The following is a 144,179-nucleotide window of genomic DNA, read 5'->3' as shown; positions in this document are numbered from 1 at the left end:
GCGTGATGGGCCATCTCCAAGCGCCCCCCTCCTCTTCTCCCTCCACGGTCCCTTAGCCCGCTGTTTATAAGTGCCTGAGCCCCAGAATTTAAAATAATAAGATCAAGTATCCAAGCAGGTAAGTGCATCCAGAGCCGTTATCTGTGATATCGCTGCAGCCTCCATCTCTGCCTGATCCCCTCTCACTCCATCCTTCTCGTTTCTTCGGTATCTTGCTGAAACTTTACAGTGAAACCCAATCCTTTGCATTATAGACTCTGTGAAAAGCGGTTCCTGCAGCATCTTGTCGTGGTTTGGGTGACCCGCCTGCTGTTTGAAGTGCTCTCGGGTTCAGGCCTCTACGGCAGCGCTGCGTATTATTTACCCAGATGGGGTTAATTGCTGGATAAAAGAATGGTTCTTTTCAGTTGACCATTGTAAAGCCTTGGCCCACCCCTCATCCAGGTTTCCTCTGCACACACTCAAACATAAGGCAGAAACATGAGCGCACACAAGGAAAAGACACACACATGCACAAACGCACACACGCACGAACGCACGCACGCACACACACACACACACACACACACGCACACACACACACACACACACACACACACACACACACACACACTCACCACATATAATGTAAGGGTAAAGCACATCCACTGAAATATTACAAGAATGTAAGTAAGCCAGTACAGAGAAGTGGAGGAGTGGGGGTTCTGATCATTTTAGCTTTGTCACTCCCATTAAGACTGTTGCAGGTGGCAGCAATCAAAATTGTAACCAAATCCAATATTAAGTATTTCTGAACATGAATTGAGTAGCAAACGTGTAGAAAATGCAATAAGTAGCATATGTCGTCTCTTCTGTTCCATGTACTGTATTATGTGCAAGTTTTTCACTGCATTGGTCTTCTGAAAGAACAAAACAATATTAAAATGTACATTTTTGATATTGCACTGGCTGAAATGTTTGTGCCACTTTCCCCATGATGTCAAATCTTTATGAAGTCATAGGCGGTTTGAACTCGTAAGATTACTAGTTTAAATGCGTGAGAGCTGCATCTGGGAGTTAAAAAAGTGAAAGCTCGTAGAGACAGAGAAGGAGGGAGAAGATATAACGAATGTGAATGTGAGAAAGCGCGAGGAGGAGAGGTTAAATAGCTTCCACACTCCAGGCCAGGATGGCAGTTCGGACAGGGTTTGACAAGTCCCAGAACAGTAGCCTCTCCTGATCCCCATTAGCAGCAGGCCAACAGTATTTCTCCTTTGAAGAACTCAAAGTCAACACTCCATTTGTGGAGATAAGGAGCAGGTGAAGGAGTAGAGCGGGAGGCAAGGAAAAAGAAACAGTATGAGGAAAAAAATCTGAAAAGGTTAAATCATTTGAACCAGTGCTGTTTCATTGAAACAATGTGTACATTACAGCAGCTCCCTCCATCTTCCTCCTTATCTGAGCTCTTTAATACTCTACGTTCCAGTGAGGTTACCGCCCATGACCTACTCGTCTAAACAGTCTGTGGCTTTACATAGAGGGGAAGAAATACCAAACAAGTCCTGTGATCACGACCCTCTACTACGAGGGAAGATGTGACTGAATGAATAAAGGATAAATCTAACGGTTGTAAGTATTGGTCCTTGGATCAGCTAGGTTTTCTGGTTCTCTTGCACGTAATCTTGGATAAAGTGGAGAAATACCTAGCCCAAGAACATAGTCCACTCAGCATGTTAACATAGTGAGTGTTTCCCATAGACCTGGACAAAGAAAATTAGTCTGAACACCATCAAAGTGTCTCTCTTCTCCAACTGGGACCTCCCTTTTAGAAAACCCAAGTGTCCACCTTGGCCCTGCTCTTCAAACATAGCCTCCATTGATTAACTCAGGGTGCTTTCTCCATACCGTCCACCTATTAATTATATGGCCTTCGTTAACACTGAGCTGAAGAATGGCCCCTGGTGGAAAGGCGCGTTAAGAGGAGGTGTTAACACAGCACCTGCCTGCACTCATGTGGACACTTATTACCAACAATGACCTTCTACATCATAAACCCATGACCGCCTTTGCTGTGTAGTAAACTCAGCCTCTCTCTCTGGCGCTCTCGCTCTCTTCTCCAGTGGATCCCCTTTACTAGAGCCCCACACTTTATAGTTCTGCTTCAAAAAAAAAGAAAGAAAAAGATGCTTGTAAAGTTGGAACACCTGCAATGAACTAAAATACAGATTCAAAAAGAGTTAAGTAGGAAAAGTAGTTAATGGATTGGATGAGAGGCTCTTCATGACTTAGAAAAGAAAGATGGAAGCAAATTAAGGTGGAAGATTTGTTTACAAAGATGAAAGTTCTGCCCAAATATTGGCCAAACTCTTGAAACTTTTGAACTAAGAACTTCACCTATCTTAACACAAGCTTCCAATATCAGAGAATGCTTGTCTTAATTATTTATCCAAGTTAAGGTATTGGAATAAAACAAACATACTAAAACTGTAAACTATACACTGTCTGTATGTGATTATAAAAGTAAGAGTACATTTTCAGTCCTATGTTCAGCAATGAATCAATGTGATTCTACCCTGCTTTAAGTTAAGTAAATTAAGTACATTTTATTTATTTTTTTGCACCTTTCACAGACAGAAGTCACAAAGTGCTTCACAAAAACACAGAATAAAGTGTCTTTACTCAAATAAGCAACCATTCAAGCACACACATATTGCATTCACAATGACGCTGTGCACATGGGTTTGTGAGAGCCAAACAGCAGCTCCACTACCTCATGCTTTTTTTTTTTTTTTTTTTAATAGTAAATATAAATGGGAAAATGGTATAAAAAGTCAATCAAAAGAGCGTGTAGAGACGGCCAGCTGTTTAGTGATAGGTCCTCTGACTCTTTAGGCCCCTCAGCTGCAGCTCAGGTAAACCTTTGCGTTAAGACGGCCTCCTCCTATCACGGTTTGAATATTAGAACAAAAATTCTGCGAGAAGGTCCGTCAGCTGCTTGTTTTAATAGAAAGGCTATTTCTATGCAGGGAATATTCCACTGAATGGCATTAAATATTCTCAATGAAGACAAGCAAATGAGACCACCAGGCCAAGTTGCAGGCCGGTTCTGTGGCGAGGCAACCCAGCTCACAGTTTTTTACATATAATTTAATCAAGGAAAGATGTGAATGCAGTGAACCTTTGATTTAAAAAAATGTTTCCTTTTTTATTCAAACTAAAAAAAACATGCCATCTAAAATTTATGATAATGGACGCTGTCTTGAGATAATATTACCCTCACTTAGTATGTTTACGTGTGTGTACATACCACATAGTGACATGTTTGAACAGTATTAATGAGATTGTTAGTGGTTGTAAAAATCATCTAAGGATAGTTTTCCTCTGTGTTTATGAGATCAGAGAAGTGCACCTGCCTGGACTCTGTCAGCACTGACTCCACTCTATCTGCAGTTTACGGTTCTTCACGTTTAACAGATGAGAAGAGTGGTCAGCAATACCCCGCAGTCCATCCAGTTTACAAGGTATTTAAATAAAAATGTTCCCAAAGCAAGCAACGTTTATGTATGCTGAAGATACCACTTAAACCACTTCAAACCACTTATATATCTGCCTTAAAGGTTTAACTTATACAGAGAAACGTTTATTGGTCTTTAACTCTATCTGAAAAATATAGATAAAATAAACAAAAAATCAAGTAGAGGAAACTTCATAACTTTGTCATATGATCCGCTAGATTCCATTAGCACAATAGACATAGATGAAGAAGTTTAAATACTTTCTACATTGCTTTAAGTTCTATTAATTGTCACAACCTGAACAACTGTTTCTGTATCATGTATAATCAAAATATGCAGCTCAAATCATGGATGTTTTACAATGCCCTGATGCAAATGTATGTTTTTCTAAGCACAATGATCATAAGTAGCTGACAGTAGTGTGTGGGATATATTTCTGTCAGTGCTGGAGTGAGTAGGTTGGGTCCTTTGGCTCACGGTTGGAGTGCTCTTGAGTGACCGTGCGGATGGAGGCTCTCAACAGCGGCCTATAGTGTGGTTGTTCTCAGACGAGCACCAGCGCTACACCCTCCCATAGCACAGGGGCAAAAAGGGGAAAGAGAGGTCCACTAATGGCCCCTAATGTGAGGACGTATTTATTTCATCCACTGGCCCAAGTAATTGTCTGTCTGTCAGTGTAGCCCGGGTTAAATTGGTGAGTGATGCATGGCAGTTTTGACAGCGGTTAGTTGCCTTATGCTCTCACTGCTATTCTCGGGTCGGAAAGTACAGGGAATTTACTAAAACAGGCTGTACTGTGCAAAAATATTAACAGGTTTTCAAGAAATACAATGTGTAATGCAGTGGGTGAAAGTAACAGAGTACTTTTTGCAGTACATTTTAACGGATGCTGTAGATTTTGGTACATAATACTTCGACTAATAGTACTTCCACCACTGGTATAAGAGAGATACCATTAATGTAGGAAAACAAAATATATTGAAGAAAAAAGTAAGACCTCTTCCATGCTGGTTGTATTTTCAAATTTGAGGAAGCTCTTTGTATCTTAATTTTTTGTTTTTTATTTTTTATTTAATTTTTGTAACTCCCAAAATCACAACAACGGTTGCCTCTGAGGGCCACAGTGAAAAATGAATCAACAATGTCTGTGGTGGCGAGGGACGATATCTCTCCAAATTCACTTCAGAACTGCTGTTATCTAATTATATAAACATAGATACATTAATGTTCTAAGCATTTTCCGTACAAAAAAAAAGTTTACTTCTTAACACAAAGTGAACAGTAAAAAAGATGGATATTTAGTTTGCTTTAAATAAAAATGTTGCAGTTTAAGTTGAGATGTCATGTTGGAATTCCTTTGTGTGCTTTGGGAATATGGGATGAATGTGTACATAAAATGGTATCACAGCCAATGCTTAAAACGCAACGATGAAAGAAAGTACAAACTGGACCAATTATAAAGACTACTGCTACACTTTTGGCATGAGAAGATATCCCTCTCTGTCAATAAAATGTAAACTTCAATAAACTCAACAAATTCCTTCGAGGTGGGACCTTGGGAAAGTATAAGTCCTCCATGGTCATTCTGCTCAAGTTTCAGCATTTTTCTTGTGTTAATTTAAATAGGAAAAATCTTGGCTGTGGCAGGGATTCATTATAAATTTGGCGAAAACTCCACCAGAGGAAAAGTTGTTAATTGAATGTTATATTCCTTGTGAGCTTGCAAAGATCTCACAGTTTGGATTTGATTCATAAAACGCAGCCAATAGGGTACATCTGAGGTTGAGGCCAGCTTTCTTTGGCTTGTGGTCCAATTTTACAAGTGACTTGGAGATCTATAAAAGCACACATTTCCAAAGGGTAAGGAAAGTATTCCGGATTTGATACCAGGAAATAATTAACAGTTGTTTTATGATGTCCTGTCCATCTCTACCTGTTTAATTTAGTCTTGGCATGGGTATTAGATTGACAGGTAGAGAAGTAGGTGGCCAAAGCATCACTGCTGCCAGACCTCCTCCATCTATCCAACTAAATATAAGCAGTATAACATGAATTTAATGAAGAGTTAAAAAAAATAAAACTGACTATGGCCTTCTTGTTACTCATGTGCCACATATTTGCCAAGACAGCTGAATAATCTGGGTTGCAAACCAAAAACAACCAAAAAGTTTTAAACAAACGAAAGACATAGATATATGGCATAGGAAATTAAGGAATTATGTTATTCTTGTCCTGATTCCTCGATTCTAGCCAGACTGGTTGTACAGAAATTCTCAAGCAAGCTGGGAAAGCTCCTTCAAAACATTCTGCTTTATGCGAATAAATCAACCGTGTGATAGCTATGAGATTCCCCAGAGCCTCCAGAACTAATTTTACTTTTGATGCTTAGACAGGAAGTGTATGGAGCATCTAAAAGTAAGTTTAAATCAAATTTACATGTCAATTGACTATGTCTATCCCCTTTTTTCTTCCTTTTTTCGTTAACCCCCTCCCATGCTCTTTCGTCTGTCTGGAGCACATTCCCTGCTTGAGCGGACTAGGCTGTATGAATATTAGTCCAGACAAGCAATAGTGTTGATTACTCATTGGCCATTAGATTACTTTCACTGTGGTGGCTAAGCCCTGTGCATCATGAGATCGCTTGGCTGAGTGCGAGATTAGAGAACGTGCTTTGCTCAAATCCCTCCTAACTCCACCCCTCAGGCCCCCCTCGGGCCCCCCTCAGGCCCCCCTCAGGCCCCCTTCAGGAAACACTGTAAGTCCTGCAGCGCAACTAAAGAATTCATATACACTAAAATATCAACCAGCCTTGTAGTTTAGACTTAGTAGTTGCCATGTTTTCAAATTTCTTCTCAAATTGTTGAGAGGTTAGGATTTCCTAGCACAAAATTTATCATAGGAAAAAAGAGTTTCAACCTGCACTTCTGCTTTTAGCAGAAAGAATCATGTCCATGGTCTTAATAACATGCTAACAATGTTATTTTCTTTACTATGTCAATAGGACAGTGATCATCTTTACACACAGGGTGCTCAACTGCTCAACTTGTTTTTTTAGTTGTTATGACGATGCCTATATCCAAAATATAATGGACGGTAAAATGCTCCCCAATATTTGAGACCTTTTCAATTTGTAATGTTTAAAATAAGGTTGGTAAACTATTTATGATGCATTAATTAGTACCAGCTATTTGTTTAGAAGCACTTATAAGATATTCACTTGGTTATTGAACAAACATTTGATGTATGGTTTATAAACACACACATGTTTTTGGTTAATAGCATATTGACCCTTTATAATTATTATAAGCAATCTAAAAATGCAGGTAATTGTCTGAGTGCTTATAAACAAATAACTAGTGAGTATTAACACCTTTTAAATTGTTTACCAAGGAACCTTATTTTACCACTCCAGGTCTGAGTAGAATTAACTTGAATTAACTACCCTCTATCTTTATTCATATATATATATATATATATATATATATATATATATATATTTTTTTTTTTTTTTTTTTTTTTTTAGGCATAGTGATCCATGTTTTATGATTGGTATGCATGATGTAGTTAAGGGTCTCTATGACATAATTGTTTAGCTGGTCAATTTGGGGCGACAACTCCAAGTGAACCAGAGTCTGTTGGGTTGTGCTAAAGGCGCTTGGCGAGTGGAGAGTGAAGGCCGTTGTGTTTGTGGTTCCTGTCATACTTCAGACTTACATGCACCAAACAAGTGAAAGTTCCCATATACATAAAACACATGGGCAAACACGCTGCCACATACACTTGTAGTCATGACCCCCATGTGGCCAGAACAAAGGATGGTGAGAGCAAAAAAACGTCCCATGACCAGTTTTAACCTGAGTTTTAGCCTTCTGTTCCTCATGTTGGCTTCTTTAGCTCTGACAGGTTTTAAGAAAAACAACAAAAGATTTCCTTCTTAAAACAGACCAAGAGCGAGGGAAAACAAATCACATGCACCTCATGTCCAAAATGTTCTTTCAAAATAACTTGGCAAACCCTGAACTTAAAGCCCTTAGCACCATGTCTACAGAATAAGCTTGGACTTGAAAGGTGGCAAAGCTAAAGGCGGTGCAGCAGAGGCATAGCAGTGCAGCTTAAAGCTCATTACCTTTGCTCTCGGCACCTCGCTGAGTTGAAAAGACCCTGCTGCCTCTCGTAGACACATCCACCCGCCGCTAATCAGGTCAACAGCAGAATTAACCAATCTTTTAGATTTGGTCACTGGTGCTTGCAGGTTGTACAAATACTTGCTTTTGAGTGTCACGGCAGTTTACGCTGATATAGTTCTTGTCTGTCATTTAGAACAAAGAGGTAAATCAAAAGAATGGTTTCAACGCAAGGCCAAAAAGCTCATGAGGACAAGAGCACAAGAAGTTAACTCTCTACAGTGACTAAAACCTCTAGAAATATGAGACACACCTTTAGTTTGAAATTCTTGAACTACACACTCAAAACGTGCATTCCAAGTGTATCCATTTATCGTGTCCATGGCAGATTTTTTGAGGCCTAAATACATAATTCTGATATCCAGTGGAATGCCAGTTTTGAAAATAGTTTACCGCTTTGTTAATAAGCTCATTCCAATAATTCTGAGCCACAGGACAATCCCAAGACAGATGGTAATAGTGGGCTGCCTGGCAGCAATAGTTCCTGCAGCAGTCAGTCAACAAATCTCCCTCCAAATATGTGATTTTCTGGTCCGTTATTGTTCATATATTTTCCGATTCTTTGTCTGTCAGAGTGAAATTACCCAGCTATTCTCTCTTTTTTTTTTTAATCTATTTTGTAGAATTGTTGACCAGATTATTCGTGCATTTATGTTATTTAGATATTATTCCCCTTGAACGTTCTGATTTATATGCCTTTATGAACATTACAGTCAGGGTTATAATGGTCATTGTGTAGTTTAATTTATTGGTTATAATAACTCCTTTTAAACATTGATAAAATTCCTATTTCTCCAATCCAAAGGATTCCTTCAAGGTTTTTTGCCTTGCCATATACTTTTGGAGATTGTTTTATTCAACTTGTCAAATAGCCAGCCAGAACAATACATTTGTTTTTTATAGTTGCAATCTTTTGACTTAAGACTTAGGTATGGGAAAAGATTACATTTCAAGGTCCCTCTTTATAACAAGAAGGGTATAGTTTTTTTTTTCATTTTTTTTTTTTTTTTAAAGAGAACCACGCCAAAATGAGATTCCATTTCCCATTTAAATGGGTAAGTTTTTCTCAAGGGTGGTCACCAGAAGTATTCTGTATCCAGATATTGGACAAATACAATGAAGGAATTTGTTTGTTTTTTTGGTTATTGATTATTTCTGGTTTGGTCAAAAATAATAGAATATCATCTGCATAGCTGGCCATTTATTGTTTTATCCCATCAATTGAAATACTGTAGATTGTTTTTAATTTTAAAATATACTTGGCCAATGGGTCCAAGTGCAAAGCAAACAAGAGGGGGGCCCAAGCACAGACTTTTCTCAATCCTCTTCTCAGAGTCAGTGGGTCTGTCAAGTGACTGTTAATTATACTTCTTTATGTTGGACCATCGTAAGGCCAGCAAACAAATCAAACACTTTCGTAAGAAAAATCATCTTATCTCTATTATCTTATGTTATCCTGTGTTTTTTGTTTCTTGATAAATTCAGTTTGGCCATTATGAATTAAATTTGGGAGTATTTTTTCCTTTCATTTGGACGTGATTGTGGTGTATATACAATAGGATTGCGACAGGTCTATATGAGGCACAATCAAGTTGATCCTTCCCTTATTGAGGTATTAGAGATATGACGCTTCTTTCCAAATAGGAGGAATCTGAGCTTTTTTAAGTACCCTGTTAAACGTTTTCAAAAACAGTGGAGGAAGTGTTTCTTTTTAAGCTTAATAACACCACCCATTGCTCCCCAAAGACTTTTTCTGTAATCCTTTGATAATACCTTGTATTTACAAAACATTTATTTCTACAACTACTTTTTTAATTTTGCTCTTTGGTCATATTGGGTCTTCTAGTTTAATGCAAGAGCAAAGCTTCTCAAAGTGTGAGGCGCAGAGCCATGCCAAGGGGGAAGATGTTTGGGGAAATGTGAGCACATTACACGTGACAAGCACGTTATGAGCAACAGATAAACCTCCAATGCCAACACGATGGAGAAGTCTGCCTCTGTTCTCCTCACACATTGCTGTGGGTTTAGAACAAGAAATGACTTTGGCCTGTGAGCATTATGCGCTCCCCCCTCAGTCGCTCCGTGTGCGTTTCTGTCCTAGTTCCCTTAGCGCTTGTCTCCTCCCTCCACTTTTTGAGTGTGAGTTTTTTAAACTTGCTCTGCTCCTGACCTCTCATTTGGCGATATAAAGCATATCTGAAGAATATATATGCATTCACTTCCGTGCCGCTTTGATCCGTTGGACTTTTCGTGTTACATGTGAAACATAAACGTAGCGGTACATAAACGTAGCGGTACATAAACGTAGCGGTACATAAACGTAGCGGAGTCAGAAAGCAGTCTGTGTGTGATGTGATTTTAATTTCCTGTAGCACTTGAGGATTCTTATTCTCGGTTGTTTCAACCTCCTACAGTTCTAGTCTGTCCTGCTGATCATTTAGCTTTTTGCTTCTTTTTGGCCGAGGGGATGGCAATCATTTTGCCTCTCAAAATGAGGATGGGTGAAGTTTCAATTTTGTTGTTTTCCTCTACATACTGTTGACAGGGTCATTAAGCAGACTGGCATCAAACCTCCAACGTGTGTTTTTTCCCCTCCAAATCTAATGTAGTAATAACTTAAAAGAATAATAGGGGATTTTTGGTCTCATTTCCTCGTGGCGTGGACAGCTGAGTTGTTCTCCTGCATGTCAATCATTCCTTGCGTGCTGCTGCACACCTGCAGCCTCATTCCCAGGATAGCAGCACGTTTCCCTGGCTGTGCATGCGTGGTTGACATGCCCATGTGTGTTTAGAGAGTTCCTTCAGTGTACAGTACAAAAATGGCCACAGAGAAAGAGTGTGTTCGAGCAGGCTCAGAAGAGGCGGAAATCTGCGGAGATACTGCTCCCTGGAGGAGCGTACAAATTTAGTAGGGTTAACACCTTTGTTCCTTTGATTAGGTTTGATAAACTGTTAACATTAAGGCTCCTACTTGTACATTTTCAGATGCAATTTTGTTAATTGTATTGAATTCACCCTTATAAATGTACCAAGGCTATGAGAAAAACACACAAACACAAGAACTGCAATAACCTGAAATCGAAGAAAAACGCAAACTGTAAAACAAAAGGATTTACATGCGATGAACCCAAATCCTGTTACAATCTGTCTGCTTATAATTATTGTTCGGATGTTAAAGGTTCTTTTTGGTTTTTGCCAGCGCGACTTGCCTGCATCATCTCGGAAGTCCCCAGAATACAAGTCTAACCAGCAACATCATCAGCGCTCAATATAGTAAATATAGTCCATGTGAAAATATTTTGGTTGTTAGTATCTTTGGTTTTACGCATATCTTTATTTAATAATAAAAAATAAAAAAACGTAAACTTTTAACAACACATGTTTTTAGAAAGCACTCATTTTAGAGACCTTTATTCAACATAAACACTTGACAAACATTACAACATTTGAAAAAAGTGTAGCGACTTCAGACATTTCTTATTTCTCTCTGTCAAAGAGAGCTAAGTAAAACTGTTTCATTGTCCTTTAATAATTCAATGAAGTTGTCACATTCTGCCTGCTCTGTATGTGCTTCATGGCATTTGTAATGTGAAGCCCGGTGTATCCTCCTCCTTCTGCACTTCCACAGTGAGGGCCAGATGTGGAGCAGTGCAGCCCTTTGACACTGACAGGCACCGGCACATTGTCTTCCTTGAGAGGTGCATCAATCTCCCTCTGCAGCCCGGTGCTAAAACTGGGCAATAAAACTGTTAAAACATCGAGTGGCATGTGTGTGTTTCCCCCAAGGAATTTTTACTGAGCCTTCCCTCTCAAAGAAGCATTCTAGACTTGGATTTTTACTTGTCTCCTTCACATAGGCATTTATGTATATATGGACATTTAATGGACGTAAAATCCTGATAATCAAAGTAAGCAAATTGTTTTTCTCATAGTTAGATGAAAGGTTTTGGTGGCTCAGAAGTTCAGTTTATTTAAACCCTGAATATTGAACTTTTTGAGACATTTGGGTAAATATCAATTCTTGTTTTTTCTCTTGGCATAATATAATACTAAATATAACATGGAAAATAATTTAATGTGACATTATCACAATTGTGGAAGTAGTATTTGTTACATTTGCAACTATATTATTTTGCTTAATAACATGACTCTTATAAGTATTGTTGTATGGCGTCCAGATTTCCCAGAGCTTCAGACGAGACAAAGGACAAATACAAGGCAAAGGAACAGAAACATCTGAGTGAACAGTGGTTCCCGTCAGGCAGACAATACACCAGACAAATTAAGAACGAAGATAAAATAGCTTTAGCCCCATCACAGGAGTGTTTCGTCCAGTCACTTCATTCCTCACATTCCACTCGAACCAGAAGCGAATCTTACCAGTGGCTCATTTGGCATGATTGACATTAGTCGCTACCATTAGCCACTAGTATGCAGTTGCCCTCTGACCCCACGGCAGCCATGTTGTTTGAAACAACTTTAAGCAGTATGATTTAATCTGCATGGGAAAAAGCTTGTGGAACCTGCCAGTCCAGGGCCTCTTTACATCAATCAACAATTAGAGGTGAGGTAATGGTGGTACTATCTCCAGGGTCATTGATCAAACTCTTCGCCAGACTGAGTTCAGCTGCCCAACTGCTGATTATTAACGCTGAAAGAGAGGACAAATCCAGGATCTAAGAAGGCCAGACAGAAAAAAAATGTTGGATGTAAATGAATATTGTAACTTGCCACATTTGAACATATCTCCGACTGTGTAAGATTTCAAATTGTTTGGACATGGCACACATTCAGTCTATTTAACACTTGATATATATTTAGCATTTATTTTGCATAGTGAGTCAATTGTAACTTTTAGATCAATTTTATACAATTATATATATATGTACAACTAGAAGAATATGTGGCTGGGTTTAAGTCAGGAAAACATCTGTGTCTGAATTGTGTAACCCCAGTTAAACATATACTGCACATCATCAGGTATGTTAGTTATTATTATTTCTGATTGGCAGCTTTGTTTACCATCTACTGTGCATACGTTTGGCTCTGCTGACATATCTGCTGAAAAGCTCTAGTTGTTTTTCCGCAGAATAAGTGAGACATCAGTGACCGTGACAGATTTCCCCTCAATGTTTCACTTTTCAGAGAAGATTTATTTAAGATTTTCAAGCATGTGTTGTTTTGTAAGAGGAACAAAATGCATGAAAGAAGTATCAGCACCTGGTCAATATTTCATTCAACAATTCAATTTCCTGGTGGTTCCACTGAATGTCCTAGTTTCCAAGCTTTATTTTATCTTAATGATATTATACTGTCTTACTGTCTTACAAGCCTGAGCATCCATGTAATACTTCTTGGGAATATGTCTATTGTCATTAAAATGTAAAGAGTGACATTTACTCTGAAAGGATGTAATTTTATTCCAAGTTTAGACCATACTTAGTTCTGCTTGCTCTTTGTAGTTTTTGGCCTTAGTCATTCCAGGTTTAAAGCCTTTCATGCTAACTTCATGTTTAAAGTTAATGAATTTAGTACATAAGATTTAATTTAATGCAATTTTGGAGTCCATCTCTTGTTGTAAAGTGTTTGAAATGTAAATCATAGTTTGAAAAAATATTCTCAGTCCTGACACTTTTTTACCCACGTTAGACCGTCTTGGGGAGAAATGAAACGCACCTGATGTAGATTACATTTTCTACAGGCTGAACTGTGACCCAACCATTTTGAGCGGCTGGTGTGAAACAAGGGTTAACAACAGCCCCCCGAAAACGCCCCATCTTCACCTCACAGACCTCTACATAAAGACTACAGTGGTGCCTCCCTCAAGAGGCTACAGAAGGGGACCGGGAGAGAGGAAAGGAGAACCAGGGGAGGTCTACATACTATAAACAATGTCTGAATGATCTTCTACACAATTACCGTAAATGAACTGAGCACAGACTACTCACAATGTACAAGTGTTTAAGGTACGGATCAGCCGCTCAGGTGGCGGTCTGCAGTCTGTATTTGACATGTGATATTGATTTGCTGGTGTCTGTCAGTGTGTTGAGTCATAGTTTAACTTCCTCTTCCAAAAGCGTCATCTCCCTCTCTGGACTCAGGAATGTTTGGATGTAGAAAGATCAGAGTTCTACTGTTGGTTATGATCCTCCTGGCTGTAGTAGACCGATCTAACACTTTGGATTTGGATATACTTCACCTCATGACAACTCACAGACGACCCGTATGAAAAAAAAATATATTTATGTAACCTTAATTCCAAAAGTCCCAAAATTTGGTGTAAATTGTGTATGGATTTTACACAGATTCTTTTTTCTTGAATCACTGAGGCAATGCTAAGGCCTTCAAAATCTGCTGTCCAAATATTGGCAAACCTCTGCAGTCTCAATCAATAATGTCTTGGTCACGTATTAGAGAACTGTGCACATAGGACAGGGCTGTCTTTATACAGACTTGAATTTTACGAAGAAGTCTACCTGTAATTGTTCTGCAATGTCACGGTTTCCTGTGTGAAAATTGAAAATGTGATTTGTTGGTGAGAAATGATGTTGCCTTGTATGCTTGTTAGTTAGTAAATTGATAAAAAATACTTTTTTTCCCCTTCTGGATGACGTTGAATACAAACTGGCTCATGCCAGACTGATATGTGAAAGCCGTTAGTAAAAGGTGGAACATCGTGACAATATTTGAAGCTGATTGGCCGAAGCATCACAACAGCAGTGCAAGCTGAGCTTGTTAAATCCACTTGAGAGAAAAACTAAATCATTCCCTCCACAAATGCACAAAATGCCTCTATGTGTATGTTTTAAAAACAAAATAGAATGTATTTATTCTCAAAATTTTTGGTGTTTTACCTTTGGCTTCCGTCCAAAACAGTGCAAGAATTTGTCTGGCTTGCTTGATTACATTAATTAGCATATTTACAATGTTAAAACACAAAATGTTGCCGTCACCTCTCTTTTACATATATTTAATTGAAGCGTAGTCATTTCTGGTGTGGCCTGATGCGCAATTGGCATGTTTTATAGTATATTCACTGTAGGTTGCTACTGATATTAGTATCAATCATATATTCAAAGTTAGATTCTTCAGTATTGATCTACCTTTTACCTAACTGTTTCCACACCAAATAATTACTAAAATGACTTTAAGTCGCACAGAGCTGCTCCAGATCAGACAGCTGACTTTTGGAGCAATGTACAGTAGTAAGTGACTGTGAATACACAAGTCCATATATCGGCCTGTTTGTGTGCGTTGTGCCAGATGTGCCACTGATGTGCTGGTCCATATGGAAGCACTCGACTAAGCAAACAGAGAAGAGCCTGGATCTCCACAGCAGGAAGGCAACTGTCCCTCTGAGTAATAATAATGAAAAGAAGGCTAACCATACGTCAACTATCCCACATTTACAGTCTCAATCCTTCAAACTCTATACCTTCTACCTCGTTGTGTCTTTGCCAAAATCCTGCCTCTCTCTCTCGCTCCCATAAGGCTTTGCAGGTTCACAACAAGTGCACACATGTGAGCTGTGCACTTGTTGTTAGCCTGTGCCACATGTTTCCATTCATTAGAGTTAATATGTTAATAATAGCTTCATAACTGGAATCAGAAGTCTCATATGGTTCACAGTTTGTTATGCTGTCAAAGCCATCAGGGGGAAGTCATTTTATTTTATCAATGTGAAAAACTGTGGGGCTGTCAAATGTTCCTCCTCTAAAAATATTAAGGCAGAACTTGTGCATTGGTCTGTGTGACAATTACTGCTGGGAAAAATACAGTCATACTGCATTAATGGTTTATGGAGTTGCAAGCCTACTCACAGTAAGGACAGGGTTTATCTAACCAAAATGGAAGGCGCTAACAAACATACTTTTATGTTAGTAATTCATTTCATTTGATTATTACCATTACTCTGAATGTAAATAGATGACAATAAATGGGATTAAATGAAAATAAATACCGGACCCTTCATCAGATAAATGTAGCAATGTGCTTTTTTTGCTGCATATGTATTACATAAATGAAAAAACTGCCCTGCTTTTGGCTAAATAATCCCATGCACAGACATTCAACATGTGTCCCCTTTAGATGATTATCCAGTAAAACAGTCAATTCCCCATGGCAGCTAGCCTTTGATCACACCATTGGCTTGTCTCCGCCACTGATGACACATACCCTTACCCCTGTCTCTCTCCTAATCTGCCCCTGCGTCCCTCGGGGTCAAAACCGGACACTTTTATATCTACACCCTGCACTTGGACCAGCAGTCCCCAGCGCACTCGCCCCGGCTATATTACAAAATATGATTTATAGCCCCTAAATACAGACGTGAGGTGCTTTAATAAGACGAGGAGCTTATAAAGAGGAACATGATTAAGAGCAGATCCCTAATCCTCCAGGGGCACCGAGGAGCATGTAATATTGTTAGAGGTGGGGCCTGGGGTAATGTGGAGGGGCAGCAGCACAGAGGTCCTGAGCTGGGGCCATTACTTCTTATGGGCTGTCAGGCACAATTTAACCACATCAAGTTTCTCTGTCCAAGGATGTCAAGGTGAAGGAGACTGCTTGTTCAAAACTACTGGTAGAAATAGTTTAAATCTTTTTACATTTGGAAAATAATGGTTTTGTGCAGCTAACACCTTTACATAGCTCTGTTCACTGTGGAATGGAAAGACACATTTGCAAAAAGTTTGTGCATAAATGCTTTTGTACATTTCAGAATACAGCACACTGCACAAAAACAGCAGTGTTTTTTTTTGTCTCACATAGTATGAGAATAATGTATATGGTCACAAGATTTTAACAAGACCTCAGAGAAATAAAACCTCTTTGTACAACCACTCCTAAATGAAACTGTAACTCTGCAGCAATCACAGGCTCTGTATGTGATGTGATGCAGGCTTCACTTACACTAATTGTGGCATTCGGGGAAAAAACAAAAAACAACAACCTCAGACAGCAACCATGTGTAGTGAGCGGGGCATCCTGGAAATGTTTCAGGCTTGTTGCAGAAACAAACAATTCTTATATTCATTATTTTGGGCCTATTTAGATTCACATAAAATGTATCTCATGAATTGAATGGTGTGGAATTACCAAGACTGAACCCTCAATCACACAGTATGAGTTAGCCATAGATCATTTTCCTTTTCAACACAATATCTTATGTTTTTTATCATGGAATACAAGGCCAAAGTATTACACCACTAATTGTCAAAATGTGTATCCCTCTTGCAGTAATTGTATTCTTTTTTTCATTCTTCTTAGTTAAAGACATGCTGTCTCCACTCTTTTTAATAGGTCTAGTTTGAAAATCATATCCACATCTTCTAAGCCAAATAAAAAAAAATAGAATAAGGTAAGTGGCATTAGTATTATAACGAAAACATTAAATATGTATTTTCAGCTTTGTAGACAAAGGTTCTGTTTTGGCAGAAGGCATGCAACAAGCTTTCAGCATAACCATCACTCTCTTTAATTTTTTTCTATCTGTGCGGTCCAAAGTCTTGACCATCTGGGACACAGTGAGGTGCAGAACATGCTCTCAATCCAACTAAGTCCTGTCAGCAGGACCCTCCTTCACCTCATCCAGTAGATAGAGAGGACAGAGTGGGGGAGAGAGACCAGCAGACAGTGAGAGTGCCTCCCCTGCTCTAGCATTGCCTCATCCCATATGAGCTCAAAATGGGCTGGGACCCATGTGTCAGGGGTCGCACTGTGCATGGGGACTAGGCTTGGCCCAAAACCCTGGGAAATGTGTAGAACTCAGCCATATAGTACATTGTGGCTGCCAAGAGCAAATGCAGCATTCACGCATGCTTGAGGGGGAAAAACACGGAAATAGACACATGCACACATTTAAAACACATGGCTCTGAAAGTGGGTGTAAAACTGTGAAAAGAGGGAGGGGGCTTGCTAGGTGCAGAGCAGGTTGGACCCATCACAAGTGTGCAGTGCAGTGCAGAAATCCCTGAGGCAGCTCTCCCCCTGTTGTCCATCCACCACACACACCTCACAAATCATGGAGATTCTCACCAAAGTTCGCATTCCTCAACATTCAACTTCATGAGAAACATATGGCTGACATGAATCACGTTATTCCTGATTAAGTGAGTATCAGGGAAAAGCATCCACATAAACATTTTGGGTAATAGACAAGGGTTGCCGTAGCAATTAACAAATCAAAACTAAATATTGTGTCTTTTGAATCAGAAAAAGTATATGCTGAAGTCATCTCTCAAGCTGGATTTGAGTTTATAATGTTTATAGTAATACATTGCTGACTTTGTGACATTTCACTGTCTTGGCTGTACTCCGCTTTGAGTTTATTGTGGCTTATATATATCCCCAGCTACCTGTGACTAAAAATAGATGTCTAATGAAAAAATATGTAGAAAGCTGTAGAAAGCAGGGAGACATTGTACTGCCATATTTGCATTGATACAATTTTTATTACTGTAATTTGTAACATGGTTTTGAATTATTGCAGCAACTCCATGAGCAGTTCTCTATAACCATAAAACAAAACTGACTCTAACAGACTCCCGGCTGTATTTGCTGTTAACAGGTGTTCAACAGCCATGTTTTGGATCATTAAAGCCCTTCCCTTTGGCACTGACCTTATTCATTTACCACAAAAATGGTCCCCTGAGGTTTCTAATAGTCGTCTGTTTATGCAAAGCATCAGTCTGCAGCCATTATTAATTGTTTTAGGATTTCAAAGCATGAGAGTTTGACCTAAGGGGATTGTTCAACATTTAAGGAGCTGCGACGGGCACAGGTGGAAAGTAACCAGATATACAGTACCTTACCTTAGGTGGCTTAGTCCCAAGTTTGATTCCCGGGCCAGGTGTGTTTACATGTTCTCCCATTTCGTCCATGTACTTCAGGAGGTGTAGTGATATCAGCAATATGTACTTCATACTGTATACATTCTACCGACGGCCTCTCTTTACTTAAATCAATACGGTTTGAGTACTTCTGATAATATCTTTAAATGGCTGTACTTTTCCATAAACATATATTTTATTTCTTCTTTAAACTTTGATAATGAGACAAGTGATGTGACACTTGGCTATTGTACCACTCTCTACAATTCTGTCATGCAACGAGGTGAGGAGATAAATGAGGGTGAATGACAGCTGCTAGACGGCGACAACATGGCCGACACAGAATAATGTTTGCGAGGAAGGAATGAAAATGCCCCGTCAAACAATGTCATCATATAATTAGAGGGCAAGGCTGTGTCATGCCGTGCGACTCCTGAGACACTCCTGGGCTCTATAATCTAAAGCTTTGTCAAAGGAAGAAGATGGCAGACAGACAGATTCAGAAACACTTCCCGATATCATTTTAGTGTTGCCCACATGCCACAAAAGTTCATACAATCAAAGTACAAGGTGCTCTCAAGACAAAAAGGGTAATTTGAAACAAATCACTGCCATTTTTAAACATGTCGTAGGCTTATAACGGAAATAAAAGCAAACAGTGGATGAGTCATTTGACCTAATGGTGGGAATAAAAACTTTATTAACGGCCTTGTAAAGCCTTAGAAAGAAAATTACACCTCTGATTATTAGTTACAGAAAATTACAACTATTACTGAAGCCACATCATCCTGTGTGTTGTTTGCCAAGCTGCTGTCAGTGATTCACGGGAACTACTCTGGGAAATTAGGAGCGTAAAATGTAAAGGGCCAAAGCACAGCCCTGAGACATCAGTAATTGCAAAACAGGTGAACCATGACTGTGTGACATTCATAGTATTGTAAGACTTCCTAAATGGTACATCTTTCAATGCTTTATTTGAGACAGGGATTTCCCTGTGGCATTTATAGGACAACTGTCATCTGGGGATTAAGAAGCTGAACTCAGAGGTAATAATTATAGTCAACACAATTGTCATGGTGAATTCATTCCAAAATGTAATAAAAACAAGAATACAACATTTAATTTATTTGAATTATAGTGTCTAACCTTTTGGGTAATTTTATGATGTTTTATGATGGATGCCAACATTCTCGGTTTATTTCTAATCTGGATCATTTTATCAGGATTAACCAGATTTTTGTTGTTGCTGGTCCATCCATCCATCCATCTTCTGCCGCTTTATCTGGGGCCGGGTCGCGGGGGCAGCAGTCTGAGCAGGGACTCCCAGACTTCCTTTTCCCCAGACACTTCCTCTAACTCCTCCGGGGGGATCCCGAGGCGTTCCCAGGCCAGCCGAGAGACATAGTCTCTCCAGCGTGTCCTGGGTCTTCCCCGGGGCCTCTTCCCGGTGGGACATGCCTGAAACACCTCCCGAGGGAGGCGCCCAGGAGGCATCTGAAACAGATGCCCGAGCCACCTCAGCTGGCTCCTCTCGACGTGGAGGACCAGCGGCTCTACTCCGAGCTCCCCCCGCGTGGCCGAGCTCCTCACCTTATCTCTAAGGGAGCGCCCAGCCACACGGCGGAGGAAACTCATTTCGACCGCTTGTATCCGCGATCTTGTCCTTTCGGTCACTACCCAAAGCTCATGACCATAAATGAGGGTAGGAACGTAGACCGACCGGTAAATAGAGAGCTTTGCCTTTCGGCTCAGCTCCCTCTTTACCACAACGGTCCGATGCAGCGACTGCATCACTGCAGCCGCTGCACCGATCCGCCTGTCGATCTCACGCTCCATCCTTCCCTCACTCGTGAACAAGACCCCGAGATACTTGAACTCCTCCACTTGGGGCAAGGACACCCCACCCACCTGGAGAGGGCAAGCCACCTTTTTCCGGTCGAGAACCATGGCCTCGGATTTGGAGGTGCTGATTCTCATCCCAGCCGCTTCACACTCGGCTGCAAACCGTCCCAGTGCATGTTGCAGGTCCGGGTTTGATGGAGCCATCAGGACAACATCGTCTGCAAACAGCAGAGATGAGATCCTGTGGTCCCCAAACCGGACACCCTCCGACCCCTGACTGCGCCTAGAAATTCTGTCCATAAAAATTATGAACAGAACCGGTGACACAGGGCAGCCCTGGCGGAGTCCAACATGCACTGGGAACAGGTCTGACTTACTGCCGGCAATGCGGACACAGCTCCTGCTCCGGTCATACAGGGACCGGACAGCCCTGAGCAAAGGGCCCCGGACCCCGTACTCCCGGAGCACCCCCCAAAGGACACCCCGAGGGACACGGTCGAAAGCCTTCTCCAGATCCACAAAGCACATGTGGACTGGTTGGGCAAACTCCCATGAACCCTCGAGCACCCGATGGAGGGTATAGAGCTGGTCCAGTGTTCCACGACCGGGACGAAAACCACTCTGCTCCTCCTGAATCCGAGGTTCGACTATCGGTCGGATTCTCCTCTCCAGTACCTTGGAATAGACCTTACCCGGGAGGCTGAGGAGTGTGATCCCTCTGTAGTTGGAACACACCCTCCGGTCCCCCTTCTTGAACAGAGGGACCACCACCCCGGTCTGCCAGTCCAGAGGCACGGTCCCTGAACGCCACGCGATGTTGCAGAGACGTGTCAGCCAAGGCAGTCCTACAACATCCAGATACTTTAGGTACTCAGGGCGGATCTCATCCACCCCCGGAGCCCTGCCACCGAGGAGTTTGCGAACAACCTCAGTGACTTCAGCTTGGGTGATGGATGAGCCAGCCTCCGAGTCCCCGGTCTCTACTTCCTCTTCGGAAGACGTGACTGAGGGATTAAGGAGATCCTCAAAGTATTCCTTCCACCGTCCGACGACATCCCCAGTCGAGGTCAGCAGGCCTCCACCCGCACCGTAAACGGTGTTGGTGAGACACTGCTTCCCCCTCCTGAGGCGCCGGACGGTTTGCCAGAATTTCTTTGGTGCCGACCGATAGTCCTCCTCCATGGCCTCCCCGAACTCCTCCCAGGCCCGGGTTTTTGCCTCTGCGACAGCACGAGCCGCGGCTCGCTTGGCCTGCCAATACCCGTCGATGACCTCCAGAGACCTACAAGCCAGAGTGGCCTGATAGGCCTCCTTCTTCATCCCTTACTTCCGGTGTCCACCACCGGGTTCGGGGGTTGCCGCCACGACAGGCACCGGAGACCTTGCGACCACAACTCCGAGCAGCCGCATCAACAATGGAGGCGGAGAACATGGTCCACTCGGACTCAATGTCCCCAACCTCCCCCGGGACATGGGAGAAGCTCTCCCGGAGGTGCGAGTTGAATACCCTACTGACAGAGGGCTCCACTAGACGTTCCCAACAGACCCTCACAATGCGCTTGGGTCTGCCAAGTCTGTCCGGCTTCCTCCTCCGCCAGCGGATCCAACTCACCACCAGGTGGTGATCGGTTGACAACTCTGCCCCTCTCTTCACCCGAGTGTCCAAGACACGCGGCCGGAGGTCTGATGACACGACAACAAAGTCGATCATTGACCTCCGGCCTAGGGTGTCCTGGTGCCATGTGCACTGATGGACACCCTTGTGCTTGAACATGGTGTTCGTTATGGACAATCCGTGGCTAGCACAGAAGTCCAATAACTGAACACCGCTCGGGTTCAGATCGGGGAAGCCGTTCTTCCCGATCACCCCTCTCCAGGTGTCACTGTCATTGCCCACGTGGGCGTTGAAGTCCCCCAGTAGAACAACGGAGTCCCCGGTCGGTGCACTGTCCAGTACCCCTCCCAAGGACTCCAAGAAGGCCGGGTACTCTGCACTGCTGTTCGGCCCGTAGGCCGCCACAACAGTGAGAGACCTGTCCCCCACCCGAAGGCGGAGGGACGCGACCCTCTCGTTCACCGGGGTAAACTCCAACACGTGGCGGCTGAGCTGAGGGGCTATCAGCAAGCCCACACCAGCCCGCCGCCTCTCCCCGCGGGCAACACCAGAGAAGTGGAGCGTCCAGCCCCTCTCGAGGAGATGGGTTCCAGAGCCCAAACTGTGCGTGGAGGTGAGGCCGACTATATCTAGTCGGTATCGCTCAACCTCCCGCACAAGCTCAGGCTCTTTCCCCCTCAGCGAGGTGACATTCCATGTCCCCAGAGTTAGTCTCTGTGTCTGGAGATCTGGTCGCAGAGGCCCCTGCCGTCGACTGCCGCCCAGATCTCTCTGCACCGGCCCCTTATGGATCCTCCTGCGGGTGGTGGGCCCACGGGAGGGCGGCCCCATGTCGCTCTTTCGGGCTGTGCCCGGCCGGGCCCCGTGGGGTAAGACCCGGCCACCAGGCGCTCGCCATGGAGCACCCATCCCAGGCCTGGCTCCAGGATGGGGCCCCGGTGACGCCGATCCGGGCGACGTAAACGGCCTTGTTCGTGTCGTCGTCATAAGAGGCTTCTGAACCGATCTTTGTCTGACCCGTCACCTAGGACCTGTTTGCCTTGGGAGACCCTACCAGGGGCATGAAGCCCCCGACAACATAGCTCCCGGGATCATTCGGGCGCTCAAACCCCTCCACCACGTTAAGGTGTCGGTTCAAGGAGAGGGTTGTTGCTGGTGGTTTTTTTTTTGTATCCTGTCTTCTTTTAATCATGGAATTAAAGTTAATATATAATAGGCTATGGGCACAACAAAGGGTAGAGTTCTGGACCACACATGACAAAAGTGATCCTTTTTAAATACATTTACAACAATATACTTTAGATTTTATTATTATAAAGCATTGTACATATACTTATTGATACATAAAAGGCTATGATCAGGACACAAGAACATGCTGTGCTATTTGTTAAACTGTTAATTTCCTCATATTGATATCCAAAATTATTGATTAATATTGATATTATTTCTTCTTTTTTGTATACAATAAACATTTCAAAACTGTAAATTTTGCCAAATGTGTTTTGCGAAAGCCTTTGGGATCATATCTTGCTCTTCTCACTCAGCTCAAATGAATAGAATAATCAGCAATGCACAATCGTGTTTTACATTTTTGATCATTTTCAGACAATGGTTATTGCGCCCCACCTCAAAAAAATTGTTTTGTTTTTTTTCAAAAACCTACAGATTCAGCTTCAATAGTGGAGAAATAGATTTGCTAGCCTTTTTAATTGCAGAAATGTACTTTCCCATCAGTCCAGAGTTTTGTAAATTCAGTAAAATACTTTTTGGCTTTCTTTCCTCAATAGTTTGATAGTTTGTGCTATGATCGACGTGGTTAGTTTCTCTGTGGATTCTCCGCTACTTTCACTGCCAGTGTGGTTTGATGGTGCATGCTGGGATTGTGTGACATCATCTCCCAAAGCTCTATAGACTATACTCACATTTGTGACTATATAGTACCTGCTTGTTTCAAATATCTCAAATATGCATTGGTCTCCTTCTCTCAAATAATAATGCAATAATGTTGTAGTCAAATTGAGACGCCTCCAGATAAATCAACACTTTCCTCCAATCGCTACATCCGCTGTTTCTGCTTGTGATGTATGCTTGAAACAAGAAACGGGGCGCTCTGATTTAAAACCCTTCTTTCTTTCATTGATTCCCTCTACCCCCTGAACCTCCTCCCCAGACCCTTCACTACCGCCTTCCATAACGCTGATCTATGAAAACATACAAACATGACACTGAGCCTATGATAAACACCAGGGCTCTACTTAGGGCCCGAGGAGGAAATCAACTCCAGTTCAGGATGTGACCACTCGCTCTGCCCAGATCAATCATACTCCAGACCCAAAACCATGTGGGGGGCAACCATATCGTGCACACATGCAAACAAAGGCTCCGGTATACAAGGCTCTGTGCAGTGTATAAGGTATGCTTATGAGCACTCAATGTTAACAAGTCTCCCATGGAAGACAGGTAAAGGAATCACCCCCTCAATGCAACTGGATTCCATAGGTTGCAATGCTAGGTTTACACTTTCAGCTCCCCCCGCCCTCTCGCTTATCTCCCAGATTAGCTCGATAAGAGAATTATGAAGCCAGACGGACATCTAAAGCTTCCTGGGGGGTCAACGGTGTGATGAGAGACAGCCCAGGAGAGCGGCGGTGAGGTGAGCTGAGGTGGGGGGCGGACTGGTGTTTTACCCTGCGATATATACCTCAAACCTATAGAGCCGTGCTTATTGTTCGCTCCATCATCTCCTCTGCTTTTTATCAGAAAAATGTAGGAGTGTGACACAAAAGAGGATGGAAGTGGATGAAGGAAGGGGTGCTGGGACTTCCTTCCTGTGCATTCCAGGTTTAGTGACCCTCATTCAAGGACAAAAACGTTAAACCGTAGCGAGAGATTTATCTTTGCAGGTAAGGTGGCCAGAATTCTGATCGGATGATGTCTACAAGTCTTTAGCTTTTGCAAGGATTTATTGGTGCATTGTACTTGTAAAATAGATACATAATGTGTATTGACAGTAATGACCGTATCATAAATTCCTGTAAGTACGTTGCTTTTTCAGATTTAGATAAAATACTTGAACAAAATGAAAATTGTATTCAAAACTATAGGAGGAAATCATTCGTTGCTAATGGTGCAAGTCAGTCTACAACACTTTCTGTCAGCTGAAAGAACATTTTAATATCCTTACTTAAACTCCTACCAATAAAAACAGATGTTTCCTTTGTCATCTGACTCTGAAATGGACAACATCTCCTGCTTGGTGTTCTTAATGTGTTCTTAACTCTTCACACGTTTAAGTGGGCACACACTTCCAAAATAACAGAGCTGATACATTTGAAAGGAAACTTAGGAATGAAGGCTTGCAAAGTATTGGCAACAATTGTTCAATGTTATTTCAGGCTGCACCTTCCGACTATATTAGAAGTTGAGTCAGCGAGAGTTTTGTTTTTATGTTTTTATTATTATTTTCGATTTTATTTCTAAATTCCTTTTCAACCAAGTAAAGGTTAAAAATGGTGACTGATGGCTTCTAGATTAAATATGGTGATTATTGATGTAAATCGGAAATTGTTTATGGTCTTTGTGTTTTAGAGTCTGTAGATTTATAATGATTACGACTGGCTTGTCACAATTATTTCGATAAATTGTTGCATCCCTAATGTTAATGGTGAGTTTTTTTATGTTTTAAAGCTCAGCAAGTGCAATTACTGATGTAAAACTCCATTCCATAAAGAACCAGTTTGTTGACATGGGCACAATATCGAGCCCAAGATCAGTGTATTTTCTTTTTTCTATTTCTTTTCAATTTAAACAACTGATCCCAATTTACAGGTCACAACTCGCTCTATGATTCACTCTTCAGCTCTGTCATTTGTGACCGTGACTCACCCTCAGCTGCTTCCTGGGTAATAGTTAACCCTCTTATTTAGACACTGCAGCTGCCCCTATACCCTTCAGTGCCCTTGGTATCATCACCTAATGCTCCGTCTAGACTCCCACCTTGTGCCCTCTCTCCCTGCAACCAACCGCCTTCACATGCCATGCTAATTTAATCCAAAAAACACTTCCTATAGCAGCCTGTTAATGTCAGATTTGATTTCCTCGGCGTTCTTTGTGACCCAGAAAAGAGCACCACCCTGCCACTTTGCCAGGAACCTTCGTCGGTTTAGTGTTTCTCAACAAATGGCAAATATGCTTCAAAACCAATAAACTCAGCCTTGATATTTATTGGGCTGTTATTCAAGTATTCCCTCCCTTTGCGGTCAAAATGCATGATACACACGCCTTGCACACTCTCGCACACATTGCTCACACACATTTCGTCAGACTTATTAGTAATTGTAATGAGGGGCAGAAGATTAAAGGGCTGTATTGTCTTGGGTGTTACAGTACACGGCTAGCCTTACCGTGAGGAGCAGAGGTCAAGAAGAGGAACACGGAGGGAGGAAATTGAGAACATTTCTTGATTAAAGGCTTCTGCTGCATATAACCTTTGACTGGGAGCAGGCTTGTCAGTGGCTTCAGTGCTGATGTTGCCGGTCTTTGCAGGTCTTTGGTTTCCACACATTAGGGATTTGGGATACGATATGCAACTGGATAGACTTTTAAACTATCAGGAAACCAGTGGTGGTATAGCGACTCAGAGATGGGAAAACCCGCCATAGACGACATTGGTAAAATGTGTGCGAAATCAGTGGACAAGGGTAAATAGTTCATGACCATCATTTTTCAACTGAAACTGCAACTTTATTTACAACCCAATTGTTGAACAAAGTGCTACAGTATGAAAACACACTAATAAACTGTGTCTGAAAGCGTGTAAAACGTGTCAACAATCAAATTAGCAGGAGTTTGAATAGATATACAGTATAAATAGAAGTTTGTGAAAAGAGAAAAACTTTAACAAGGGTGAACTTAATATTCTGGCCCTCTTATTTGGCCTTGCCAAAACATCTGTGCACCGACTGGCAACAGCAGCAGCTAACTTGGCAGTGAGGTTTATTGTTTGGCTCTTAACAGTGAGCAGAACGAACCGCCATGTACAGAGCTCACACTTTTATGGAAATTATGAACATTACTTTCCCTCATTCACTACATTCACTGTAGATGTTTTTTTTTATAAACCCCTTCATCATAGAACTGAAATAAATTTAATTTCAGTTGTTAAATTCCAACATCATCAGTTGCCTATTAGCACACAATGCACCTCATATTTCAAGCTAAATGCCAGAAAGTGGCATATGTCAAGCTTTCAAACCATGCACACACAAAAAATATAATTTATTTCACTTTATGTTGGTAGATTCTAACCCATATAATGTATTTGAATATTTGAAAATGTTAATGCAATTATGTAGTATCCTACTTTTATTTATTTATTAATTTTTGTTTGCAGTATTTCTGTGATCATTTAGTTTAGTCATTGCAATTTTCTTTTCTGTTCAAAAACAGTTTTACCATCAGGCTTCTGTCTAAAAAACAAATTCCATCCTGTAAACAACTTTATTGGGCATCTCCTCCTTTTCCTCTCATTGAGCCACTGTTTCCTTGTGACCACTGACCCTGCGAGCCCCTTTGCGCCTATTTCAAAGTTTGCTTATCAATGCTCTCAGCTCCATCGTCAATCTCCCTGTGAAAATCTGCTGGTTTCCTCAACTGTTTGTAGCCTCTCAAATCTCCCCCTCTTTCCTGCCAGGCTGCTCAGGACCTAATAAAAGTGTCCTGGTCAGTCATGGGACACCCCGACACAGAGTAAGAGGGTGCTATTGGTGCAGTGAACCACATTTACAACTCAGACCACTGTGAGTGGCCGATAGATAACTTTTAGAGCTCCAAATCTCCACAGAAAGATGAATGTTGTTTAAAAGAGACAGTAAAACAAAACTATTGTATCATTATTTAGGTTAATTAGAAAATATATGGAGGTTTGATTAAATGTGTCTCAGAGGAGCAATGAGAGAAGAGCATTGCCTCTGACTCACATACATTCCTAAAGCAGGACCTGGTCTGTGTAACGGACTTCAATGGGTCGGGATGATTCATCTTTTTCAGCAGCTATAAAAATACAAGTTGTCAGCAACTTGTATTTGGACATATGTACATATGGACTATGGACACTTCTATTGTTAAACCTATGATCAAATACATTCATGTTCTTACATTTCATTGTATGTTCTGCTTCACAGCAAGAGCCGTGTGATAACAACTGGGACCGGGAGACTTTCTGTTGCACTGCCAATGGCACACTGGCTTGTTCCTTTTTAATATTTCTTCAGGGATAGTTCTGCCTCCTGCCTACAGTACTACCACAATGTGTTGAGTGTTCATGTCTCTGGATCTCTTACTGATGGTAAATGAACTGATAAATAAATTGACTCTCTCGGGCTACCATAAAAGTATTTACTGGTAGTAATTAGTCATTAATGACAATTGAACATTGACTACATTATAAATTGGGTTATCTCCCGACTTTGAAACGGTTTTACTGGAGGAGGAACATTTGGGAAGCACCATTGACAGTTGAGTTGAACATGATTTGCCATGATCACAGAACAATAATATAGCATAATAACAATAATAATAATAATGATAAAAAAAATTATGTGTATATAAGTTTTCTCATTCATTCATCTCATTAATTTCTTTCTCAATAATGGCCAAGAAAGATGCTTCCCACTCTAAACAGTTTTGTCACACACAAAGTTAAGATCTATCTTTCTGTGTGTGGACTATATATGTCAAAAGTTGCAGTGAACTAGTTTGTTCTAACATTCACACAGTTATATCAAAGAGCGCTTGTCCATGTGCTTGTGTGTGACTGCGTGTGTTTGAGGGCATCTGGTACATTTCAGATGGGCTGCAATGTTACTGCTTATGAGTGTTAGTGTGCAGCCGCTCATACAACTAGCCTGTGCTCTACATCCCCAACATGTCTGTGTTTTTGTGTCTCGTATCTCAGCACCAACTCAAAACAAAGAAAAACTAGATCTTCTATTTTCCACATAACATGACTAAAACATACCATGTGTTTTTACGCTGCATTGACAGTATTCTCACAGGTGAAAGATGTACTGGTACTACCAAACTGTAGAACTTTCAATATTACTCACACAAACATGAGTATTGTGAGTGAAAATGAAAATACAATGTATTCAATGTAAATGCAAGATTAATAATTGAACTGCTTGTATAAAGCACGAACAAAGACTTAATTCATATTGATAAGAAGAAGGAGAAGGAGAAGGAGAAGAAGAAGAAGAAGAAGAAGAAGAAGAAGAAGAAGAAGAAGAAGAAGAAGAAGAAGAAGAAGAAGAAGAAGAAGAAGAAGAAGAAGAAGAAGAAGAAGAAGAAGAAGAAGAAGAAGAAGAAGAAGAAGAAGAAGAAGAAGAAGAAGAAGAAGAAGAAGAAGAAGAAGAAGAAGAAGAAGAAGAAGAAGAAGAAGAAGAAGAAGAAGAAGAAGAAGAAGAAGAAGAAGAAGAAGAAGAAGAAGAAGAAGAAGAAGAAGAAGAAGAAGAAGAAGAAGAATTCAGCCTTAGTGACAATTTAATTAACTCCCAAATCCTTAATCTAGTAGTTACTAAGCCTGAATTATTCTTTATAAACGATTAGTTAGTTACATAATATTTTAGGCTTAACAAAAACACTGGGTGTTTAGAATCCATAAATCTTTTAAAAGGTTGCTATAAGTAGAGAAGAGGGAGTGCGAAAGAGAAAAGAAGTTTTGGGGTGTATAAATCTTCATAGGGTTTCCAGGGAAGGAAATTTATGCAAAAGGAACAAGAAGCACATGTAGCAAGAAAGCTACCAGGAAATTGGTATAGTCTTGTATGATTTTATAGGGAACTTGGGCATGCCCTTCACATTAATTAGGATGTGGAGGGCTGAGGTATTTCTTACAGGAAACAAAGTATAAGACCCCTGCTGTTTGCCTCGGGGTTCAAGCTCCTGAGTCAGAAAATCCTTGAAGATTCTCCTTAAACCAAATAGAGTTGAATAATGTGGGTCATGTGCACAGTGCACACACATACACGGATACAGTAATTACCCTCTTGCACATTTAGAGACATCTGACTAAAATGTGGCTATCATTGTGACCTTATAAAACTGCTTCATATTAACTTTTATTTTATTAATCTATTAAGTAAATGTAATTGGTAGGTTGTTTTTGTACATTGTATTACCCCATGCGTGTGTGTGTGTGTGTGTGTGTGTGTGCGTACAAGCTTTAACTGCTAAATGCCCACCCAAGTAGTTCTCCTTATGAACTCTTTGGAAACCTCATCCTACACTACTTACACTGCAGAAATGCACAATGACTAATAAATAAAAGATGAAGACCAGCAGAAATAGTCAACACTACTATACAATAGTTTACCTTATATGGCATAATTTGTAAATCAAAATCCAAGCACCTTTGGGCGCTTGTTAACTATGAGCATGGTTCGTACCAGGACACAAATACAAGAAAGGGTCGGTTGAAATTGCTTCATGAAATAGAAGTAGCTCTGGACTTCACCTCATAGTGACATAACAAGCCACCCAGTTTTCACATAACGAAATAATACAGTGAGCTGACATTTTTGGAAACCTTTAAATCCCTTTTAAATATATGTTACATCATTCACTCACGTACAATCATAAATAATTTTGCTTGAAACATGGAAAAGACTATGTACAGTTTGTACCCAGGGTTCTCGTTTGACAAACCACAGAGAAAATCTTCGCCTTCCTCTCATAAATATCAGAGCTGCTTTTATTCTTGACCCTTTGCACTCTCGCACACACACAGACACGCAACACCGCCAAGCCAAAGAGGAACGGACTGGTGCAGGGAGCAGCAGCGTACTGTCAGGACAAGCCGGGCCTAAGCATCTCCATGTATGTTTACACAATCTAATGCACAAGTTCAAAGGTGAAGGGGAAAAGGGCTTTTAATGTTTCCGGGTTTATTTATTCAGCCTAGTGTCTGGCCAAGAACTTGCTCCCACCCACATCAACCCGCTCCCCCTTCGCATGAGAGATCCTCCTACAACTGCTCCTACCTCACATGACAACTAAAATCCCTCCACCGCCATTGGCTGATGGCACAATGCAGTCTGTATGAGAGAGAGAGAAAGCTGCAACCGTAATCCACATGTTTTCAAGTACAAACTGCAAAACCAATTGATCACCAACACGGTAACCACAACAGTCCCAATCATATTAAATTTAATTATTCACAAGTGCCAAGAACCGAACTAGATTGTTTCTTCCATTTATTTATAATGTCATTTGAGCTCTTACCTCATTCATAGAAAAACAGTTAATCACAATCGAGCAGATGTTCAATATAGCATTTAATATCCTATACACGCCATATAAAAATAGCGTTCTCTTGGCAGGATTTTAGGGTGGTACCTGTGAGCGTAGTCAGTCGTAAACAGTTGAGTTTTCCTTTTTTATTTGGCCAAGTCGCTGCTGGAGGACAGCGCTGGCACACATATACGCACCCTTATAAAATTGACATGTCTGTAAATTCATAAATTTATTGAAACAAATGAGAAGAAGAAATGGGTTTTTATACGCCTTCATTTTTCACTTTGCTTTTCAACGAGTTGAACAGATTTTGGATGTGTTTCCCTGTCTGGAGGAAGAAAGGAAGAGTGTTTTTTTTTTTTTTAAGTTTCAAAATCAGTTTGAGTGTTAAGGCCAGACTAAACAGAAAACAGAAAGTTTACTGTGCACAGATGCTCAGCACTTCAGTTTGAGTCCAGGAACACAGGCCAAAGGAGCACGTCTGACTGTACATTATGGCTATCAGGGGGCTTTGTTCTTCAGACAACGACAAACCATTACATTATGCGGAGGAGGAGAAAGTGTTTTGCCCCTTGTATCAGCTGCGGTCTGATCTCTGTGCAGGCTGCAGGTGCTGTCTGCTTCTTGCAGGTGAGCCACAGTTTCCCACAGTCCCAGACTCAGGCGTGTCAGGGGAAATCCATCATGGTCTTCATCCATCATTCCCATATTGTATTACTATTGCATTGTCTGGGCTTATAAACAGAGACGGGTAACAAGTTCCCTTTATCACATGTTTTTTTGACTAAGACATATGTGAGTGTTGCTCTTTAATCCAGCAGGAGATCAAAGGAAAGCGCTGCAGAAATCGCAAAGTAAGTAAAAAGCAGTGGACGTGTAAGCAATGGAGTCTTAATTGCAAGAGAATAAAGATTATTCAAACATGCATGAATCACTCTAAATACAAAAAAAAAAATCAATTTTGCGTAATATGTCCCCCTAAATTATGTTCTGTGATCTGTTTGTACCTCCCGTTTCTCTGAGCCCCCTCTTTTACGGGACATGTTGATTATATGTATTTCTGCAACAAAGCACCCCTCACTGACTTTCGGGACTGTTACTAACTCCCCTTTCCCAATCTCATTTTCTCAATTTCACCCTCTCTCGTCCCCCTCCGTGAGCCGCTAACGAGACGTGCCAGTCACGGGACGTCCTGCCGGCAGGGGTAAAGCACTGCCCCTGTCTTCTGCACCAGGAGCTGCTTCAGCGATTTGCCTGGCTGGGAATCAGGAATGCCTCCCTCTCCACCTCCTCCTCTGTCCTGGTGGCTCATACCAAACTCACCGGGAAACCTGTGACCGCAGCATCCACGGAGCATGAGAAGATTGCCACCCGCTTCCCAGAGGAGCCGGACCATGGGATGTTCTGGGAATATTTGAATAAGCTTTATAAAGTATAGGGCCTCCCCAACATCCTCACATGCAGCATTGTCCATCTCTCTCTCCTTACCTATTTTCAAAATCCGGGTACATGTTACCAATCCAGTATTTATCACTCCAAACATTTGAAAAATGTATTCCTTGTCCCCCAACACGGCCTGGGTAACTCATAGGTCAGCCCATCACATTCCTCCATGATAGAAAAAACAAAGGCCAGTCCCAAAGCGCATGTATCAGACCTGTTGTATTGATCTGTTGAAATAAAGCTTATTGAGAATTTTGTATTGAATAAATTATTTACCTCGTAATTTTCTGACAAACCCCCAGATATTTGCAAGAATCAAATGCCATATAAAACAGCTTTATAAATAAACATACGTCCCCATATTGAAAAATTTAAAACAGAGAAAATGTCCTTCTCCTTTTATTCCTCAGACTTGGGACAAAGACCACCTTGTATTCCAGATTTTGCTGCTGGATACATTCAAGCCATATATTTTAAAAAACAACAAACTCCCTAAAGTTGTGTTCTGGCTGTATTTATGTTCTACTAATATCAGCAACTGTGTGCAAAGTGTGCAAGTTCTTTACGTGTTTTCCCAATTACTTTTCCCTCTGAGTTTCTAAATCATTTCCAAATCCTTGAGAAAAGCATATGGAGTACCTGCCCGAGCCAGTTTTGTGCATTGCTGTGACCTGATGATAGCAGTGATGTATTTCTATCTGGCTGCCCTAATGGCTCTCGGCAGCATCTGTTCAGTGTCTGGGCCCGGGGTGGATATGCCTTTTAGACCCAATAGGAACACAACAGTGATATGAGTCAATGCAAGAGTTTGAATTGGACTCAGAGCTATATACCCCTCCAATCCCAGAGACTTGGACCCCTCTGATGTATAGACAAAGAGGTAATTTCCATGAGCATCTGGTTCCGGTGGCAAAGTATCTTAAAAAGCTCTCCTCCTCCCAGCCCCCTCTTTAGCCTGCAACCACCACCCCGCTCTGTTTATCATAGGATCTCCAACACACAATCAAACATGAAAGGATGAGTGCGCACAAGAGCCTTTTTAGATTTTGTGGAAATGTGACATCTCTGGAAACATTTAGCCTGTCATAGCTGCTGCTGCTCTTCAAAGTGCACCAAGAGGAATAGATTAATGTTGCTTCTGTAACAAACTTTCTTCCTGTCCGTCCTTCTTTGACTAAACAGGCTGGATCTTTATTTTCTACAGTTAACCATAAACTGCTTGTGCTGCAATAATTCCACAAATCATTTAAAGATGTTAGAATATCAGAGCAGCGCAGGCCTTGATTTCACTGATAAGACGTTTGTGATTCATTTGATATCTCAAAATGTCTGTCTCTGTATCCCATTATTCAATTTAGATTCATCCTAATCTATATGTTTTCAAGTTGTGCCAGCTAAATGGAAACAGCATGTGAATGTGCAGCATGCGGTTATCTGTCAAAATAGAAAGAAGATATACTGTTTTATAATCAAAACAAGTTGATGGGGAAACTGATTGTACGGAAACTTAATATTATCCAAACTATTTATTTTATGCAGAGGTTTTTGGATATTGTTTATTAAATGTATTTATTTGAGTTGAGATTAAAACTTCTTTTACAAGGTAGTCCTGACCAAGCAAAATTCAACACAGTTACACATAAATATAAAGAAACAACATTCAAAATAACACAGGTTATGAAAAACATTTGCACATTACTGATGTGGTCGCTCATGCTTTAACTTGAAGGCATTTAAAGACAGGAACAGGAATCTCCAGACTTTTTAAGAAGCTGAGCAGACAAAGGCCTCGTTCCCCAGCTCTGTGTGGCAGAAAGAAACAAAGAGAAACAGCTGATCATACGATTGTTGGGAATACCAGTCAACATTTCTATCAAGTAAAAATGTAAGAGGCAGTAATCCAAACATTGCCTTGTAAATAAATGTGTACCAATGTCCTTGCCTCCTGGTGGCCAGAGAAGGCCATCCCACTCGTGAGTACAAGTCACAGTGATGTGTCATGACTCTACCGTTAATGAACCTCAGAGAAACATGATAAACATTGTCCACTATTTGAAAACATTATGTTTTTGAACCCATTATAATATGCTTATTGCATAATTTATTAGTGTGGAATTTAACATCAGGTTATCTAGTCCATAAGCCTAAAAGTAAAAATACCTCTGTCACCAGGACAGCACAGTCTGCTGCTCCTTTTGCCTCTCAGCATTGTACTATGCCACCTCAGCCTCTCCATCTTCTCCCATGTGTATTGTAAAAAAACTTTCTGACAAAAAATTAAAAATGCTAATGTCTTCATCTAATTAGAAAACATTTCATCTATTGAACTTCTAAGAAAGAATCTTGTGAGTCACTATGACCGTTTGAGATTAAACCTGAGTGTGCTTCAGATCTCCGTCTGAAAAAGCTTTTCTAAAGCTGTGCTAATGGCCAAAAAATGCATCCATACTAGCGATATGCCAAAGGATTTGTGAGAGCTATATGTACTTTTTCCTATCATGGTTTGAAAATCAGGCGCTGCGCTTTAATGTGCATATTTTTCTGTCATTATTTTTATTTATGCTGTTATATTTCAACAGCATAAATAACCCAAATCGTTATTATATTAGAGTACATAGGAATTTTAGCTTATATCTTTAATCTTTAATGTCTGTAATAAATTACTTATCTCATTCATTACATTTGACTTCATTCTAAATTTTACCACTCCTAAAAGTTAGAGAGGCTTAGACAAACAGACTGGAATGGTGTTTTCTTATAACACTCATCCAAGAGGGCTCCATCTCTACAACAGCAGGACAGCTAACCAACTTACTCCCCCTTGCTCCCCCTGCAAACCCCCAAAGACCCTAAACCGCCACCACTTTACCAACACAAAAAGATGCTGCACGACACTTTCCTTTTCACCCGTAGCATGCAAGTCCCACCCAGCAGCACCCAACACACACAGACACCCCGGCCTCCCCCTTCCCCACCTTTGTATCGGTTGAAAGGCATATGGTTACTGCCATCCGATTCCCCGCGGCTGAAAAGTGCCTTTCACTTTGCCGTAGTTCACAAAGAGGTCAGACTATGGCAAACAGAAATATTGTGCAAGAGTTTAACTTTTTAAGAGGAGAGGAGAGAAGAGAAGTCTGGTAAAGTTACATCTGGTCAAACAAACCCCACTCCATTCCTCATGCCAGCGCTGGAGGATTTATGTTGTCGAGAATAAAGAGGCGTATTTGGGAGAATTGACAGAGACTAACCTCGGACATGGTCAGCCGTAGATCATTCAGTCAGCTCCACGTCCATGCACCCAGTGTTCAGAGCTCCACGGATTTCCTTTGAACAGTTGTAAATTGAAATCTGGACTCAAACAGTGACAAATGAATAACAGGGTACAATCAATCACTGATGTATGACTCCTTTCCTAATAATGAATCATATCAATAATAATAGCAATATTGATTATTTTGTCCCACAGAATAATAATTGTGTTTTATGACAGTAGTTTAAGTAAGTAGTTTACAACATACTTTATTATAGGCTAAGTAAGTATATTTTTCCTTTCCTTTTTCTTGTTTTTAATCATAGGGTGCTGCAGCACAATACAGAACATATGCCAGAGTATTTTTTATTTATGTTTTAGTATTTTTGTTTTTTTCACTGAACGTCCTTCGTGATGACCCTGGTTGTCTGGTTTTCTGTTGGCTGGGCGCACTGATGGAGACGCTGAAGAGTCGTAAACACCTTAATAACACATCCCTTTTTCTAGGACTAGCACAATCCCTGAGTCCCTCTTCCAGCTGTATGTTTGCACATTTAAATATGCCTACTGCAGGGTCAACAAGTTCATAATCTTGTATCCTTGAGCAAGAAATACAAAGTTGCCGTTAAGTGTCAAAAAAACCTGACACAACTAATGATTTTAATCCAGTTTGCTCCATTTGCTGTATAGACTAATGATGAGGTCTACCGTGTACAGTTCTTTAGGTTAGACAAAGACTTATTTGTTTAAATGTTTTCATGTATTTCTTGCTCTGGTTTTAGATCTATTTAAAGTCTGTGAGTCTAAGCCGTTACAACATCACTGAAGCCTGATGTGTGCAACACGATGAGGCAGTGTTGCAGTGACTCTATCTGGTCCTTCTAACTTTCTTTGTGTTACTTTGGTAAATGATTGATGATAAGTGATACTCTATTGACCGTGTTCAGTAAAAGATGTGTACCTGACAACTTTTGGCTAAGAAAAAGTCCTGCAGATGCAATTTCTTCATTAAAGGTATAGGGCAAAAAAGTGTTTGATAAATCAAATCAAACCTGAAAAGGGTTCAAATAAAAACTGAAGCTCAAGCAATGAATCATCAAATTAGTGCTGTAAAATATACTTTTATTTTCCACTGAAATGTCAGCATGATGCTAATTTGACATAAATAGATTTTCTTTTTTGGGGGGGACTTTTGTGATCTCTACCGCAGCAGCCCCATTGTTAACCTTAATAATTGTAGCCAGGATAATTGTGAGCCATGAGCATTTTCACCACACAGCCCTGTAATTAGACGACATATTCCGGCACCAATTTATGAGCATTATTTTTCTTGGCATAAAAAGCCCCTGGAGTAAAGATTTGATTTCCAAATGGGAACTCTGAGGGAACCACACCAAAAACGGCCTGTGGAAAGAAACCATGCAAGCCAGCGAGGGAGAGAGCACTTCAAAAGCTTCGACAAAGGCTTAAACAGATTCACTCTGAAATGGTAACTGCTGTTTACTTTGCCCCGTGCAATGGTTCTCTTTAGTAGGATAACATTTGGTGAGAAAGTGTCAGAGTTGGTTTTCCTCTCGGTCAACCACTTCCCCTGTGCAGAGACTCCTCCAGGAGGTCTTCCCCGACTCCCTCCTCCCTCTTCTGGGGTATTGACTGAGGACTGACCTGGAACTGTGCCTGGTTCAGTAAAGTCATCAAACATTTATTCAACTCTGTAAGACTTTGCCAGAAGTGTGTAAGACGAAGCATCGGGCAAAGGGTACTGTTTATCAAACTTGCTTTGGTAAAGTATTTTGTGCTATATTGGCGATGTAGAAGCAATTATTTATTTATTCTATTGAATATACAATACTGGAATTGGGTGTGACATTTGGACACATCATTTTCTGAAATAAACTCAAGTATTAGATTAGGAGCAAATATTCTCTTTCACACGACAGTGGTCGTAGGACATTTTTATCATAGTGTATTGTAGTGTTCGTACTAAGTTTTTAGTATTTTAGAGTTTTTGGAGGAGGCAGAGAGGGACATTTCACCCATCAATGGGAGACTGATTTCCCCCATAAATCTGTCCCTCATTGGGAAGACAAAATGAAAATGGCCCCGTCATAAAACATCTATAATAGCTCCATCCACTACCAACACATAATGGGGCAATTACCATGAAGGGGGCAGGGACATGGTCTCTATGGTGCACCACAAAGCTTTTGGATATGAGACTCAGGGTATGTCTGTATGCATATGTTAGCGCTTTATCCCACCACTCTAAAAGACTCAGGTTACAATGAAATAACACATTCTTACTAGTTTAACTAGGAATGCATTGTTTCCAAATCTTTTTGACAATTTCACAATCCACAGCAATTGCATACATATGGTGTTTATGAAATAAACTATTATATGTTAATAACAAAGGATGCAGTGTGTCATATTTAAAACTATGATATACATTTCTATAATCCACTGGCAGGTATTAGAAAGTCTCCTTAACGAGCTGTGTGTTGTCGCTTAGCTCTCATTAAAAAGTAAAAGACATGGTGCAACTGTCTAGCCAGAGAGAGGGAGTGATCTTGGATGTCTGAGATACCACGGACAGTGCGGGTCACTTCTAATCCCAAACTGCATTATTGATGTTGGATGTGCAGTCTGAGCCGGTGCCCTCCCACTTCCACACCTCGTAATCAGCCATAATTGAGGTTAACTGTATGACACGGCCGAAACGCTAGACAGGTGAGCCTCCGACCCTCATGATTAATGTAGTGTGTTAGTGTGCCGCGCGCTGACCTTTTGAGATAGGCCAGGCACCATTTTTAAGTGAAAGCTCCGCTTCGGCCTGCTTGAAGAGTTGTCCATCAAATCCTCCCTCTCCGAGCACTGCTGCCACCCTCCACCTTCCACCAACAGGCTGCTTGTCAATTCCCCAGACACAGACTGCTTTATATCACTAATGATTTTATTGTGAGTCAATGAAAGTCTACTGCAGTATTAATTGTACAAACAAGGTTTCTGGATGTTTGTGAATGCAATTGTTGCCTGATTTAGAAGAAAAGGAAGAAAAATAAAATCACATGCAAAACTATATACAAAATGTGAATATCAACTTGACTTGTTGAGATTTGTGTGCTTTGGTGGACTGGCTACTGTTGTTGACCAATCTTCATGTTTTATGTTTTTCTTAACAAAATTATCTTGTCAACAATGTGCCTAATTTAGTCCTGATGTAGAATTGGATTTGGTCACGTTCGAGTCCTGATTTAGCCCTGGTCTATCCTTTTTCAGATCCAGGTTTAGTCCCAGTTTAATACAGTTTTTAAGTGTGAACGCGCCCTTAAACTAGCAAAGTGTGGTAGGTTAGTCATTCATAATTAACAATTATCTTGTATCTATGTTGTGTTTTGTTTTATTACATATTTACTTAATTTACTAAACTCCCACCACTATCTACCTTTGGTCACTTCTCAGCCCTTTCCACCTCAGCATTCTGAACGGATGTAAATTGTCAAAGAGGTCATGTCCTTGCCTTGCTCCCAAACACTGGTATTGTTGGTGTTAACTGAGTAAATTTGCTTTGGACTCTAGCTCATTCACCCACTACGCACCCGCACTTGTCAACACACAACACGCACACTTGTAAGTGAGGGAAGAAAATAAAGAAAGATGGACTGCGAGCATGCACAAAGAGGTGATTTCTCTTTTTAGGCTTGGGGTTCGCAGGAGATTTGAAGGTGTACTTGTTAATCGGGGATAGCGTGGGCTGAGGTCACCAGCTGTAACATAGACCAGGGGCAGTAAATGGATGAGGAGGGGTCAAAGGTGGCGCTCAGACATTCCTTTAGAAAATAAACAGAACAAAAAACGGGCTTCACCAGACACGTTTTTCAAATAGATCCATCAAAATGTTGCTTGGTCTCATAAACTGTGAAAAATCAGGAGCTGTATTGAAATTAGTTTCAACTGTTGAGGTAAATGCTTTTGCTCTTGGTCAGTATGGTAATATATATGATTTACCCCAAGTGCTCCTCCCAATGGAACCTTCTGTTTGTCTGGGCTTGGGGCAAGCGGATGGTAGAAAATACATTTGTGCAGTTTTAAATATATTTTAACAATATGTTTCATCACAACACAATTGTTATCTACTTAGTTACTTCTTTCTCAGTCCAATACCATAGTCAATAGCATGTATTGATGCCAATACATATTTACATTTTCATTTTCAAGGTTTGACATATATGACCTTATGTAAAACGATACCATTATACATTGTTACATGAACTTTGGGGGCTTAATCGTGGGGTCATGTATGTGGACATCATAATACAATGGGATCATGTTGGGATTCAAAAGCCCAATAAAGAAGTTTAGCTGTCAAGTAAAAATGTGGACATTTCTAGTTAATCCATTTAAGATACAAACATCTAGGTTTTTGCTTTTTATTGAGAAATAACAATGTAATTGGACTATAGCAGTGCTGGAATACTTCTAGATAAATTAAAGTACTCTACGTACTGAAACTGCTAGCGTCTTAGTCCCATTGTCTCTCAACCTCACCAGGCCATGCTGTTTCCTCCTCTTGTTAAAATACATGTGTTTGTAAACTTTTTTAATAAAGTGAAAGAAATGTTCCTATTCTCTCTATTTTCTGTCTTCAAATCAGTGCTCAATTAGAGGCCCCAGCACAGGTCTGCTCCTCTTTCTCATCTGTTCATCTGTGCACTACTGCCCTTCTGTCTATGTTGTGGTCAAAGCTTAACAGACAACTAGGACCATTTATATTTATGACAATATCATGTATGCATCAAGAAGGGATACCAGGATTTCTCTTAATGTCAAACTTGCAGTATGTTAATGCCGATAACAAAAGGAATACAACTTTCGGTCTTGCAGCCAAGACTAACACAAAATGAAAATAAATAAATCTGTTATTTTGACATTTCAATTTGTGCCATTGACTTTACACCTACACCATGAAGACCCAGTGGGAAAAGGTGGTCGCAGGGCTAACATAGGATAACATTTTGAGTTCTAAAACTACCCTCTTGACTATATCCTCGAGGCCGAATGTTTACAGGACTATTTTGGCAAAAAGTGCAGGATTGAAGTGGGTAAACAAAGCATTCCTTTCCTATTCATCAGTTTAACTGGTCTCTATAAGCAGTCTCCTCCTGACTTGTCCAGTGCCCTCGGTCTAAACTAGGCTTCATGCCAGTCTAAAAATTGACTAAACAAGGACTTTATCTGGACCCAACTAACAATAATTTACCATTAATCTGTACTAACCAGTTAATTTAAGGCCAAAGACTGAAGAAATGTCGGCCTAAATAAACAAAATAAAAAATGCAGAAGATTCCACCAAAGTAATCGCTGAAGAGGTCGTTTCACAGGCGTCATGACAGTTCCACACGTTGAAATTAATTGGTGTAAGGGAATCTAATGCTGACTTGTGACGTGACAATAAGTAAAAGGAGTAATGGTAGAGCATCTACCTCCCGCTTGTGCTGTTATGGGTGCTCCATCCCCTCAGGGGCCATTTGGTTAAACTCAGGGGGGTGCTTGTCGTGTCAGTCATTTGCAGCGACTGCTAAAGAGTGCACTTAGCATCCTCTGTTTCCCCCAGCAAACATGTGCGGACTGGGGAGTGACATGATACTGTACAAGAGCCTGGACAACATATAACATTTCAAAGACATTTCCTAATTGTTTCCAGGCCAAGGTCGACAGTCTATATGGAAGCAATCCCTTCTTTCAAACTCCCTTTTTCATCCACAGATTGGGAAACATTAAAGTGTTAAGTAAACTTAACCCAGGCAGGCTAATTCATTGGGAAATAGCTAGGGTCTGTGCATTCACTGCTGTATCAGTGTCACTCTGTCACCATCCTTCCCTCCATTTGAATGGCCACCATATGTTTACAGAGCCTGTGTGGTATAGTCACAATATGGGCTCGCGTTTAATCATTAAGTGTATTGTTGCCGGTTTGATGAGTGAGCAGGCATATTTATACAGGCAAAATAACACAAGTATAAATTGTATGCAACATGTTTGAATGCTTCTTTTTTTTAAAATATGGAATATTATCCAGTTGGAAATAAACAATATGCAATTTTATACTTTCAACATTTTTTTGGTGTCACACTTTTTACAATATTGATGCAGCTTGTGGTATGGATGTTGAATAAAGTGCACTTGCATTTTGTGGTGAGTAAAACGAAATGAGAATGTTGATATGTTACTTTTAACCATGTATAGCAGCAACACTGATGAAAACATAGAATACACTTACATTACAAAGGGGTGGGTCATTTATTTTCAATTTGATTTTATTTGTACAGTCATGGTGTGGAATATTATCCAGTAATATATGTATATAAATGATCTCAAAGTATATCATTGAAAAAGCTTTTTACACTCTAAATGAATGCACCTCAAACTCAGATCCTATGAAGCATTTATGAGGTAGACAATATGGACGGTATTTTCCACCCTCTGCAAAACAACAAACATATCTAATAGTACACCTTAAATTACTCTCATCAATGTAAGAAATTTATGATTATCATGAAACTCTGTACATCACAAATAATAAAATAATTATACAATAAAAATTATACCAATTTGAGTGCATTTGTATATTTACAAAGAAATGCCACTTGTTCATTCCTCCATTTGTTGCACTTTCTAGAGTATTTACAAATATTATACACAAAGAAATAATGAACAGCAGTGCATTCAAAGCTAATGTGCATTTAAATATTATCTCTTATTGAGTCTTTATTTATTTATTTTTTTATATATTCATCAGTCTTTCTCTCTCTCAGTGGAAGTGCATTGAGTAAAGATGCCTCAGTATTGTGTGCTTTTTTATAGGGCCCCAGTCACTCTCTCAACAGTGGGTCCATTTGAGTACTTTTGGAGGCTTTTCAACTTCCCTCTTCCCCAGGGTATTTCCGTAATAAATCCAATTGTGTTTTTTTACAAACATTTGTCCAAGACAAAACTATAAGGCATGATTTTTGGTTGACTAATTTGAGACTTTTTAAAGTCATTTTTTGCGCCAAGACGAACTAAGAAGGCTGTGGTTTAATAGCTCACTTCATTCAATATGATCTGTCGATGCCACAACAACAAATTTGATTCCTTGATCAATAATCGTGTTCAGTAATCTGTATAATTACGCACCAGTCCAATTAGAAATCGCCTTAATCATGCTCCAACAATAGTGCCCTTATGTGCGCCATGCTCCACACTGTCCAGTAAGCAGTGCTAAATCTCATGTAGGCATTATTTTTCACTCCTGTGGCTCTGTGTTTGGTACATTAGACTTTTGCCCCCCTTTTCGGCGGGGGCTAAAATGCACTTGTTGCTCGGAGCCTGCGCGTTGACCCCAGATGGACAATCACACAATTACTGGCCTTTGGAAAGATGCACAAGATCAGAAGCGTTCAAAATAAGTGTGCGCATTGGCAGAGATACAACAGCGCGTTCAGATCACACGGGCCAACCGCGTCCCGAGTCCCCTGGCCCTTAGCACGGAACAGGTGCACAGTTTGGACGCCACTTTTAAGGCACCGCGGGGGAACAATAGCCTGTTTGATGCACTGGTGAAAAAGAACACTTTAGGGCGAAAATAAATAGCAGCCTGTGCGTATCCCTTTAAATTAAGGCGCGTCGTTGCGTTTGGGGAGGGGGGGAAGCACCTTCTGGCCAAACAACGGGACCCATCAACGCTCGAGGAAAGCTGAAGTGACCGCTACCTGCACCCACACTGCTCCACCACCATATCCTCGTACTGTTTGTAGACCACGTTGTTCCCAGAGTCTATGTACAAGATACTGATGGGGCTGAGTTTGGTCGGGACGCAACAGCTCGGGGGCGTGCTGTTGGGATCCATGGAGTTCATAAGTGTCTGAATGATGGCGTGGTTGGTGGGCTCCAGGTGTGACCTCAGCGGGAAGTCACAGACGCCCTCACAGTGGTACGCTTCGTAATCCAGGGGCGCAATGATCCAGTCGTCCCAGCCCAGTTCTTTGAAGTTCACGTGCAGCGCTTTTTTGCTGCACCTGGATTTGGACTTTTTCCCGTGTCTCTTCCCGTGCCTGTTGCTCAGCGCGGTCCTTCTCCTCCTCCTCGGGCCCTCTCCCCTCGCACCCCGCAGTGAAACACCCCCCCCTTCGGCCGAGACCCTCATTGTGACAGCTCCGTCCTCAGCGTCTCTGTCACTCACTGATCTCCTCGATTTGATTTTCTCCTTCATTTCATTGAACAGGTTTTCTCTCTTTTTGGAACGAGTGTACGCCACCAACAAGGCCTTCTCCTGCTGGGACCTGCCTGCTCTATCCAGACCCAGCTGCCTCAGGTCCACCTCGGCGTCCGTTTTGCCCAGGGTGACCCTCAATTGGAAGCAGATTTGCTGATGTTTGTGAGAGTGCATTTTGAACATTTCCCATACGTCCAAAACCTCCCATCCCACTTTGGTGGCGTCCACTGCGTCGAGTGACCGGGAGTCCAGCAGTGTGTCCGAGCGGCATGGGTGGAGCTGGATTTCGTAGAGGCCCGGGGAGCTGTGCACATCTCCCGACGGTCTCCTAAATATCCTTAATTCCGCCCCAACCAGCTCCTCTTTGTCTGAAAGAGTTGAGACATCAAACGTGTACTTTTGTCTTCGCAGTGGAGAGTGCAAAAGATCGTCTGTGGGGATAAAAGAAGAAAATAATTGCAGTCAGATTCACTTAGAGAGTACAGTGTTCAGAGAGAGGGGGAGGGGCGTGCATTCTCCCACAGAGGCCTGCTTTCGCTCCCAAGCCCCATCCCATGTCTTTATTCTGTTTTTTCTACCACATTTGAGATTCTTATCACAGCCAACAAGTATCCTTTCCAAAACTTTACGCATACGCATTCATAATTTGTCTTTTAAACCGGCTTCATCCCAACGTGGAACGGAACAACTTCAAGCAATGCAAATGAATAGCTTATCCATCACTATTTCCCCCTCAAACCGAACCGGTTTGTTTGCGACACAAATCATGTGCGTAAAAATGAAATTAAAACTAATTGCACGTCTACTCCTGAATATTTTCCCACGCGTCTTTGTGCAGGCCGTGTATCTGAATCCCGTGTCACTATTAATCAAAGTCGAAATAAAATACTGCTGTTCCAATAGACTCGATGACAGATTGATCTTAATTTCCACCTCAATGGCAGAACGGAAAAGGTACGGTTTTCTACTCTACTGTAAGAGAAAAAGGAACATAGAAAAGGGTATAAAAACAAGTTGTCTAGTGAAGTGAAGGCCCCTGGGCGCTGCCAGACACAACGGACCAAAGGCGACACAGAGCTGTACACTGTGGAACAAAACACAATTAACTCATTATTCGGCCGCAGAGACACAGGCCTGCAGGAGCAGGACATGAAGCTGCAGCTGAGGACTCAGCAGGTTATCTGTGTCCACCATGAGTTTACTAAAGAAAAAAAAATGTTCCAGGCACGTTGATGTAAGTTGTATTTTTCATGCATATTTTTTTCGGTGGTCTCTGTGGTCTAAATCAAGACGAGTAGGCTATGGGAACACGTGTGTTCTCACTCTGGTAAATGGACTGTGCCGTTTTGCAATTTTATTATTGTGGTTATAGTAATTCAAATCAAGGATAAGGGAAATGTCTTATTAAGGGGGATTAAGGGGTTTTAAATGGCGCCTGTTGCTTTAGTTTATGGCCACTGTTTTGGCTGAACGTGAATGAATCAATGAATGATCTGCCCCAGTTTAAACACAACTGTTATTATGGATCATAAATCACCATTGAAGGAAAAAAGATCTGTGAAGTTGCTTGTCAGTTACCTTCAGTGATCCCCGCGGAGTCAAATCGTAAAAACGCACTGAAGGCGAGTGCGTATGGTCTGCATTAGAAGTGTTCCTTTTGCCCTTTTAATTTGTTTTCAAAAGGCCCTCAAACAAATACGAGGCCAGCAAATAATTAACCGTTTTTATATATCCCCATCTTCCTCATTAAAACACTGGCGCTCTTGAATTTCACCTCATTTTGCCAACAACAACATAATTCCCCTCCACTCGCGCGTGCTGCGCGCTGTATTGGTGTTGACAGTGAGAAATGCAAGTACTTAATTTCTCGACAATGTTGAATGACATGTTTCCATTACGTGTATACGAAAAAAAACTTACAGCAGAGTAATTTTATTGCTCACTTATAATAGGTGCAGCGTGGAGTTTAAGGCAACTTTGTTGGTTTGTATCCGAACGAACGCAAACATGTTTTTGTCATCTATGCCTCATTTTCACGCGGCACAGCTTCAGCGCGGGACAGAGGAAGGGGACGCCATCTGCAACCTTTAGGAGTGACCCCCAAAGTGCCAAAAGTAATTTTTGGATTGGGTTTATTTTTTTTTAATTATAACAATTTCTGACCTCTAGATTTACGTCAACTAAGCATTTTGTAGTTTCATGAATCCTGAATTGATTCCGTTTTTTCTTTCTTTTTTCTAGTAACGCACCGTTTCTTCTTGTTGCAGATGATTTAAAAATAATTCTAAAAGTTCCATTCCGCGGGATAATGCATTGCAACACTTCTGGGATGCAGGGAACGAGAGGGGAAAAAAATAGCATATGGTGCAGAGCCGAAAGAGCCATTAAAGTGGCTGTCGCAAAGGGAGGCTGTTGCAAACGAAGGAAAGTACGAAGCACTTCACTTAACAGCTGAGGAAGCACTTTGATTTCCACCCGAGCTCTCTTTACTTGTGGTTATGTGCCACCGTCATTATGGGAGAACATGTTATGACATGAAAACTCTAGATCAGTGAGATCAAATACTCCAATCCACCGTTCGATTCCAATCGATGCTCACGGGGTCCAGCTCGAGGTCAAAGGCAGTGACACATCACAATCACAAGAGCCTGGTGTTTGTGGCCCTGGTCAAATCAGACTCTCAGACCCCCGGGAATTGCACCAAATTGTCAATTTTGGAGAAATATTTTTTTTACAATTTAACAAGATGTTGTTTGGTTAATTTGTTTCAATATTGGCCCTATGTTATTGTGAAGCTTCACTTAAGTTGATTGTCCAAATGAACTATGGGAACCGCGGCTCTGTCCTAAGGAGAAAGGGCAAACAAAGATAACCCTTCTTTCGCCCAATGCAAAAGATTAACTCGGTTTATGTTACCTTGTGTGCGTTCTCCGTGTTTGTATTTATAAACTTGTATATGTTGTAGTTTGCCCAAATCAATTGGCTATACACATGACCCAAAACACCTGTTTTTCACACGGCCGGATACACAACGAAATGGGGCCCTCGTCTAGCGCAGTGTGCACTCAAAATAAAAATAGCAACACAAACAACTCAAATTGCAAATATTTGAATCTTAATCTTTAGATTTTCTTTTATCATTTAGATTTTTTCCCCCTTCAAAATGTCGCTAAGCATTTTTTTTTGCTCAAGGGTCGGTCATTTTGAGCTTAAGTGACAGTGATTTACAGCCTTCATTTAGAAAGAGCTCCAATTAGTGTTTTAGTGTCTTGTTAGTTACCTTGAGCTATACAACATAGGCCGACACAAATATAGCCTGATATTAATAACAAAAACGCTTTGCTTTGGTTGTGAAATTTGCAAACAAAAGCCAAGAGAGCTGTCAATTGAACAACAAACGGGGTTTAAAACAATTAAAACATTGTTCGCTTTTTACATGCTTTCGATCCCCCTTTAAACGTGTGCGTAAAACACGCGTTAAAGTTGCTCGTGACTTCCATTTCATACCCGTTTTATTATTATTTAAAGAAGAATAATAATAAAATACAACATCTGCAGGTTGACAGTGAGAGAGGAGAGTTATGCAAGAAACCAACCTGTTCCTCTGTCCACAAAACTTGTTATGGTGTTTGCAGACTTGGACGAGCGAAAAAAGCTTGCATTTAGTCCGAGCTTCTCCGCGGCTGAGTATGTCCGGTAAATAGAAAGCATGTATTCATGCGGCACAATGCCGTCTTTTAACTCGTCTTTGTGGTGATGGAACTGGTTCACTGCTGTATTCGAGTAAGAGAAAATATCTTTCAATAGTTTGTATGACCTTTGTCCATCCTGATTCAAAGCTTTGGTTACTCGGTGCCTCCTCGGTGCGGATGGGGAGATGATAGCTGCAGACTGAAAGCACGGTATATTCCCAAAGAAAGCAAAAATAAAACCCAGAAAAAGCGTGATGTGGAGAGACGCGTCCATGGCTGAAGAGGATGATCGGCCGTTTGAGTGAGGTTTGGCTTTGTTTGAGGAGCAGTTGCTACTGGTGCTCGTGGTGATGGTGCGCGCGTCAGATCTCTCTCTCAAAAACCTGCTGTCGCTTTACGCGAACTCTGCTCTCAAGGAGAATAAGTGTGTTTTGGGCTCCTCACAAGAGCAGAGAGTGCTGGGCCGAGACAAACACGCCCACATGATCGCGCAGTGCAACAAGCTTCCCAAACAAACTCATGGTCCGCGCAGACCCACGAAGGACGCGGAGTTTAAACGAGCCACAGGGGAGATTGTGAATTATGTTTGGCCAAGAGAGGTCTAAAGCGCCTCAACTGCTGGCACTGCGCACTCAGCGGGTTTCATATTAAGCTCATTGTTTAATATAAGCAAACATTTAAACAATAACCTCGAAACGTACAATTTACCCTAAAAGAGAAAATGTTACTGTTCCTTGTCAAAAAGCTGTGCGTTTAGGCACTTTTAAAAATGACACAGCAAGCAAAGTAAGATGTTATGATAGAGAACTAGCCATTATTTTAAGATTCAATGTTGGCACAATGCATGTCTTTACATTATTGTCTATACATTATTATTTTGCATTACCTTTGGCTTTGCAGAACACTCCACATTCAACTCTGCTGCCATCAAGGGGCACTTGCTACTCATTGCAGGCAAAGAATCTCGCTTCAGACAAATAAAATAAAACAATAATTAGAGCGAAAATCATCAAGTGACGTTAGGATTATTGTCATAATGTTTATATTGGAGACTCTAAAGCAGAATAAACATAAAACATATAGGCCATACAAAATAATATCAGCTCTATCACGTGATCATCGTTGTCCTGGAGTGCCTTCTTATGACTGCTCCTCATAAATCCAGTAGAGGACGCCAAAGACTGCCAGACTTCGAAAATAGAGCTGGCACATGTTGTGCCCATGAGTTGCCCTGCTCTGCGGTCATCGCTGGCGTCGACGCGCTTTAACAGCAATTGAACAAATGAAATAATGTAGTGTGTTTATCTTTTGGATGTCATTGGCCAAACATTGGCTAAAGCTTCTCACACTGTTTCTGATTGTAGTCCTCATAACCTATAGTACTAAATACAAACGCAGATGTTAGCCCATACCCTACTTTCTTACACTGATGCAATAACATTGGCAGGAAGGTTTCAGCACCATGGAGAGCCAACGTGCCTCGACGATGAACAGGGCATTGCGCACTTGTCTGCTGCTGCTGTAGGCTGCAGTGACTCTAGTGCACGCACAGATGTGAGGAAGCTTTATAGTGGCTCAGTTAATGCCTTTTGGTTCGCACATACGTCACAATATGTCAAATGCATGTCGGTCACGCAGGGGTTAAGTAATGCCTCGCCTGTTATGTAACACTTCTTGGGCTTGCTATAGCCATTGTGCTTGTCATGTCAGTGGTCTCCTTCTAGTCCAATCGCGTTCGTCCTCGCGGCTGCGCGTGGTGATAGAACGGAGCAGAAGTGAGACGGGCGCAGAGGAGACTGGTACCACTACAGCATCTGCCGTCAACAACATCAGCAGCAGTCAGCTGGACGGGCTCTTTGTGCTGCATCCAGTCGACAAATACCATCACTTTAAGGTAAGATCTGTTCAATTATACCCTAAAAATCTAATCGATACATAGCCCTGAATTTGGGGATGTATAATTTGTTTACTTCATTATAACGCATTTCGATTTTATAACCAGGTAGTGACAATAAACACAATTTTATTCAGATTGAAATACATTTAGATGTATTATAGGTTATTGTTGCCATAGAATGACAATACATTTATGTGAATGATTGTCAAAAGGCACCTGTTCTTAACTCAGCAACTGTAGGCATAGGAAGAGTTTTTGGTAAACAAGGGCGTGAAGGGAATTTATTTCTACTTCAGCACGTGATAAGTACTACGTATATAGGAATTTTGTGAGTTTGAATCCACACAACAATAGACTTTGAAGGCCTTTTTTAATTGAGGGCATTAGGTCACCTTTTTGAGAAATATCTGGTGGATGCTGCATGAGTCAGGTCATCAAGTGAAAGGGAAAACTCATTGATGACCTAATGTAGCTGCAGTGATACTGTAAATAAGTATAGCTATAAATGCATTATTGTGTTTTTTTCCCTGTATCCAAGAAGATACAGATTAAGCAAATTATGTTTTGAAATGTGATGAATAATAAGTATCTTTCTTCTCGTGCTTTGTTTGAACTTCACTAAAATGGCTGCTGTTTTGATGTTAGTTTGTATTTTAGTGTGCAATTAATTCCTTTTAATTCCATGTTACTGGTTGAAATGTGAGCCAATTGACAAAGCCACGTTACTTAATGGAATAGTTACTGAAAGTGTGGACCTTGTGTGTGAGCATTGAAATGATGCAGTTTCAAACCTGATTGCAGTTCTCACTGAAAGCACAGGAGTCGAAAGAACGCTTTTTAACATCAGAGAGGCTTTGGGCTGTTTCCCTGATAAACAAGGAAGCACTAGAACCACAGAGGATTATAGGAGATATTATTCACGGCGACGTCATGCTGTGTCTGAAAGTAGACCATCTGGACTGTCAAAAGGCTGGAGCTTGGACAAAAATTCAACATTGTGGAATGTTGAATATGTACCAAATATATCATCCACGCCATTTTTGTCTTGTAGCTGGATTTTCTTTTTTTTAAAGTTCTCTTTTTTTAGACAAGTCACGTTTGATAGTACAACACAAAGTGGACTTGGGGGTGAAAATTGTGCAGTTACAGCTTAAGATTAATTCTCTGTTTCCCAGAAGGTAACCAATTATTAATGTCTGGTTTCAACCTGCGTACTATCAGAAAAACATATTTTGATGATTCCAAATGAATAACCATTATACATTTGCCTTGTGCATGGTATGGAAAGGCAACATATGACCGCACCTGAGCACAAAAAAAAGAAAATAAAGGCACTGAGGAACAGACAAGACAGACGAATGTCATAAATTCCGAAAGACCAGACTGAGATGTTCAAGATGTTCACTAGAAGTGATATCAATGTTGGTAAAAGGATGTTGAGCTTAGATAAAATCTTCAATCACTATAGAACATTAACAATAAAATTACAAAATAGTATAGGATTTGAAAAGTTCTCCTATAATTCTAATATTTTATTGTATATACACGTTCAATTGTTGGAGAAGCTAATATGCGCATGTTTCTTTACATAGATTCAAATAATTGGTCCATGTTTGTTCCATTGGTAACCAAGCCTGTTGCAAGGCTCGTCTCCTCTCTCCCTCTCCTCCTCTCTGCCCTGCTTCTGCCTAATCTAATTGTACGATGCCCGAATACCATGTTTGCCAGCTGTGCCATGCTACAGGATCAATGTGGTCTGTGGGAATGTAGATAGTGAAGCTGAAAGCAACATTGCACACTGGCCTTAATGAATCCAAGCTATTTCTGAGGTGGAGGACTTTGATTCCCACAAGGCAGTGCTCTAGTTTTACAATCCTTGAGTCTGGGCTGAAAGATGAGGATAAGACAGGCAGTGCCAAGGATCTTGTTTATATATATATATATATATATATATATATATATATATATATATATATATATATATATCAATACCCTCACCAGGATATATATAGTAGGAAAGACAGGTTACCAAACCAATATGATTGTAAAACATAACAATACATATTGTTGATATGGAAACACTTGTGTTGTGCTTTCCGGTGGTCGAGTGGTCCAAGTGCAGCCGGCCGCAATGTTGTGAGAATCCTGACTCCAACAATGTACTACTGCATGTCTTCACTTCTCTCTCATCCCCCATTTCACACTTACCTTTCCAGTCTAATAAAAACTTTGGGACAAAAAATTTAAAAAAAAGAAATAAAAAAGAAACCAGTTGTCAGGAAGGGCATCTTTTGTAATCAAATCTATAAATGACAGTGGTTTGGATTCAGTGACAAAGCTTCTGTTCATGGCTTGGGGTTAACTACGTCACACTTCTCCTTATGCAACTGCACTCTTCAAGGCAAAGATGCTAAGAGCAGGGAAACAGGTCAAAGGAATCGCACTGTCTGCAGTGGATTATAGAAGATTACAATTATTTTTGCAGTTTGTACACATACTTTTGTTTCAATAATATATAGAATACAATATAAAACAGGATTTTGAAATCAAGCCTCAATGTAAGTCTTTAGCCATTTTGGAAAAGGCCATTGGCAGCCTGTGCAGTTCTGGCACAAGGCTAGACCAAGTTTTCCAGCTTTATAAGACAACCAAGGGCTGGTTTGGTGTGAGAGTATTCTCTTCTCTTCCCTGGTTCCTTGTGAATACATGTGTTTGTTGCTGTGAGTGGGTGGGACTTAACAGCATGTGCAGCACTGAAAGCCCATGTTTGTCAGTGCCACGTCAAAACAGTGCCACATTCATAGCCTGAAATGGCTCACCTGAATTTTTTGCAGTTTTCCAGGGGAAAAACCATTCTGAAGCACAATGGGACCTTTCCAGCATTATGAGGTCAGTTGTGGTTTTACGTTTGATTAGTGTAACCTAGATCAGAAACAATGCAAATGTATTGTTTCATTGTAGAAATCAGCACTCAAGACACCTCGTAGCCGTATCCCACGTCTGGTGCTGAACCCTTGTCAGCCAAAAGACAAAAGCTCACCCCTATCGGATTCACCATATTCAGAAGAGGAGGGAAAAGATTCTGACCACTCCAAAGGGACCATCAGCACAAACAGTTTCTACTCTGGTAAGAAAATTGCTTATATAATAGTGCTGTTTAAGATTCAGAAAGTTGTTACTTTTAATTTGGCATGGCATTTAGATTATGTAATCTAAAACACATCCATTATTGATTCGCTTGCTTACCCTTTAGAGATAATTTGAACTACCCAGCTACCCTTATTTCTGGTCTGTTTAAATCTAGTTGTTGTCATGCAGATATGTTTTGAAAAAGAAAAGAAAAGAGATGTAATACGTGTCAGTGGTAAAACTGTATTTGTTGCTTTACCCACTTTGAGGATCCCTCTGTGCTAAGTACATAGGACAAAGTGTCAAGTGGGTCCACTATGGTCAATAAATGTTCAAATGACCCTTGAACTTAGATTGACTGATTGAGTTTTCTGTCTATTTCTCTCTACTGCTCTTCATTCTTTGGTTCCATGGTCTCTACTAGATGACACTGGCTGCCCCACCAGTAAGTCCATTTCTCCTTTCAAAACCCCGTCCGGTTCAGAGCAGAGCGCCCACAGCTCCCCTGTGCTGCCCGAACGCACCACCAAAGTGAAGAGGGTCCGAGTGGTCGCAGAGGGATGTGGAGAACATTCCAGAACAAGACAAAAGAGGGAACTGCGGTCTGCTATGAAGCACAAAGGTAAGACAGAACCATTGGGAGGGGGGCATAAAGCTCTTGTTTAGAATATTTTAGGGGTAAAATAGAGACTTTTATTGTATGTCAATAGTCAAGATATAGCCCTACCATAATCAATGTTGGGAAGAAAATGTATTTAGTTACAGACTACTGAATATCTGCATTCAAATATATTTTGTAACATGTTCCGTTACTTGGTCTAATCAGAGAACTGTATCCTGAATACGTTCACATTGAATTGCTCTACATTATCATGTATGCATTTGATGTGCTAATTCAATGCAGCTAAAAGCCTAAATTTCATGATCGAATGCCACAAAGTATTCTTCTGGTTATACAAAAGTAACTGCATTTTGAACTCTAAATGAAAGAATGGACCAAAGGCAGCAACGTTTACACAGTTACAGCATACAAATTAACAGCATAGAAACAGGTTATGAGATATAATCTTAATAATAAAGTTTTCAGGCTGGTTTTAAAGGCATTTGAGGACAAGACCTCAGTCAGTGTTCCAAGCAAAATAACTGTGTGGCTTTATTCCCGTGCTCTGTGCAGGCAAAAGGAACATGTAGCTTACAAACCGGAAGGAAAATGTTACATATGAGATTTTATTATGGTATTATTTAATTTAACGTTCAGACTGTACTATTTAAACATGTACTCTTTTTGATTCTCAAGTTACATTAACATTAACATTTCACGATCGGAATTAAATGCTTCATATACTGCACACCGAGATAGTTTCTTCCCAACATTGGTTATGGCTTTATCGCTCTTTTAATGCAAAGATAAAACGTCTAAATCCAGATTGGTGGACTTCACTGGTGTTTATAACAAAGTGCTGGAAACTGGTTCAAATTGCTGTTCCAAAATGACTTCTCTTCATTAACATGAGACAGAGAGGAAAAGAAGCTGATTGGTCGAGGCAAAGTTTCAGGGGCTTAGGCAATTAGGCTGATTAGCTGGAGGTTATTACACCCAGTGGATGTGCACAGAGTTCACCTTTTGTTACTGTTTATATTTCATGTCACTGTCGTCACCGAACACATAATATGGTTTTGTTTGACGGCAAGAGATGCTTCTCAGGTTTGACTGTAAAAATTACATTTTAATCATAATGCGAAATGATTTCAACAGAAGCGCTTGCAGCAAGAATGTTAGGTATTGTTAGAAATTTTGTTGTAGACCATCTACAAAATGTGGACTATTTCATCAGGCATGCTTTGCCAGTAAAATAAGCTATTTATGAACTCTAAAAAATAAGTGTAGTTTATTTCATCTAAATGAGTTGCTGATTGTTTTGCAGGGAGTGAAGCAGACTTCAGCTCCTCCAGCAGCACTGGCAGCCCGAAGACCTTTTTTCCAAATTCAGTTGGAAAAAAGGTTCCAACTCACAGGTACAAATCCAGGTTTTCAAAAAGGGCACAGAATCAGCATAAAAAGACAATAACCCTTTTTGTGTGTTAACTTAAGCCGGACCCCACTCATCAGACCACTGCCCATTTTTAAACCAACTGGGAGCCCAGTTGCAAACCATGATGCAGAACTGTACGCCCCCTACGGGACACCCCCCAGAGTGACAACCTCCATGAACAGCAGCAGTAACTCCAGCCTCTCAGCGAGGTAACTATTCTATTATTCATACAGAAAGTGCTTGTGGGTGAAACACGTTGAGCCACATGTGATAATATAATCTGTGCATGGCAACTGGCTTTATAAGGCAAAATTAAATGGTTTGAACTGTCCACTTAGAGATGCAGAAAGCCGTTTCCCTGATGCCCATTTTCTAACACTGCTCTTTTGTTTGACTGGAAGGCATTTTTTCAAAAGCTAAAATCCAGGTACAAGAAATTACAATTAAAGTAAGAAGCTATCCTGTTAGTTAGCAGTTACATAATATGTAATTTATCACCAATAATAATCGTAGTGTTCCTGCCATCTCTCTGCCTGTGCAGTCTAGTGTCATGTGACATCCCCCTCCACTCACTCCACCTCCTGGTTCTTTCTATTTCTGGAAGCGCTTTGCACTCAACTGGCTGTATCCAGGTTACGTATTATTCAGGGGTAGAGTGAGACTGGCATATTTAGTCTAAATTTCTCTTTGAAAATGGCATACAAGGCTTTTTGGTTAAAACAACTGGCTCAGGCACAGTCTGTTCCTGTGCTGCGTCTGTATTTGGTTAATGCTGTATTTGAGGGTTTTTCTCCTTTTAGTCTGCACTAATCCTAATGTTAAACAGTAATTCTGTTTCAGAGCGTCTGCCTCACCAGCACTCATTTCCCAAACTAATTACCTGTACATCGTCAATAATTGCAAGGTGTACATGGTTGGTTCAAAATGTCAGGCTAGTGACTGCTGCCCACTTTGGGCTTAATTCGACAAACCTGCATTATCATAATAACACTGTTTTCAGCGGGTATGTCTCATCTCACTTCCTCAGCACAGCTGTGACCACCCCCAATATTGAGGTTTGAAAAACTCCTTTTGTCCACAGAAGGGCGTGCCTGGGCAGATACCACTCGTGTGGAGACCACCATGGCATCAGAGCCCCTACTCCAGAGCAGTACCTCACTCCACTGCAGCAGAAAGAGGTGGCCATCAGACACCTGAGGACTAAACTGCTGGAATCTGAAAACCGAGTCAGAGACAAGTGAGTTTGCAGTATAAGAATTAAACGGTAATACTAATGTTTAGTATACTTAAAGATTGCATTCTTTAAAACTTAAAGGTATACTGTAACTTCTGCCACCTGCTTGTCTCTATTTTAACAAACGCACAAAACAATGGTGTGGATCAGTTTATTGCCAACCCCTGCCACAGACCACAAGAATGGATATTTTTGGAAGATACTTTTGGCCGCTGGGAAAAAGGCACAAAAAATCAATGAAACAAATTGCACCAAAAATGAATGCCCGGACCGGCACTATAATTTGTAACACGGAAAATGGAAAAAATTGCATACGGACTGAACTTGGAAAAATACAAACTAGACTAAATTGGACCTGGTGGGCACTATTTTTCTTAAAACGGTAGTTTCAAATAATATACAATTTTTATTTTCTCTGGTCCAGGCTTGTTACTAGCCATAGTGTGGAACATTCCAGATTAAGCAATGACATTTCCATGGGGATGAGCTGGAATCGTAACCTTCCAGAAAAGTTTTTTTTGTATTCAATTATTGACACAAAAACTTGTATTGTGAAAAGTCTGTGTATTAATGGCCAGATTGGGACCAAATTTGTAATTTCCTATTGAATTGATTACATTTGTGGTAAAATCTTGGTATCTTTCCTTTAACAGGGACACGGAAATTGAAGATCTTAAAGGGCAGATGAGCCGGATGAGAGAAGATTGGATTGAGGAAGAATGTCACAGAGTAGAGGCCCAACTGTCCCTCAAAGAAGCCCGCAAAGAAATCAAGCAGCTACGCCAGGTGGTGGAGACCATGAAAAGCAGCCTTATGGAGAAGGACAAGGGCATCCAAAAGTACTTTATTGACATCAACATCCAAAATCGAAAACTAGAGTCGCTTCTTCACAGTATGGAGTTGGCCCAAAGTGGCAACAGCATTGACGGTGAGCAGACCTTGGACTTTATCAGCGATGGCTCGAATGGTAGAAAGAAGATGCTGGGTGAGGCGGATGTCGAGATGGAGCATGGGGCAGAGGCGATGGCCGACAGCGGGCTACTTGTCAATGACGAGATGGCCAACAGGGTGGACATTTTGGAGCAGGTATTCATGTCCACGGCGGTAGATTGTAGTCAGGATGCAAGTGGAAAGCTAAGAGTTGACGGTGAAATGCTAACGGCACTGTCGGAGGTGTGTCCGAGTGAGCGATCGGCTGTAGGTGTAAATATCGCGTCAGCAATGGTAACCGTATCCAAAATCGGGCCGTGCCAAGATGACAAGCAGGTCCAGACTGACCCAATGTGTTCTGATATACAAACTCTACTTCTCCAGCTGCTTAAATTTCATGGCGTAACATTTGATGAACCCGTATCAACTTCAGAGGGCCTACAAGAAGTCCCAACTGCCCGTCCACAATTATCCGTAGACGAAAGTCCACAGACCGCCACAGATTCAGGCATAGGGTCTGCAGAACCAGCCGAGGGCCCAAAGTTCATGGAAGAGCTCGACTTTGATTGTGGGAGGGAGAAGCCTTGCCTTAGCCCTGGTCTTGAGGTTGTGGAAAAACGATACTGGAGCAACAACTTCCTTGTCGACCTGGTAGCAGTGGCAGCTCCAGTCTTGCCTACGGTGGCCTGGATGTACTCGAGGCATGGGGTGGATGGCAGCACGCCGTTTTATAACATCGCCGCTCTGATTAGGGGCTGTTGCATCATGGGATTGCACTCTCTTCGTCATGTGGCTAACAGGCCAGGCACTTGAAGGATTCCTGCATGCACGATCTAAAAGCACTTCTGCATCTTATTTGTGAGATTAATTGTATTTAACACTTTAAATCGGCCAGTCATTTTGAAGCCACTTGACTTTGCACTCTAGTTTCCATGGCATTCAACAAACATGGTGATGTGGAAAATATTATTTATAAAAGGGTACTTATTATTTATGTATAAGCTATAATCGTCTAGGTAGATGGTTGTGTGTTGTCCCATACTGTCCCTAAATGTGTCACGCAACTTATTGGGATGGGCTGTTTTTGAGGATTGTGTGAAAGTCAGTTATGGTCACTTTTGTGTTTTTTGTTTAAAGGGAAACCTTGAACCTTCAACCAAAGCTTTAATGTCAAGTCACGCTTATTTTGTGAAAAGCATATATTTTTCCTCACTGGGAATAGAGCTTTATTTTGTACCTCGTGTATTGTTCATAGATGCATCAACACTGTAACGTGCCTGAGCTATGTGCAATACTGTCCTTTTTATTCTTATTAAAGCATGATAAATAAAATTTGACTACTGTCTCTAGTTTTCCGGGAACATGGTTGTGATTATAACGTTTGTTTCCACTTATGGTAGTTGCTAAAGGTCAAATCAGGATTTCTCGCCCGCAGGCCATAATCATTATACTTCTGTACCTGTGTTGCAATGCTGGAATTTCACCATTGTGGGACAAAAAGGCCATCTTTTAAATCCGCTGAACCAAAAGAACTTGAAAATGGCCATGATGGTTACTTGAATAAACTTGGTCTCAAGGCCCTGTTTAGAGCAGAGCTAGAAAACCAGGTGGCATGTTCTAGACATCATTTAGGCAGAGCAGCTCTATTTCATAAAGATTTCTTGGGACGTTGATATCCCTTCAATTGAAACTAAGGGTACCAAAAGCTGCAGTCCATTACCTCAACCCAAAAAGTAAAGTGGGTCAGTGCCGGAGCAGCTGTACTGTGCCCATGCATGACATAACCCCCACGCATGCAAGTAAACATGAACCAATGGTTTGATTAGTGCATCTCTGCCATATGGTGTGAAAGTTGCATAACTATACTTAAAGAGCAATAGCACCTCTTTAATCCCTAGTTTTTAACTTGATAAAATAAGAGTGCAATTCAAACAAGGTCACTGTTCAGCACTGCTAAACCTATAACACCATACAAATAAGATGCCACTGGTATATCAAAGATTTCTTTTAATTCCATTTAATACATTTCTCAGTTTTCTGTTGTGAAGACAAAGAAACAACTTGCTTGCATCTTGGAGCATTAATTTAGAAATTACATAACCTGAATATAATTTTTTACATCCCAAACTGAAAAGTTGATATATGGTGAATTTCAATAAAATGCACCGATAATGCATTATGAGAAAACCTGGTAGTGCGAATGGTCCTTAGATGCTATATTGTTATGGTACAATGGAATAAAATAAATGCAGGTTGAAACCTGAAATTGAAAGCGGATCTCTGTAGTGGACTGTTGGATTGATGAGTTTAAAAGAGCAACTTCAGATTGAGGGTCTTTGACCGTCCTCTGGCTCAGGCCTGAGCAGTAATAAAATGTTACGAGAGCTTGACAGCCATTTTCTGCTCTTTCTTCATCATCCTCTGTGCATCCTTCTCCATCTTCTTCCTCTGCTGCTCCATACACCGCTTCTCCCGCTCAACGATCTTCTGTTGTCTGTAGCAGAAGAACTAGAATCATTACATGAGTCACCAACAGAAGCCTGGTCAGCTGGAAGTGAAGGGAGAAATATAGTACTTTCTCTGATCATTTTGTGAAAGACGTCGCCACCTGCTGGCCAGTTAGTATATTACATCATTCATCCCCTTAGAGCTCCAATGGTTTAAGGACACATGTTATAACAAATTCCCCCACATTTGAGTATGAACTTAAAATCTTATTTGTCTCATAAATAAAAACGCTATTAGTGTACATAATGTTTAAAATGTATCACATTTTATTCTGTCTTGCAATGTGATGCCTGTGTAGAAAAATATAAAATTATTTTCAAAAACATTAGTTCTACAATTGTACGGAAGGCTCTACACAAGCAAAAGTATAATATATTTTTGTGTTTAAGTATTTTAACATGAGATATGTTTGCATGTGCCGATACACAGTACATTCATGACAATTTTTCAATGTACAAAAAAAATAATAATAATCATAAATATCTAGTGTTAGTTGTCCAGAAATTGTTTCTTTTTAACAATTAGGAATGTATTTTTCTTAGGGAATAAAGCTCTCATGCCGCAGGACATTTATTAATTTTGACCTGTATCTTAAACTAAAAACTCTAAAGCTTGTCCTGAACATAAATGACAGATGGAGCGCCTTCTGGACTTAGGAACTTTTTAAATAATATGTGATCTTTTATGTCACACCACAAGACACACTTTTACAAATTTTTAGCCGTCTCTTACACCAGTAACTCATTCAAGAAATGTTTGAAGAAAAGTGTTACATCACTTTCTTATTCCAAAGAACTATAACAACTTAATTTCAAAACTATGGGTAGTTTATAGAAGACATTTTATGCACTGCTGAGTTGAATTCTGGAGGAAGAAAAACATTATTTAGGAAGTAATTTTAAGTGAGAATGTCAAAAATGGACATCACATCAAGTACTCTATAGCAAGAGGCATAACAAACTCTCATGGATAGTTTCAATTGAAAATGATCCCACAATGCAATATTTGTCTTCTTGTAGCTCAATGCTTGGAGACTAAAAGTTCAGAATAAAAAGGAAAAACACTTTTTTCAACTTGCCTTCTTTCCCATTTTGAAAATGCTATAAAACACATGTTATTTGTATGTACCTTAACACCTCTTCAGCCTCCCATGCTACATCAGATTCTTCCTCCCAGGCGTTTGCGTCTCCTTGCCAGTTGTCCAATTCTCCAAGTTCAGCCTGTAATCAGTTTCAGTCATTATTACAACACAAATGTCATTTAAAAGTAAAGAATACATTTGTAACAGTGCAAAGGCAACAACTTAGTCAACACAAAAACAATATTTACTGAAGGAGGGCTGAAAGACATCATGTCCTGAGAAGCTGCCAATCGGCTGGAGAAACCTGAAGAGCCATCGGGCACCAGGTAATTTATGGGTTCCCTTTTCTTTAACACTATCTGTAAAAAGAAAAAGCACTCAAATACTTTTGCTTCAATTGAGAAGTTCTGCTAGCATTACCGTAAACTGTTGTGTTACAATTTGTCAAAAACACTCCATAAACTGACTTTTTGTGTTTTTCTTATAGTTGGGGTCATGTCTTTGAAGTAGTCTGGCTCCTCTTCTTGGTCATTTGCTGAAGGAGTAAGGTTCCCATTTCCACCTTCAATTTTGATACTGGTAGGAGCGTCTTCATCCCAAGAGCTCCATTCTTCAATCTCTGGCTGTGCAGACTAAGGCAGAAAGAAAATAATTGCTAATGTGTTTCAAATCTTCATGAATTCAAGAAGGGATAGCATAGTACTTGTAATATCAGTGATTATAAAGGTTACGCATATTACCACAGCATGACGGTATACTGCCAAGTTGTGTATTTCATAATGCTTAACAAGACTAGGGACTTTGTAAAGATTTGGGAAATGCATATCAATTTACAGGCTAAAACAAGCAGTCGCAGGTGATTAGGTCTATACTAGAACCGGCAAGTGGATTGAAATGGACATCTGGCAATTCCTTCTAGATAATTTACATTTTTTGTGACATAAGACCTTTATATGATGATGTACATTCCATACCAAAAGTATTCCCTTTATGAATTCATGACTGAAAATACCTCCTTTTTGCAAAGCCCAGTGAAATAATGATGTTCTGTCAACACAGTCAGAAGCCCATCCTTGCTGTATTGATATTAGGGGTGTACTAAAATATTGATATATTGCGATACTAAATTGGGATAGTGTATTAATATTGTGGGGTAAATCAATGAGTATTTTTTATTCATTTTTCAAAACACAATTATTCTGTGACAATTTAGTTGCTTCTTTAGAAAAAGGAAGCACGTTTATGTAAAACATTCAACATATTCACGGGTTTGATGATTAAAATGGGTGCATTTCATATCAAATTTGAGCAGGTTGTGGTTTAATAAAGAAATACTGTTGTTAAAGTGTGTTGATTGATTTTCAATTATCAATTAATGGATTATCGCATGTATCGCAATATCGTGATATTATTGTATCATCATGAGTCCCGACCGTTCAATTCCTAGCACTAATTGATACGTGACGTTATTATCCCATTACTTTTTATCCTAATGTTTGATGAATTGAAAGAAAAAAGAAGAATTTAGTTAGCTAAATTAATCTAATTATAATACTGACCTGCTTTGGTACCAATGAGTAATCCACTGTTGTTGGGAGGGTTACCTGATCACCACTGAGCTTGCGACCCCTTCCACTCCTGCGTGTAAAGTTAACAGCTATTGTAATATTTAGTGATTACACAATAATAGCCTTAATAGTTTAATTAAGAGGGTATGCTTACCTGCATATAAGCTTTTTAAAGAATGACAGCAAGCTGGCAAGACATGTGCAAATCTTGAAAAGGCGGAATTGAGTGATGGCCATGGCAAAGTAAGCTGAAGATAGGAGACAATTTGGAGAGACATTTTAGAGAAACAATTTAAGGAAATATTTACACAAAAACATTAACATAGCTAATGCACTGGGCTACATTCAACAACTTCAAAACAAACATCGTAGTACAAACACATGCATTCAGATGATAGGATGACATAGTTATAAAATGATATTCACTGTAATGTTGTTACCTTGAGAGGTGTTAGACAGTCAGCAGAGCAGCTGCTTTATTGTGCAGCCGAGTACTCGAATTCATTTGAGCTTGATGCTAACCGCTGTTTGCTAGCTTTGTCCAGAAACTATCATTTTCTATAGTTTTTTAATGCGTCCGTAGATACAAAAGAAAATAGAATAATGAAAAAAGATGATAGATTTACATAAACCAGCACCGCTTACTGACAATGGTGTTTAAATTGTGTCGTCGCTCATCTCTCTCATGTCTGCCATCATTGAGGAGGAGCAGGAACAGGGAAGTAGCCCCGCTGCATTCAAATCCCGTCGGACACAAACGTCTTCGTTCTTTCAAATATAATTATTACGATATGAATCTGTTAGGATTTTATTTAGTCTTGAACCACAATTTATTTTCATTATACTCTTAGTTACAAACCATATTATTATTATTAATTAATTTTTTACATATGAGCACAAATGAAAAATAAATAAATAAATCATTAAAAATGTACGTAATTCCAACAAACTATGAATAAATAATAGAAAAAATAGGGGGAAAGCCAGATTAATACACTTTTATAGAGAATCAGAGCTGTTTTGGTGAAATTAAAATAAACCCGATGTAGTCAAGACGTTCCCTATTAACCATCCAATCATCATGCACGTCGAGCGGAAGCGGGATATTTGAAAACGGCTGGTTGAAGGCGAGTCGACGAGATATTTATCGCAAATAGAAGAAAAGGATCAAATAAAGTCCAGGAGGTAGGGGGCATATTTTGATTATACTGTATGTTAATTGATTTTATATAGGTTTGGTATTATTCAATCAAAGCAAAGAGGCCATGGAACCTAATACTTGATGCATCTGAAGCAGAGAAGTGCTAGACTCACTGCAGACTGATAATGCTAACTAGCGTTAGCTCGCTAAACTGTGTCGTGTCTGATTGGAAATTGAGATAAAACATTTTTACATTGGACAAGACATGGCAAAGTTATTCTTCATTCTAACAGGAAACTCGGATTATACTAAAAAGTAAGCTAAGATTATATCTACTAAACTAATACAACAGCTATGTAATGTTTGATGATAGGCACAATTTGATTATTGAATTTAATGTTTATAGTTGGAAAAAAAAGCTACAAAAAATAATTTACAGCGTCACCTTTATTTATTTATTTATTTTCTGTCTCAAATGACATTTCACATTTTTCTGATCATTAAAACTTTACAAATACGTTTAAATAAAATGTTTTAATGTTTTAACTATTTCTGTTGGATTGACACATTGTCTGATTATAATAGTATGACCCCCATTATCCTAAACGACACTAATGGATGACCCTTCTTTTTTGCTTACTGGTTAGTAGTGTATTCACAAATCTAAAACTCGATTTTATGCTAAGGAAAGTACTTGGGTTTTCGATGCCACAATAAGAATTCAAAGAAATTCTCTTGCAGGGTCCAAGTTCAACTCAAAATAATACAACCATACTTTGTGTACTGGATCTGCTAAAGCTCAAGATCATTCTAAAACTGTTCTGGAAAGCTCAAACTTTATTCTGTTTTTGTTTTATTTTTTAGGATTGATAAGATAAGATAAGATATTCCTTACTTGTACTTACTAGTTTCGATACTAGTTTTTTGTATCGATTTAGGGCTGTAATCCTTTTGTTGTTTAGTCGCTTAATCGGTTGATGACGTCTTAGATGACCAACATTTTTTATTAGTCGACTATTTTCTTTAGATTGAAGGATAGATTGAATTAACGAGACAACAGTAAAAAGGAAAACCTATGGAGAGTTAGCTGAAGAATCATGTTTAATCTAATTTCCATACCTCTAACATAAAAATGCACAATTTTCTAGTACTTTTCTATATAAATAGATGATTTTGCAACCAAATGTGGTGCAGTTGTTGTCTTTTGAATGCAGTTTGTGTTAGATATATGGAGATACTTCATCGTTTGGAGATCTTTTGCCTCACCAACTTTTAGTCGAATAACCGGTCAATAGGACAGTTGACCAAGAATTCCTTTTGGCGACGACAGCCCTAGTATCGATTAGTATCCGATTTGTGATACTTTTGACAACCCTAAGGGTTTGTGTTTCTCATGGCTCAGCCCCTGTCTAATTGAATGATTTCTTGGTAGAAATAGACAATTTAAGCCCAATACTTCATGGTGTATTTCATTAACACATGCAAATATTTCAATGTAATTATTTAAACTAAATAAAATATGTTTGGAAATTACCTCTTTACAATAATAATCAGTAATTTATAATTGCTATTGATATATATATATTTTTAATACGTACTATTGAAATGGGGATTTTAGGGGAATTGATCTTCATGAAAGTTCTGGAGTTTTGGATTGTAGTGTTCATGTTTGTCTTACAAATTATAATTTGACTATTCTTTCACGATTAGGGTAAGGTTTAGGAACAGTAAATTTACAATTGTGTTAAGTTTAGGGCTTAGGGACACTAGTCCTGCCCCGCACCAAAACTGCAAACATTTTGTATTTATTTTTACATACTCATTGTAAAACCGTTCAGATGTAAATTTACAAAATGGTTCACCTACTTGGATCAGGATGCCAAGGAAAGGGAACCAGATAAGAAAAAGAAGGGGCTTTTCAGTGCGGGGTATCTCAGTGAGGTTCATAAGACTGATTGTTATCAGGGTACTCTCAGAAGATATTTAGATATTAATTTCTTTCTCAGTTTTGTCCACCCCCTATTTATATCCCACCCACAATTACATTTACACTGCCCACATTAAGAATGTTTCTGTCACTCGGCACATTTAAAAACTGTTTATTTTAGATGGAGGAAGAGGAACACACAGACAGAAAACAACAACTTGCCATGCTTTTTCAAAAGCTTAACAAAATTAAGAAGTGTCTTCATGATGGTATGTATTACTTGTAGTGTCTCAGTCAAAATTATGCCTATCCATTTTGTTGATTTTAAATATTTTTATTTTGCAGATGACACAGACAATATAAACCAGGTCATTGGGTCAAATTCCCCTGACTCATGTCTCTCATATTTGATGGATTTGGAAAAGAAAGGAGATCCTCATGTGGATCATAGCCATCTCACTAGACTTCTGGACTTTTATACAAGAGTATTTTCTAATCTACCACTTGGAAAACACAGTCAAAATGAAAACTATGCCAAGATGCTGGTCAGATTTGCAGAGCTCAAAGTGTAAGTATTAATGATAATTAAGATTCACATTTGAGTGTCTATATGTTTGCAAAATATGTGTCTCTTTTTTTTTAGTATTCAAGATGTCAATGAAGCAGAGGCTAATTTTAATGTGGCAAGATCTCAGAGTCAGAGCTTTGCATTTGTTCATATTGCACATGCAAGGTTTGAGCTTTCTCGAGGTAAAGGTTCATGCTTTGCTAGATCAATTGTGTTTATACATTGTTTGAGTGACAACTTCTGTGTTACTAGAAAACCCAAAGAGAGCCATGTATATTCTTCAAAGTGCTATTGAAGTTGGTGCTAAACCAAAGGAGCTGCTAGAGGAAGAATTGCAGAAGATACAGACTGGAAAAATGCAGCAGTCAAACTTGGATGATAAAGAGAATTTGCAACGTTAGTATTTGTAATATATAATTATTAAATGTTAATTGTTAATTCATTTGTAATTGTATTATAGCAATAGATTTGTTTACTGTTCTCACATCTCACTGCATACTCATTTTGTCTTTTTCTAGTATTGTCAAACAATACCGTCAGTGACTCTGTTAGGAAAGGATCAGAGTTCAATAAAATTAGCCGAATATCAGATGGTACTGGAGACTTACAAATGTCCAGTAATTTTGGTTCAAGGTAAGACTAATTTGGAGAATCATCTCTTTACAACGTGAGATTACATTTACAAAAAATATTCCACTCTTCAGAACTGAAGCAGGCACTGGATTAGCTGAACAGCTTCCTGTTATGAGGTCTGCGTCTCAACGTAAGAGACCGGTTGGCTTGGTACGTGGAACTTGTTTACAAAATACCATATCTGTTTGTGTGTTTAAATATGTTTTATTTTCAGCCGGGGAGAGTTCCTGCAGTTCCCTTATCTATTCCAGAAAATTATGAGAATTGTACTAATGGAAAATCTTCAATTGGTGCCCCAAGTATGTCTAGGTATGATGGTGAATTTAAATTCATATCATAATGCACAATCGAGTTCGGCCTTGATGAATAACTCCACTGGCTTTATTTTATTTCAGGTATCCATCTGGTTCGAGTGTGGCCAGTATGTCCGCATTTTGTTCTGCTAAGAAAAATACTGCAAACATGGACTTGGTTACTATCCAAGTAAGTTCTCTAATGTTTGTTATTTCCATTCAAATGTGTTAGTTACAGTTACAGTACTTCTTCTAGATTTCGTCTCAGTAAAGCTCATTCTATTATTTAGCATTTTCCGACATGATAATTATCCCCCTCAGTTTCCTGTTCCATGAGGAGAAGAAGAACTGTCTTTGTCTAAGACCCTAAAGTCCAAAATAATTTAAATTCATAAATCCTCTTGACAATTTAAGTTACTTCTCAATACAGCCCTGGTATCTGATTCATAGCTCTCATTCGCCAACATGTGTTTGTGCTACTGTGAAGGGTCATAATTCAGGCAGTTATAATTCAGTGACATGGTTATTTCTGATGGGGGGGAGTTAAAACAATAATGTATATCCCTATAGACCTTTTTATATTTTCATTCACAGCCACCTGCTTTAAGCCCAGAGCCCTGGGAGGGCCAAATCGATTCTACACTTCAAAACATCAAAGACATGTCACGGATGGAAGGTATTTTAGAGCTTTTGTAATTTCCATCCATCCATCCATAGTATTAAAATTGACTCTTTTTAATGTCTTGGATTTAATATTTCTTGCCAGATTTAACGGCCAGTATTGACCAAATTGTCCATACAAAATCTCCTGAGTTATGTTGGACTCACCTGAAGAATCTGGAGAAGAGGGGAAACCCACAAACGGACACTGTTTTTCTAAAAAAACTCAAGGACTTTTACTCCAAGATATTTGCCAAGATGCCAATCAGACAATACAGCAACGATCCAAACTATGCTAAAATATTGGTTCGATATGCAGAACTCACAGGGCAAGTATTCCTGGAAAATTAATACTTTAATAAATACTAAGAAAAGTGAATACTCTGTACAGTAGAACTGATTCTTATCTCACTTTGTTTTGTACCGGTAGTTTTGAAGACCCAGATGATGCACAAGACTATTTCACTGTTGCAAAATCAAACTGCAAAGCATTTGCTTTTGTCCACATAGCTTATGCCCAGTTTGAAGTTGCCCAAGGTAGAGTATCTCATCTATGAAAGTGGTGATTATTTGGTGATAATTCCTAAGGGTTTTGTTTTAGATAGAAAGATGTCTGTTGCAGTCTGTTTACATTCACGCATCACACACATAAAAAGAGAACCATGAAGAAGTGGCAGTTAACACACGCCACAACATATTAACTACACAAAAAGACTGGCCACGTTCAATGCCTTTAACTCCTAGCATCTTATTAACTCCTTAGCACTTTATTTATCTAAGACTGCTCCAGCTCCTCTCTGGAGTGGCTGCTTTATACAGTCTGATGGATGAGGCACAAAATAGTTCCTCAGACCGTCCGAGGAGCAGCTCAGTGAGAGGAGTCACATCCTCACAGAGGCTTCTTTGGTGGGAGGAGATGGATTTCAGGGAATGGCTTTGATATGACAGGATGACTTCTGTTTCACCACCTTCTCCAGAGTCCAGGCCCAGTCCAACTACAGACCCAGCTTTTCTCATGAGTCAATTCAGCTTCTGAATGTCCCTTTTCGTTGCCTCCCAACACACAGGTGCATAGAAAGAAGTGGTTATGGCAGAGCACACGTATGCTAGGCTCCAAGTGTAGCCAGCCGCAGTGTCGTTAGTTCGAATCCCGACTCCGATGTCCTTCCTTCTCTCTCATCCCCCACGTCACGCTCACCTTTCCTGCCTAATAAAGCCTTCGGGCCAAAAAAAATAAAGAAAAGGACACTGGACAAAATAGAACATGTTCAACGGCATTAAAGGAGGCCAGTCTCTGTATAGGAAATGCATTTTATTCTTACCCTTTTTGTACATTATGCCCTCAACGTTCCTCATCAGGTTCCTGTACTCTCCCTGTTCACCCTCCCTTATATATGCCGCTATTTATGTTTTAGGTAATCCCATGAAGGCGAGTTCAATTCTTCACAAAGCTCAGGTGTTAAATGCAAGACCAACGGAGCTTTTAGATTTAGCCATGCGTAATCTTAAAGATGGACAGCAGCAGCTGATACCAAACGAAGAAGACAACTCAATGGGTGAGGACAAGATGTTTACATGTAATGTAAATGTGGTTGATATTGATGTAGGTATTTATTTGTAGTTTATACTCTCTTGACTGGTATACATTGATTTAACTAGACTGTCAGACTGAGCAAGAAAATGCAGTTTCCACTTTGGCAAAAGAGAACATTGCACCTCCACAGAGAGTCCCAGGGAGTCGAAAGGTAGAACAGCCTTTATGTACCAGTAAGGAGTCTGCACCCGAGTGGAAAGTACCACAACTTTGTATTCGCCAGGTGTCACCAGAGGTATGCATTGACATTGCATTGCTAATGGTTTGTGTTTATAAAATATTTTGTTGTAGAATTCCTTTTGTTTTGTAGGATAAACGAGAAACCCCTCCTGATCCAAGGCTGAAGTCTCTGGCCTCAGTTCCCACTCCATCTTTTCAGCCTACTCCAAGACCGAACCCACAAATTGTCTTTCAGACGCCCAACAATTATAGAAATCCTTTTCCTAACAGGTACAAGTTTTTATTGGTTATCGAGAATAAACGTATAAACTCTTTAATGAGCGTGTATTTGACTCTTCAAATTGATGTCTCTTGTAGCTTTATTACCCCTATTGTGAAGAGGTGCTCTGAAGAGCCTTCCTCTGCAGCATCAGCAAACACAGCCAGACCTATGCAGCAGCCATTTACACCACAAAACCAATTCAGTTTCCAAACTCCCCAGGTAATATCTGCTCTTCTTCATTTACAATAATGTAAGAAATTAATATACAATAGAAATAATTGTTTGATTTTATTTTTAGTCTTCCATTTCAACAATATCAAATGACTCCATTACTATCAAGGGCAAACGGTTCTTTATTCTGAAGATAATTGGGCGCGGTGGGTCAAGCAAGGTAAATTAATACTAATAACGTTTTCTGCACATCTGTCGATGTGACGTTAATGCCAGCAGTTTTTGTTATCACCAGGTCTTCCAGGTTCTCGATCATAAAAAGCAGTTGTTTGCTGTGAAACATGTGGACCTGGAGGAGGCTGATCCACAGACCGTGGAAAGTTACAAAAATGAAATTGAGCACTTGAACCACTTGCAGCAGTACAGTGATCAAATTATAAAGCTCTATGATTAGTGAGTCCAAGGATGTTATCAAATTTTATTTTTGTAGCTTTTTTTCCACAATTGTATTCCTCTCACCAGTGAAATAACAAACAGCTACATCTACATGCTCATGGAGTGTGGAAACTTGGATCTAAACACCTGGTTACGGAACCGAAAATCTGTTAATCCTCTGGAGAGGAAGTTTTACTGGAAGAATATGTTGGAGGCTGTACACACAATCCACAAACATGGTACTATTACCCTACATCTTGATGATGACAAATGAATATATTTTAACAACTATTTTTGATCTTGCAGGCATTGTACATAGTGACTTGAAACCAGCTAATTTTGTCATTGTGAATGCATCACTAAAGTTGATTGACTTTGGGATTGCAAACAAAATCCAGCCTGATGTTACAAGTATTATGAAGGACTCACAAGTAAACAGAGATATACATTCTGTAATCGGTGACCTCAATTATCTAATTATGAGACTAACATTTTTATTATTTATGGTCTCAGGTGGGCACTCTGAACTATATGCCTCCTGAAGCCATCAAGGACACTTCATCCCAAGGAAAGGCTCGTTCAAAGGTAATTAAGTAATTTTTGGGGGGGGTTGGAAAACCGATCCAAAGAAAATAAAATCGGGACCAGTCACTGGATCTTACCAGATCCATGCCACAGTTAGACTATGTAAAGATGATCTGCACATTCTTCAATCATTGAGATGAGCTTACTTTAAAAAATAAATAAAAAAATGTTGAACTTAGAAAAACTTTGTGAAGCCACTGTTTAGTAGTGCTGGGTGAGAGGGCAATAGGGCGAATTGTGATCTATAATTTTGATCATATCGTCATATGGTGATTCTCTATTTAATGCAGCCACCCACTCTTATTAGCCAGCCTTTGTCAGGCTCTGAGTGAGTGACCACTGGATTTAACCAATCACGGTGAAGACTGAACTTTCATACTCTTTCACTGCATATCACTTTTACTTCTTAAAAGCAACAGGAAAAAAAAAGAGAGGGTACATGAATCGTAATAAATGGAACTAGTGATCTGGGTCCAACAAAAATTGTGATCATACATGTGAGAATGCACATCTACTGTATAGTTACACTATTTTCAATATGAAACAGATCAGCCCTAAAGGAGACGTGTGGTCACTTGGTTGTATCCTGTACTGTATGACCTATGGGAAGACTCCATTCCAAAGCATCACAAATCAGATTGCAAAGCTTCATGCCATCATTGATCCCACTCATAAGATTGACTTTCTTGCCATATCAGAGAAGGACTTACTGGATGTATTAAAGGTGAGACAATTTAGAGTTCAATATATTGCTTCATGTCATTACTTTTTTGAAATGCATTTAATATTTTATTTTTCACCCTAAAACAGCGTTGCTTGGTCCGGAATCCCAAAGAGAGAATTTCTATTGCTGAGCTGCTGGAGCATCCGTACCTTCAATTAAAGCCACAAGCTTCACCTGAGCCTGGTAATTACCAACTCAATTTTAATTTGGTAGCACAAGTTTTAGTCATATAGATATGTCATATATATATTTTAACTTGTTTCCAGAGCGGCAGTGCCATCGTGATCTTCAGAAGATCCTTACAGATCTTGCGGCTCTACAGTCCCCAAACAGCATTGTCCGGGCTGCTAATGTAAGATTTTTTTGCGTACATATCATTGCAAGATTCATTGTTTGATCTGGATATATATGTATTTTTTCACCCCCCACACAGAATCTTGCTCGAATGTGCAGTAGCGGTAAAAAGCTGGATGTTGCGGAGTGTGCCAAGTCTTCAAGCTGACTTGAAAAATACGGGAGATTTTTTTTTTACTTTGAAACTTTTAGTGAACTTTTTTAACCACTTCATCACTGTAAAATGTTCTTTGTGCTTGTTTTCAAACGTATCTATATAGTCTATATATTATTTTTCCTGAGAAAATTATAACATTCGCGTTAGTTCTAAAGATGGGTGTTTCTTGTAACGTTTGCCTAAATGTCTGAAACCTTATCTGTCAAGAATGAATGTGTTTACACTGCTTATAACATGGAACTCATTGATTCAACAGTGACCAAATGGATTCAAATGACACATTTCAGGAGCCTGTGATCTAAGTCTTCATGTTCTTGTTTAGCTGTTTGGTGTTTTACAAAGGGGTTAGTGTAACTTACTGAAATAGTTAGCAAGTGACTGACTAATGTAAATTGAGCTGCACAAATCGCCTGTTGTAGACTCAATTAAGTCAACTCTTTATAGTCAGATTGTGTTAAAACACCTCAGATTAAAGTCTAATTTGAGTAACAGCTTCATTCAAGAGCAGTGCCTTCAGTTGGCGTCACCCTCGAGCTAATTTTGATCTCACGTGAAAAGTGTAAAGAAGAAACTACACTGCACCATGAATGTTTTTGAAGAAATAAAACGTTCACCATGTTCAGCGTGCCATTTTCCTCATGAAGGACATTAATAAACTATATTTAACACAAAAATGCTTGGGGTCAAACCAGAGGCGGAGCCAGACATTCTAAACATCCGGGGCTTAGCCCAAAAAGAGGGAGGGGGTTCATTCAGGCCAATATGATGTGGTTTTAGTGCAGTTACAGACAGTAACCCTCCAAAGACAGACTTTTTGCCTTCCGAGATAGCTCGTTGAACAGAACAGCAGAGGTGACATTTAGTTATTCAAGAAATTGTAAATCTTGATGTTCTTTAAAAATCAGTGACAAAACAAATATGAAAAACATGCACCTGACAAGGACCAAACTCACAATACTAAGGTCCACAGACTGATGCTCTGTCTATGCTAGTCAGCACTTTAAGAATTAAGTGCTGTTTTAGAAATAGACTGATCTTTATTGAAAGTAAAAGTCAGTCTTACCTTTAGCAGACACCTTCCTCGGTGAGCTGTTTGTCCTGTAGTTTCTCTGATTTAGCTTTGTAGATGAATAAAAACCTGAGCCACTGGTACACCGACAACCACAATGAATTCATGGTTTGAACGATCATGTGTTGTTGTCTATTCTACGTTAGATAAACTTTGTTTTTCAGCACATGTTCTGAATGTCTCTTTTTTCCAGTCGATCTGCTCTTATTTATGCCCTTCACTTTTTGCAAAACCTCAGTTAAATGATAGAAAAGGCCAAATGTGTCAGATTGCGTGACGTGCTGTAAACATAGCGCACTTTCTATGCTCCCGCCCACTCTCTACATGCAGCCAATCATACATCAGTTGAACAAAAATAACCAATGAAACGGGCAAAGAAGCCACTGCTGGATTTCGAACCCTGGTCACCTGCGTTCCAACAGAACGCTCTACATGTTGCGCTATCCGCTCAGTGACGTCATGATGCATTTTAAAATATTAAAAGATCCAGGGCTGAAGCCCCAAAGCCAGAGCCTGGCTCCGCCCATGGGTCAAACAATATTCTGTGCCTATGCAACGAGCACACCGCCTTCCTATTTAGCCAATCAGCTCTTCCACAGTGACGAAGATTCAAGGACAAGAGGTTCCACTTTGTCATGTTCTTATTTCCTAATTTCAATTTCAATTTTAGGAGTAAATTGTAAGTAGAATGGACAATATATTAAAACATGGGATTTCACCATTCACCCGTTTTATTCTGATCATTTTTAATCGACCACATTGGGTGGGACCAAAGCCACGATTACTTCAGGAGACGATCTTTGCAGCTTGTTTCAGTTTGTCCTTCCTGATCAGTCTCAACAACAGTGATGGCGGCGGCTGCACGGTTTTTCGTCCGAGGTGCAAACCCAAAACTGTCTTTGAGCGGTGTTTGCGCCGGAGCTCAGGGCAGTCTCGGTGCTTGCCTACTCAAGTCGTCACCGAGCTGTGCATCTCGAACAAAAACGCACAAAAGGCACGCAGCGCACTTTACCTATTACCCTGACCCTGTCCCAACACAATATGGTGAGTTGTGCTAGCGTTAGTGCGTTAGCCACTGTGTACTTTCTCTGGACTGACTGATACTGCTCACTCCGCTCACTGTGCTCCTCGGGTAGAACACTTATGACGAAATTAAATTAAAAATCAAGGCATGTTTGTATTTTGGTACCTTAACCCCCATCACAGAATGACCATGATGATGTGGGTTCCGTGTATCGACTATTAACCCTCAAATCAATAATTTACAAGGCGGTGTTTGTTACCCAGTTTCTTACACGTTGTTTCTTCAGTGCTTCTGATCTGTTTGACACAAAAAGAACAGGTTGGTAGGGTAGTAAGAATTAGTTTAATCTAACTTGCAGCACCATCCTAAAAAGTCAAGTATGAGGGAGGGGAATTTATGTTGGGTTTAACTTAGTTGGCAAACCTGCAATTGCAATTAATAGCAATGGAAAGGATAGTACAACAACTCACGAGACAGTCTGGTGACTTGGACAGTATTCAGCAGGATCATGGAGCAAACGTCCACCAAAGTGATGAGACAGTCGTCACACTTCAGAATATACAATAGTCTACATCAGTGTGGTGCATCCACGTCCTGGACAAGATCCTATCAATGACTAGAAAAGTAACTTGGAAGATTGAAAATATATAGTCAAAAATATTTGTACTTTTACCCTTTTATTTTCTTTAGATTACCAATCACCACTGAACTCCCAAGATAGATGAACTGCTGAGCCATATATGAACCTGCATGTTTCACTTACAAATGCACTGTGTTTAGGACCCACTCAGAAGATGAACTTGTTTCAGTCGGTCACAAGTGCCATGGACAATACTCTGGCCAGCGATCCAACAGCAGGTACGACTTGATCAGGTTTTCATTGCAATTGATTTATCATAATTAATAAAATGTTTGGGCGGATGTTGACATCAAATTTGAGATATTTTTTTTTACATTTGTTTTTTGTTTTGTTTATTTGTTCAGGACAGTGCTGATTGATGAACATCCATTATACACACACTGTGAACACGGGCTAATTTCCATCCTTTGTCTCTCATACATACAGCATACTTTGCACATATTATATTCAAATGTGACACAGACACAATAATAGTAACCATTTTAACTAGCTGCAAAATATATCACAAAAAGTTTAATTCAATTTATTTTTGTAATGGCCAAAATCACAACAACAGTTGCCTCTGAGGGCCAATCAACATGACTTAAAAATAAAATATATCCCAATAGCACAAAGTAACAGAAATGTACTGTTCTTTAGATTTAAATGTTGATGGGTGATTTTATTAGTTCCCCCCCCATGTTAAGGCCTAAAGTAGACTTAGTAGATTTAGTCTTGGTATTGTCTCAAGTTTTATATGACATTGATATTTTTATATGACATTTGACTTCGATAGTAAATGTAGGCATATATGTTTTTGTTTTAATACACCTGAAATTATTTGTGTTAAAATATCAGCTTTGTATAGCAATATTTGGCATTGTCCAATATTGTGCAGCCCTAATTTTTACCCTTATAGTCGTGGCTTATTTATAAACATGTTTTGTTGTGCGTTTTTTGTATTTTCAGTGATCTTTGGTGAAGATGTTGCCTTTGGCGGAGTTTTCCGATGCACAGTGGGCTTGAGGGACAAATATGGTAGGCCCTGTTTATTTGCTTCTTTACTCGAGTGTTCCACATTCTTCAGTTGAACTGTTATTCCACAAGATGGCAGTGTAGTCTTTCAGGCAAATGCTCCATGGCCAAGTGTTGTTTTTTTTTACCATAGATTTACAATTCGGCATATTTAAACTTTAACTTGCAAAATAATAAATACAACTAAACCAGTGAGCTGTAAATTGAACATAACCCACAGTGTAGTCAATTTAATTATACTATTCATTATTTTAACAAGAACAACTAGCCGTACCTGTTTTCAAATGCCGTTGTGTTGATGCCATTGAAAAAAATTTTTTTTCTGAAAACAACACCCAAAACTAGTCCAGTAGCCCTTGTGTGTGCACTGTCCATTAACCATGAAGTTTAAGCTCCATTTTCAGGTTAAAGTGCTGGCAGAGTGGACAGATGCATCTCAAATCCACCTTACAGTCGCTGGCTTTGCCTTTTTGTTTTCATTGACGTCAGAAGTGTTGACCTTTGGAGAAGGATCATTATTTTCCATCTCAACCTTGTGTACAGTGACGAGCGCAAAGCTGTTTTTATCCCTCTCACTCTTACCACAGAAAAGGACTTGTGCACATCTCGGCCCTAACTACATCCATTCTAGTGCACATGGGTTAATGCAGGGTTAGTTTTGTTTCTCTGTAAAAGGAAAGTAGATGTGGTCCAGCAACATTTAGTGATGTTTATTGTTCTTTTTTTTCAGTTATATTTTGACTTATTGCTTGACTCGTTGATGACACACAGCAGCACACACCACCAGTGTTATTCACTTGATTTACCGCAGCTACATATTTGAGGATGGTTATGTAGTCTGAGAGACAGGGCACTAAATTTTGATCACTTAATTATCTGTTCCTCAAAGGGATTGCGGTGAAATAGTCACTAATTGAACTTTGTGAGCGCAGGGCACAGGAGGGCATTTTTGTTGTAGCTATGCAGCACAGTTCCCAGCTGAACCAAAAAAAAAATCTGCTCTGACAAATTCACAAAAGGCAAAAATAACATCCGCAGCCCAAATTTAGTGTTCTACCACAGTTGGCGGCTTTTTCAGATTACAGGGTGGAAAAGTTTTTTCTTTTCTTCTTGTTTTGGCTTCCTGGGACAAAGCTACAGCCTAGAAGGGTCAAAATAATGTCGCTTTCATTTTTTTAGACATATTTTCCTCCCATTTTTCAAGTGGAACATTTGAAAATGGGAGAATATATTAAGTGTAAGCTGTTGTTTATTTTGGTCCAATCATATCACATTTCACACTTTTCAAATTCCATCTACTTTTAGGAAAAGATCGAGTCTTCAATACACCCCTCTGTGAGCAGGGTATTGTTGGATTCGGTATCGGAGTTGCTGTAGCTGGTGCTACAGCCATTGCTGAGATCCAGTTTGCTGATTATATATATCCAGCATTTGACCAGGTAAGACAAATATATGCTCCTATATATTAGGCCACCACTTGTGTGCAGGTCTTTTGTTGTAGGCATCACATTTTCATATTGCTGAATATAGTTCTCCTCGTGTTACACAACAATGATTTATTCATGATTTCCAATCATTTTTGGCTGCCACTACACTAGACATGAGTATCCTAGAAACGACACATGTAAAGAAAGTGGCCTTAGTATTTGGCAATTTCAAAGTGAAACTGATATTTTTAAAAGAGAAGCAAAATGTACATTTTTGGACAGCTTAGCTTTAGTAAACTTAGTTTAAACTCCCTACAGTGCATAGAAAATGTTTTGGATAGTTTCTGCGCCCTCTTCTGGAAAACTGAAGATGTTTAAACGAGAATAACTGCTGCTTGCTTTGAGGTTGGGTACTAGCTTGAGATGCTTCGTAGTGCAGAAATGTTTGGAATAAGAAGCACTTCATTGAGAATGAAAGTACCAACCATTCACATGACAAACTTGAGTTTCTGGACCTCAAATATGTGAGGGTATTCAGTGTATAAAGTATAGTTTGGTTTTGAATTTGATTAGTTTGTAATTTATTCATACTCGTATTAACTGTGTTCTGCACTGACTTACACTCGGTTTGGAAACCCTGTAAACCCCGGTTGCTAACTTGGCCAGTTAAGTTAAGTTTTTTTAGTTTAGAGATTTACCGTACAGTATATATAAATGTAATCGCTTACCATATCTATGATTTAATATTTTTAACAGTATAATTGTGTTTTCTCACCCATTCTAAGATAAAGGCAGCCTGTCCCACATGAGTTTTATCTGGTATCAGGGCTTGATTGGGCTCCATCACCCTGTCTGTGCTCTCACTTAAAAGGACTCTGTCCAAACCGCCCTTAGTGGCACATAAAACTAAGCTTAACAATCCACCTGAGTTTAGGAAGAAAAACAGGGGACTTTTTTGGAGAGAACAGTTTCTTGGGCGAAGATACCAGACACTTTAGGTGATCAGAGCTATTAACATAAAAATAGGGTTCTAGTTGCAAGAGCAAAACCAGAACATGATTAAAATAACTGAGCCTGAGATCCACTATTATTCATCAGTGTGGCCTTTGTTCATAAAAATAAGTTACGTCTACGTAAGTGGTCTTTAATGTGTCATGTGTTATTTTTATTCTTCAGATAGTCAATGAAGCGGCGAAGTACAGATACCGCTCTGGCAACCTGTTTGACTGTGGAAACCTCACAATTCGCGCTCCCTGGGGCTGCGTTGGACACGGGTCTCTTTACCATTCTCAGAGCCCAGAGGCCTTCTTTGCCCACTGCCCAGGCATCAAGGTAGGCATTTCTATGTTAATAACACTAAATCTAACTATAGTCTTTTCATTTAGCTACCGTTTAAAATCTACATGCATCACAAACACCACAAACGTCTCATTGTTTCTATGTAGTGAGAAAGTTTTATCAATTTGAAAAAAATGTTTATTCATTATTACCTCTTTCATAATTGTATTATAATTCCCTTTATGTGACTTACTGTGGAAAAATGGGGGGGTGGGTGTGCGTGCGTGCGGGGGTGCGTGTGCGTGCGTTTGGGTAGGTGTGTGTGTATATGTATATATATAATGTGTGTAAAACCCTCTGCGGGTGGTCTCTATTTCTCCCTCTTCAAGTTCGGGTCCTCTACCAGAGGCCTGGGAGCTTGAGGGTTCTGCGCAGTATCTTTACTGTTCTTGTACTGCACTTTTCTGGACTGAGATGTCTGTTTTTCCTGGGATCTGCTCAAGCATCTATAGATATAGATATAGATAGATGGATCCGTAAATGTTCTCTATTACATAATGTAATCTTTTATGAAGAATGTCCTTGGCGCTGATGTGTGGCATTGCTTGGGTATTTGAACCACAAATCATCTCTTGTTTTGCAGGTAACACATAGTGTTGCTTAACGTTTTACTGGTATTCCTGAAAGTATAGTCTTTCACACAAATGCATATTGCTGTCTGCTGATGTTTTACAAACCACATGTGGGTCCTATATGCCATCAGTTTGAAAACAGCCACAATTGTTCCCCTTTTGAATAACCAGTGGGAAAAGCAATGAGCATTGTGTCTTGTCAGTAAAGGTCTGGCTGATAAACACTAATCTTTATGCATGATAACAGTCTTGTCTGGGGTCGTTCCCAGCAGTCAACCTGATGAGCGTATTTCAACTGTGCCCTACTTTCTCTACTCCGATTTTTTTTTTTTTTTTTTGTCAAAATATTATCCTTGTATTATCCAGAAATATAAGAGAAAATGATAAAGCCTTAAGTACATCAGAGTAAGTGCCATTCACAAAGATTAGGGGAACAGGCTTTCCATTTACCTTTACGCTTGAAACAAGACATTACTATGTTTTTCTCTTTATATAATTGGATCTAGAGCTTAACACTTGCTTCTTTTTTCTTTTTAAAGATTGTCATACCTCGCGGGCCAGTACAGGCAAAGGGACTTCTCCTCTCCTGCATCAGTGACAACAACCCATGTATATTCTTTGAGCCCAAGATACTTTACAGAGCGGCAGGTGAGAAAATCATTTTTAAATGTCCATTCTGCAACCATGCAGTGCTTAAAATAACAACAATAATGGTTTGCCCGTAGTAGTCTAATTAGAAATTGGTCATAGTCTTCATCAAGGCAGTATACATTTCTTTTGGATGAAATGTGTGCATGTTTTAATGGACCGTTCACCAGGCGGGTGGTCATGAGAAATCAACTAATTGTGACCCGTGACTTTAAAAATAATCGTAATCCTTAACTGGACTATACAGACACATACGAAAAGACACTTTATAACAAAGATTACATCTAAATGTCAAAAAAGAATAAACAATTTCAGATTTGAATCAATAATACACTTTATTCCTAAATAGTCTCTATCTAGAAGCTTCCGTTACCATATTTTTCCCCTTAATTAGGTAATAATGAGTGTATAAAATGATGTATTTTTAAAGAAATAATCTTTTGACTTGTCAACTAGTAATAGTGACAGCAGCTAAGCTATTTTCAGGCTTGGCTGTTCGGCAAAAAAGATTTGACTTCCTTTCATGTCACAACGGTTCTTGAATTGATACTTTAAAATCTGCAAATTATTATAATATTTGAACTTTGGTCAGTTCTACGGGTTTGATTTCCAAGCTGCTATTAACTTCAAACCATACACATACACGCACTTTGTCTTGGAGTGTGGTTCAAAGGCGAGCAGACTGAGCATTTTGTTTTTCTTCTTTTCTTCTAAAATCTCCTTGTGGGCCTGGAGCTGGTGAATGAGCTCATTAAATCATGCATTTGAATGTGCTGGTAGAACTGCTACATTCTTTTCTGATTCCTGACACCGTAACAGTCAATCACCTCCTTCAGATCTACAGTAGTGCTAATAGTGTTTCTAGTCAAACTGTTTTATGGAAAGAGAGAAGAATTGTTTTCAGTAATTTAAATCATTGTGATGTGATTCATATAGGAATGCTTCATTTCCTTGAATAAAACAAAAACAAAACATTTTTTGGTGCATTTTCTCCACAGAAACTATGTTCAAACATGTTTAATTAACAGCATATTTTATGCTCGCATATGATCTCAGTGGAGCAGGTTCCCGTAGATGCCTACACCATCCCACTGTCACAGGCCGAGGTGCTTCAAGAGGGGAGCGACGTTACTTTGGTTGCCTGGGGTACGCAGGTAAACACACCTAATAGATTCATGATTGATTTAAAAAGATTCTTCACTAACTCCTTAAGACACAGCACTGTTTCTAATTCTGAAATCCCAGACATCTCGAAAATACAGGTATTAAAGTGTTTTTAGCCAGCAAGGTCTTAACTGTCTGTGGATCCGGGTGTCAGACTTTTTCTTTTTGTTGCTCTGAAGTGGCTGTAACTCACCAGGAAATATCTGTCTGGCATCATCCTGAGCCACTTACAGGGGTTTATCCAGGCCACAATGTACCTGAAACAGCAGGGAGTTATGAAGGCTATTGAAGAGAAACAGCTTATCAAAGCTAATATTATCACACAGAAAAGGGAACACGCACCATTTAAAGCAGAGGAAGAAATGTCATATTTTAAGTGAAATATGCAATTGGAGAAAAGTACATAAAAAAAAAAGACTAAAATACAATGTTTAAATAGAAATGGGTATATATTTTTTTCCTGTTTTTTTCCCCCAAGCATTATTGGAAGTTGAATAATTTAACCAAATCATGTCCTTTTTTTTTTTTACTATTTTTCTCTAGATCCATGTGATAAAGGAGGTGGCTAATATGGCACAAGAAAAGCTGGGGATATCCTGTGAAATTATTGATCTGCAGACCATTCTGCCTTGGGACGTAGACACTATTTGTAAGGTAAAATTGAACGCAAAGTTGCAGTCGACTCACAATTGGCCACACTTTCCCCCCAAATAGTTTCTATAAACATAATCTCGCAAATGTTTATTAACACAATACTTACCACATCTGGCAATTCTGTTGAAATGCACACAGATAAAATCAGCACTTTGAAAAGCATTACAGAGCAGTGCCTGAAAAAGAGTCATCAAAAAAGAACCATGTGACAGATGGTTGGAGACGGACAGCCATAGTTTGTCAGTGCATCACTCTCATCTCAAGCTTTGTTGCTCATATCCAAAAAGCAACAAAACTTTTACAGTTGAAGTTAATGTGTAACATGTCAATATCATATACATGGATAGTACAAGATAATCAATATCAATATCTATCAAGATCCTTCTGAAACTCTCCAATTTATTGTTATTACTTTCTGCATCATTATCTATTTTTGATACATGTTAGTATTGATTAGTGTAGGCATGTTATCTTGGCAATTGGTTTAATTCAACAGCGATATCAAGCAAGTCACACATTTTCATGGGCATTTTGCTTAGACACACAAGTTGATCAAAGAGCTGTATGATGTTGTGCTATAACTAACATTTAAGTCACAGGAAGACCTTGTGGTAAGACGGTAGCAATTTAACATGAGCCAAGTGGACCGATCTAGTACCAACGCGGCGCTGGCATCGAAGAACCCTGGAGTTAGTGAGGGATAGTGTGTCAAAACAAAGAAATGTCTTAAAAAAACATGCTGTGCTCTTCTCCTTTTGAAGTGTGGCCCCATTAAAACAGCAGCCATGAAATTGAACAGGGTTTTATGTGGCGCTCAACCCGCCTAATGTCCAGCCTGCCACCTCGAGCCCGTCACCATCATCTCTGTGTCATTGCCTCCAACCCAAAGAGCTGGTGAAGGTCTGTCGGTGCCAAATGCATAAATGCACTCCCAGCAGAAGCAAATATCATGTCCGCTGTGCATATCTTGTAAATTGCTGCAGTTTTGCTCTGGCTGAAGCTTTTTATTTTCTCTTGGACCATTTTTATTTTTTTTCTTGGCATGTAACACCAAGCTAGCCTTTTATCAAGCCATTATCATATTTCAATGTGGAAACTAAATCAATCTCAGTCTAAATTATCACTATTAGCAGGCAGACTAATGCATAGGCACAGGCATTAGGGATGTTCCTTTATCTTTTAGCAGAAGCGCATATGCAAATATCCAGATGTGCATGAGTCATAACCAAAACAAATTAAGCTCTACAGGGCTATCCAGTCTATACAAGACATCCACTTAGCTTTAACTGAATTCAAAGTAGACAAATGTATGCGGTGGTGAGTGGCACGGCACACTATGCCCTCAGTAACCTTACACTGTGTCCTAACAATTTGATCCTACTCCAGGGAGAGATGACATCACCATGTGGCTGCAGCTCTGTGCGTCGTTAGAAGTCGTATTACCCAAGAATAAGATTCAATTTTATGTGATAAAATCCATGCACTAATGCATTGTGTAATACTTCATATACTCATTTATGAAAGACAAGTTTATTTGTAGAGCACAATTCATACACAAGGCAATTCAAAGTGCTTCACACAACAGGGAAAAAAAGCATTAAAATCACAAAGACATGACAGAAATCACAAAACGGTTTAAGACATAAAAGAGAAGAGTGCAAAGAAAATAATTTCAGTCATATGTACAGCTAAACAAAACTGTTTTTAGCTTAGATTTGAACATTGTCAGAGTAAAAGCCTGTCTCACATCTTTAGGAAGACTGTTCCAGATTTTAGCTGCATAAAACTGAAATGCAGATTCCCCATGTTTAGTCCTGACTCTGGCACCAGCAGGAGGCCGGTCCCTGAGGTCCTCAGAGTCAGAGATGGTTCATATGGCACTAACATATCCAAGGTGTACTTTGGTGCTAGGCCATGGAGAGACTTGTACACAAGCAGAGCTGCTTTAAAGTCTATTCTCTGAGCCACAGGGAGCCAGTGCAGAGACCTGAGAACAGGACTAATGTGATCATACTTCCTGGTTCTAGTCAGGACCCGAGCAGCAGCGTTCTGGATGTACTGCAGCTGTTTTACAGCTCGTTTGGAGAGGCCAGTGAGCAGGCCGTTACAGTCTAATCTACTGGAGTCTCCCCAAATTTGGTTTAGACGCTATGTTTCTTATTTTTTATCAATGTTTTTTAGATGGTAAAAAGCTGCTGTTATTGATTTGACATGGCTGTTAGAATTCAGTCCGAGTCCATTATTACCCACAGATTTCTAACTTGATTTGTAGGTTTTAAAGCAAGACTCTGGAGGTGGCCGCTAACACTTTCTCTTTTAAAGATAAATTAGTATCTTTTACATTCTAGTACCTTGACTTGAACTGCGTTAGTGGGCACTTGTGTGCTTGTAAAATTATTCAGATATTATTTCCTCTTATTATACCATTACCTCGATGCAATATCTGCTGTTATTGCTGTTGATGTTGAACTGCCAACATTTATGCTTGTTCCCCATCTGTTTGACCTGGCTTTAAAAAGAGTACTATGAAAACTCTGACCTTTCATTATAATCCCATGATTGATGCAGCTGTCCATTGTAAGGTCTTCCATTCTCTGCAGTGTTTTATTTTCATAAAGGGGATTATCAAAGACTATTTGCCTGCCATTTACAATCTTGCCATCTATCTGGTATGACTGCTTTTCCTTTTTAACCAGTGAAGTAGCCTTGGCATCTCAGCAGGTCTGTACCAGCCCATGAACTACCGTACTTTGAAAGACTTGCCTCGAAAATGAAGCATTGTAGGTTTTAGCAAAATAAAATAAAAAATACTTTGATCTTTTCTTGTCCTGACTTATTGGAAATGCTATGCATGGATAATTGTCTTTGGGTAATTGTAAATAATATTCCAATGCAGCCCATGCTTCTATACTAATGATGATCATTTTATTTTTTACCCGTGAATCCTGCAATTTTTCCATTCTGTAATCCGTCCCAGCCAGCCCCACACCCATTAAAAAGGCTGTGCATTGAAATGTAATCCAGTCTGGAGAAAGTTCCTAAAAGTTCTAAACTCTTGACAATATGTCAGATCTGCTCCTGGACAATAAGACATTTTAATAAGTTATTAATTCAGATCAGAATAATCATTTAAAATAAGCAGGTAGTTTGCGTCTTTCTCTTTGCATCCCCTCTTTCTCTCTCTCGCTCTCCGTGGAGCAGATGTGAAGGATAGCAGATGTAGGTAAATCAGCGGGACGCGTGGGTCAACAGAATAGCCTTAAAAAAAATATACCGGTACATACATTTTGGTTGATGTAATAATTGTGTTACACTTCAAAAGTTCCCAGCTAACTATTTTGTCATTGAGGTCTCATTGAAACTTTTCCCACTTGGATCACTTGATCTGGTTTGTGTCTCCAAACGCTGCTCTGCTTTGATTGAGTGATGAAAATGTGTTTGGCTGAACCTGTTAAACTCACATACAAGGCCAGTCACTTAAGAACTTACAGAGCACCAATATGTTCATTACTCGCCAAATATATAATCAAGTTGTGTTGTATGTCAGAAATGAAAGCAACATTTAATTTATGCCTTGGAGAAAGAATGGATGTCATGAGTGAGCTTAAGCAGGAATGTGCATCTGCTCTGTGGCTGTGATTCTTGGAAGTGATACAGGTTTCAATGTCTGCATGTTCATGTTTCTCTGAACTCCTGTTGACTTTCTGGTCAGATAAGACCACCTTATCAAAGCCCTGCTTTCTCTACACTTGCTAATGTGCTAATGGCTTTGAGTTGTATTGTTTTGCATGCCAGAGCCATCAGGTAAACACAGAATATGGAAGCCCCCGGCATGCGTCTGCCAAAGCAGGGTATGCTCAAAGATGGACTTGTTTGCCGTGTGCTCAAGTGGAAAACCCTAGGCTCCAGTTCAAACCGTGTGTCAGTTCAAACTGAACAGAGCCATTCTTATGAAAGCTACTGTTGGACGCTATTGACAATGAAACCTGTCTGTGTACAAAATATACATATGGTATTCAGAATCTATAATAACAAACAATTTCACGTTTTGTACAGTAATTGCAGGATAACTTGGATACTACTGAAAACTGCAGTATCACTATTTTAATTGATATTCACTGTAATATTGAATAATGCGAAATGTTAGAGTTAAGCATCATAACAACTGAAATTGTGATCCAAATATGGCGATATTAATTACATGTTTTGATAACTTTAAACAAAAATAAGTATATTTCTACACAGACATATTGATCATACAACCACTTCTATCAATTTTTACCTCATCCTGCTGTATTTTGGAACAAAACTATTCCAGTATTGGTTTTTAGTGTGCTTTCAGTTTTCCATGGCAGAAACCAGCAAGCAGTACTTTCCATTTGTTCAATCTGGCATGGTTTTGTCTACCACATTTGCCAATAGCCCTTACAATTGAAAACATTAAGCCCCTACTTGAGACCTTGAGCTGTTGATAATGATGTTAACATAATAGTAATCAGAAGGAAGATAAACTTGAGTGGAAAACGGTGTCAAGATTAATGTTTTGATTTGATATGCCAGCACAAAAAGCACAAAAAAATATACATTTGCATTTTAGTAGTAACAAACAATTGTGTATAGATGTGTTATAAACTGCACCACTCAATCTCACTGGGCTTTTTAACAAACTTGACTCTGGATACTAGTCGAAGCATGTACACTGGCACATGGTGTTCCTCATTTTAATTAGTTGTGTTCATGCCAATGTGCATCAGTCAAAAGCTGGGTTTTGAAGGGTAATCATGCAGATACCCGGTGCGTCCCATTCCTGCTAAAACAAAGAGAATCTGGAACAGGAATTACTTACCACTTGCCTTCTCTTGGAAACCTGTTTTCCTTTTAATACTATACTGGTACTGATTTCAGTCTGTTCATCCATCTGGGTCTTGTAGTTTGAGTGTGTTTTAAGATCCTTTTTACTGATTTAATTACTTTGATATAGAGAAATCAGACATGTTTTTGTGACGTGCTACCAAGTTTGATTTGAATATTTAAATCCAAATTGCAAGTATTATAACCAGCATTACATGCATAGTTTAGTTTGTTACACAGTTTAGGCTAGTAAGATATTATATTAAGCTAGTTGTGGTTTGGCACATGCAAGCCCTTAGTTTGAGTAGTTACTGTTTGAGTTCAGTTGCTCTCGACATGTATGCGGTATCTGTTTAAGTCCACCACAATAATATCGCTGTCTTATTTTCACACGCACTGGGAGCAATCAAATGTCATGTCAAGTCAGAAAACACGCCTGGCTCCCTCTCGGTGTTATTACTATTCTTACCCAATTCTTCATATGTCGACTCTGCTGCACAAGTATTGTTGATGGGTGTCGGGGAACATTACTCCGCAGGATCATGAGTTAATCTCAACAGTCTGACCCCCAAGAAAGTATTGAATGGGCATTTGATATATTCTGTGTTTTGAATTTAAGCATTATAACGAGTCAGTCCTGGGAATGCTGTATTAAATTATGTTTACCACTAACTAGAAACTACAATGTATAGTCACGTTTGTGGTATTTAAGGCCCCAACGTGTTTATCTACTGCGTTACATGTGTCTGTTATGAATGTGGTAGTTATTGGCCACAGAGTAATATCATTTTAATACGGGTAATAATTGTATTCTTAGTATAATTCCGGCTGTGCTGCTCTCATCTCCACACAGTCCTCATCTGTGTCTCACTCCAACATCTTTTCCATTCCTCTTCCTGGCAGAAGTCACCACTCACATTCCGCAGACGGGCACTGGAGATTTCTCAGATTCTTCCCAGTGTCACTCATGAAGTAATGCTACCTCACAAATGCACATATCCCAAAATACGAATCAACATTGAAACTAGCTTTTCATTTGAACTGGTATCAATACTTAAAATGCAGGTGCCCATGTTGTAACATGAGATATTTGCACTTATAGTAAACGTTAGTGTCTCATTGACTCTACAGTGTGTCAAATTCTTGCGCTTCCTGCTAGAGTGCCCCCCGGTGGCTATTGGCCAGTAAAAATCTATAAACTAGACGCACAGTTGCAGGGTTCAAAGTGTGGGAAAAAATAGCCACCGAAATGTACAGTAATATTTAGGATAGTTAAAAGTATGCCAAAATAGGTATTGAGTAATGCCTAAGAGTCGTCGCATTACAAAAATGTGTACGACTGCCGACAAATTACGTGTAGCTTGGAAATACTGTAGAATCCTCGTAATGCTCATCTACTGGTTTAGGCATGTCTATTAGAGGTCGCCATTGCTCTTCATGTGACGTATTATGTATATTTAGTTGGTAGATATTTAAAATAAATCTGAAAATCGCAGGGATATTATCGCAATTGTTGCAGGGCTATGCAAAATTAGTATATACAGTATATAATTTATTCTATAGAAAAGCAGATTAGAATAAAAAGTCCATTCATATTGTCATTGAGATAATGCATAAATAGACCAACATATTTTTGTTAATTCCGCCTGCTCCTACTGGATATCCTATGCTGTACAATACATTTACAAGACAAATACTGATGGCTATGATGGCAATTATTGTTTTTCACTATAAATAGTATAAATTTATAAATAGTTGAAGGAACAGTGGCCAAATACTAGTTTACTTGTATTTGAGGACAGTCATTATTTTCCGCATATTTTAGCTTGAAATGTGGTCTGATAAAGATTGAGGTCAGCGACAGACCGAAGGAAAAAAGAATAAAATGGAAAAGTCAAGGATACACAGTTTCACTTTTTTTATTGAAGGAGGTCACAATCTCTTTCAGACCATTTTTCCAACAGCTACAGTGTGTAATGTAAAACTTCTTAGTATTAACGCCTGGGATCTAACATTGACCATAAGCGCTCCTTTGTTAAGAAAAACAATTTATGGCCCCTAAAATACTTGAGTTTTACGGTATTTCTGTCTCATGTCTCATGACATGTGGGGGCCTTTTAGGATGCTCAACAGGGGCTGTCATCAAGTAGAGTTCGGTGTAAACATTAGCAGCGTTACCCTTTGGCTCAGAAGCGCAACGGTAAGAGTGTGCATGTCAATCTGTCGGGGAGGAATTGAATTGAATTGGTTTTAATGCGTCTTTATGGGATGTTTGGAGTTATTTGTGTCTGAGGTCTCCTGGCATCCGGGTCGTGCTGCAGGAACGCTTGGCCATCTGCCCAGCTCAGAGCTTGTACTGCTCTTTCATTTAGATTGTGCTTTCTTTCTGGTTCTCACTTCCCTTGTCTGTCGTGAGAGAACGACTCGAGTTCACACTGAGTGCTGGGGTTTAGCTAGGCGTACACTGCTCTCTCTCTTTTTCTGCACGTCGTAAAACACAATCCATTTGTGCAGCTGTAACTACAAATTATTCTGTTAGTTATGCAAATAAACTGCTGTTTTCCTGCAATTCTATTTTTCCAAATGCTATGACGGTGAGGAAAACTACCGGTATATGAACACCCTGCGATTAGTAAGTACTTCCACTTAGAAATTCTAGAGGGGTCTGAAATTGTCATCGTAAATGCCCTAACCCAAATACCGGAACTCGCATTGCATGGTTTTAAATAATTTATTTGTATGTTATTGCTGCAAATAAGTATGTGAACACCTGCCAAGCAGCAAGAATTCTGGCTCTCAAAGGACTGTTAGTCTGCCTTTTAAAAAGTCCACCTGTACTCCACCTAATTAATTAAATTACTGGCATCTATTTGAGCTTGTTAGCTGCATAAAGACACTTGTCCACCCCACAATCAGTCAGATGCCAACTACTAGGCCAAAAAGACCAAAAGACGCCAAAGACAAATTGTAGACCTCCACAAGACTAGAGAGTGCTTCGGGGCAATTTGCAAGCAGCTTTTGTGTTTGAGCAATTCTTACAAAATGGAACAGGCTAAAGATGACTGTCAATCTCCCTCGGACTTGGGCTCCATGCAAGATCTCACCTCGTGGGGTTTCAATGATAAGAAAGGTGAGGAATCATCCCAGAACTACAGGAGGAGCTGGTTAATGACCTGAAGAGACCTGGGACCACAGTTTCAAAGGTTACTTGGGGTAATACACTACACCGTCATGGTTTAAAATCATGCATCACACAGAAGTTTCCCTTGTTTAAGTCAGCACATGTCCGGCCCCATCTGAAGTTTGCCAATGACCATCTGGATGATCCAGAGGAGTCATGTGGTCAGATGAGACCAAAATAGAACTTTTTGGTATAAATTCCACTCAAAGAAAGATGAGTACCATCCCAAGAACACCATCACTACTGTGAAGTATGGGGGTAGAAACATCATGCTTTGGGGGTGCTTTTCTGCACAGGGGATAGAACGACTGCTCTGAATTAACATGACAATGACAATGACCCGACGCCAGGATAACCAAGGAGTGTCTCCGTAAGAAGCATATGGTTCTGGATTGGCCAATCCAATAGAAAATCTGTGGAGGGAGCTGAAACTTCATGTTGCTGAATGTGCACTGTGGATGGAGTATATGTGGTTGGATGTTATTGACAGGTCTGTGTGCAGTGACAGCCCCTTCAGGCTGAGGCAGGTCACAGTCTGCCACACTGAGTTGGATGTAACAGTAGGTACTTTATTAATTTGCCCAAATCTGATTTTCTGAAGCCTGTACTATTTGAAAAAAAAATCTACCCAATGTATCTCTAATATGACTATTTAATGTCTGTCTAGTTTACCACGATATTTCCCGGGGAAATTGTTTTGGATTTTGAGCGAAGCACATGATGACAAAAAGGACAAACTCTTGCATTAGCTCTCGATATGAGTGAAAACTTTATGTATGTTGACATGGGCCCTTTCAATCATCACGGACATAATGTTCATGTTTAAGACTAACAGTTTTGATTATGAAAGCCTAAATGTATTCATAAGAGGCACCATTACTTGATTAATTACAACTGTGCAGATGTACATTTTCCATTGGGAAACACCTCCTGTGTCACTTAAAAAAAAAAGAAAAAAACATTAGCCTCTTGATTTGGTGATGATACCTTGAAGCAGATAAGTATTAGGTGGTTTTCAAGGTTCACGCCACAGGAGTGACTCTTGTCTCTCCTGGAAATGTACCGGCACCCGGAAGTCACTGCAGTAGAGACCACAACCACAATTGCTATGTAGAAGTTGAAGCACTGTCACTGTCTCCTATTAGATATACTTTTCCTTAATTTAGATATCTTTCAATTAAAACTTGAGTAAATCTTTCTAAAATGTTCAAAACATAAAACATTATGTGTATAGGTAAATCAAATTAAATTAGAACAGGAACACTTTCTAGACTTGACAATAGGACTAATCTAGTTAAGGGGTAAATGCTTTATCTATTGCACTAATCCGCTAACTTAATTTGTTGCTTGTCCTCTTACTGAAATGATAGTATTCCTGATTATTATTATTTTTGCTTGCAATCAAGAGAAGATTTCCTAAGCACACACTGATGTAGGCTGTGTACTGAAGTGTGAGGAAGATGTCAATGATATCCATTTGCATAGCAGACCATTTCAAATCTATACCAACTACTATGTTGTTTTTATCAGCTGTGCTTGAGATGGTTTATTAAGCAGGTCATCTTTCCCCATCCCTCTGATATGTAATCCTAGCACACAATAGTTTAAAACACTGGTAGCTTCTATTATGCCAAAACATCTGAAGAATGTGCTCATCATGCAGTGAATGTTGTTGGATGCCCTCTTCCTTGCCCCTTCAGAGAGACGAGAGGAGGGTGACACTGGTACACACTCGAGTGTTAGACATTGCATTAAGGTATCGGAGGGGATGAAGATTGAGCTGCCCCTCTGTTTATTCACTGGCCCTGTATGACTCATCCCTCTAACAGCCACATGTCATACTGAGACATCGCCCCTCTCACTGTGTAATGCTTGATTCCTGCCTGGTGTGCACATTGCCAATTTTAGTTATTGTTTTGCACTTTTGTTATTAACTTCCACATTTCTAAAGCCGGTGAAATCATATAAACAGTTCTTGTGGGTGGTTGAACCCAAATACCCCATTAACAAAAGCATAATTCTTATTCTAACCTTATGGATTGTTTTCACCTTTTGAATACATGTTGAGCATGTTAAGATTTGTTCTTACTTACCGCTACTAGACCCAATGCCTGCGTGTGACTCACTCATAAAGGTACCCATTCCTCTTTTTCAGTCTCATAACTATACTTTTTTTGGTACCTTTTTCATCAGCCAAAATGAAGACGCAGAAGAATAATTTTCATAAATTCTATTAAATATATTTTCTTTGAAGCAAATTCACTCAGAACTGCTCAGGACAACTCATGGTTGTTCTCAGCCCGGTGATCTTCCTGTCATGACAAATTACAATGAAAGCACAAATTTAAATGCGATCCATGAGACTTGCTGGGATGCTAATCTCAAATAGCATCCCAGCTCGATTTCAGATTTCAGATTCAGCTGAGGTTCTGGTTCTTACAAACCCTTTGACACATTGTTAATATTCACATGTAAGCGAAGTGCACTTCTTTTTTTTTTTTTTTAAGACTGCAAAGTGAAACTAGGAAAGGCCTCTAAAGTTCAGTCAGACCGCTGCTTTCTGGACTTACATCCAGGTTTAGGTTCCTTTTGTCACAAAGTGCTGCTTTTACAGTGTACTCATTTGGGGGGAATACAGATGTGCTCAGTTACCGGAACTAACTAATCATTGGATTTATATAGCGCCTTTCACAACACTCAAAGTGCTTAACAGGCCAATATTCATTCATTCACTCCACACTCTGTGGTGGTAAGCTACTATTGTAGCCCCAGCTGCACTGGGGCAGACTGACGTAAGCAAGGCTGCCAATCTGCGTCATCGGCCCCTCCAACACTACCACCTCGCGTAGCACTTTCATACCAGTCAATGTGGGTGAAGTGTCTTGCCAAAGGACATCGGTTTTCTTCTAACTGCCCCACTACTTCAGCCAATGGCTCATAAAAATATATAAAACTACTTTATATTTTCAAGCTGTACTGTGATGTTTGTGTTTCAGTCTGTAGCAAAGACTGGTCGCCTGCTGATCAGCCACGAGGCGCCAATCACTGGAGGATTTGCTGCTGAAATCGGCTCTACTGTACAGGTGAGTGTCGTATGTGCAAAGGATAAAATAAACTAAAACACAAACATTTTATTGTCATGTGTAACTCTTCCACAGGTAGTGGTTTACTCTCACAGGACTGACTAGATGGCTTATGGCATTGTCAATATAGCAGTCCCCATTTTTATTAAAGACAAGGGTGAATGACTCAATGCCCTAAAGTAAAAGAACCTTCAGAAACCTGGTCGTCATGGTGAGCAACGAAACAGAAACTCAATGACAGGATAATGAAATAAAGGCTTGACTGATGACATGCATAAAAAAGTGCTTAAATACAGCTGTAACAGAGTATTGTCATTATCATTTTGACATGTGACAAAATATCCCTCATTGTGAGTCCTGGACTTGATATCAAAGACTTGCCAGACAGTGGCAATGACACATTTGCTGCAAACTGAGGGACATGATAAATAGTGCTCCCTTTCCCATTGGTCTGATTTGCATCTGTTTTTGGCCCCTGGTTATATTTAGTAAGTGGTGGGTGCATTCCCCCTTAGTGCTTAGCAGAAAGTTTCACTCTTTTTTTATGAGCAGTTTGTGCCTGGGTGGTGGCAGTGATCCCTACAGAGCTTTTTGAAAAATAATCATATTCAACAATGGCTCTTGGATATGCTTGATTTTAAGCCAGGGGTTGTAACAAAGTCTTTCTGTATGTTCCCATGTCATTGAGGGCGAGTGAGTCATCTGCCCTTATTTCCATGTTTTCTCTTTGCGTGCTGCTGATGCCAGTGTTTTGATGATTGGGGTGATATGGTTTTGATGTTGCTTGAGCTGGAGGCCACCACTGCAAAATGGCTGTAAGGATGCTTACCATTGCATTGGGGAAGTGCAAGACTTAAGAAATGAAACCAGATGTCCTGGAAAATATATATTTTGTCCTTAAAAATGTCTCCAGCCTTTGCTTTGCTGGACTATTGAATTTCAAATCCACAACTGCTACTGCCATCATTACAGTAAAATGTGCTGTTGGGTATATTTTTTTGTATAAAGTATGTTATTTATTTGTGTTTTAAGTGTTAGAACTGCATTAGATACACAGTACCATTTAAATGAGAAGAGTGTGTTCAACTCTAAAGTCAATATGTTCACAATGTGTTCTCCATCTACTTATTTGGTCATCTTTAAATTTAAATATAGTGTTTTTGCTTTGTTGTGTAATTCATTTGCAAACATTTTGAACTTCAGGTACAGTATAACGTTGGACTGCATCTTTATTATTAAAAAATACTGTACAATGCCCTGGAAAAGTCCTAGCAAAGTGTGGGAACCCCAATAGTTTTCATTCTCCTGAAGCAAAATGTGTGAAGCCCAATCCTAAATGTTTTTGTTAAACGTTGCTGAATCTTGAATTGATTTATCTACATCCATACAAATGCACACCAGCGTTGTATGGATTTGTATAGAGGTGGATAAATCAATTCATAACAGAGCTTTCTTACAAATATGACCTTGCTTAAGCCATATGGTCAGTGTTCATTAGTTTCCTAAAACGTTTTACTACAAGTCAAACCAGTGGCTCTATAATGGGCTTAACTGGAGCTTCCAAAGTCCAGGGGCTTCTTGTTTTACTGTACAAGTCATGGCCTTCAAAGGAAAGCAATTGACAGAAGTCTGCTTTAAGTACGTAGGACACAGGTAGCCCCCTGTCGCCCCGGGACAATGTGGAGCTTGTATAAAATTATTGCTTATCCACTCCAGTTGCTTATGATTAGGCCTGAGCCTTATTGTCTCATTTGTCACAACTCCCATCGAGTTTCCCCTTGAAGTCCTTTACTTGTACAATATTTGTGAGGTACTCGACCTATAGATTTAAGCACAATGAAATGTCTGTTTGCTTTCAGGTTTAAATTGCTTATGAGTTAAAGACACCGCATTGTGTTGTTATAATGATTAAATAACTCCAGGGAAATGCTGGTCATCCCCAGTTCACCCCATAAAACATTTTAGGAGGCAAGGCAATTTAGACCTCAGATTTATGTCTGTGCATCATGCCAGTGTTAAACATTGTCAGTGCTTCACTGCTTTGTGTGTCGAGTGTTGTGAGGATCAGAAGGAATGTCTTGGTTCTCTACCCTCACAGACTACAAGAAGTTTTTTTTTTAAATATGTGAAAACCACTTTGAGTATCCTCATTTGACAAAGCATTGTTGGTTGACTAGCCTTATCAGGCTTTGCCAAAGCACATGGTGACATTGGCTCTTTATTTTATGGTAACATTCATCTTGTCTTCAATTATGATAGATTCTGAAGGTGGCTTGCGGCTCACAGCCGAAACATGTCAAGATAAATGTATCTTGCTAACAAAGTTGTCTGCCTAAAAGAAATGGAGATATCTTTGACATTGGCTCCTTTTTTGTGTGTATAGTATAACCCCTCAATCTGTGACTGCTCTTATAAAACATGGACCTTTTGTTTCAAAGTATCATCTGTACATCCTAAACCCCAAATTCAATAAAGTATTCTAATTTTCCTTATTTTGGTGCATGGCTGTCTTTGCCCACTGCCAAACATATGTTCACTCTAACATTCAGTCTGTTGCATATAATGATGCTGTTCCCAGAAGATAAACATTGATTTGAAAGAGTTGTGTGGCCTTTCCCGGTCTGGTTTTGGTAGCAGTCAAGTGAACTACTGTACTTTTCTGCCATTTCCAGTAAATGTATAAAAAGGAGATTACAGATCTGAACCAGACAAAAGGGCACATTTCCCGGTGCTGTCTGACCGGATGTCTGTGGCAGAGAGGCAGAATAGACCAGGGCTTGTAATCTGTGTGGAAGCAGATCATTTTGTCACCTCTAAAGACACTGAGTTCAAGAGAAAGGGGTCATTTAGGCAATTGTGGAGTTTGGGTCATTGAGGCTGCTGTATGTAAATGCATCAGAAATGTTTTCCCTCCTCATTATGTTGTCAAATGTTCTCAGCTTCAAACATGTCTCAGTCAAACATGGTTTTTCTGGTTGAGTTTGTAATGGTCAGGCATATTTTAGTGTAATCTCCTTTCTTTCAGGACACGTTGTATTGCAGGTTGACAATAGAGTGAATTTATTTTTGTCATAAAAAATAACATATACACTAATTAATGTATACACTATAACTGCACAAAGAATTGGTGTTAATTTGTAGATTTGGATGAGGGACCCCTGGCACCCCAATACGCCTGGACACTGCCCCAGCAGCAAGTGTACCTTAAAGGCGGTATGGACGATTTTTTCAGCAAATCTTTCAATCATATTTCCTCGTGGCGTGGATAAATCATTTGTCCTGCCACGTATCAATCATAAAACGCACCTACCGCTCACCAATACCACAATGAACTATTCTATACTATACTAATAAACAACATTAAACCTGATTCAACATGCTTTGACACTTTACATTATTACCACTTTCAATTATATTCAGTAATGGAGGTTGCAAGTCTGTTGAATAGTCCCTTTAGGGGTAAAGTGCTCTGTGTAATTTAGGCTTTTATGAATGTGGCCATATCCGCATGCCAACGCCTGATCTCGTCAGCTCTCGGATGCTAAGCAGGACAGAGCCTAGTTAGGCCAAAAAATAAAATGGTGTGTTTCCGGTAACATTGAAAAAAATATCCAGGTCGCCGGATGCGGGAGGCGGGGCGGGGCTTCGGCTTCTATCCACGCCGTGGCTCCGATGATGAAATGAGCGAACACGGGATTATTTGGTTTTGTAGTTTCCACAAATGTTTACAATCATTGCGTTCACAAGTGCACAGAACACCGTTCTGTGACGAGTTCTTGCTGGTTTGCTCACGGCGACAAACCATACTTTGCTCACTGCTCTGAACAGCTGCAAGTTCCCCGAGTTGATCTGGCGCAGTACTCACACCACGTTTGTGAAAGATGTTTGCTCATAAAATAATTATGATTATATCCCACAAGTAAAGCGGGCCTATAACTTCACCGCTGAAACACCGGGCGTGCATATTGCCCCCGGCAAACAAAGCATCTGCAAACATGGATGTGCCCGTAGGTAAAACAAAACGATCAAAATCAAATCAAAGTGCGGCAATTTTCATATCTTACGATCCCCACAGATGATTTTTTTTCCCGCAGCTTTTGGATTTGCTCTCACAATTTGACATTCTCGAAACCCAAATGTACGGCCAGTAAATATGCGATAAAATGTTTAAGGTCTGGGTTTCATTATTTTGAAATCCAGCTCGGTCGGGTTACCGGAAACACGCAATTTTTTCTTCTTGGCCTTAGTAGATACTTGGATGGGAGACTGCTGGAACACCAGGTGCCACGGTGGGGCGCCAGAGGAAATGTTGTGTCCTTAGGCAAGACACTTCACCCACATTGCCTTGTAAAGCACTCTGCCTTGAAGATGGATAAGCGCTTTTTAAATACACTGTATTAATAATAATACATTTCTATGCTCCAGGTATCCTAAAAACTGTGTGTGGGGGGGAAATTACACTCAAACCTTATACACGCCACAGAATAAACCCGAAATCTTGCAATAAAACCATATGTTATGTACTATACTATATTTTCAATGAGTTGTGTCATCTAAATGATTGTGTCAAGTTGTTTTGGTTTGGGCCACAATTGAGGTGACTTGCGTTTTTTATTTTGTATCTATTTCTAAAGCTCTGGATTAACTGTCCTGTTGAATTTATACATACAGTTTGGTTGTTTATTTTAATTTTCACATGGAAAGGGTCTGACCTTTTTAAACCTGACACAGCTGTCACGTTTTGAGTGAGTCGCCGTGCCTGAGGTATACTGCTGGTAATAAAGTGCAATGTGTGTTTATTGCACAACCATATACAAATGTGTGTATTTATCCTCAGCAAGGTACATTCAGTGAGTGCATAAGGCCTGGTGATAAGATGATCAAAATGATTCTATTATATAAAAGATTATTAGCTGGGCTTTGTGGGTGAATGAATCTGCCCTCAGTTCTATTACAGTACTCAAACACATTTGTTTTAACATTTTCAAAAATGGTTCTAACAAGCTACTTAAAGGTGGTATGGACGATTTTTTTCAGCAAATTTTTTATCATATTTCCTCGTGGCGTGGATAAATCATTTGTCCTGCCACGTATCAATCATAAAACGCACCTATCGCTCACCTGCAGCCGCGTCAGGCTCGTCCCCACGTTTCCGCGTGCCTAAGCGCATGGATCTATCATAGTATAGTTCCCTCAGTGTACGGGGCAAAATGAAGACTGAGAAAGACAGTTCGAGCTGACGCAGAAGTGGACAGAAATCTACGGGAGACGAGCGATGCGATACGCTCTGTTGCGCTAATAAACAAACGCACGTGTGTGTTGTATCAGACCGCACGGGGGAGTGCGCATGCGCACTTCCGCCTGCGTTCTCAAATCGCCGAAAAATCGTCCATACCGCCTTTAATAATACTTGATCTAATCTCTGCATGTTTAGTTTGGCCCAAGGACGTGGAAATGTATTGCAAAGTCAAACTAAAGAAAATGTCAATTTGTTGCAGGAGGAATGCTTTTTGAACCTGGAGGCTCCCATCAGCAGAGTGTGTGGTTACGACACCCCTTTCCCTCACATCTTTGAGCCTTTCTACATCCCAGACAAGTGGAAGTGTTTTGACGCCCTCAAGAAAATGATCAACTACTGAGAGGTAACGGCACACCTCACCATTAGACATTTGCCCGTGTTGTGTCATTTGATACCTTAGATAATTCAGAAAAACACATTTCTGGCCAAGTCCGATTTGAACAGGATTTCTAAAATGCATTTAAATGCAGAATGGGGTGGGGGTGCTCATGGTTGTACTCGGAGCACTGCTGCATGTATACAGCGTACTCCTATCACGTTCAGTGAGCCATTCAGACGTTCATTTAAGATCAGCAATGACAGGAATGATAGTCCTTCCACTGCAGGCTTGTGTTGTTTCATTGTTTTGTTCTGCTATGTTTAAAGAAAAGTTCAAATTACCACAACTTTTTTGTTTATTTGCACCTAATTGACCAATACAACCTAATCTAAAAATCCAATGGTCCAACTAGATGAGTTAACCTAAAAGTGTGTTCCTGCACTAATGATTAATTACTATATGCCAATTTTCTATTATTTCACTATAATTCATGACTTGTACTTGGGACGACAGTAGGATGAATACTTCAGACCAGAAACCATTACATAAGACCGGTGTAGTGTGTTATGGGATGCATATATTTCCTCAGTACAATGTCAACAATGTCTCTGTGGTTTAAACTAACAGCATCTGGTTTCACTTCATGACACCTGTATTTAGCAGCAGCGACTTGTAATCAGACCACCCAGGGCTCTGTTTTAAATGCCAAGTGTTAACAGGCCATACAAGAGAAACATTTTGGCTGGCTCAAATGGAAATTGTTGTTGCCGATGCCTATTGGTGGTTTTCAGATTCTCATGTGTTGTCATTCGCTTAAATTGGACGGAATAGTTATTTTTCCCTATTGATCACATGTAGTGGATACAAAAAATCTACAAACCTCTGTTAAAATGCCAGGTTTTGTGATGTAAAAACATGACATCAAGATAAAGAATTGCAGAACTTTTTCCACCTTTTAATGTGACGTGCAACCTGTATGATTCAGTTGAGAAAAAAAATCCTTTGGGGAGGAGGGCGTAAAAATAAAACACTAAAATAATGTAGTAATAATCTAATACTTTGCTGAAGTACCTTTTTGATTTTATTTATTTTATGACTAGGGCGAGAGTTTTTTAATTTGTTGTTTCACGGATTTTCCTTAGCATTTCTAAAAGGGGAGGACGGAATAAAAATGTAAATATATATTTTGCCATTATCAAATCACATTTCTACCATCCAAAAGTCGGAGTTGAATTTAAAAATAAATTTGCATTCTAAATAATTTTCTTGGATTCTTAGAATATAAGCCCTACTTCCACCTCTCTACATTATCTTCATAATTATAGTTATCAATGCAAGACATTGAAAATAACTTATTATACTGCAGTATAAAAAAAAAAAATACCTTCAATGTCACTAACTGTTTAATGGAAGGTGGAACAAGTGATCAGACAGAAAGTAGTCCCAGACTGACAGCTTCTTAAATAATTAATCATCCCGTGACCAAACAAGTCGGTTTGATTTACTTTATTGAGTCTTGACAGGAACACAAATTGTGCAATGAATAAAAATGTCTTATTGAGCAGCTTAAATTTGGCCACAGTGATTTGATCCAACGGCGTATCATTTTTTGAGTTGCGAGAGTTTTAAAGCTCTGACGTTCGGACGAACTCGGCTTTGTGCAGAAATGGTCGGAGGTCGGAGATGCTGGTGCAGAATTATTTTTAATTTTAAATTTTTATTGAGGTTTTGGCCAAAAAAAAAACAAACTCTGCGAAAACAGGAAAGATATATATATATATATATATATAATTTTTTGAATCTCTGTTTTTTACGTCTGCGGGCTCACGAAACAACAAAAAACTCTCGCCTAGGCAATATTTGCAGAAACGCTTCAAATCCGTCGGATTGCGGGGGCATCTCCTGTGCACTGCCCTCTTCAGATCACCCCACAGATTTTCAATCAAATTCAGGTCTGGGCTCTGGCTGGGCCATTCTTTCTTCTTTCAGCTTTCTAGCAGAAGCCTAAATAGCCGACAGTACTTGTCAGAAAATGGGCGCATACCTATATTCTCTGGTATCTATGTTCCCCCTTTTCTATGAACAGGGGAACTACGCTAATAAACTAGCATAGGCTACTGGTTCAGGTTCCACAGCCCCAAATGTTGTACATAAATGTATGGTTTTACAGCATAAAATATAGCAGCATATAACCCTAAGCCAGGTCTCGGGGAACATGGGGCTGACTCCGTCAGAAATTCCTACAGCTCTTTTGATATTGCTGTAGGCCTCTTGGCAGCTTCCCGAACAGTTCCTTCTCGTCTTTTCATCCATTTTGGAGGGACATCCAGTTCTTGATGTCACTGTTGTGCCATATTTCCTCCACTTGATAATGACCGTCTTCACTGTGAGCCACATTAAATCTAAAGCCTTTGGGATGGCTTTTGAAAGGCATTTGTACACTTCTCCTGACCCCTGTCCTCAAAGGATTTAACAGTTTTGTCCACTGAATCATACAGGTTATAGGTCACATGAAAGGTGGAAAAAGTTAACAGAGGTTAGTAGACTTTTCATATTCACTGTACATGGTATTTTAAATCCAAATGAAAATTCACAAATGTCCAAAATGACTATTTATATTTGTGGTTACACATTAGAACTCAATTTTCTTTTTTTATTTTCAATTTTTTAAAAGATTAAAACATAATCACCACCACCACATCTGTATTCAATATTATTGGCCTGTAGAATGTTGTGATGTCATTTGAAACCCAGTAATCGGTAATATTTTAACTGGCGCTGTCAAAATGAGTTAGAGTTGTTAAATGGCCTGGCTTCGATTAATTGGAAGAATTAATAAGATGCTTAATACCATCCAAAATGTGTCTCCTCTCATTGCTGTGTCTTTTCCCCGAGTTTCATGTCATGCACTGCTGACATCCAACTCATTCACTCTAACTGCTTTTATTTTTCAGAGCCAACGGCTGCTTTCCTGAACTCCACTCTTTTCTCTTTCCACTTTGTTTGCCCAATTGTAGAAAACTGATGAGATAAAGCCAAGAAAAGACTTTTGGTTGAACATCCAATGGGGAAGCCGTATCCAGATGCTTCTTATATACCATTGAAGGAGTTGAATGAGTGACTGAAGCCACCGAGGGAGAGGGAATTATTCTAAACTGGTAGTGCCCAGCCGTTTGTTTGATTAATGTGTATTGTGCACAATATCTAAGTTTGGAAATGGTAAAACTGCTTGGTCTAATGTCTGTCTGCCTCTTTGTCCTGTTACTTTACATTCATGAATGAGTACATTTTGACCTAAACTACAGTAGTTTGTCCATAAACCTGCATTATGATGGTTACATGGTTTTTAAAGAAAATAAACTAATTTAAAATGCAAAACTGACCATGGACTGCTTTTTCCTTCATAAATAATGAATAATCTTAACTCCCTGAAATATACCTTTCTCTACTGTCACTTGACCCTCCCGCCTTGTGACCATGTCAGCCTCTAGACCCAGTGATAAATGAAGATTGTTTCTGCTCTGCATGCATGAGCTAGACTGAGGGGCAAGGAAATGAAGACAGGAAGAATAGAATGTGTGTCCAGGGCATCACCACAATTCAGTTTACACTCAAAATGATCTGCAGTTTCAACTGATTTCTGTGAATATATTTATATATTCATATGTATAACAATTTGTAATCCTATTAATGACAACCTAAAGCCTAATCCTGACATGTTCCTTGCATGTTGATTCCTTGTATTGATTCCTGACTTCTGGTCCTGTCTCATTGGAACCATGTTACGATTAAGTCGGTTCAGCTTCTTATTCATCATCATATCTGGACTTAATATCTTGAGCTAAATAGATATTCACTTATTCAGACAATTTCAATAATGATAATTAAACCTTTTCTGACTCTTTTCGATGCCCAACAGATTATATATTTGTTGTCCTTCTAAGCTTGCAACACACTTTGGTGCAGTTTTTGCAGCTCTCCACTGCTTAATGTATAAATGGCTGCCCTTTAACCAATGTACGCCAAAGGGCCAAAAATAATCATGGCACTAATGAGGCCTCTACAGTGAATACGTAAGACGAACCAGATGCCTAATGCCTCCAGCTCTTAGTTTTTCCATTTATTTCAGAAACCATAGGCAGTATTTAAGGGAAAGGTGAGAATGACTTCAAAGTGCAACTAATAAAATTATAGTATTGCTTTCCCTTTGGCAAAAACTGGTCCTCCTAAAAATTCTATGCACCTTGTATATGTCGTGTACATTTTCATTATAGTTCTGGGTTTGTGAATGACAGAAAATGCTTTCTGGTTGTTACATGGAGCCATCTGGGAGTATTTTTCTGACTAAAGTGAACAAGCTTGACCCATTTTGTTTGGAATTTTGTGAAAAGCTAGATTTGTAAGACACTTTGGACTGGAACGACTTCTTTCAGTATGTCATCTTGTCTGAGATTTGTTCAAGTAATACAATTTGCTTTGGGAAAGTCTGTCCACATTTTTGTTGCTAAATAAAACTATTGGCAGCAAAAACAGTTCAAAAGGTGAAGGAATCCACAGTATTTTATGATAACCATGAGACAACTTTTCCACGGAGTCGACACAGCCAAGCACCATCTGAACTGTACCAGATTTTTGTGCTTATGCCACAATACTTAATCATGCTAGTGTGGCAGACTTAAAGGATCAAAGGAAGTACTTTTACTATTATTTGTCGACAGGTAAAATTGTTGTTTTAGGCTTGTATAAATGGACTGACTCACTGCCAAACTGCACAGGCTAAACAAATTAAACTAGGATTGGAAAGCGCAATAGGCAGTCAATAAGAAAACAATAAAAGCAGCTGTATTGTGTACAAGTACGGCCTTTCAGTGCGCAGTTTGTAAGTTTCTCCCTGTGTCTGGATGAGGTTTTCTCCGGGCACTGCCCCATCAACCCAAAACACGCATAACGGGGACATTCTGCCAGTTTAGGTAGTCCTGACCCAAAGCGCCGCACTGTGGCACCCACTGCCCATGTGTCAATTGCAGAGGACAACTTTCCCTCTAAAGTAAATAAAGTGTCCCTTGAATGAAAAGGAGGATTTGTTTAAAAAAAACTAAGCATTGCTACATTTAGGGGTTTACTGTGAGTTGTCCATATCATAAGAGCAACAGATTTGCACAAGAAAAGATGGACATTATTGGAAACTTTGATTTATCCATCAATCTTCTTACTCTTATATCGGTCACGGTGCAATCTAGGCAGGAACGTCCAGACTTCCCTCACCTCTGACAGCTCATAATGCTAATCTTCGCGAAACAAATCCCATTTAACTTCTCAGAATAACAGGAGGCCCCGTGATTTTGACATTATATGACCTTAAAATAAAGCACATGAACGTAAAAGTCTGAATCCCAACCGCTCATCTCGGAAACCCAAGGACCACATGAATGAACCATAAGATGTTGGCATAAGGAGGGCATTAGATTCCTATTGGTTTACACAGGTTTACACAGGTATGGTAACAAGCACGGCTACTGAACTTTGTCAGTCTATCCTTCGAGGGGGAAGCAGTGTGCACTGTCACTATTTACTGCAAAAAATAATCATCCATCCATTTTCTACCGCTTCTTCCCTTCCGGTGTCGCGGGAGCCTATCCCAGTGACTTTGGGCCTTAGGCGGGGTACACCCTGGACAGTGGCCAACTCGTCGCAGGGCCAACACAGAGACATAGACACAGATAATCAGTCACTCTCACATTCATTCACTAGGGCCAATTTAGAGTAGCCAATTTTGCCTAACACATGTATGTGTTTGGACGGTGGGAGGAACCCGGAGAATCTGGAGAGAACCCACGGTAACACGGGGAGAACATGCAGACTCCACCTAGAGAGATCATGCAATGATGGTCTGGTCCGGGAATCATACCCATAATCTCCTTCTTGGGAGGAAAGACTTCACAATAAAATGTTTAATTAAATGAGCTGAATATATTTACTGTCGACATGTTTTTGACACTTTGGTTTCCACTTGTCTGCTCTAATTGTGTGAAACTCTCTCCCCGTTTCCATAGATTAAACTCATTGTGCAATCTAACCTCTGAATGAGGCCAGTTAAAGATACAACCTCAGTCAGGAAGTCATCCCCTGCCATGAATTAGCACAAAGGACTCTCAGCACTGCTAACCCTGCTCAAATTGTAAAGATGAACCCTTGTCTCTCATTTTGGTTGGGGTGAAAGCAGTGCCCTGAGCCGCAGCGGTGTGGTGACTACTCCTTTAGGGCGGAGTGGCAGCAATGACCTCTGCTTGGTAGCAGGGTCGTAATGTGCGACTGTGCTCTCAATTGTATGTCATTACACACTATATTTACATAAAAATCCCAGGGTGGCAGGTCACATGGTGCAGCTGCAGGGGGCTGAAGATGTTCCGGTCGGCGCAAACCAAAGATTACCGGAGATTATAGAGGCGCTTTGTCTGTTATGTGGCCCGCCGCGCTTTTTAATGGTCTCTGGGCCGTGTTTTACAGCATCATTACACACACAAAGCTCACTATTTATCCTAGGTCCACTGGATATTTCATTTTGATAGTTCCCTAATAACTAAAATACATGGTAGCGGTGCTCGTGGTTGCAGTGAAAAATGGCTACGGTGAAATAAATGAGGTGTGGCAACAGGAAGATGGTGGATTGAGAAAACCCACTCTTTTCACATGCCCGGTGGACGAGTCTCTACACAGAGGCAGTAATTGGATTAGAGACTTTCTTTTCAGCAGTGTTATTGACAAGAACAAACTAGAGGAGCATGTCACAGTCAAAGCGGTGTTATAATGGCCGTCAGCATTACTGTAGGGGATGACAGCCAATTTGTATGTATGGGTTTGGCGGGGGCTTGTTAAGGCCGACCAAACGTATTCTCACTGATAATTCACTCATAATTAAGTCAAGAGAACCTTTAGTTGTAACTCAGTGGGGAAAATGTAGTAATAAAAATAAGCCTAATACTTTGCTTTTTGCTTCTATCAAAACCCACTGTTTTTCGCTTTGCAGCCCAAGGAGCCACTATGCTGGGTGACGTATGGCACTTGTGCACTATCCTCTGGTTCCTACATCCCCCATCAACAATACTCAATATTTAGTTCACTTGTAGTCTGTTCTTTGCTGTTCCCAATTGTCCCTTTTCCCCTCTCCCCTTTGTGAAGTGCTCCTGTTTCAGATGCCCGGCTTGAACTTTAAATGCCACGATCCTGACCTGTGACCTGGACATCCCTCGCCTGCTGTTTGTTTCATTGTTGATTTTTTTTAAACTTCTGTTGGTCAAAAACAAATTCAAAAACATACATTTTTACAAAGTGCTTCGCTGCAGTGATGTTGGGTTTTATGCCAAAACCCTCAAAATGATTTGAATGGTCTTTCTCAATAAGACTGTATGATCTCACACACATTTCAGCCTCTATCTACTGTCTACTTTATTTTCCATATGTGCTGTCTACAATGTGCTTCCTAACATGCACATAATGGAACAGGGCCATTGTTTGCCGACTTGAATCAGAAGGGACGCTGTAGAAACACAAGCTGTTTTTGTTTCATTTATTCAAAGCTTCATTGCCTCATCAAACATTTACCTGCTGCTGTGCCCACTCTCCACACACAAACAGCACTTAAACAGATGTACCGTACAGCTCACTGGGGCCTTAAGTACTTTGCACTAAAGTGTGATCCACATGAATCCAAATAGAACGAAGAAACACAAAACATACAAGCTTCTGTCCGTGTACCTTTTGTGACCAGATGCATTTCTAAAGATTTAACTTCTAATATGACTCAAGTTTGTTTTTTAATTGTGTGTTTGGGGCTGTTGCTAAGGCAGGGTTGGTTCATTGACAAAAACAAAAGCAGTGCTTATTGACTGGCCTGAGCTTGACGTTTGTGCACCAATGACATCCTCTAAGCCTACAGTGCAGTGCTATGTGACGTAAGCTAATTTGTGTGGAAATCATTTCCTAATTGTTTGAGTGTTACGTAGTGAGCACACACACAGGAAGACTGTTACTATGGAATTACTGCTGTGTTGCATGGGAAGAACAAGAGGGTGGCAATGCACTGTTAACAGAGTGGTTTGAAGTCATAGAATAAATAGGGAGATGTGTTTGCAGTGTTCATATGGAATAAAACTCTTATTTTAAGATTATTGTCAAATTTTGTTAATTTTTCTCAAGATATCTGGGGAGGAAAACTGTAGTAAAAACAACCATAAGTACAAATTTGTGTTGTACAACTTATACAGTTATACATACATATATAATGAAAGCACTTAAGGCAAAACAATTTCTGCAACCAAAACCCTATGATCAACCTGACAATGTAATAATAATGTAAAGAAAATATTTCAGGCAATAGCGAAAACTTTATTTACCCCGTCAACAGATTTAATATCATTACCCGCATGTTGTGCCCATCATTTCCTGAACAAAATGCATCACAGCCTGACGCACGGACTTAATCAGAGGCGTAACAGAGTAAAATTGACTTGTTTTTATGAATGGCGATCTGTAGTGTTATCTTAATGAACCATGCACTCAGAGACAATGAACTGACATCATGGGGTGGTTTCCAGGCAACAGGACGGACCATAAACCCTCTCATGGGCTTCCTGTCACATCCTGTACATTTAATTAGAATGCTTCACTTTTAATGAGGTTTTACAACGTTATCAGACAATTTATACATTTTAATGTTGTGCTTTTAAGAAATTACTTAATACAATTATTTACACGTTTAAAATTCTACTTTCATGGAAAAAAAATATTGATTCTGGGACACTAAAGAGTCATTTATAGTGATTTTGATAAAGAATTCTGTGGATTTTTGGTCAACAGAAGTGACTGATTCATTGTCCTATTTTCCAATGTATTCATGTTCTTGAACACTAAACCTTAAGGCAAAATATCTCCCTAACTCCTCATTTCGGATGGACTTAAACCATAAAAAATATTTAATATTTTAATTCCACTAAGAAAAAAGTAAAAGTTAAAAGTGTCCGCTGTAAAATGCACTGAAGTAAAGCACAAATACCTTAAAATTATACTTAGGTACTGTACTTTTACTTTTTTTACTTGATATAGTAGGCTACATTTATTATAAGTTGCAGACAGTGTGCTGCGATCTGATTTTGTCAAAAAGTCCTGCTTTTACGCTACTCATGGGGGGGATATTTTAACAAAAGAATAAAGTTGTCTTCCCCACCTTTTAAGAAAGAATCATTGGTGATCTGTCTAGAACAGGTCCAGTCCAAAAACAAGTTACTAATTGCCCCAAAATGGTAATGCCAGTTCTGATGGAAAGGCGTCAGAATACTCAGTGAATTCAAGGTTGTTGTTTATTGCAATGCAAAAGTCACACCATAAAACAGCAGCTGGTTGTATCGTCATCCATTCAATTTATAAAATATCTCCTTTATCATGCAAACCTTTTTAGTAAATTAAAGACTTTGAATTCCAAATCCATCTGTACTGAGTCAAGCAAATACAGTATTTCACACCATTTTACAAGGCACGCAATGTCATGCCAAGAAGCAGTGTATGAACATTTTAATTTGGTGAGATCCAAATTTAACTTGCTTGTTTAAGGGCATGTTATAGGCAGGCGTGGGCCCAGATCAGTGTGTTAGAGACTGCTTGCGGAGTCCATACAGTTGTGTTTCCTCTTGTATGCTCAGCATCTGGCCAGACCAAACGTTCATGATAAATTATGGATGTTCTCGATCAGGCGGATCTATTACTTCTAAGTCCAAGTCTTTGATGTCCATCTGTAGTCGGCTCATGATGCGGCAACAAGTGAAAACCACTCATATTGTTCTTTGAATATAGTGACGTATTATTTTCTTCTCTCCAAACATTAGTGATTCTTCTTGGAACTGACTCATGTGGCTGCACTGTGAATAGACTTTGGAGGCATAACTGATCCACAGGGGAATTATGTCATGATTGGAACCGGTTAAGGGTCAAGATACAATTTAATGTCCCTGTAGGGAAATTTATACTCTGCATTTGACCCAGAGCTACTTTGTCATATTATTGGCATATTGGCATTTCAGTGTGAATTGAATTGTTTGATGGAAGGTTTAACAACGTTCTATTGTCTACCAAATGCCAATTTACTGCAGCAGTTTATAAGCAAATAGTAGCAAATGTCTGTTACTTCACTTGTTATTTTGCCAAAGCCACATAAGATCACACAGCAAAATGTACAAGTTAATATTACTTGAATTAACAATGTTTCATGTCAATTATGTTCTGTTTATCAATTGAATATTTGCAGGTATTTGCAGGCTCATTGTGTTCCCGTGTGTCAGGTGACTTGAAAATGAATAAAGATTGAATGAAACAATGCAAGACAGTCTTAGCAAAAGATAAAAGCACTCACATGTAGCCTATTCTGTGTTGGACCCCAGATGTTCCAGATGTGTAGTTGTAGTGGTGCATAAGGATCGCAAAGAATACAGAACAAGATCATTTCAGGTCAGGAAGGGCTGTATGTGAGAACTGTAAGGCATTTAACCTTCCCAAGAGCCATGGACAGTGCAGAACCTTAAAATCACTATAAACTGAGCCTTTTCTGAAGCTACAAATGGAAAAAAAGACATTTTTCTGCTTGTATGGTGACACATGCCAGCATAGAACTCTGGGTGTAGCTGGCATGTCCATATTTAGCTCATATTTGGGTGCAAAGGAGTCCGAGCAGAGATATTTTAAGCTGCTACCAGGGCTGAGACGTTCACATGAGTAGTTTGTTAGTTCAGAAGTTGACAAAAATTATGAAACGCCAGACAGTTTGCTACGCCCTTTGCACAGGACTGTAGATGCCAGCTTTCCTTAAGGGAGATGACTGGGATGGATGTTTATGATGCAGAAATGCATTTAACAGATGTTTTACTTGTAACATCTTTATTTGATTTCTCATAAGACATTCCTCCCATTCAAAGATGGCTCAGACAATGTTACAATGTTGATGTCTGTTATACTTTGCAGTTATGGGTGTTAGAAAGATTTTGTTTGCCCTTTTACTGAAAGATAGACTGTTTGATCTCTGCTTAGTGGCTAGAGCGCAGCCGCCCACCCACCAAGCGGTTCAGATCCCACTTGGACCAGTCAGTGCACCTTGTTTGCATGAATGTGATGTGTGAGTGGGGGTCCGAGGAGCTGATCACATCGTTCAATGCTCATGTTATCAATCACTTAGCAATTCTGCTAGCCTGGGACGATTTTAGAATACAAGAGCTTTATAATTCAGCAATATTAAAAATAACAAGTCGTGCATAATCCAGAGGGTTTCAGCTGGTACCAACCCATCAACCACGTTTCCATGAGGTCAAAGCCTTGTTGAGTGTGTTATATTTTAGATAATAATTAGCGTGGCATCTGGCATCTGTGCTTAAAGCAAATCACTTTTAAGATGAGATTAAGTTGAGCCTTGTATGCTTCTCACAAAATAAACATGTTAGATTGGGATTGTATTACTTTGTAAGTGATGGAAAGTTTTTGGAAAACTATGAATTTCATTATTATATTATTGTTATCTGCGAATAGTAGCTTAAAAATGTGTGATTGCTTCATAAGTATTCACTGCACTGTGAGGTTAATAAAGTCGCGTCGTAATGCGCTTTGAGTGCCTATGAAGCCAATCCACTATAATACTACAGTATCTGTCACTGTTTGCAAGATCTACCAGAGATATTATTTTGAATGAAATTGTATATATTGGCTGATTTAACATAAAAAATAAATTGTTCTTCTTAAATTTGTCTTGCTTTTTTGTCATAGCAAGTTATCTCCCTTTTATTTGCATGTTTGGTTTCACCATATGCTTTCTCTAACACATCTGTTTATTTGGGTTTGGAACTGGCATGAATACTAGCATGTGACTTGTGTAGACTAAAAACTGGGGTTAAGGAAACTACTGTTTCAGGTGAACAGGAACAGCTGTGATTCCTCACCGTTCATTCTCCTATTTGAAATAACATGAGTCATTTGTCATTATTTAAACATATGTCTCTGAAATAACTACTCACTGGAACCAATGACTGCAGTCATCCTGGAAATTCAGCGCAGCCTTTCTTTGTCTAGTGTTCTGAAATGTTTTCCTATTTTGGCCATTCACGGTCACAAGTACCTTGCACTCACTTTATATTACAGTATTCTATTCATTCAATTTTCTCACATAGTTGTAAATTTGTTTCTACCCAAATGTTTATGATATTGTGCTTGGAAGCTTTGACTTTGTTTTGGTATTTTTAGCTGTCCCTAGTCCTAGGCGCTGTGCCCGCCTGACAGACACTCTCTAATTACCCCTGCACAAATACACATATTTAGAGCTGTGTAGCTTTGGGGGGGCTCTTTATTTAAGAACAATGCTGGAAACAATCGCCACATGCTGCTTTCTAAATTTGATAGTCCATTTTTATTTGAAATACTGTACCTATTCACTAGACCTCAAAATATGTGACAGTGGTTATAGTGGAAAGAAGCATAACACCATGCATCAAATGAATGTCAATACAGGTGAATTTCTATAATAAGTACTAGATCCAGTGTGCACAATTAAATATTTCAATAATTTATCCATTCATCTTCTTGCTCAGTAGTTTTGGGCACCTGGACTTAAGCCCAGAAGGATTGTGGTTCGATGAAAGAGGATTGAACCCACAACCGAAATGTTAAAAGGCCGGAGCCCTAGCCACTTTTCAGTAGCAGGTCAGTCATTTTAGAAATTTAAGATTTAAGATTTAAGATATTCCTTTATTGTCCCACATGGGGAAATTTCATTGGTGCGACGCAGGTAGATACAGAGGTAGATACAGAAGAACAGATCACTTATAGGAAGTCTGAAAAACACTCTCAGTAGAAGATCTCCTATAAATAAATAAAAAACTCCCATAGACAAATGAATAAATAAATACATAAATACCATTGCATGTGATCACGACAGTAATTGCACATGAATATGTGTCACGACAGCACATAGATTGCACATGAATTTCACAGTAATTGCACATGAATATGAAATGTCTTGCCATATAACATTTCTCACTCTCTCACTCTCAGCTGATTACAGTTTTGGGCTTGGTGAGATCCATAGAGACGAGCTGGAGCAGGACGTTTGGGTGCGGCCTCAAGAAATTTCCCTTGGTTCCCCGCAGAGCATCCTTAAAAAGTCAATCTTAAATTAAAGCCTGTTTGTCTCTGCGGCTCCTAAATGAGTAAACAGTGGTGTTCACTTCCACTGCACTAGTAATTTGATCAAATGTATGAACTTCAGTGTTCATTTCAGTGAGAAGTCACTAACTGTAAATGATACTCTCCAAGTAACGCGATAAGACTCCAAGTGCAACGTGTGGGTGTGACAACCTTAAAGGTGCCATATCATGCTTTTTTTCACGTTTCGTAGTCTATCCTAAGTGTATATTTGATAATAATAAGGGTTGTGCAACACCCATAACATAATACTTATGAAATATCACCCATACCTTGGACTCCCTCAGCAACCCGTAAATGCAAACGGCTTGGTTTGATATTCGCCCCCACCCTTGCGAAGAGCGATCTGGCTCCCCCGCCCAACCCGTGACGTAGTCTCAGAGAGCGCGTGTGTGCCCCGCCCACCCCGGAGACGGTGGGGGTGTAAACAAACTAACTCAATAATCACGTTTTCGATTCTAGCGGCGGTGAAAGACGACGGGGCCGGTCCCCTTGTCATACGTTGCCGCCCCTTGGCCGTCACTTGTTGCGTTCCTTTGCACTGATAGAGCGTGGAAAGTGATCTCAAACGTACATTATGGAGCCCCCAGAGCTTTCAGAGGCCACAAACTCCTTGGATGAGCTACACAGAGGTCAATATTTAGAAAAGCTGCAATCAATCAACTCAAATCCATATTTTATGTCTAAATCACGACTCTTCCAGATATCTCCAAGCCCACTGGTCCCATGGTTCACAAGTCCCAATTTTGATCAAAGGCTCTACGCCTGAATAAAACTGATGTTATTCTACAGCGTTTATTCTCCAGCGCAGGCAGGCGTTGCGTGAGTCTGCATGCCCGGGTCACCTACACCGGGCTGAACAGCTGTCAGCTCCGCCGCGAGCCGCTCCGTCCGCGCGCAAGTGAGTGACATCCGATAAAACTTCAGATCAACAAAGTGTGTACTAAACTGATGGGTGAGGGGGGATGATGACGCGTGCCTGGGGTTATGACGCGGTCTTGCACCCACCCCCCGTCAGTTTGGAGATTCGAGGAAAGGATATAGTCTGTGCTATAGCTAAAAACTGCGGGAGTCAATCAAAAAAACACTCTGGGTACATATATGAAGCACTAATAGCAATGTAAGAAGGTTAAAAGCTCTGAAAAGTCGATTTTGCATGTTATGGGACCTTTAAGATTTTATTTCATTTTCATAATTAAAAAAAATATTTGATTGCTTTCAGTGGCTAAAGTAAAAAAAAAGACAAAGAAAAGGGGGAAATGGCTAATATTTCAGCTATGCTCTGGTTGATCACACCCCAAATTGAAAGCAGAAAGTGGAAAGTAGCATTAGCCTCACACAGATTCATCACTTTCAGTTTGGCGACTTTAGCAGCTTTGTAACTACGAGACTGGGCTACTGGGTGTATTTAGAAAATAAAATGTAGCAGGGAGCTGGTTATCTCATCTGCTTCTGTCTCAAGCCCAGTTTTCAATAAGCCTAGAGTTCTTGACAAAACACAACGCTTTGGATGAGCTGTTTTAGGTCCAGGCCAGAGAGAAGGGCTATTGTTTAGGCCTATGTCCTACTTCTTGGACAGGAAAGAGTCGGACCTGTGTTTTTTTTTTGTAAATATTGGACATAGTAAAGTGAATAATTAAAAAAAAAATGTAGCATGGGTCACCTAATACATAAGCAGCCTAATGCGAGTAAACAAAACGTATCAGAATCAGAAAACGTTTATTGCCATTGTCAATGAACAGAATTCACAATCATAGGAACTTGCTGATTTATGATTCAGTGCAACATAAAACAATGAACACTGATAAAACAACCTATATAAGTCAAAAAGAAAAACAATTTTAATCTGCTACAGGAGGTGCCTGCAGCTCCCATCGTGGAGTCACCTTCTCCTCCCGAGGAGAGCCTTGAGATTCAAGAGCTCAGAAAATAGTTGGCGACATGAAGATTACACTGAAAAACACAGAAAATATTGTGGTGTAAAAGAGAACCAATATCTGTACAGCACATCTGTAAGGGACAGTGTCTGTCTGAAACAGGAACTTATAAAGTTTCAGAAATGAAAAGAAATGAACAACCAGGGTAAGGCCAAAGAGCATCCAAAGAAGACACTGAGGAAGGAGCAGAGGAGGAAGCCCTAGAAACATTAAAACACCTCCAGCCACCTCCAAACATTGCCCTCCCCCTCAATTTAAAAAAAAGAAAAAAAAGTGTGGTATTTAGGCAGCCATTTAGGTTTTATCATTTTACATTTTGGTTTCTGTTGATCATGAGGACTTAAGAGAGTTCCCATGTAGTGTGGCAGAGGCAACATGGAATAATTTCAGAATATAAAAGAGGTATATCTGAATACATCTTTGCATAGGTTCTAGTGTCACACAAAAAGCCATCACTTGTTCATGCTTATTCATACTTTGTGAAAGCACTATATACACATAGTGCCAGATATTGACGCTTCACAACCAAGATGGGGCCGTGCACACGAGCGAAGAAAAACCAGCAAAGGACACAACAGCAGACACACTGATGTTTCCGAAAGAGGCATTTAAGGGTTTGGAATGAGCTCATCCAGGTTACATATTTTAATGCAAAGCAAATATAATGAGGTATGGGACCTTTAATGTATTTAACCAATTAGCTCAACTTTGAATGCTTTAGTAATTAAGACTCTCACCAGAAGTTACAAAATACATGTGTGGCAGCTACGGGAGGGAAAAGGTTTCTTTCAAGTGTTGCAACAACGCCACCCCATACTTCCACTGGGAGAAAACTGTTAAATGGGATCCCCGAGGCAGGTCAGCATACCAAACACTGAGCCAGGTTCAGGAACCAAATAGTGTTTTTGTCCCTCTAAAGTCTGAACTCTGCTTTAAACAATGTTACTATTTTTTGACATTTTGAAACGATTGTATTGCTGATTACATATTTTAAGTATGTCATTGTTTTCTATGTGCCGCTCCACTGGCGTGCACATGTTTCCTACAGCCTCAATGCATTCTGTGTCTTATCCTTTTCTCTTGCAGCTCATCACTCGGCAGCTCACGGGGCCGCCCAGATGTGTATGTGTAAAACCCCGGTAACAAGGCCCCATACTGCCTTGATCTATGTTCAAAGACACCGACAGCATCTATCCCACTGCCCCAGCTACTGACTAGCCCATCATGCAAAGCGAATATTCAGCAAACTACTATCTATAATTATATCCATAGCTACAGGCGGCGGAAAGAGCAAAGAGTGTTCACTGACCAATATAAATGCATTTGAAGGGTAGATTTTTGGAATTGTCGAAGGTAGGAAAGGTTTCAAGACATTTCTACTCCCACCCAGAATAATTTTCCATCTGATGGTACTGAAATGGTACTGATGGTACTAAAAATCCAATTATTTAATTACATTCTTCAGTTCATCTGACAAAGAACTGAAGAGTCACTGCCTTATATATTTCTGAAGGGAGGAGCTAACGACACAGAAACTAACACAACAACTTGTTTACAGTAAGTTGTTAGTTTATTGAAGTACTCTAAGATGAGAAGCGTCTCCAGAGTCATATTTTGCATAATTGTCCATGCCCCTAACAGGTCCTCCCACTACCATTAGCATATTCTGATTACGATAGCCCTATTGTTTCCATTGTTATGGTTCCGGCTGGAGGATGGAGGGTTAACTGGGTGACAGGTTGTACTTCAGACCCCCATTTCTGTTCTGAGATGGATTGTCTTTGAGATATGAGATTCCTGTGTACTTTAAATCTCTCAACACGCTAAAATAGAAACTGTTTCATCCCAAGAACAAGATGCCAAGAAGAGAGAGAAGAAGAAGATCAATGCGGTGTATTCAATCATTGTAGTGAAGAATGTTGCAAGGAAAGTACACTGGGGGACACCAAACAACCACTATCAACTATCAACACTAAAGGCACTTGAAGTATCTGAACTGTACATTCTGTTCTCTCTATCCCCCTCGGTTTGTTCAACTATTCTACAAGTTGTTAGGAGTACTGAGGCCTGTTGTAATTTATTGCTAGGAGTAAGCAACAGGCGAAGCGATAGGCTAGAAAAGGAAATATAGGTCTGAACATCTGTACACACGTATGTTCTCATCCTGTAACTTTCCCCTGGTGCTACCCAAATAAGGATACTTTTACATCTTGTTCTCTCATTGGCTAATCCGTTGGTACATGGATAGGGTCATACCTGTCAGATATTGTTTATCGGTCTTTGTGCGGTTTCAGTATATAAGGCGAGATGCGCCCAGAGACGGGGTCTTTCCTGATCACCAGAGGACTCGGGCGCTGTTTTCTGCTGTAATGTATTTGACACTGCTTTCTCTGTAAATAAACTAACTTGAAAAGTTGCAGAGCTTTGTCAGCGTGAATCCTTTGTCTACACCCTACGCCCCAAACGAGCATTGATCCAGCCACCACACACTTTCATTTGTTCACACGTCATTCACTTGTAACTTAAAGGCACAAACCATTCATTTGAAGACATTAAGGTTAAGCTACAACTCCTTGACCTAATAATAAATAATTATAATAAATATATAAATTCTAGTTTAAATTTCCAAAACACTGTCAAGATGAAACATTTGAAACCTTTTCCATCCTTTATGTTTAAATGTTTGACCCCCTCTGCATCGGCACACATTGCATCAATAATTTACTTCCTTGGAACGTTGACCTTTTTCCAATACGCACAGTACAGGAATTCTGTGTGCAAACAGGGAAAAATGTTGTGACCTCTTTTGGATTTTAGAACCTTCCCATTGAGTATTTCCTCTTTCGATAAACGCTTTGACATACAGTTTCAGTATTTTAATACTTGTATGAGTGGGCTCCCAGCCTTACTTATATAAAAGGCTGTTTCACATCCACATTCTGTTTGACACATGATAAATACAGCTGAGAGACTCAATCACTGCTCTTAGCCCTGACCGTGGCTTGAATATTAACGTTCTAAAACATTTAATCTTATATCATCTCACAGATGCAGATTGCAGTTTTATATCACATAAGGAAACACATGCTCAACATACAAATAGAATAAACTCCTGCCTCGTTTTCACACACTATTCAGTCCAAAAGTTTGTTTGTGCATGGCATTGTCAATTTGAAAGGGCAGTCTTTTTTTGCCATAAAAATATGCAAAGTAGATAATTTACTGAACAGGATGGGATTTCCATGATGATTGACGCACAGGTTCTGTCAATCTTATTGATCCCAATGTGTATAAAATGTGTTTGTTATTTCTCAGTTCCTCCTGTCAGCAGAGCAAGGTCAAAAATGAGTCTTCCTTGGCACTCACTTCACCAACATCTTGCATCCAAGTGCTTGCATGTTATTGGTAAAGGTATTTGTTTCAATTAAAAAATGTACAGCATTTCACCTTCTATTGTTATGTGGAAAATTTTGAAATAGATTTCTGTATGAAAATAAATAATAAATAAATACATATTTAAAACCTATATTTCACTGAACTCACTGCTGTCTTTTCCATTTGGCCTCCTGAGAAAAATATGAAAATCACATTCCTAACAGCTTGCATCCATTTTGCATTGGAAATAAGGAAAATAGCTCCAACTTTCCCGTTTCCAGTGCAGTGCATGATCTGTCTGATTGCAGGTAGGACATGGAGTGATGGCGTATGGTTTGGATTTTTACACTCCTCCTTATAGATGGATGGAGCATTTGTATCAGGAGCACATTATTGAGCCAGCAATATTTAACCCACAAGCACATAATAGTACATTTACTAACAGAATTGGATGTTTGGATTTTTTTGGATTAACTTTCTTTTTTATACGCTCAGAAACTATAGTATATCATAAAGTATGGCAAAAAGTTATATTAATGTGGGCCCAATCCATTGCTTATTGTATTATTTTAGTTTTGGATGTAGGTGTGCGCGAGAATGCTGTTTATATGAGAAAACATTGCTCTTTTAAAGTGACACTGCTGTTCCTGGATGGTGTTTTGTATGTTTGTGCAGAAAGAGATTTTGACAGCTCCTGGGAACATTAAAAATAGCTTCTTGGTTAATTCAGATTTATTTCACTCTGCAAATACCATCATTGTGAATGACTCTATATGCATTTATCATTTCAGGCAACATAACACAACCCATCCTCTCTTTTGTATCAAGCTATCGGTTTCTTAACTAACAAAACGGTTAGTGTCAGTGCTGGTCGTGATACGGACAGTAGATTTTTGGTCCGGAGAAGCCTTTTATAAGCAAGATATATCAAGCAAAGAAGAAACAAATGTTTTCTGAGAACTGTGAAATGGCTCTTGTCATTTCAGTGTGGTGATTGGCTGAAACAACACTCATACTGGTAATTTTTGTACAGGAAGTTCCTCCCCTTTACAAATATTTTCTACACTTCAGTAGGTCTCAAACTTTTCACAGCAAGTAATTATTTAGACAATTTAGACATTATCAGGCCTAAATTAGGGCTAAACATAGTTTATTATGAGACTAAAACAGCTCTAAAATGAAACAATTGATATAAGATAAGCTAAGATAAGAGATAAGATAAGATATTCCTTTATTGTCCCACATGGGGAAATTTCATTGGTGCAACGCAGGTAGATACAGAGGTAGATACAGAAGAACAGATCACTTATAGGAAGTCTGAAAAACACTTTCAGTAGAAGATCTCCTATAAATAAATAAAAACTCCCATAGACAAATAAATAAATACATAAATACCATTGCATGTGATCCCGACAGTAATTGCACATGAATATGTGTCACGACAGGACATAGATTGCACATGAATTTCACAGTAATTGCACATGAATTTCACAGTAATTGCACATACGACAGAATTGCACATCAGTATTAGGTTAGGTCAGTATTGCGACGGGATAACGTGACGATCTCCGGGTAAGACGACTGTTCTCCGCAGTTTCATGAGTTCCTCCTTTGTGGATACGCGGTACGGCGCCGGGGGCGGGGCCGGAGCCGGGGGGCGGGGCCGGAGCCAAGACACATCGCAACGACACGACGAAAACACTCAATCCAGCCGAATAAAGTCAAAACAAGTTCATTTAAAGCGATTCCAGTGCGTGTCCCGATCGTTCGTGAAGTTCCTCTTTCATATAAACGTGTATATAAACGTGTACCGACGACACGCCGTACTTTAGCGCGGCCGGAGGGCGGGGGGGGGGGGGCGGGGGCTCGCTCGGAGCTAGCTCACGTCACAACAACACAACGAACGCAACGAAAAACGCTCAAATCCAGCCGAAAAAAGTCAAAACAGTTGAATTAAAAAACTATTCCAACGCGTGTCCCTATCGTACAGTAAAATAGAAAAAATATACTAACTATATTTACAAAATATAGGAGATAAAGCACAATAAGTGTGAGAAAGAAGAGAGAGCGTTTACACCGGGCTGCCAGCTGTACCAGCGCCTTATGACGTAACGTAAATATGGTGGGCAGATTTTAAATAATGATAAAGCTAAACGAGGAAAGGAACATTAAAATATTTTTTTTTCTCAAATGAAAACAAATATTCAAATTGTAGAGAGCACGTAGCACGAGAGCCAGCCCATATCCCATATGGGGTACACACTGTTCTACAATTCAGAGTGACATGAACTTTCTGGCACACTTTCACTCTGACTTGACAGTATAGTAATCTTTAGTTTGAAAAAAAGTGAAAAAGATGATAAAATGCTGACATAACAGTACTGGCTTCAGGTTTATGTTTTTTCTGTTTTTTTTTTTTTTACAATTAATTATTATTATTAATTATTTAAGATTTACGATAAACAAATTACATTATGTTAAATTTTGCATACCATTTATAGGTAATAGTGGTGGAAGATAATGAGAAAAACGAAATGTATATCTCACCTTTCCCCCCCATCATCTTGGTAACAAAATTAGATTAGATGAAAATTTAACAAAGCATCAGGAATGTCCTAAAATGTGCAAAATAAATGTCTTGCTTGAAGTATTATTACAAACATAAATGGACCATAAAAGTGAAGAAATATCACTTTACACCACTGTCTCTTTTTAATGTAATTAAACACTTCATGTCCTCATTTGACCTTGTGTGTATCTGTGGAACTGTACTGTTATGATTACACATGTAGCATTTCACCCCGTCTTCATCCCTAAATCCTTTTCATTCATGTAAAATATTTACCAGGTCAGCACTAATAACAGTGTCCCTCATTGCGGATGCCACTCCCCCATAACTCTAGCTTTGTGCCCTCAGTTTTATGGCCAGATCAGTCAGATTCACCCTGTTATTTGGGCCACATTACTGAAACTTCCCCTTGATTATGTCACTAACTGTATATAGCATCCTTTTACTCTTGCTATGCCCCATTTGTAAAAAACATGTAGTTCATCGTCTGTGTGTTATTCCAGCTTTATCATGCATGTGCGTCTCAGCATTTTTACTTTAAACTTCTCTGAAATATATGTTCCTTTTTTGCACACAACTTGCAGCTGTGCTACTTTGGCCTGTAAAGCATTTGAGACTATAGTAAAAAGGCCAAACCTCAAGTGCCTTACCACCCGGTGTCCCTCTTTCTATCCGTGACAACTGCATTTTTAAAAATGATTTTGACCTCAAGAAGTAACCAAAATAATCCAACCCATGTCGAATCATTATTACTCAAAGCCAGTGATAAATGGAGACTGCAAGCCTCATTGGATTCTTCAGAGCCAGAACATTTTATGTCAAACAAAATTTGTTTGACATGTCAATGCGAATACACTGCTGTGAAAGGCAAAGCCTCTCCTTGAACCGACACCTTAACGTGGTGGAGGGGTTTGAGCGCCCGAATGATCCCGGGAGCTATGTTGTCGGGGGCTTCATGCCCCTGGTAGGGTCTCCCAAGGCAAACAGGTCCTAGGTGACGGGTCAGACAAAGATCGGTTCAGAAGCCCTCTATGATGACAACAAGAACAAGGCAGTTTACGTCGCCCCGGTCGGCGTCACCGGGGCCCCATCCTGGAGCCAGGCCTGGGATGGCTGCTCCATGGCGAGCGCCTGGTGGCCGGGTCTTACCCCACGGGGCACGGCCGGGCACAGCCCGAAAGAGTGACGTGGGGCCGCCCTCCCGTGGGCCCACCACCCGCAGGAGGATCCATAAGGGGCCGGTGCAGAGAGATCTGGGCGGCAGTCGACGGCAGGGGCCTCGGCGACCAGATCTCCAGACACAGAGACTAACTCTGGGGACATGGAATGTCACCTCGCTGGGGGGGAAAGAGCCTGAGCTTGTGCGGGAGGTTGAGCGATACCGACTAGATATAGTCGGCCTCACCTCCATGCACAGTTTGGGCTCTGGAACCCATCTCCTCGAGAGGGGCTGGACGCTCCACTTCTCTGGTGTTGCCCGCGGGGAGAGGCGGCGGGCTGGTGTGGGCTTGCTTATAGCCCCTCAGCTCAGCCTCCACGTGTTGGAGTTTACCCCGGTGAACGAGAGGGTCGCGTCCCTCCGCCTTCGGGTGGGGGACAGGTCTCTCACTGTCGTGGCGGCCTACGCGCCGAATAGCAGTGCAGAGTGCCCGGCCTTCTTGGAGTCCTTGGGAGGGGTACTGGACAGTGCACCGACCGGGGACTCCGTTGTTCTACTGGGGGACTTCAATGCCCATGTGGGCAATGACAGTGACACCTGGAGAGGGGTGATCGGGAAGAACGGCTTCCCCGATCTGAACCCGAGCGGTGTTCAGTTATTGGACTTCTGTGCTAGCCACGGATTGTCCATAACGAACACCATGTTCAAGCACAAGGGTGTCCATCAGTGCACATGGCACCAGGACACCCTAGGCCGGAGGTCAATGATCGACTTTGTTGTCGCGTCATCTGACCTCCGGCCGCGTGTCTTGGACACTCGGGTAAAGAGAGGGGCAGAGTTGTCAACCGATCACCACCTGGTGGTGAGTTGGATCCGCTGGCGGAGGAGGAAGCCGGACAGACTTGGCAGACCCAAGCGCATTGAGAGGGTCTGTTGGGAACGTCTAGTGGAGCCCTCCGTCAGTAGGGTATTGTGATAAATGTAATATATGATTATATTTCTGATGTATTTTATCTGCATCATTAGTCTAAGAGAAAAAACGTGTGTGTGACAAACTGCATTTGTTTGTGAAGGTATCATAAAGATGGGCCAAAGAATGTTGCCCCAGGGGGGGAGTTGCACCCCCCCTTGCAGGCTTTATCTCTACGGAAAAAGACAAGTGCCTTGATGTGAAGCTGACCAATGAGAAATGTGACCCGCCTCCTTTTTATGTGTGATTTTAATAAAATGACTTGTAAGAGGGAGGAACGCTGAGAGTGATTTTGGAAAGTCGTTCAGGTTGCTTACAACATCTTGACTCGGCTAAGCCTTCCTCTCCCTTGCAAGCCACACAAAAGACTGACGTTTCTGTGTCGTTTAATATTCTAAGTTGAATTATGTTCTCTGACTGTTAAGTAATAGCATTGATTCATGTGTAATTTCTTGACAGGTATTCAACTCGCACCTCCGGGAGAGCTTCTCCCATGTCCCGGGGGAGGTTGGGGACATTGAGTCCGAGTGGACCATGTTCTCCGCCTCCATTGTTGATGCGGCTGCTCGGAGCTGTGGTCGCAAGGTCTCCGGTGCCTGTCGTGGCGGCAACCCCCGAACCCGGTGGTGGACACCGGAAGTAAGGGATGCCGTCAGACTGAAGAAGGAGGCCTATCAGGCCATTCTGGCTTGTAGGTCTCCGGAGGTCATCGACAGGTATCGGCAGGCCAAGCGAGCCGCGGCTCGTGCTGTCGCAGAGGCAAAAACCCGGGCCTGGGAGGAGTTCGGGGAGGCCATGGAGGAGGACTATCGGTCGGCACCAAAGAAATTCTGGCAAACTGTCCGGCGCCTCAGGAGGGGGAGCAGTGTCTCACCAACACCGTTTACGGTGCGGGTGGAGGCCTGCTGACCTCGACTGGGGATGTCGTCGGACGGTGGAAGGAATACTTTGAGGATCTCCTTAATCCCTCAGTCACGTCTTCCGAAGAGGAAGTAGAGACCGGGGACTCAGAGGCTGGCTCATCCATCACCCAAGCTGAAGTCACTGAGGTTGTTCGCAAACTCCTCGGTGGCAGGGCTCCGGGGGTGGATGAGATCCGCCCTGAGTACCTAAAGTATCTGGATGTTGTAGGACTGTCTTGGTTGACACGTCTCTGCAACATCGCGTGGCGGTCGGGGACCGTGCCTCTGGACTGGCAGACCGGGGTGGTGGTCCCTCTGTTCAAGAAGGGGGACCGGAGGGTGTGTTCCAACTACAGAGGGATCACACTCCTCAGCCTCCCGGGGAAGGTCTATTCCAAGGTACTGGAGAGGAGAATCCGACCGATAGTCGAACCTCGGATTCAGGAGGAGCAGAGTGGTTTCCGTCCCGGTCGTGGAACACTGGACCAGCTCTATACCCTCCATCGGGTGCTCGAGGGTTCATGGGAGTTTGCCCAACCAGTCCACATGTGCTTTGTGGATCTGGAGAAGGCTTTCGACCGTGTCCCTCGGGGTGTCCTTTGGGGGGTGCTCCGGGAGTACGGGGTCCGGGGCCCTTTGCTCAGGGCTGTCCGGTCCCTGTATGACCGGAGCAGGAGCTGTGTTCGCATTGCCGGCAGTAAGTCAGACCTGTTCCCAGTGCATGTTGGACTCCGCCAGGGCTGCCCTTTGTCACCAGTTCTGTTCATAATTTTTATGGACAGAATTTCTACGTGCAATCAGGGGTCGGAGGGTGTCCGGTTTGGGGACCACAGGATCTCATCTCTGCTGTTTGCAGACGATGTTGTCCTGATGGCTCCATCAAACCCGGACCTGCAACATGCACTGGGACGTTTTGCAGCCGAGTGTGAAGCGGCTGGGATGAGAATCAGCACCTCCAAATCCGAGGCCATGGTTCTCGACCGGAAAAAAGTGGCTTGCCCTCTTCAGGTGGGTGGGGAGTCCTTGCCCCAAGTGGAGGAGTTCAAGTATCTCGGGGTCTTGTTCACGAGTGAGGGAAGGATGGAGCGTGAGATCGACAGGCGGATCGGTGCAGCGGCTGCAGTGATGCAGTCGCTGCATCGGACCGTTGTGGTAAAGAGGGAGCTGAGCCGAAAGGCAAAGCTCTCTATTTACCGGTCGGTCTACGTTCCTACCCTCATTTATGGTCATGAGCTTTGGGTAGTGACCGAAAGAACAAGATCGCGGATACAAGCGGTCGAAATTAGTTTCCTCCGCCGTGCGGCTGGGCGCTCCCTTAGAGATCAAATCAAATCAATTTATTTTTGTAAGGTGATAAGGAGTAATACGGAGATAAGGTGAGGAGCTCGGTCACACGGGGGAGGTCGGAGTAAAGCCGCTGCTCCTCCACATCGAGAGGACCAGCTGAGGTGGCTCGGGCATCTGTTCCGGATGCCTCCTGGGCGCTTCCCTCAGGAGGTGTTTCAGGCATGTCCCACCGGGAAGAGACCCCGGGGAAGACCCAGGACACGCTGGAGAGACTATGTCTCTCGGCTGGCCTGGGAACGCCTCGGGATCCCCCCGGAGGAGTTAGAGGAAGTGTCTGGGGAGAAGGAAGTATGGGAGTCCTTGCTCAGACTGCTGCCCCCGCGACCCGGCCCCGGATAAAGCGGCAGAAGATGGATGGATGAAAGGCAAAGACCAAATGGAAATCAAAAATACATTCTAATATTCTCAGTTGCTTTTTTTCCTTATGTTATCCCAATTTATATCAAGTGATGTTTTTGGTTTGTGTCAATATAATGTTCTCTTCAAATTCTTATGACTATGATGGTAATTATTCAGGAAATGATGTGCAAAGGTTCTTGTAATGATATGAATTAAAATATTATTGTATTGTTTTTAAGATGTCCACTGTGTTACTTTTAACTTCTTCCCTTGGTGTTCCGCTGCTACACATGCATTTGTTCATTAGCACAGTCTTTCTCTGTTGTCCCATATTTTTGTACTTTGCGGTCCGAAGCGTGGAGCTACACTGAGGGAACTCGCTGGTCGCTTTGTTAAACACACACCAGTATATCAAGCACGCATGCGCAGCCAGGGGAACGTGCTGGCAGAAGGAGCCAGAACGAGCAGGTGTGCACTAGCACGCAGGGAATGATTGACGTGTGGGAGAACTACGAGGAAATGTGAGTCCGATTGTTTGCCAAAAATTCTCTATTCCATCTTCAGCACACTCAAAATTGGATTGACGCCCATGCTCCAAAACCCCCCATACACGTCCAATGTTCTGTACTTACTTTTCCCCCAATTTTTCTAATCAGTGACATGTGGGATCTAGCAGCGTGCCTTTTTGGCACACAAAAGAAAAAGAGACACTGCTCTTTATCGTGGCATTCCGAAAGGAGCAGGCAGATGTCAGTACTGCAGTTTAACAGTTTTTTTTTATTAAGCTGCTCTAGGTCAATATTACAATTTGAAATGTCCAAAATGTAAAATAATTATCTTCAAGTATCATTGATCATAACAAAATACAGACATAATACTAAATCATTAAAGGACATGAGTGACATTGCTTTTGCTCATGAGTGAACCTGGCTCAAGTCAAACAGAGGATTTTAGAGTGTTAATTTGCCACTCGCTGTGATTCATGTCCAGTGGAAGGACGTCATGGGGACAGTCTGTGTGTGTGCAGTCACTGAGCTGCACGACTCAGAATCAAACACATTAAATTCTCCCTTGACCTTTAACCCCAGCGTCAACAGAGCAGCTGAAGTGTCACCAACGTCATGAATCTGTGATGACAGACTATGAGTCAGTCCCCAGTGAGGGTCTTATTACTATGGTAATATGGTTAATTTGTCAATGAAGCAAATAGGATTAAAAGTGACTGTATGTAGGTCTGTAGTTTTGTGTCTGCTTGTATGGCCCTCAAATATAGGTTGATTCCATGTTCTTAAAAGGTGCACTATGTAACTTTTCCCAGGCAGGGTCCACCACAATGAAGATTGTGGCTTTACCTGGAACGTTCCACATGACATTAAACGTGTCTGGCCTAGATGTATTCATTAAATTTTTACAACTAAAAACGCCTTAAAAACCTGCATTCTTACAGTGAGCGGGTTTGCCTCTCCACAGATCTGCTCTGTAACTTGAGCTGGTGGCAACATCTGCTTGTCTCCATGAACATAGACAATGCCGTACTTTATAAGCTTCCATGCAAAACAGTGACATCTCCATGAAGACAAGCATGTGGTGGACCCACCACTAGAAGTTATATATTGTACCTTTAATTTATTGTAACACTGGTTAGGTGTTCCGTGGATGCGAGTCTGCTTTAATTACAAAACAAGCCAGTCAGTGTGGGTCAAAGCCTTAAAGGCAGCTTTTATTTAAAACTATATAAAAAGGTCTGATAAAGAGTTGGTGAGGGTCCACTCTAGCTGGGGAGGGAGAGGCATACTACAAGTGACAAAACAAACAAGATTAAAGAAAACAAACCATTACCATTACTTAAAAAACTCAGTGCCACCATCACCAATAACTATAAATAAAATCACCCCAGTCCTCCCCGGCAACCTCAGGACCGACACCAACTACTGTTAAAACTAAGCAATGTAAAACTGTTTAAAAACTATAAAACAGACTATATAAAAATGACTATATAAACGGCAACCCGCACTTGCAGTTGCAATTGTATTAGACAGTTACATTAGTTAAACATGAAATATAAAATATAAAAGCGTACCTTTAAAAACAACACAGGACTTTAGACCCTTTAAAAAGTATTAAATATACAAATCAGTATTTTTACAAACAAGGTTAAAACATCAAAAGCAATCATTCGCTCACCAGCCACCAACATGTGCTCCGGCCTGCCCAGGAAGAGGACGTGACATTCACGACCCCTGACCTTTATGCAGTCATGTGACTAAGTCACAAGCCCAGTCATGTGACTTAGTCACATGACTGGGCTTGCCTTGCCACATTATGTAAATTTGTGGAAAAAAAACACCATATTCAACTCTTTCACCAAGAACAATAAAACAATCCCTGGCATTTTTGGAAGAAGTTCCCTGACGTACTACTACAAAAAAATATTTCTGTAAATTTTTTTTTTTTGTGTGTCGGTGTAATCCCTCATTCGTCCAGGAGTGTTCCATTGTAGAAAAAGATACAGTTGTAGTCATCTGGACACTCAAACTCATCCAAGAGTCATTATCAATCACTGACATTTTTTTAAAATATCTTTAATAATAATACATTTTAAAAAGTTATTTCTATCCCTTAAAATTCAAATAGTAGGAATAATGTATACATAAGAGTGACCACTTGGATTGACCACATGGATCTAATAATCCAAACAACATCAAACAATCCAGTAATCCGTGGTTCTGTTGTTCTAACTGGTTTGCCTTCCTCCATACTGCTGAAACCTTTGCCCGACTTTATTTCCCAGAGGTACAACTGTGTCTAATATATTGTCACCTTCATATAAAAGTTAACAGTAAAGCTCCCGCTGTTTGCCTTGGATTCTGGTCTGATGTCTGATGTCAAGTGACGTGAGCGAGCCTCTCAGATCTACAGTCGGCATGGTCAGATAATGCCGCCGTAGGGCTCGGGGATCCAACATCAAAACTATGACAGGTCAGACGTGCTAAATGTCCACAGAGATGCTTACACAACATCAACAACTTAAATAGGCAAAACAATATAAAGAACAACTCACTAAACTGCTGGGTCACTGCTGGTTGTGCCAGAATACTTTAGAATGAACATGTTAGCTTATTATTTAGCATCTTAAAATCTCCATTGGTTTAACAATAGGCTAAAATTAACTCATGGACATGTGACAACACAATCCCAATCTCTATTATGGTTCCTAAAGCAAACTGAAATTGTTTTAATTGTTTTAGATAGGCCAGAAGGACATTTCCAAGTACTGGTAGTTCATCATTAACACATGTTTCAACTAGAAGAGGCCAAAGAAGATGAAGGATTGATTGAGTGTGACACACATGCGACGCAGCCAGTGTCCAATGGCTATAATAAAGAGGAAAACAGCTTGTTCTAGTTCAAATGTCAGTCTGTGTGTGTCCGTACATAAAGCGACAAATTACATAAAGTAGATCACAATGATTATAGAAACCATGGTGTTTTGTCGCAATCACAAGCAGAGTGGTAAAAGCATGTTATTATTATGTTATTCTGATCAACATCCTGATTTAAGACCATTTTATGAAGGAAAAATATAATTTGTGTCGTGTAGATCCCCACGTGACTTTGTGTATAAATCCACACTGGAAGAGTTGGTGAAGTTGCTGCAGATTATAGCTACAGCGAACTCACTTTCTGTGCATTAAAAACGTTTATCCGCACTACTTCACTACATTTCAAAAATTATGATAACACAGTTTGGACGTGCATCTAAACTAGAGATGCAATGCTCTGATAGTTTTGAACACATGAACTAATTAAGTGTAACAAGTATTCAGATTTTTCTCCCCCATTCACAGCCTCTGCCCGGGCAATCACACAGATCTCAGGAGATCCTCTTCACGTTTACAAATGGTTAGACTATGAAATCTATAATGTTTACGGCGACACAGCGGTGTTCTGTCTCATGCTCCACGTTGAAGTCGCTCACAAGAAACATTACACTTTTACCTCGTGCCTGACGGTCTGTGCACGTCACGTTTAGTCTCTGCTTGGCTCGACTTGGCCCAAAGGGGAAGAGGGTACTAGAAAAGTACCTGGTCTGAGGAGGTAGTACAACGTTATTTGAAGATGGTTACAGTTGTTGATCTTTGCAGCAATTATTTTGTGAAAAATATAATTATATAAAGACTTCTGTTTTGCTGTACTATAGGTATGAATTACAGTATTTGGTAACATTATAGAGTGAAAAAGGAGAAATGTGAAATATTTAGAATTTATTTCACCCTGGTTGTAAGTAGAAGCAGACGACGCACATGTTCTCAAATATGGATCAGATATGTGTGAAAATTACCCAACTAAAGATAAGATAAGATATTCCTTTATTGTCCCACATGGTGAAATTTCATTGTTGCAACGCAGGTAGATACAGAGGTAGATACAGAAGAACAAATCACTTATAGGAAGTTTGAAAAACACTCTCAGTAGAAGATCTCCTATAAACAAAAACTCCCATAGACAAAACCTCCCATTTTCCAACAAGGGATGGAGGGGAAAATAATAAAGATAAAAATAAATAAATAATTAAATTAAACTAAAACCCCGTCAATCAGATTTTCATGAGCTTGTCAGTCATCCACATCCCAGTACCAGATCTGCAGTTTTTAAAACTACAAATTGCACTGCTATTCTCCCAAAATATACAAGGAGCAAGTTTATTGTAAAATGTGTGGTTAATTTATAGTAAAGTGAACAATTTATCATCTTAACCATAGTTTATAAACATATTGATAACACATTGTAGCAAGTAAATGCATAGTGTAATATTCTGACTCTGTAGTGAACACAGGCAAACCGTTGGCACTTTGACAACTACATACAAGTTACAACATCCAGAAAATAATTGTGCAGGTCACTGTCAATGAAAATAAAAGAGAAGAGAGATGAAAGTTTGGAAAATACAGTCTCACTTGTCCTTGCCAACTCGAACTCCACATTAGTCCGTTGCTTCATGGACAGGTCATTATTCATTTAAGTTGGCTTATCATGTGTGGTGCATTCTCCAAGGTGCATTAAAGTTGTTTGCTTTATTCTGTACCGTGCAGATTTATGTCTTGTACTGTAACGTATGCAATATGAAAAGACACTATTTGAGGCCTGCCTTGTCTTGTCATGTTTGTACAAAGAGTCATAGAATTCTGCACAAAGATGCTTTATGCTTTATGTTAGGGATAAGTTGTATCTAAATAGCAAAGAGAAACAGACAAGGGTAAAAAGACCAGTTGATGAAACTTTCGGCCAATGGATCTTCACTCGTAATAATAAAAAAGGGGGGGGGGGGAAATCTGTTGTATTCACTATTGAACAAGCCTTTTTGATAGGTGGAGACATTTCTTAAAATTCAAGTTCAATGTGACAACTTGTTCTGTTGTTTTTCAATATATATGGATGACAACAACAAAAATATATAATTATCTACATACCTCAGTCCTTTGCACAGTATTCCACTTTTAACACAGAGCTTATTTGTGTAAGTCATCTGGCCGACTCTATTGGTGAAAACTTGTGCGTGCTTGTGTGCATTAGCTTGAGTCCTTGAACTTATAACCCCTCAATATTTGACTTGATTAGTTCCACTACACAGAGATATTACACACATTAAACATGATAGATTGATGGAGCAGTGCCCAGGATAACTCTGAGGAATGGCGACTGAAGTGGATTCACCCTACATATTACAGTTTTTTACAATTGAATAAACACAATTTTGATGGATTTGTTTTATTTAGCAAAACCCTACACACAATTAGCACAACCACAAACCCAATTATCAAAACACCTTATCTCCTTTGCAAAATGAAACACTCTTGTAAAAACTCTACACTAATTGATCAAAACCATATTTTCTTACCATATGAAACACACACGTTGCATATGACATAACTATGTTTGCACCAGTTACACATTGCTGTGGAAAACCTTAAACACTTTCGGCTAATCCTGCTTCTAAGTGCATAGAGTCATATGGGTGAAGAACACCGTGAATTTGCAAAACATCGCGCGGATTTGCACAACTGGAAACACAATGTCTGCTCACACTTTTTGCAAAACAACACACACAGTGAACACTACACACACTTGTGTGCATCACTGTAGACACCACACAGGACACAAGACTAATGCTGTTGACAACGTCATTTATTTTTTTCTCAAGCCAACATGGCGAAAAAGAAAAAACTTCCCAGTTTTCATGAACATTACATTTTATCCAGTACAAAAAAGAACCCTCCCAAACTCCTCCCCCTCTTCCTTCTGCTTGAAGTCTTCCTCTTCCTCTTCCTCTACCTCTACCTTTACCCCTACCTCGACCTGGATCTCTGGCACGGCCTCTGCCTCCTTCTTCTCCTTCTCCTCTTCCTCCTTCTCATCTTCACTCTTCCTCTTCCTTCCATTTTGGTTCAGTTTGGTGAACTCACCTGCTGCATTTTTATAGTGCTTAAATCTGATTGGTGTGTCTACAATTAAGCAATCTTGTGTTTGGTCACCTAATGGCAGTGTTCAATGGATTGGCACATGGGTGTGGTCATTTGACAGTCAGTGCTTTAGAATTGCAAAGAAGTGACATCTTGATATACTTCTGTGTCTAAATACATACAACTGTGTTCAGTGTAGCAAATCACTGTGTGTATTGTTTTGCACAAAGTGTGAACAGACTTATTGTGCTTACAGTGGTGCAGATCTGAGGCCGAGTTTTGCTCCTTGAGTGCAATGTTTTGATAATTGGGCTAAACTTTAGATTTTAGTGTTTATTCAATCGTAAAAAACTGTATTATAGAATTATTTTATTATTCGTTGCTTTATGTTGCACCTGACGCCGAGACAAGTTCCTATGTTTGCAAAATGTGTTCAATGACAATGGCAATAGATTGTTTCTGATTCAGATTCTGTTTTTGATATTTACTCAACATGTGCCAGATGCACTTGTGATATTTGGAGAAAACACAATGGTCAATGATAATTTCGAGCAAGTACAAATTTCAAGTGACCAATTCCAACTAACATACGTGCGTTAGAATAATGTACAGATGTTGACTGGAGGCTTTCTGGACCACACTGCAGTTTTGGATTTGTCATATGTTCTTGTAGACAGTTCAATCTTCTCACCATTCTCACATGGCAAATGACAGTACTATGGTTTAAAAATTGATCAATTGTCTGACCCCAATTTCTTCTTAAATGACTTAGATGACATTTAGGTCATTTAAGCCATTTAAGAAGGAAATTCAACAGCAGAAATATTTTCACTCCATTCTCCAGTCGCCTTTGTATCTCAGTGCAGTTTAGCTGAAGGATTCGTCAGCTAGGGTCTGTGTCAGGGTCAGTTTGAGGAGATAACAGCCCTCAGGGCAAAATACTTCTCTGTTGATTCTATTCCTCCTGAAGGTCTTCTGTCATATTTGGAGAATAAATTCTGTATCATTTCAAACACTCTTTGGTAGGACCATTTTGTGCTTTATGTAAATAATGATCTATCTGAACAGGTTACTTGAGTTAAAACACCAAAATAAAAGACAATTTTAAATAATTTCTAAACATACTATAAAAATATCTTATTTCAGAGCATTACAGAGAATACAACAACATAACATAATTTGTGACAGAGCTTGGTCAGAGAATGAATGTAGCAGCATATGTGCATGCCAGTATCCCTCACACGCAGCATTTTTTGCTCACAATCTGTCTGAACTAAGCCAGAGCTGAGCTCACAGGCTGTGGCTGTAATAGACTCCTAATGCTGTTTCTCATCCTCATGTGCTACAAACAGTCCTTGTAGGAACAAGCTGTAGAAGACTACAACCCCCAAATAAATACCAAGACAATCTGTAGTTTAAAGAGTTGTTTGACTGGGCCATTTAATGGCACGGAGAAACAATAAACAATGTAGTAATCATCTAGGATATGATGGGAAAATATAGGTTTATCAAGGTACATTATATACAACATTGCAAAAGATTGAAGAGCCCTGCTAAGGCATTGGATCTATCTTGCAATACTAACAAACCTATAATTCAGAGATGCTCTTTTCAAACCTGACAAAAATGTTGATGACTGATGTTTTGGACAGTAATTCAAATTGCATCAATATTTGAACTTATAACCCGGTGACTCCATGGCATGGTCTGACTAACTCTTCCACAACATAATTAAAACACCCTCAGGGGGTTGATGGCAGGTGCAAGGAGTTTATGACATTTATAAAATAATAAGCCAGAGTTGGTTTTGTTGGACGCAAAATACAAAGACGGAGCGTGTTTGTTTCTTTGAAGTAAAGGTTTCATTGTTATTCCATTTTCATGTTTCTTTAGACCCTATTCAATCTTTTGTTTTCCCTTCCCCATAAAAAAATTAAATAATATAAATCTATGGAAAAGTCTGAAATAATCTACTTGATTTGGGAGTTAATGCATGATGAAAATAAATTATCTATTTGATTTTGAACACACCAGTTTGCTTTCTGTTTTCTGTTGGGGGTTTTTCCCTTCAAATGATCACAGTGACCCCCAAAGCAATCTCCTTGTAATCCTATTTAATTGCCAAGGAGGTTTCCAGTTAGTCTACAAAACTCTGCAAAAAGAATATTAAACTTTCCAGCTTGCAACTCACATTCCAAAATATTTCTGAGGCAATAAATCTTCCCTGTAAATATTTGGAGTCAGGTCCAGGCCCAGGTCTAGACCAAATGGACAGAGTGTGCAACTGAGTTTCAAAGGGGTTCAAAGATGATACTTTTCCTTTATGTGTCATTATCTAAAACACCTGAAATGAGGATGCAAACACTTTTAAATGAGGTTGCAATGCATCCTTTTGCACAGTTGATATTGATGCAGATTTAGAAAATATATATATATTGCTGCATGTAAACCAGGCATGGCCGACTCGGGGGGCCAAATGCGGCCCTCAGACCAATTTTTGTTGGCCCTTCTTGCTTACCCAAACAACAACTTAGTCCAAACAACAAAAAGTAGTACTTTTTACTGTAAAATTTAAAAAAAATCAAGCATTTTGACATTGTATCAACCCAATATTAATGTTCCAAGTCTTATTAAAGGTGTGGAGGCTCATTGAAACGATGTTAAATACAAACTTTCGCATGATTCACTTGTCGGGTTGTTTGTGGCCCTCTGTTCCGTATACGTTTCAAAATGCGGTCCTTGGTGAATAAAGGTCTGGACACCCCGGATGTAAACTAGGACCAAGCTTAAACCTTTGCTCACTGTCCATGTAAATATTGGAAAATGCAACATAGGCTACTGTGAAAGCCCTTCACCTAGTTTCCTTTGTAAATATCTACAAGTAGCAATCTGTTACTAAATCTAAATACAGAAATGTATGTGTTTCCGTCTTTTAAGTTATTCTGTGGGTCTGTGTGTGAGTGTATATAACCACCTGCGTGTTGCTTGTCAGGATCGTTTTTCATACCGCCACATAAAAAGCAGAGTTTTTACTTAGCATGTCTAAGTGGCCATAGGGTAAATATAGAGCTTGGCAGTGAACGTTTCCTGAACAGTAAATGGGACCTCAGGGCTCAGGGCAGGACTGGAGCCTGTGTCACGATCTACAGCTGTGCTTCAAAGACGACCTGCTGTGCCAAGGCCAAACTATGAAAGACATGCTTTCATTAGCTATTAACCCTCCTCATCAATCAGAGATATGTAACTAAAGTCTCAATTCAGAGTCAATGTATGTATGTGTGTGTGTGTGTGTGTGTGTGTGTGTGTATATGTATATGTATGTTATATGTATATGTATGTATGTACTAATCAGAAAAGGGTTTATTGTCAGTTAAGAAAATCCACAAACCAGGCGTTAAGGGGCAACATACAACAATGAATAATAATAGTCACTATATTTGTCAAACAAGGCATGCATTACATTAATAATAATAATAATAATAATAATAATAATAACACAAAACAGAGTATACACAAAACATTTACAGTATACATTTACAGAAATAGTGCTGAAAGGGAACAGTGCAATGAATCGTTGTTGATTTAAATTATTGTTAAAGTGGCAGGAGTTAAGTGTTCATGAGTCCAACGGCAGAGGGAAAGAAACTGTTCTTGTGGCGGCAGGTTCTGGTGAGGAGAGTGACTCAAAACCCGTGTCCAGGGTGAGAAGGTCATCCCAGAGCCCTGGAGACGTACAGGTCTTGCAGAGATAGAAGTGTGCGGCCGATCACCTTCTCAGCAGAGCGCACAATGCGCTGTAGTCTCTTTTTGTCCCTGGCTGTGGCTCCAGCGTACCACACTGTGATGGAGGAGGTGAGGATGGACTCAATGATGGCCGTGTAAAACTGCACCATCATCTGCACTGGCAGCTTGGCTTTCCTCAGCTGCCGCAGGAAGTACATCCTCTGCTGGGCCTTCTTGATGAGGGAGCTGATGGTAGGCTCCCACTTATATATATATAAAAAAACTCAAGCTCGGGTCCTCTATCAGAGGCCTGGGAGCTTGAGGGTTCTGCGCAGTATCTTTACTGTTCCTCGCACTGCACTTTTCTGGACCGAGATGTCTGATGTTTTTCCTGGGATCTGCTCAAGCCATTCCTCCAGTTTGGGGGTCACTGCCCCAAGTGCTCTGATCACTACGGGCACCACAGATACCTTCACACTCCAGGCCTTCTCCAGCTCCTCTCTGAGGCCTTGGTATTTCTCTAGTTTCTCGTGTTCCTTTTTCCGGATGTTACATCCCATGATACTGCAATGTCCACCACCACGGCTTTCCTCTGACCCTTGTCGACCACCACTATGTCTGGTTGGTTCGCCATTACCATTCTGTCCGTCTGTATCTGGAAGTCCCAGAGGACCTTGGCTCGTCGTTCTCCACCACCTTTGGAGGTGTTTCCCACCTTGTCCTTGGGGTCTCCAGCCTGTACTCTGCACAGATGTTTCTGTACACTATGCCAGCCTCCTGGTTATGACGCTCCACGTATGCTGTCCCTGACAGCATCTTGCACCCTGCAGTTATGTGCGGGATTGTCGCAGGGCCCCCTTTGCACAGCCTACACCTTGGGTCTTGTCTGGTAGATCTGGACCTCTACTGATCTGGTGTTCAGGGCCTGCTCCTGTGCTGCCATGATCAGGGCTCTTTCTAGCCATTGGTAGGATTATTGTTTTTTTTATATCAGTCACTTCAGTTTTGGTACATAACTCCCATTTATATATATATATATATATATATATATATATATATATATATATATATATATATATATATATATATATATATATATGTATATATATATATATATATATATATATATATATATATATATATATATATATATATATATATATATATATATATATATAGAATATATATACATGCATACATACATACAGTATATTTTATTGAAGTATAGGCCTGTAATTGAATGTGTTGTTCCTGTTTGTTCCATATGGGCATCGGCATGTTGTTGTTCTAGTATTCTTGGCACGCCTCACAGTGAATACAGCTTTTCAGCAGCTGTTCTCACATCTTTCATTCAATATTAATTTGCCTCAAAGGATTTGGTTCCTCATGCTCACAGCCAGTTACAAGCCTCAAGGTTTTGGAGTATTTTATGGTGTGTGAAAATCCTGCTGAATGTCATTATGGCCCTGGTCTTGTTCACCATGGGACATCCAGTCATTTTGCAAACACAGAAATAACAGAGTTTGCTGTTTGGTTTCCGACTTGTGTATGTGTTGCAACATTAGTAAAGAATGCTGTGGTAGAAAATAACAAAGTCGAGAACATTCTTGTTAGAACCTAATGCTTTGCGTAAAATAAGCACTTATTTGGTTATTCAATTTGACCTTTACATGACCCATCCATTAACTTGCATCCCAGGGAAACCTGTCAGGAGCAGTGCAGTGCTCTGAGACCCAGCTCCAGATGTTGAGCCTAGATTTTGGTCAGGACTACCCTGCTGGAGAAACAGAAGAAACCAGATATGCAAAGAACAGGCAAACTCTGCACAGAAAGGCCCTAGACAACCAGAGTCAAACCTGCTGTGAGGCAGGAATACTAGCCACACTAGTGGTAGGAGAAACTGTGATCGTGTTTAGTTGTAAAAACATAGGTTTCCCTGTAGAAGTGGTTCCTCGCTAAGAAAGTCAGCAATTAATAGTCAAGATTGAATTTTAATCAGATTGGAAACGACTAAGCATGTGAAATGTTAGGCATAAGGTATATTGTATCATGCTGTATTACAGTATAACAGTACAAATGATATGACATCATACCCACAGGGAGACCTGAGGTTTGTTTGCGCTTTGATTTTCTTTTTCTTTTTTTGTGTCCACTGTTCTCTCTCTAGTCCTGTTCTGTTTTTGTTTTTGTGTTTTTTTTTCTATATTTATCTTTTATGTTTATTTTTTTGAATAAAAAATATATCATGTATGATTTAATTATTCACAATTGGATATATACTTTAAAAAAAGAAGGTTAAAAGCTCTCAAAAGTTATAGATAGTAATAGATTTAGCACAATATACCTCTTCACTAGCAGGGACCACGCCACAACGGAGTATGAAAGAATATTTATTGATAATAACGACGATGGAGCTCGACGATGGAGCTCGACGATGGAGCTCGACGATCGAGCCACGATCGAGCAACGAGAGTTGGCTGGGTAGAGACTCAAGATGGGGGCTCTGTCTCGGGTCATCAGCCCAGCCGATTCAGAACCCCCCCTCTGTAGATGGTGATGTGTTAAGGTGAAGATGATAGAGACATGGGGTGGGAGGACGGGGTCGAGAGAGCAGAGACGACAAGATATGTTGTGAATAGGCCTTATAAATAGGGCTTCTGGGTAATTAGAGGTGTGGTTAGAGAGTGGGGCGTGTTTCCTAGTGGAGTAGAGGTTGAGGCGTGGTCCTGCTCCTGAACCTCAGTTAGCGATTATCATCTCCAACTCCATTTCAATCTAAAGTCCCAGCAATGAGACCCCACTGGAAAGGCAATATCACCGTATGGGCACAGAGACTTGCATAACTTCTGGTAATCTGAGTTTGATTAGAAGTCATGCTCATTTCTGTGTATTTACTTTTCAAATGTCAGAAATATTTTTGGTCCTTCTTCTCCAGTGGTTTCCTAACATTTACAAACATTAATGGGTTAAGACGCTGGTGAAAAAAGGCTTGTTTTCTGCAGCTGCCCTTTAATTTGATTATAGATTTGAATGCACTATACCAGTTGGACAAGTATTTCAAAACAAAGCAGTAAGCCACTATTTATGCACTCTTTCAACGATTCAACAATAAGCTATACCAGTAGCCACAGCTGTCCCGGGCCTCCAACCTACTCCAAAAGCTCCAGCAACCAACACCAATCACTCACACCACATCCAGGGTCTTGCCAAGGACACAACCACAGAATGAATGGCCCTCTGGTTTAAGATAACTCTATCATGGGGTAAATTTATCCGATCAAAAACATCTCAGATATTACTACACCCTGTCGAGACTCCATAAATGGGTATCAGTAGAATTGATCAATGTTAGAAAATGTCAAACTACCATAGGTTCCCTGACACATGCTCCATGCCCTTTGGTCGCTCTGATTTGGAGGAAAGTGTTGGACTTGATGCAGGGCTGGTTACCATGTGACCTGCCTACAGGACATTCAGACTGTGCCTGTTGGGGGACCCAAGGAGCCCATCGCTTCCACAAAGGGAATATATGAAAATAAAGCATGAGTAAAAATCTTGCATGTGAGAAGATGTAAATGTTATATTAATTTGATAAAAAAAAACTCGTTGTTCCTTAAATTCAAACAATTCCTGTTTAGAACAAGAAGTACAAGATTTACAACTTCACGTGACTGTATTAAATCTTAGGACAATATTTGCATATAAATTCATTTGGACAGGGATGTACCTGTTTCCAATCTTCTAATTAGCTTACATTTGTCTTCATAATAGATTACCTCAAAGACAATCCATATGTACATTGTCTATTTGCATAATACCTTCAAAGATCAAAACATGACCAAAAACAAGTGCAATTTGTTCATAATCAGTCAAGCATCAACATGATAATGTGATGACACTTGGATGTCAATGCAAAGCCAGACTGCAGATGTGACTGATTACTGCTGCCTCATTTATGAGCCATGTATTAACTGGATAGTGCATTCTTGCAACGTTCTCAATAAGATAACAAAAACTGAAATCCTGGCGTGCAGTGTATAGATTATATAGAACAGTCAGTAAGTGTGTGTGTGGAAACAGAAAAACGTTGCAAATCCATTCTAACATGGTGACAGTTCTATGTCATAGACTTGGACAACTACAGCCTTTTCCTTATAAAAGTCATCTGGATTTCAGTCATATTTAATTGTGGGGACTTTTTATATCAAAGGATTATTTTCTTTGAACGAATGCTCTGCTTTGATCACTGCTCTCTTCTTCTGTCCATCCATGACAGCCATTGTCAACACTTAACAATTCCATTCATAAAAAATAGAGGCACATGATGTGTAACTGTGTGCGACAGATGCAAGGATTATAGCACCTTCTGCACAAGCAAACTCAAGAGTGATTTTTACCCATCAGCCTTTGTTATGTGTGTGAGCGGAAGGGTTTCTAAGCAACGGGGAAACAGAGCGGAAGCTGACGTCAAGCACCTGACCTTGAGCCTAAAAGTGTTTACGGCTGTCGGCTGTGTGAAGTGTGTCCAGTTCACTCAATGTGTGGTACGTTGTTTAAGGGGCTACACTGCAAAACAAATAAAAATAAAGATAATCTACAATTACTTCACTTGAGCCAGTTTTTTTTTTTTTCAAAATTGTAAGCAAATTACAGTAATTTGTCATTGAACTTTTTTCACTGGCCGGTCATTTAGTTTAAAATAAAAAAAACATTAAAAACCATGCAGCCAAGGCATTTTTTCAGTGTATAATGTCTGGGTGTTCCCAACCATCTGCCTTGTATGGAGTCCACACCACTGTCCTTAAATATGAGTGGACTGAAATAGATCCATCATCACTGTCCATATCACACACACACACTGAGCTGAGTGCTGGTCACACAGTGGTAACAGAATATTACCTCCAGGGTCTATTTGTCTGACTCATAAGAACTGACAAGTGCTAATGCATAATACAATGCTCTATTTGGCCATGCTACAATATTTGTTTTACATTTTCAATTCAATACTAAAATTTGGTTTAGATTTGATTAAAGTATGTGTCATAGCACAGAAACTACAACAAAGTTCATTCTCAGAATGTGGACTTGTGGATGTGGATGTGAACGTCACTGAACAATCAGAAATTTCAGTTCCATCAACATCTGCATGTTGTCAAAATACAAATTGCATAAAAAGATTTGACCCGAGAGTCAAGAGGTACTATAGTAATTGAACTTAACTTGAGTTCATATGAGTATTTGGGCCTCAGAACCCCTGCCCTGGACACAATAAATGGACATCTGGGAAAAGGGCCATCACAAAAAAAAAGAATGACACAAAGAGAGAGAGATAGAGAGAGAGAGAGAGAGAGAGAGAGAGAGGAGAGAGAGAGAGATAGAGGAGAGAGAGAGAGAGAGAGAGAGAGAGGAGAGAGAGAGAGAGAGATAGGAGATAGAGGAGAGAGAGAGAGAGGGGAGAGAGAGAGAGATAGAGGAGAGAGAGAGAGAGAGAGAGAGAGAGAGAGGAGAGAGAGAGATAGGAGATAGAGGAGAGAGAGAGAGAGGGGAGAGAGAGAGAGATAGAGGAGAGAGAGAGAGAGAGGAGAGAGATAGAGGAGAGAGAGAGAGAGAGGAGAGAGAGAGAGAGAGGGGAGAGAGAGAGAGATAGAGGAGAGAGAGAGAGAGAGGAGAGAGATAGAGGAGAGAGAGAGAGAGAGGAGATAGAGAGAGAGAGGAGAGAGAGAGAGAGATAGAGAGAGAGAGATAGGAGATAGAGAGAGAGAGGAGAGAGAGAGAGACTCCGTCAGGGAGTAAGAATTCAGCATTTCACGTTCCCATAGTAACGGTGTCATGCTGGACCGTTTTAGAGCTGTCCTCTCAGACCAGCATGAGCTTGTGATGTCTTCACTGCAGCCGACAGATAAATGGATAACATTGTAAGGGCCTGTGAGTTCAGTGTCCGCAGAATTTTAGCTCTAAAGAGATTCAGTAAACCACTTTCATTTGGCCAAGTGCTACAATAGAAAACCCCAAACCTCCCTTTAAAAGACTCGAGGGCAAAAAGCACGTTGGGAAAGTATTCAACTGTGTTTTTTAGTGTTCATTTTCAGTCAATCATTGTGCCCATGATGGCAAATAACAACCCATTTTCCAGATGCTGTAATGCCAAAATAAAGACTGAGCTGAAGAAAGTCATTAATACGACTATTTCATCAAAGCAGGACTGAAGTGGATGCTCCTATCTAGTTGGTTAAGTGTAGGTCTAACTCTCTGAAACATTCATGGATTTTCCCACTATGTCAATGCTAATACAGCCCAAAAGTGTGCAAATACATATTGGTTAAGTTCAATTGTGTGAGTGTTCAGCGGGGCCAATGGCACATTTTCATTACAATTTGATCCAGGACTGTTCACACCTTATGCGTAAGGCTCCTGTTTTACTGACATTTTCCTCACCTCTCTTTTTTGAAAAAGAGGACTTATTTGCGCTGAAACTGATTTTTCATCACCTCACTGTGGATAAATCAAACATATCTCAAACTTCCGTGAGTCACAAGTGATCTTCTTCACGCCTCATACAGCAGACTAAACAGGCACACACAGAAGACACTGAGGAATTATGGAAAGGCTGTACTTCCTGTTGTTGGACAGTGTGTCCCGCTGAGCTTTCATGTTTCAGCCACTGGGGAACCATATTTTTGATCACAGATGGCGCATTAGTGGTCCACATCTGACTTTTGCTGCATATTAACATTTCAAAAGGTGCTGTGCTCGCCGGAGGTTCAGTGGTTAAGGCCATTGTACAAGTGGAGTTGATTCCAGGCCTCGGCTGTTTGCTGAATGTCCTGTCTAATAAAGCCTTTGGGCCAAAAGTGCTGACTATTTTAAGCACAATAAGCTTAATAAGAGGTCCCTGGTAACAGTAAGACAAAATGTCTGGCATGAATTGGTGTCATCTATGATACAGTTTTAGCAGGATTTTAAGGCAAGAGGCAGGTCATTGGTGAATATTGAAAACATCAAAAACCCTAGGCAGCGGTCTTATTTTAAGAGAGAAACTGCCATTGCAGAAAACAGACTGATTGCTGAAGGAATCATTATCTCTAAAGAATTGTTCTACTTGGGCTAATAGTTCTACAATTACTCCCTGAGGTTCTTTGCTGCTTTGGCCTTGATTGGGATTAAGCCACTTTCATAAGGCTGTGCTGCTCCACATCTAACCATGGTATTATTTTAATTCTTAGTGTGCACTTTTTGTAGCAGCACATTTGTTGATTACTGGATTATTATTCAATGCTTTGTTGTGAATTCAGTGAGATTTTCTGATCTGCTCAGGAGCCTCAATGTTCTTGACTTTAAGAATGGCTGAGTTAAAGTAATATTACAGGATTCAAACTTGTGCAATGTTATTTTGCTCATTTGCAGAAACATGTGTATTCCCTTTGCTTGAGTTGGGTTAGTTGGCTTTATCTGTTTGTGACTGTGTTCCAGATCTTGGGCTCTGCTCCCTCCGCTGTACTGCTGTCTGTCCTCTATCCACTGCTGCTAATGGATCCTGTCTCTCACCTCATCACTCAGCATCTGGGAACACATGCTCAAAGAAAGCAAGATGAAACACCAAAAGCCAAAAGTACCTACTACCTCAGTACATGAACTGACAACATTTGAAAGAGCCAGTTATTTTGGATGACCTTTGAGACGTCAGGGGTAAAATAAACACATGAAATCGGCTTGTCCGAGCATTTTAGAATGGTTTGAAATTAGGACCAATCAATAATTTAAAACTAAATATTATATTGTTTGAAGATATTTACATGAAACAAGTCAATGTAATCTCTCATTCAGCCAGGAGTGTTCCATTGTAGAAAAAGGTTCAGTTATAGTTGTCTGCACACTGTAGAAAAAGGTTCAGTTATAGTTGTCTGCACACAGGGCCGGCCCAGCCTATAAGCGAACTAAGCAGCCGCGTAGGGCCCCGAGGCGTTAATAGGGCCCCCAATCTGGCAACCCGTCTTATGCGAAGTGCAAGCGCAGCGTGCGCCACTAGTAGCGCTGCTGGCGCGGCAGCGCACACAGCGGTAACATATAACGCACAAACTGCATTTATTTGTAATGACAATCTGGCAACCGAGACACCAAACCTGCGCTGATTGGGCGCGAGCAGAACGAGAGCAAAACATAAACACAACAGAACGTGGTCCCTGCGTGGTCCTCATGTCCAGAGGAATATATCCCCCCGATGCCGAAAAACGAAAGAAGAAATTTCTTGACGATGTAAAGAAACTGCAAACTCAACAACACTCTCCAGGTATTGAACTTATCTTACAAAGAGACGGTTAATGCTGCTGTTTGAAACGACACGATTCTGTCACGTTAGTTCGCTCAGGCTGGAGGCGACGAGAGCTCTGCCCCGCGCACAATATGTGTCTGAATGAAAGATAATAAGCTTCACATTTACACCAGCCCCGTAGTGTCAGCTGCAGGTGAGGCCGGTGAGGGGCGTCTATGGCCCGGGTCACTAAGAGGCGGAGATCCGGTCCGGACGAGCGCCGTCTCGTCCAGAACCTCTGACGTGAGACTTTGGAGTGAACAGTGTGCGGCCCCTGTCCCGGGCCCCTGTCCCGGGCCCCTGTCCCGGGCCCCTGTCCCGGGCCCCTGTCCCGGGCCCCTGTCCCGGGCCCCTGTGCAGCCTCAGTCAGAGATGAGCGGGTTTGAGTTTGCGTCCCTCTCTCTCACGTCACCATGTGTGAGACAATCGTGACTCGTGATGTCTGTTTGACTTCTTAAAGTGCAATAAGAGGAACGTAAAGGTTTATGCGTGTAAGGTCCATCAGCCAATCACATCTCAGCATTGTTTCATGCAGGAGTGTGTGATGTTCTGATCAGAACAAACATTTATATTGTAATTCACTTTTAATAGAGCAATAAAACATTTCAATTTATTTAAAAAGCATCATTAGACTATTTGTTATAAATTATAATAAACTGATAGTGAAAAATAACCAGACATATTATAATTATGTCTGTTAAAGAATAATACTATATATTTTTATATAAATGTGGCAAAGTTGCAGAAACACAGTTGCTTCCCAATAGCTAGGTTTGGACCTTCACTTCTAGTTCTGTTCATTCTCTGGGAATAACATGTTTGCACTGTTTTATCAGTGTTAATTGTTAATCAAGCAATGCTTATGCCATTTGTTTCATTTAATATAACTTGTTTTGTCACTTTGGCAAGAAGGAACAGTTGGGAGCTGTAAAAGATAAATTAGTAAGGATAACTATTACTTTTACGTTTTCAGTTAAAATTAATCAATTTGATCATAATTATTTTCATAGCCAATATTGTATTGAGTAATTAAGTACACTAATGTATTAATAACTGGCTTTAGTCATTTTCTCCTGGCACAGTTTCATCACATCATCATTTTATAGCATTACAACCTCAACATTTTACTCTTATTTTAGCCGGCTGGACCACATTAAAATGCAACAGAATACACGAAAAAGGTCTGAAAATCTCTGGGGGAGAGCCCCCAGACCCCCCTGTTCGTTAATTTAAACTGCTAATGTGCTAATGTGGCTGTCGACCCTTAACGCCCACAAATACGCCCAAAAACATATCTGGGATGTGTGTTATTTGTACAGGGAGTAGAGGTGATGTCAGCGGAATACCAAGTTGCATTGTGGGATTTAAGTTAGCAATATTTGAGCTGTTGAGGTGCTGAGAATAAACTAACTGGCAAACGGATGCCCTGGAGTTTTGGTGCGCTTTGTTTGCGTTGAAGAAAGTTCCCATATGTGAATTGTTTACTGACAATGGCAAAAAAACTGATTCTGATGACGTGATGAGGGGCCCCCAATTTTTTTTCCGCTTAGGGCCCCCTGAAGGCTTGGGCCGGCCCTGTCTGCACACTGTAGAAAAAGGTTCAGTTATAGTTGTCTGC

General features: G+C 40.2%; 5 protein-coding genes across 10 annotated transcripts; 3 read left to right on the top strand and 2 right to left on the bottom strand.

Annotated features, from left to right (window-relative positions):
* Window positions 1-42,247: 42,247 nt before the first annotated feature.
* On the bottom strand, window positions 42,248-48,338 carry gdf6a (growth differentiation factor 6a). Its single transcript, XM_072461114.1, has 2 exons — window positions 47,799-48,338; window positions 42,248-44,633 (listed from the first exon to the last, which is right to left on the bottom strand). The coding sequence occupies exons 1-2, from the start codon at window positions 48,166-48,168 to the stop codon at window positions 43,696-43,698; spliced, it is 1,308 nt and encodes a 435-aa protein (XP_072317215.1). The 5' UTR covers window positions 48,169-48,338; the 3' UTR covers window positions 42,248-43,695.
* Window positions 48,339-52,512: 4,174 nt separating this feature from the next.
* Window positions 52,513-58,449, top strand: sybu (syntabulin (syntaxin-interacting)). Of its 5 annotated transcripts, none has more exons than XM_072459996.1 (7): window positions 52,513-52,680; window positions 52,753-52,918; window positions 53,345-53,542; window positions 54,846-54,936; window positions 55,013-55,162; window positions 56,038-56,190; window positions 56,841-58,449. In XM_072459996.1, exons 1-7 carry the CDS (start codon window positions 52,657-52,659, stop codon window positions 57,928-57,930), a joined length of 1,872 nt encoding a protein of 623 aa, XP_072316097.1. In that variant the 5' UTR covers window positions 52,513-52,656; the 3' UTR covers window positions 57,931-58,449. The 5 variants fall into 5 exon arrangements, with proteins under 5 accessions (XP_072316097.1, XP_072316096.1, XP_072316098.1 ...); XM_072459995.1 differs by having other exon boundaries at window positions 52,514-52,680; window positions 56,035-56,190; XM_072459997.1 differs by lacking the exons at window positions 52,513-52,680; window positions 52,753-52,918; window positions 53,345-53,542 and adding an exon at window positions 54,541-54,625 and having other exon boundaries at window positions 56,035-56,190.
* A 657-nt stretch (window positions 58,450-59,106) lies between these two features.
* Window positions 59,107-63,005, bottom strand: ebag9 (estrogen receptor binding site associated antigen 9). 2 transcript variants are annotated; one of them, XM_072461013.1, is made up of 8 exons: window positions 62,924-62,942; window positions 62,715-62,832; window positions 62,429-62,522; window positions 62,266-62,344; window positions 61,174-61,338; window positions 60,955-61,065; window positions 60,754-60,845; window positions 59,107-59,611 (listed from the first exon to the last, which is right to left on the bottom strand). In XM_072461013.1, the coding sequence occupies exons 3-8, from the start codon at window positions 62,509-62,511 to the stop codon at window positions 59,494-59,496; spliced, it is 648 nt and encodes a 215-aa protein (XP_072317114.1). In that variant the 5' UTR covers window positions 62,512-62,522; window positions 62,715-62,832; window positions 62,924-62,942; the 3' UTR covers window positions 59,107-59,493. The 2 variants fall into 2 exon arrangements, with proteins under 2 accessions (XP_072317114.1, XP_072317113.1); XM_072461012.1 differs by having other exon boundaries at window positions 62,715-63,005.
* A 361-nt stretch (window positions 63,006-63,366) lies between these two features.
* ttk (ttk protein kinase) lies at window positions 63,367-72,255 on the top strand. Its single transcript, XM_072461068.1, has 25 exons — window positions 63,367-63,459; window positions 65,524-65,611; window positions 65,688-65,910; window positions 65,986-66,092; window positions 66,163-66,306; window positions 66,429-66,543; window positions 66,615-66,693; window positions 66,758-66,852; window positions 66,939-67,026; window positions 67,431-67,512; window positions 67,603-67,825; window positions 67,927-68,033; window positions 68,912-69,052; window positions 69,156-69,325; window positions 69,401-69,540; window positions 69,628-69,751; window positions 69,831-69,923; window positions 69,999-70,156; window positions 70,226-70,377; window positions 70,445-70,569; window positions 70,652-70,723; window positions 71,271-71,447; window positions 71,534-71,630; window positions 71,714-71,799; window positions 71,881-72,255. Exons 2-25 carry the CDS (start codon window positions 65,524-65,526, stop codon window positions 71,947-71,949), a joined length of 2,955 nt encoding a protein of 984 aa, XP_072317169.1. The 5' UTR covers window positions 63,367-63,459; the 3' UTR covers window positions 71,950-72,255.
* Window positions 72,256-73,839: 1,584 nt separating this feature from the next.
* Window positions 73,840-101,619, top strand: bckdhb (branched chain keto acid dehydrogenase E1 subunit beta). Its single transcript, XM_072460000.1, has 11 exons — window positions 73,840-74,071; window positions 74,832-74,909; window positions 75,640-75,708; window positions 77,011-77,144; window positions 78,309-78,464; window positions 79,582-79,690; window positions 80,747-80,844; window positions 81,398-81,508; window positions 92,537-92,623; window positions 98,122-98,265; window positions 101,196-101,619. The coding sequence occupies exons 1-10, from the start codon at window positions 73,876-73,878 to the stop codon at window positions 98,260-98,262; spliced, it is 1,179 nt and encodes a 392-aa protein (XP_072316101.1). The 5' UTR covers window positions 73,840-73,875; the 3' UTR covers window positions 98,263-98,265; window positions 101,196-101,619.
* Window positions 101,620-144,179: the final 42,560 nt, after the last annotated feature.

Source organism: Eucyclogobius newberryi, unplaced genomic scaffold (genome assembly GCF_026437365.1).
Source record: "Eucyclogobius newberryi isolate DKJ021-1_F unplaced genomic scaffold, fEucNew1.0.hap1 SCAF_3, whole genome shotgun sequence".
Taxonomy (NCBI): Eukaryota; Metazoa; Chordata; class Actinopteri; order Gobiiformes; family Gobiidae; genus Eucyclogobius; species Eucyclogobius newberryi.
The sequence above is the reverse complement of the archived record's forward strand: the minus strand, read 5'-3'. Positions and strand labels throughout refer to the sequence as shown.

Excerpts from the sequence above, each read along its gene's own strand:
- gdf6a (XM_072461114.1), bottom strand. The coding sequence starts at position 48,168 with ATGGACGCGTCTCTCCACATCACGCTTTTTCTGGGTTTTATTTTTGCT. Across the intron at positions 44,634-47,798 it reads TTTTGTGGACAGAGGAACAG|ACGATCTTTTGCACTCTCCA; the intron begins GTTGGTTTCTTG and ends TTATCCCCACAG.
- sybu (XM_072459995.1), top strand. The coding sequence starts at position 52,657 with ATGGGACCTTTCCAGCATTATGAG. Across the intron at positions 54,937-55,012 it reads AAAAAGGTTCCAACTCACAG|CCGGACCCCACTCATCAGAC; the intron begins GTACAAATCCAG and ends TGTTAACTTAAG. Across the intron at positions 55,163-56,034 it reads AACTCCAGCCTCTCAGCGAG|AAGGGCGTGCCTGGGCAGAT; the intron begins GTAACTATTCTA and ends TTTTGTCCACAG.
- ebag9 (XM_072461012.1), bottom strand. The coding sequence starts at position 62,511 with ATGGCCATCACTCAATTCCGCCTTTTCAAGATTTGCACATGTCTTGCC. Across the intron at positions 62,345-62,428 it reads TTTAAAAAGCTTATATGCAG|GAGTGGAAGGGGTCGCAAGC; the intron begins GTAAGCATACCC and ends CTTTACACGCAG. Across the intron at positions 59,612-60,753 it reads GAGGCTGAAGAGGTGTTAAG|ACAACAGAAGATCGTTGAGC; the intron begins GTACATACAAAT and ends CTTCTGCTACAG.
- ttk (XM_072461068.1), top strand. The coding sequence starts at position 65,524 with ATGGAGGAAGAGGAACACACAGACAGAAAACAACAACTTGCCATGCTT. Across the intron at positions 66,544-66,614 it reads TCCAGTAATTTTGGTTCAAG|AACTGAAGCAGGCACTGGAT; the intron begins GTAAGACTAATT and ends TCCACTCTTCAG. Across the intron at positions 70,570-70,651 it reads GTATTATGAAGGACTCACAA|GTGGGCACTCTGAACTATAT; the intron begins GTAAACAGAGAT and ends TTATGGTCTCAG.
- bckdhb (XM_072460000.1), top strand. The coding sequence starts at position 73,876 with ATGGCGGCGGCTGCACGGTTTTTCGTCCGAGGTGCAAACCCAAAACTG. Across the intron at positions 75,709-77,010 it reads GGGCTTGAGGGACAAATATG|GAAAAGATCGAGTCTTCAAT; the intron begins GTAGGCCCTGTT and ends ATCTACTTTTAG. Across the intron at positions 81,509-92,536 it reads ACGTAGACACTATTTGTAAG|TCTGTAGCAAAGACTGGTCG; the intron begins GTAAAATTGAAC and ends TTTGTGTTTCAG.